The sequence below is a fragment of the Apteryx mantelli genome, chromosome 2, assembly GCF_036417845.1.
Source record: "Apteryx mantelli isolate bAptMan1 chromosome 2, bAptMan1.hap1, whole genome shotgun sequence".
Taxonomy (NCBI): Eukaryota; Metazoa; Chordata; class Aves; order Apterygiformes; family Apterygidae; genus Apteryx; species Apteryx mantelli.
In genome coordinates this window covers 61,969,128-62,113,306 of record NC_089979.1, presented here as the reverse complement: position 1 = coordinate 62,113,306, position 144,179 = coordinate 61,969,128, and the positions used below count along the sequence as shown (strand labels likewise).

At 37.6% G+C, this 144,179-nt stretch overlaps 1 long non-coding RNA gene across 2 annotated transcripts; it reads right to left on the bottom strand.

Annotated features, from left to right (window-relative positions):
- Nucleotides 1-29,947: 29,947 nt before the first annotated feature.
- LOC106482791 (uncharacterized) lies at nt 29,948-92,785 on the bottom strand. Of its 2 annotated transcripts, none has more exons than XR_010883580.1 (3): nt 92,624-92,785; nt 30,650-30,757; nt 29,948-30,079 (listed from the first exon to the last, which is right to left on the bottom strand). It is a non-coding gene; the product is annotated as an uncharacterized lncRNA (long non-coding RNA). The 2 variants fall into 2 exon arrangements; XR_001292233.1 differs by lacking the exon at nt 92,624-92,785 and adding an exon at nt 55,635-55,710.
- Between the last annotated feature and the right edge of the window lie 51,394 nt (nt 92,786-144,179).

Sequence of the window (144,179 nt, the reverse complement as noted above, 5' to 3'; positions counted from 1 at the left end):
TTAAAATTAAATAATGCAGGGAATACTCTACCAACCATATCAGTCAGCATTACAATTAAAGCCTTTCACTTGCATTTTGTATAAATCAAATATGTTCATCTAATGTCTAGTATTAAAGCAGACACAATGAAGGATTAATGCAAGGACTGAAATCTATACTTAGGTTAACTGATATTGATTTGTAACTAATGCCACATCCAACAACTGTGATATTACAATGGGTGATAACGTAAACTAGAGAAATTATTCTGTCAGATGCTAATGGCAACATGAAATATAGCATTCAATCTGCTTACAAAACTTTTTCTAAAATCTATAAAATGATGGCTACAGCCATTTTACAGTTCAGTCCTTTAGTAATCGCATGATTTTAGAAATGAAGAAGATACCTCAGAGTGAGTTACTAGAGGAGTTTTCAATCTGTCCAGTGGATTAAAAATAAGAATGGAGACATGACTTGATTAGAGTGTACAAAAACTTCCAAAGGGATAAACTGGTGGGTCCTAACAGCAGATTTAGTGGAGTGGCTTGATGAAGAAACTAGAACATTTGAACTAGAAGATGCTAATTTTGAACAGTGAATGAGATAACCAGCAGTATGAAGGATGTGTGCAATTCCACCAAGGGCTTCAAACCATGGCTACATAACTTTTTGGAAAGCAGGCTTTAGCTAAACACGGGTATTGATCCCAGAAGTCTCTGACACATATGCTGCCTCCACTTCAAGGGTCTGTGCCCATTACTTGTTCTGCTGCAGTGTATTTATACTTGAAACATGAGAACAAAAACAGCTATTTTGAAAACACTTCCTAGGCAAACAGAAGCTGAACTTTAAGCCAAATGCTATTCAAAAAACAGTCCATGAATACATAAAGATCTTGAGTCTGAATTTACCATCACAGACTGTTAGTGACATCAGAAGTTTTAATAAAAGAAATATTAACTTTGACTCTAAAACATTATATTTTTATACTGCTTGGGCTAATATTCTAACAAATTGGTGCTTAAAATAATGATCCTTAATGCACGTTTAGGTGCCCACAGTAATAGCCTCATTTTCAACTTGCCAAAGTCAAGAATGTCTGGTAGGTACTTATTTGAAAACAAAGGCACGTTTTTCCATAAATGTTTTTCTTAGAAGTTTTGTTGCATTAAAAAAAAAAATCAAAACAAAACCTAAAGAAGAGATTTTCCAAAAGGGAAAAGAGAAAGGACAGTTATTTTATGATAAATTGAAATATTTAAATTGCACCCTGCAGTACCATTCATCTTGTAGTAAATATGCATTCAGCTGCCATCTAGTAAACTGAATAGTTTACCATTATTGGGATTGTCTAATTTATCAGTATTTGGATTTTTACCCCAAATATTTGTTTCATGGTCATCTTTAAATAGTCCAAGTATTCTTTCTTCTTACAAAGGAATATAAGGCAAAATTTACAGCTCTTTTTTAGTATTGTCCAAATTAAACATATTTTAGAAAAAGTACTATTAGATGCTACAGTTAAAGTATTTGATCGCTGCCCCACCCCCCGCCCAAGGCATACTCACCGCCTTTCTTAAACTCAAAACACGAAGCTCACGATAAATATTGAAAACATTGAAGCTCACGACAAACTGAAGGAAGTTAAGCTCAAAAAGAAACATAGGTTTCTCTCCAAATCAAATCCAAAGATTTCCCCCCACCTCCCAGTACACAACAATCAAAACAAGTAATTTCTCTAAGTCATGATGAAAGAAGAAATGAGAGGCATACAGGAAGACAGACACAATGATCATAATACTTAAAATATCAACTGGATCACACCTAAGAGAAAAGTGTCTGACATAGATTATCTATTTACAATATATACAATATATAAAGCTATTTATATTAAATAATGTGCACTAGCTTACAATAGGAATAAGCCTGATTAAAGAATGTAAGAATTTCTACTCTTTCCTACAATTCTCAAAGGGAACAATCTGTTCCAAGTTTCTTCTACATCAGTGTATTTCAGATCTATTTTAGCGTTAGGTAATAAAAAGTGTCTATTAATGAATTCTCCTCTTTATTAAAAATGAGGAAAGATGGATTTCTTGCACACTTGAGTGTCTCCAAAATTATATTGTTTCCATATAAAGTATATTCCTTTTCTGCAGGAATGTAGGAAGTTTAAAGCTCCAGATCTGTGCATACACTATTGAGAGTCACCAGTACAATCCACATTCTTGAGATGCCTGTGAGACTGACATACAAATTTAGAATCTTTTAGCCAGAATAAATTTGATAATATTGGACCTTATATCCAGGCTACTTCCAGTGTACAGTTAGTTTATCTTGGCTTCCAGACAGATTGACTAATTAGCAGATGTTCAAGTAATAAAATATTCACACTTTCTAAGCCTTAAATAAATTGCCTAGAAGTATACAATTAAACATTCAGAAAGGGGATGAGAAGGCATGGGGAAGGAGGGAGAACCTAAGGCTGTCAGCAGCAACTCAAAAGATTAGACAGCTCCAGTAACAAAATGATCATTTGAAATTATCAGTTTATGTTTAAAGTACAATATATACAATGACTTCAGGGTTAAGATGAAGAAATAGGAGGAATTATGTGTTTAGTTCTTCTCCCCTTGTAAAACATATTAGTGTGACTCCAAAGAAACTGTTTTGTTAAGGGTACAACACGTTGTTTTGGCAGCACAAAACCAAAAAATTGACTATTAGAAATATCATTTTTAAATGGATCTCATTTTGCTGGAATGGCTTTAGGTCAGAACCCTTGTTGGTCCTGGCAAAAGAAGAAAACATGGTAGCAGGAAGAGCTAGTACCGTGGCACTCACCACTCCTTCCTTTCCATATGAAACAGAGATAACAGGCTGCAAAATTATGCCCAAGCGTTTCCTGTTGACAATATGGGCCGTGCAGGACTGAAAAGGAAAAAAAAAATTCTTTCAGAAGCTTTTTAAAGTCCCCTACTCCATTTGTATTGCTTACCACAAGAGCTGAGCAGCACAAAACTGGACCCCATGTCTTCTTCTACCACAATGAAAGCCAACCTATTTTTTATCTTGTCAACATTTCTGACACAGGAGCAACAATCTGCTTTTGAAGCATGGGTATGTCCCAGTCCACAAAATGGGAAGTGTGGGAAGCAGACTGGCATAGAATACAGAAAAGGAAAGAGGAATCGTGTTTTGGAAAGTCATTTTACTGGTGCAGAGGAAGGCTCAAGCAGATAGGGCAGATGTGACTGAAAATGACAGTGAAGGCATCTAGAACAGAAATAGCTTGGTGTTGTTGATAACAGGAGGCATTGGTTTACAAAGACTTTGCAGGCCCAGGATATTGACTAGAGTTTTGATAATAAAGTAAATGAAATATTACAAAGAAGGCAAAGATAGCAGCCAAACTGCTATACAAATAGCAGCAGAATTTCCACAGGCCCCTGTAAATTTCAAATAAGTGAACTCTCTAAGCTTCAAGAAAGCTGAAGGAGAACTTATACTGTATACGAAAGACAGCCTGAAGAGTCATATAAGGATTTTAAAGGATTGATAAGTGTTTTTAAAGGATTGATTGCAGTTTAAAATTAGCTCCAGTGTTGAAAAATTCTGTAAAACTAACCATTCTCCCTGGACAACAGAAGGACATCATGATGACAAAGCATACAAAACCAAAGAACTGTGTTCTCCCATGCGCTGAGGTGAGAAAGTCACGGAGAATCCCAGAGACATTAGCCAGCGTACCATGGACTGGCATGATAAACCAGGGCAAATAAGGACAACTGACCAGAGGACCAGAGCATCTGAAACAAACACAAGAGTATGTAAGACTTTCTGAATATGTTTCTCTCTCTCTTTTTTTTTTTTTTAATGAAGACTTACATAGGAAAAGGTTTTCTAGAAGTCTTATGTGTTAGTTTATACAGTGTAGTACAAAACTTCCTAAAGCATCTTGAACTAACCCGCTAATCCCGAACTGTCCTACTGCACAGTAGAAATTCATGTGCCGATATATTTACGTATCCAAACCTTAGGTGATAATGCAGAAAATTCCTGTCTAGATCCTAAGAGCTAAGCTACATTCACTGCAAATACAAATTGGCAGTGAAATCTTTCTCCTACTCATTGCTTGGAGTAGGAATGAAGGAAAAGAAAAAGTGGACTGTTGTGGTCAAAATTACAATTTACATATGCCATAAGAAACCATAGTAAAACCAGAATGCACTATTGATAATTATCTGACTAATGTTAAGATATAAGGCTGCATCACAGTTCTTAGAAAAGGATGACATATATGTGCAATGTTAGTTTTGAGAAGCGATGCAGCTTAAACTTTCATTAATGCACAGTTGGTGTTCAAAAATAAATACTTCTATATACTGCATTTTCTTTTCTTTTTGATTCTTCCCCTAAAGTCACCCGACAAATGAAAATAACCAAATATAAAAATTGTTCAAATTGTTGTTGACAAATAATGATCATCTGAGGAAAAAAATTCTTATCATACTAGAAATTTAAGTTTTGATTACAAAAATGGTTCTGATTATTTGACAACTGCAAATACTGTGACAACAGAAAATTCCACTAAAAAGCAATTTTTAAACCAACATGAAACAACTCTTCTGAGGGTTTATATTTTCTACCTTTATCCAAGTATGTTCCATTGTTTTAACAATGACAAATTTACTTCTCCCTGTAAAGAAAAAAAATGGCACCAATAATAATTGCATTCTTTGACTGTAAAGGTTGTAATAATTCTATGCACAAATGCAAACCCCTCTGCACTCAAATAAGATAAACTATGCCATACATTAACGGGACTTGTTTTGTGCTCTTGCCTGCCAAACACCTGCTGGCTGAGCAAGAGTGCTGACTGATTAAATTGATTAAACATCCATGTGGGGATATTGTGTTGGTTTTTTAACTCCAGAAATGTAGCAACTCACTAGGTGAATGACAAATTGTTGTTGAAAAAGATCATGTTTTTAAGATGCTGTAATGCAGAACGCTAGAAAAAATGACACTGAGAAAAATTTCACATTTAAATGTCACTTTCTTTTCACCTTTTACTCTCTCTACTGAAGTTAGAGAAACTGTGAACCGTTGTATGCTTTCCTATACCAACTGTAGTGTGAAAAAGTTATCAACATTTTGTGCTGCAACATACAATAATGTTTCATGGTTTTGTCATTTTGTTTTCTGTGCAATTATACATGCCATCAGGGTAACGAAATTCATGTGACAGAGAACAGACTTTTTACAGTTATACTGTCTCCCTAATCCATCAGTGATACATAGAAGAAGGCTAATACTGCTGCAAAACTATCAGCAGCCATGAGAGAAGTAACACTATTTCACAGAAGCCATCATCTAGATTGCAAGTTTAGAAAAAATGGCTGATGTGCAACACATTATGCAAGAGAACAGTCATAGATCCATGTGGAAAAATATAGAAAAACTAGTAGAAGAAGTTTTATTGATCTGAATTACTACTGAAAAATGGATGCCCATTCTCCATTACCCTATGTCATTTATTTACCTAAAATATGTATTTTAAGTCCATGTTTTTTTACTGTGCTGGCCCAAGGCATGTGTTTAGTATTGGTATTACATACTTACTTATTAATGGTAGATCTGTTGAAATTTAAAAGCAGGATTTGCAAAGGGTGGATACACCTGCTATATGGAAGTGGACAGGCAAGTGTTAACCACTACCCAGACTTCAGTCCTGGTTTCCCCGTTATCCTGATTGAGAACCTGACCTTGCACGCTTTTTTCCCTTCCTGACCTTGCAACTATGTTTCCTTTCTGTTGAAACCCAAACAGGTACAGCTCCTTTCTACTGAAAGAAGTACAGAGCTGGGCAGAGGAATGGTTCACTTTAAGTGAACCAGTTTCATTTTAACAGGAAGCTAAAGAATGCCCAAGGTTGAAAAGTGTTCACAAATGCCACAGAGACAAACACTGAGTTTTCAAATGTCTCAGAGAAGCAGTATTTTTGCACATTTGACATATTTAAATGAAATTATTAGTCTTTCTATAGGAAACTTCTAAAATATCTTTATAAAAATTGAAAAACTACTTTATTTTTGTACTGATCTAGATTATATCTTAGCTAATAGTATGAACAGAGAAAATATACTCCCTCTGATTGCAATCTACTACATGGGCTCTTACCACTTGTTCTTGGACACCTTATTTCTTCCATAATTTCAATTTTTATGGTAGTTGAGACAATGAAAGCCTTCAAGGAAAGGAGTGTTCCTTGGTGAAATTTCTCCTCTTCTCTATGTGTATTCTTAGATAGACCTTGAAATCGACTATCCAAAAAAAAAAAAAAAAAAAAAAACTCTAAATGTTATACTTTTTGAAAGTCATCTCTGCCTTTCACATCAGTATTTTAAATCAAGGTAACTGTTCTTTAGCACTTTTCAATTTTTGGTGTAGTTAAACATTTCAGGAAGTACTTTACTATTATGAGTACTTAAGAAACATAAAAGTCTCTGTGGTTTGAGGAGACCTGATATTAAGTAGACAAAAAGGATCAGTATGCTATCAGAGCTCTTCTGAAGAGCTCTTTGGCAGAATTTGTTTGTTGGGCTGGCATTTATCTTATGAAAAATTCAATGGATTCTCAAATTAAGAAGCTGAAAATACAACATATTTGTTACTTTGTTAAGTTGTGGGGGTTTATGTACGCCCTTGGATACCTGGTTCAATCAAAGTTGATGTCCTATAGTTCTATAGCACCGTTCTCTGGTCTAAGTACTGTGGCCACTTCTGACTATGTACTGCAGAATTCATTCCCATGCAGTTAAAACAGTTCTTGATTTTTCCTATCTAAAGCCACACTTTGTGTCATGAAATCATTGACTGGCCTGCACTTGAGCGAACATTATACATACCTCTCAAAAAGCTTTTACAAGATTCTATGGAAGGCTTACTTGACAAATCACTATTTGACAAAAGGTCATTGGCAGCCAAGTGCAGACTGATAGATATTTAGATATAGCAAGGCATTGAAATATTAAAGGAATGTGTGTGACCCATGATGTGGAGGCTGGCATTTAAAAATACAGTTCACTAATGCCTTTTTCTTTCCATGTGCGATTTCAACCTGTGACAGAGATCAGTGTTTATTAAAGCTTTCACTCAGTTGAATGTGAGGTAACAGAGAGAGCAAAAAGAAACAAGGAGAAAAGGCAGAGCTGGAGGATCTCTAAGAACTTAAAGCAATTTAGTAAAACTGCTGATTTGGAAATTCTTAAAAGTTAAAGCTACCTTTTTGATAAAATTATTAAAAACTCTTGAGGAAAAAATATCTTCTCTGCATAAGACACTGTGACACCAAAGAGAGTTAGACCAAAACAAGTGTTAGAAATTTAAAGGTGCAGAACAATTTGTCTGCTTTCAAAATGAAAAGTAAATATTTGAAATTTCTCATTGTGTTCAGTGTTCACTGTGAACCAGAAAATTTACCGCTGTGAAGTACATATAGATGCATATATATACACATAGGAACATACTGCACTTTCATATATACACACACACACATTTTCTACTTCGTAACTGGAACTGGGCCAGATAACAGTGGCAGTATCAAGCTATGTATTCAGAAGATGACAAGGAGGTGGTCAGATTTTAACAAAAAATAGGTGTAAAAACCAACATTACCAACAAAGGTATATAAGTGGAACAAAAATGTTCAGAAGGTAAAAAATGGTGGAAAAGGAAAAGAAGAAAACTGAGATGAGCACTAATATGAGACTGTAGAGAAGAGGCAGAGTAATGAAGGTTTACATTGTAGCCTGAGCTAAATGCCATGCAGCAAATGTTGAAACCTTTTTCAGTCATCATCTGGGAAAGGCAGCAGACTGTAACTTGGAAAAGCCTCACAGCATGGCAGATGAGTACAAACCACTTCCTACAGCTCCCCACAGCACAACACTTGCAGAAGATCCATGCAGGACAGGGTTGCTGAATAAAGAATTTATCTAATATAAAATATAGAAATGACATGGTTCATATTATCTTTTGTGCATCTTCTTTTACTTTTCTTAAACAGAAGGGTAAAATCCAATCTTTCTTTTGCATTAGGGATTATTCAAGGAGTGAGGCTGGGCCATTTGTGATTAACAACACAATTAGTCTTAGAATAAGTTGTAGAGATGTGCTGCACTTGGCACAGTTAGACTAAACTAGCAGCTAGCTTACCTCCCCCCTTCCATCCCATCCCATCTCCAATTAAGGTTAGGCATAATTTCACAGTTAGAAAAGCTTTCTTTCTTCCTGAATATAAACTTAAAATACACAGTGTTACCTTTTAATTGAAGGCATTTAGGGAAGGAGAAAAAAACTCTACCGTGAAATACAACACACATGCAGTAATGCACATAACACATTATGTAGTAGAAAGAAGAAAAGGATTAGTGGGAAATTCTGACTGGAGAACTTGCTTTGGCTGGGCTCTGAGATGCCCGACCACATCACCCAGCTAGAATTCTGTATTATGGGACTTCTGTGCAATTTGCTCACACATGAAAATGATCTTCTCTTTTTAAGAACCCAAAATTTCCAGAGAATGGATGTGAGTTTTATTGAACCCTCACACTTTTCTCTTTTTTAGTGTGGCATGTATTATATTTTGTGATAATTGTAAAAGGTTTCTTCATAGATCCATTATTCTACCTTCTGTTTACAAGATGGAATTATATACATCCAGCATCAGGTATGAACCTATGCAGGGAACTAAGATGGTTTAAAACTAGCTAGTATGCCATGTACTGCCATGTTGCATCACACAGTCACAGATGTATGCTTTCACATCCACTTTCATTCATATACAGACCTTAAAAACAGAAAGTGAGAAGAGGGGCAGCACAGGAAGAATGAATACAGACATTAAGAAAGCAATGCAGAATGTCTCAATGTAAATATTAAATGTTGTTATTGCTCTTCTACTACTGAAACTGTTATATTCCCCCAACAATGTGTCAACACTTGCAGATTTGACAGCACTAATTTACAAGCTATGTCACGTCTGGAAACCACACAAGTTAGCTAAGTATTCTGGTGAATAAACAAGATCGCACAGTCATATAACAAGATCCTTGGTATTACTACAGTATTGTTTTTTTATCATAAAACCCATATTTCATGCATTTGTGGCACTGCAGTAATTAAGATTTACTACCTAGACATCCATATCAAGCATATTTAATGTGACAAGATCAATCTAGAAGGTAGATGACTTTCAAGAGGTAAAAGATAAATGCTACATAGAAGTTACCAACTCAAAGTATATCAATGCCAGAATACAAAACTAGAAAATGAATGAAGGATCACTATGAGTCAAAACTGGGACTAGGGATGAGGGGTAGTATATGTTTATATTAATATATACATATATAATATATGCATATACAAAACAAGCCAGGTATAAAAATGAAAGTCTGGAAAAGACAAATAAATACAAATGGAAGACTTATGTAATCATCTCCACAGTTATGGGAACCCATTTTCTCATCATACATGAAATATGCAGTTACGGAACCTCATCTGTAGCCAATCTGAAGAGGACATGGTGCATGTACAAACTTAGCATATACGATATACCACGCATGGCGTACAAATAGTGCCATGATATTGGGACAGGGCAGCTCTACTACTCCTTGTTCTAACAATTCTCTGAGGAGCTAAGGAACCTCTTCAATGAAATAAGCATTATCTGCCTATTAAGCGCCTATTAAGTAACTGATAAGTTAACCTGCTGAACTATTTGATAATTATAAAAATGTAAGTTATCTTGACGAAGTCAAGTATGTTCACATAGACATTCTAGTCATACATTTCTTCATACATTTCTGAGATTCATAAAGATTCATAAGTCTAGCTTTTTAACATTTTGTAATTCAAAACAGTAGACAAAAAAGATTTTGCAACCAGAAAATTTTAAAATGTCTGAAATGCACAAAGCTTGTCTTCACCTCTTCAGTTACAAAGCCTTACACATTAGGATATTACCTGGTGATTAATATGGATTTTATTATTGGAAATATGAAAATATTAGAACAAACAACTTCATTATGGCAATTCCAGTGACTGTAGGATACTATTTTGACCCTGTAATAATTAAGTTTGTATAAATATAGGGTTTTTGTCTAGCCTTGAACAGCAGCTTCTCAAAATCTAGGAGTCCCATAGCAGTATTTTGCATGTGCCATGTTGTGTGACCTCTTCTCTCCATTTTCAGAGAAATCATACAACTGGGCAGTGTTAAATAACTGAGAAAAAAACTTATTACCATATCAAAACTCTTGCTGTTCAGCTTCTTTAATCACTTGGCAAGTTACTGGCATGTTCCAAGATGCTTATTACATATGTAAGATACACTTATCTCCTCTTTGCAATATTGCAAAAGGAAACATGCAGAAAGTGGGATTTCTCAGCTTCTGCTGAGGCAAGTTATTCTGAAACTCCCCAAGAATCATGGATTGTAACTGTTCTACCCTCAGAGCTTCTTCTATTTCAGAAAAGGTGAAATAAGGATGCTGTTATCATTCTTGTTTACTGAAACTAATTTGCTGTAATCAAGATCAATTTCCAGCCTCTGTCAGTCAGATCTAATAGTAATGTAATATAATTACCTAAGCAATAACCAACATTGCAGCCAACTTCTGTATCTCTTTCTGCTTTATACACTTTTTTTGTCACACGGAGTCTGTAAAAGAAACAGCATTCTTCCCTGCAAGTCTCATTCTCCTTTTGATGTAGCTGTAATCAGTGTGCCACATCAGATCATTGGAGTCACTTGAATCCATTGCAACTACAAATCTAGGGAAATCTGGGAATTTCATTTCCCTTCCTGGCTGTTATTGCAACATATAAAGCAGGATTTAAAAAATAAATTTAAAAAAAAGCGCAAAATGTTGATGTGAAGACAAGTGGCCATACTCTTTTGTAACTTCTTTTACAGGGCCCACTTTGCCATTCCTAAAATGATATGTAAATTAGCAGCATCAACTGACATCTGTAACTGACCTTGTTAACAGTGTGGGTTTTTTTCCTGTTTCTTAGCTTATCTTTAAAAGATACTAAAAACCTGGAAGTCCTTTGAGAATTGCAGGGATCCCAGATTTGCAGAACTTCACAGGTCTTTTGTTTAAAACATAAGATTCAGTCTCTGGAAATGCCACACAACCTCATTCCTGACAATGAACAAGTCATTTCATTTATGCAAGTAGATACTTCAACTCCCTATAAATAAAATGAGAATAATTCCTAACCCTAACCCTAACCCTTTACTCTTTCTTATTTATAGACTTTGTTATTGTCCCTCAGCTGGGAACTCTTATGTTCATCTGATAAACCATCTAAGCAGCGTAAATTTTTCCCCAAATATGTCACTTTTTCAAACTGACCTCCACCCAACTGACTGCTATGACTAAGATACACAGCCAACTGGACTGGGAACTTTGACCTCCTGTGTTCTAACACTCACTGTGCTGCTCTTGCACTAGCAAGATATGTAATACTTCTCTTGGGGAAACACACTTATTTTTGTTTGACGGTGAATATTTTATAGTAGGTTCTTTGTTGAACAGAGATTTATGATGACATCTCTGTAGTCAATTTTCTTCTAAAGCTAGATGACAGTAACACTCATGAAGAAGAAATTAAGTCTCTTTTTATGTTTTTCTTGTCATTCATCAGCATGTTCATTTGAGCTGTACATGCCTCATATCTGCCATCCATTGTGTAATAGGAATTCACAATGTTTCCTTACAGTTTATTAATGAGCCCAAATTCCTTTCTTGTATTCAGGCCTGCCAATTTTATCTCTCTCCTAGACCTCAGTTGGTAAGTTGTTTCTGTTGCAAAGAAGGGAGGTATAACCAAAATGTTTTAAGTTTTCCAAGTACTCATTGAAGTTTTGCCAGATCTTTGTCATTTCCCAAGGTATTGAATTCAACATACTAATTACTTCTCACATCAGAACTCCAATCCCCAATAGGAACGAGAAATACTAGAGGGTTTTTTTTACCTCCTCTCGGGGGTAGCAATTAATTCTCCTCTCTCAAGAGGAAAGAACCTTGACTGTGACCCTCCAAATTGTGTTCTGACCTTCAGAAATAAGTCCAAAGCACAGTAAGTTGAGACGGCATGTTTCTCTTGAGCAACAGCAGCAGCTGTGGGAGCTCTGACAGTTCTGAAGAACTAGTTCATTCCTAGGTTGCCATGGTGAGATTTCTCATTTATAAGCCATTAATGAGCGCAGCTAACAGAGGCAGCGAACAGACGCAGCAGTTTGCGCAGCAGTGGTTGGGCTCTGACTAGAACTTGAGGATCTTGTGGAAGTTGTGGGCTTTCTGAGGACCCCCGAGGACCTAGAAGGTGATCGCTGTGAACAGGAAAGGGGAAGCTAGGCAAGGACAACTGCAGGAGGCCTTGACTTCTCCTGGGAAAAGCTCGTGGGAAAAGCTCCAGCTAGGAGTGGCTGCTGCTAACGAGCTCTCTGGGTTGCCCCTGACCAGAGGGGGTTGGGGCCTTTGATCCCAGTGGCCCTTGATTGGGCGGTCAAGCACCCTGTGAGTCAGTGCTAGGGAGAGGCCTATATAAGAGCCAGGCCTAGAGTGCAGCGAACAGACGCAGCAGTTTGCGTGAAGGGACCTTTGTTTCTGTTCCCTGTGGTGTACACTTCCTCAAGTATGGTCGTGACACGCCGCACAGCGCGTTCCCCAGTGACTGTTGGAGTTGCTGCGTCAGAGGCTTGGACCCAGACTGGCCCTCTGACAGTAGATGCAGCTCTACAGGTCTCAGGCTGCAGGGAGTGCTTGGGGCCTCTCCGGGAGGCCTGGGCTGGCAGTCAGCTCTCCTGCAGGAGGTGTGCTGCTGTTGACGAGTTGTGTCATCAGGTAAGGGAGTTACAGGAGGAGGTCAGTAGGCTGCGCAGCATCCGGGAAGCAGAGCAGGAGATAGACAGGGTATTCTCGGAGACCGTACAGCTCCAGGAGTCCCAACCCCCTGCAGCAGTGGAGTTGCCAGAGGGCTCTGTGCCGTGTGAAACGGTACATCATAACACCGTAGAAGAAGGCTGGAAACTGGTCACTGCTCGTGGGAGGAGAAAGGTTCCTACTCCTCCTGAAGACCTGAAGCTGAAGAACAGGTTCAGTACCCTCCAGGATGAGGAGGAGATGGGCATGGCTGCCAGGGAAGTACCTGGGACAACAGACCCTGTGCCCTGCCGGAACACCCGGAAAAAGCGGCGGGTGATTGTTGTGGGGGACTCCCTGCTGCAGGGGACGGAGGCATCTATCTGCCGACCAGACCTCATGTCTAGAGAGGTTTGTGGCCTGCCGGGGGCTCGTGTGAGAGATGTCATGCAAAGACTGCCAAAGCTCGTCCACGCTTCGGACTATTACCCACTGCTGCTCTTTCATGTGGGCGCCAATGACACCAAGGGCAAACTGGAGACCATCAAGCAGGATTTCAGAGCTCTGGGGATGGTGGTCAAGGGTCTGGGAGCCCAGGTCATCTTCTCCTCAATCCTGCCAGTGAGGGGGATGGATGAGAGGAGGAAGAGACGGACTTTCCAGGTTAACGACTGGCTGCGCCGCTGGTGTTGGCAACAGGGTTTTGGTTTCTACGACCATGGGACCCTGTTTGAAGATCGACAACTGATGGGGAGAGATGGGATCCACCTCACGAGGTGGGGCACGCGGGTCTTTGCCAACAGGTTGGCCAACCTGGTAAGGAGGGCTTTAAACTAGGAAAGATGGGGGAAGGGGAGAGTTATAGTGCCAGGGTAGCTGGCAAAAGACTGCTCAAGTCAGGATGCCTCCAACAGGTGAATGCAGCCAGGGAAGTGCGCATGGGATGTGGCTATGGAGGACCCTCTTTTACCCCTCCTGGGAAACCTGCATGCTCTATCACCTCCCTGAAATGCCTGTACACCAATGCATGCAGCTTGGGGAACAAACAGGAAGAACTAGAGATATGTGTGCGGTCGCAGGGCCATGATCTCATTGCCATTACAGAGACATGGTGGGATAGCTCGCATGACTGGAGTGCCGTCATGGATGGCTATGTGCTTTTTAGGAAAGACAGGCCAGGAAAGCGAGGTGGTGGAGTTGCTCTTTATGTGAGAGAGCAACTGGAATGTATTGAGCTGTGCCTAGGGGTGGATGAAGAGCGAGTTGAGAGCTTATGGGTAAGGATCAAAGGGCAGGCTAACAGAGGTGACACTGTTGTGGGTGTTTACTACAGGCCACCTGATCAGGATGAGGAAGTCGATGAGGCCTTCTACAGACAGCTGGAAGTAGCCTCACGATCCCAGGCCCTGGTTCTCATGGGGGACTTCAACCACCCCGATATCTGCTGGAAAGACAACACAGCTAGGCACAAACAGTCCTGGAGGTTCCTGCAGAGCATTGGTGACAACTTCTTGACACAGGTGGTGGAGGAGCCAACAAGGAGAGGTGTGCTGCTGGACCTCGTACTAACAAACAAAGAAGGACTGGTGGAAGATGTGAAGGTTGGGGGCTGCCTTGGCTGCAGTGACCATGAGATGGTGGAGTTCAGGATCCTGCGAGGAGGCAGCAGGGCACCAAGTAGGATCGCAGCCCTGGACTTCAGGAGAGCAAACTTTGGCCTCTTCAGGGACCTACTTGGAGGAATCCCATGGGTTAGGGCCCTAGAAGGAAGGGGTGTTCAAGAGAGCTGGTTAATATTCAAACATCACTTCCTCCAGGCTCAAGAGCGGTGCATCCCTATGAGTAGGAAGTCAAGCAAAGGAGGCAGGAGACCTGCATGGATGAGCAAGGAGCTCCTGGCAAAACTCAACCAGAAGAAGGAAGTATACAGAAAGTGGAAAGGGGGACAGGCCACTCAGGAGGAATATAGGAATGTTGTCAGAGTATGCAGGGATGCAACGAGGAAGGCTAAGGCCCGTTTGGAATTAAATCTGGCTAGAGATGTCAAGGACAGCAAGAAGGGCTTCTTCAAATACATCAGCAGTAAGAGGAAGACTAGGGAAAATGTGGGGCCTTTGCTGAATGGGGTGGGTGCCCTGGTGACGAAGGATGCAGAGAAGGCAGAGTTACTGAATGCCTTCTTTGCTTCAGTCTTTACTGGTCAGGCCAGCCCTCAGGAACCCCAGACCCTGGAGGCAAGAGAGAAAGTCTGGAGAGAGGAAGACTTTCCCTTGGTGGAGGAGGAGTGGGTTAGAGATCATTTAAGCAAACTTGACACCCACAAATCCATGGGCCCTGATGGGATGCACCCACGAGTGCTGAGGGAGCTGGCGGACATTATTGCTAAGCCACTCTCCATCATCTTTGAAAGGTCATGGAGAACAGGAGAGGTGCCCGAGGACTGGAAGAAAGCCAATGTCACCCCAGTCTTCAAAAAGGGCAAGAAGGAGGACCCAGAGAACTACAGGCCAGTCAGCCTCATCTCCATCCCTGGAAAGGTGATGGAACAGCTCATCCTGGAAGCCATCTCCACGCATGTGGAGGAAAAGAAGGTGATCAGGAGTAGTCAGCATGGCTTCACCAAGGGGAAATCATGCCTAACCAATCTGATAGCCTTCTATGATGGAATGACTGGCTGGGTAGATGAGGGGAGAGCAGTGGATGTTGTCTACCTTGACTTCAGCAAGGCTTTTGACACTGTCTCCCATAGCATCCTCATAGACAAGCTCAGGAAGTGTGGGCTGGACGAGTGGACAGTGAGGTGGATTGAGAACTGGCTGAATGGCAGAGCTCAGAGAGTTGTGATCAGTGGCACAGAGTCTAGTTGGAGGCCTGTAGCTAGCGGTGTCCCCCAGGGGTCAGTCCTGGGTCCAGTCTTGTTCAACTTCTTCATCAATGACCTGGATGAAGGCACAGAGTGCACCCTCAGCAAGTTTGCTGATGATACAAAACTGGGAGGAGTGGCTGATACACCAGAGGGCTGTGCTGCCATTCAGAGAGACCTGGACAGGCTGGAGAGGTGGGCAGAGAGGAACCTCATGAAATTCAACAAAGGGAAGTGCAGGGTCCTGCACCTGGGGAGGAATAACCCCATGCAGCAGTACAGGTTGGGGGTTGACCTGCTGGAAAGCAGCTCTGTGGAGAAGGACCTGGGAGTGCTGGTGGACACCAAGTTAAGCATGAGGCAGCAATGTGCCCTTGTGGCCAAGAAGGCCAATGGTATCCTGGGGTGCATCAGGAAGAGTGTTGCCAGCAGGTCGAGGGAGGTGATCCTCCCCCTCTACTCAGCGCTGGTGAGGCCACATCTGGAGTACTGCGTCCAGTTCTGGGCTCCCCAGTACAAGAGGGATGTGGCACTACTGGAGCAAGTCCAGCGAAGGGCCACAAAGATGATTAGGGGACTGGAGCATCTCTCTTATGAGGAAAGGCTGAGAGAGCTGGGCCTGTTTAGCCTGGAGAAGAGAAGGCTGAGAGGAGATCTTATCAACGTGTACAAGTATCTGAAGGGAGGGTGTCGAGAGGATGGGACCAGACTCTTTTCAGTGGTGCCCAGTGACAGGACGCGAGGCAATGGGCACAAACTGAAACACAGACACTTCCATCTGAACATGAGGAAAAACTTTTTCACTGTGAGGGTGACAGAGCACTGGAACAGGTTGCCCAGAGAGGTTGTGGAGTCTCCTTCTCTGGAGATATTGAAAACGCACCTGGATGCAATCCTGTGCAATGTGCTCTAGGTGACCCTGCTTGAGCAGGGGAGTTGGACTAGATGATCTCCAGAGGTCCCTTCCAACCTCAGTGATTCTGTGATTCTGTGAATGTTATGCTTTTGTTCTAAAGTCTAAATTAATTGTTTAGTGAATGCCTTCCACATGAGATGTATTAATGAAATAAATCAGTTTACAAATCCTGCAAAAGAAATTGAGAAACCACCCTTACAGAATCCCTTTGTCCTCACTAAAATTCTGCCCAAGTGGTTTTGCTGTATGTATGTTGCTGTTTCAGCTGAAATTCTTTTATTTAAGCCCTCTCAATGCCATCTGATTTCTCATTGTAAAAGTATGTATCCTGCAGCCTGACTTGCAACAGCCATATAATTAACACATGTTGACCAGGAAACCCTTTTTGTGATGAATAGATCATTTAGTGAAGTAACACCTTCTACTTTAATTTCAGAGCAATACCTTTGCATCATAAAACATATTTGCTATGCAAAACTAGTTTTTACATCCTACTTTTCTCAGTTCTATTCTTCATACGTCCTTTCTGCTTCTCTTCACTTTCTGCCTGTAGTAATTACTTCACTACCATTCCCTAAAGTCTCCTCTACTGTCTTCAATACACTGACTGCCACTCTAATACACTTCAAATATACACCACCTTTGTTTCAAAAAAAACGAAAATAAACCCTCCTTTTTATTCCCATTTCCCCTTGTTGCATTAAAAGAAAATGAGGGTTGGGTTTTTTTGTTAGTAAACATCACAAAAGTAAACCTCTATTATTAAAATATGCCAAAAGGCCTGCCATAGGAATAGTTGCCCTAATTAGTACCATTAACATAGGAATATGCTCTTGCATATTTTTGGACTACTAAGAGTTATGAATTACTCTAGGAGTAAAATTCAATGCAGGTCCTAAAGCCAAAGTGTCTTGACACTTTGATTTATATCTCATTGCCAAATCAGGCATGCACCACTACAAGCTGATTTCAAATGATGCAGAAAGGATTGCTCCCCAGGTATTAATACTTCAGAAACTGAACATTTAGTTTTTCAGGAGCTTTGTTGTTAAAAACACTAGCATGACATAGGATGAAGCAATTGATGACTTATGGTTCTGAAGGCTAATCAGTGAAATCTGTAATATGAGACAGTATTAAATCGGAATGTTTTTCTTGATCACATCATCTGAAGGGTTCATTTGGAATAATACAGCTGAAGAAAGAGTAAAAGCAATGGAACAAAATGTGTCACATGGGCAAGAGATGATCACCCCCAAACAAAAGGAAGTTTACAAAAAGGCAGAAGGAAAGAAGCAAGAATATAATCAGAAAATTGGCCTGACATGAAAGACCAGTACATTAAAGTGATAGTCAGGGAATAGTCAAACAGCCATCTGAGGAATCAGATGGGACACAGCTGCTGCAAATGGGCAAGGCCTTCAGAAAAATATTCTGAATGTGGAGTGGGCAACGTCTTTGCAAAATGAAGAAACATACGGAACTTACCAAGACTGCTGCTACTGGGAAACAGGAAGGCAGTTGGCTGAAAGACACACTTGTTTTTTCATTATTTCATTTAAAGTATTTAAAGCATAAGTCTCCAAAGAAAAGTAATTCACATAATAAAAATATGCAAGGAAAAATAGACTAGACAAGCTTCACAGAAAGAAAAGTATGATACAAGTCCAATTTTTTATCTCATAAAGAGGAAAACCTGTTCTAAGAATTTTACCTTGGCAGAATTCACAGATTAATTTTATAATGGCCATAAGCATTCCATAACAAACCCTCAAGTTTACTTCAGACCTAGCCTTTGTTTTTCCTGACCTTTCTGGCTATGACACTGTTCCAGGCAAAACAGTCTATTCAGGGACATACCTGTGCTAGCATGGCTTATCCAAAGGCCGCAGCCCACTCCCCTGGCATGGACCACCTCCTTCCAAGAGTGCATCTCCAGCCACGTCCCCAACAACGTCCCCTTCTATCTGCCTCCTCCATTTCATTTCTCCATATGTGTCTCTTCACATTTCTCCTCACATGTCCCCTTTTGTGTCCTCTCTTGTGGCTCCTGCCACCCCTAGCAGCAATAGCAGCTTTCTTAAATATATTTAAGCAGAGGCACCATGTGTTCCTCTGACTGGTTAAGGTTCTGGCAGGTGGTGGCTTGTTTTCTTCCATTTCAAAGCCAGCTGGAGCTGGCTGTGACCAGCACAGGGCAGCTGATAGCCTCCTTCCACATATGGCATGCCTGCAACCAAAACTCTGCCATATACCCAATACATTTCAATCCTCACTTCTGCAAAACATGTATTTAAGAACTGCTTGCTATATATCCATTATAAACTCCACTTTTAACATTACAACCTTAATATACATGCATTATAAACCGTACCATTCCTCCCAAATAGGTGACATTGTGAACACTGTTACAATGTTTACATCCACTCAGTAAATCTCCACTCCTCATCCTGAACCACATTATCAGGGTTAACGTGGTAACAAACCGAACATGTGTCTATTACAAACTTCACTCCTTAGCCCTGCAAAATCCCAGACCAAGAAGTACTCAGAAATAAGGCAAAACTAGTCTATTTATCATATATAACAGCAAACATTTTATTGTCCCATTTTCAAAGGCCACCGAGTAAGTAGATTCTAGTCCTTGAGCAATGGGGATCCCTTCTTTATGGATTTCAGCTGCTGCAGGACAAGAGACAGGAACCTGCTTCCCAATCCAAGCATCCTTAGGGCTGACATTTTATCACCCAACTGAGTTTAGGGTATATAGCTTTCCGCAGGGCGACTGTTACAGCTTCCTGGTTTTGTGTTAAGTAGCCACACAGCTTTCTGAGGACGAGATTCTCACCCCACGAGATTCTTTCCCTAGGGCTTTTAGCAACATCTTAAGTAAGCCATTGTACTGTTCTACCTTTCCAGCTGTCTGGGGATGATAGAGAATATGATATGGACTCTAGTCCATGATCTGCAACCCATTCTTGGATAGTTGGGTATTTTAAAAGACTTCAGTTACCAGATTCCAGCCTAAGAATCCCATGATGCCAAAAGATATGTTTATTCCTTCTAGAGTGCTACTTTCTTTTGCTTTCCAACTAGAGAAAGCTTCTATACACCCTTGTGAGAGCTCTACCACTGTGAGAACATAGCAGCCAACAGTGTTGCTGGAGGGAAGGGGACCTATATAATCCACTTGTCAGGCTTCTCCAAACATCCACTGCTTCCATCGTGCATGCTGTTTCACCATTTGTGCTTTCCAAGTGTGTCATATTATTCCACAGATCTCACACTACCTAATCGCTTGCATTATGACCTTCCAAGAGAATTTTAAGCCACATTCTCTGTGCCATTAGACTGATTAAGCCTGATCTTCCTTGGCCTGCCCAGCAGTTTTGTGCACCCACCTGGCTAAAAACAGTTCTTCATTATGCTCCCATCCCAATGTATGCTGGCGAGTTAGGCATATTAGAACATGTCATATTAGAGTAAGTCTCTCTTCAAGTAATTCTTTTTCTACTTTCAACTACTCTGCTGCCTAAATTGGTCTTCCTTGCCACTGCCAGTTACCATGAGTTCATTCTTTAAGTGATTTCCATACTGCACTGGCCACATCCAGGAGTCTGTATATACACATAATCAGGGCCGCTGATGCTCCTGAGCATGTTCCAAGGCTATTTTCACAGCCAATACTTCTGCAAACCAACTGGGCCCTCTAGTCCATTCTCAGGTCACAGCTTCTGCTGTCCACTGACTAATAAACTCAGCTAAGCCTGGTCTGGAGTTTGGTCCCATACATCCTCATGGAGTATGGTCCAGGAGCCATTTTTGCCACATAGCCATGGTTGCTCTTCCCCCAGTGGGTTCTGAATCCCTGAACACAAAATTCAAAACCCTGGGGCATAAGCACAGTAGCTGCTATGCCTAACACTTCAGTAGCACTTGGAAAACCCTCCTATGCATCCAGGACCTCCTGCTACCCACCAGGGCTCATTCCCAGCTCAGCTGAGCAGCAGTGAGCTGCTCCCTCAGCAGCTGCAATGTGGCCACTTCAGCACTACCAGCTGCTAACCTCTGACTAGGGGCCTCCCTTTCCAGCTGAGCACTGAATGTCTCTGTTAGCAACCCATTACTCTGACAAAACCATCAGCTCCTCTTCTCAGCTCAGCTACGTGGTCCAGTCTCTCTGGTGCTGCATTGGAAGCACACGGTAAGCCCCAGTGCACCCCCACAGTACACACTTCTCCAGGGGTTTCACAGCCCTCAGCTGGTGCTCTTGGATCCAGGCTCCAGACCACTGGGGCTTGGGCTTGAAGCAGGAGCTATCCCAGTTCTTCCCAAACACCTTCCCACCTGGCAAGAGCTCTCTCAGGTCCTCTCAGACTCTCCAGGTCTCCCAAATTCACATGCAGTTCACACCTACACCCCTCCCCACCATACATAACGGGGGCACCCCTTACACCACAGCACAACCCCACAAACTCCCAATATCTGATTAAGGCTTCTTCCAGAGTCTCCAGGTCACTGCCATTACTCCAACCCCAGGCCTCGCCGGCTCTGGGTGCTGCTCTCTTGCTCCACCAATTACTGCCACTGGCAAAACAGCCTCCTGGAGCGGTGGGGGGGGGGGGAGGTGGTCTTTGTCATGTCTTTCTCATGCTTGATTCTATAAATTATAAGGACATATGCAAAGTAATTCAAGAAATTCCCTTTTCTGAAGAAAAATGCAGAGCAATGGGCAGCACCAGGCAGATTCCATGAAGATGATGGACAGGGTTTTTGGTTTGGGGGGTTTTTTTGAGCTGATAGATTCATGAACCAGGACCTGCCGGGGCTGTCCATGCCATGCAATAGAAAGTAATGGTGGAACAGGAAGGATCTCAGAGTTGTCAAATTCTTTTTGTAGACGTGATGGCAGAAGAGCATTTTAATGACACATTTTGAAGAGGCTGAAGTAGTAGTTTTGTGGACATATATTTGGACCTCTGCCAAGGTATGAGAGAGAAACACATCCAAGTATTTGTTTGAAAATCTAGTAAGCGGACAATACAGACTTGTTTCTGCCTGTGTCCATTTCTCTGAGTGGGCCTAGAGAAGGTGAAATAAGTGTTTCCTGCAGCAAAATTTTCTGCAGTCTTTGAAATACTCAGAAACACCAAATTCCCTGATGATACAATCATCATCTATGAATGAGATAGTCTGAGGCAGTTTATGTTTCACAGGCTCTTTGCATACGCTGCTGATCTTCTAACATTTTTATCTAATCTTTGTATTAATTATATATATAGCTATTATAATAACTAGAAACATTTTATTTCTCCGATGAGAGCTCTGATTCTAAAGCATAATGGGGCAACAAGAATGTAATTTGTAAACAAATCTGATAATTGCAAAATGCATATTACCCTGCAATTATATTATTAAAAAAGCATCAATGCTTTTAAACAAAAGCTACTAGCATTTATGGATTCATTAAACATTCACATTACTCATATAGAGTCTTTATACTTTCTGTATTAAAGCCTAATGTCAAGTCATCAGAGTGCTAACTAAATGAAGTTTACTCTTTGACAATAATCCTGAGCACATAGTGCTAGACTTAGTCATATTTCATTCATGTTTCATATACTCTATATATCTTAATCTTATGCATTACTCTTTACTGTGCCCTTTCTAAAACAAAACATAGAAGCAGAAGTGAATGAATATTAAAAAATACTACTGTCTTTTTAAGTACATAAAATGCTACAATGAGAAAACCTCATGGAAGCAAGCTGTAATTATCTGCTTCCACACATCTTTTGAAAAATGAAATTACTGTTTTCATTATGACATGGATTTGGGTCCTGAAACAATCAATGCCGTTATTTAACTAGAAGTACTTGCAGTATTTCAGGGCTTGGGCCATCCAAGTGGAACAGTTTGCCATGTGCATTCTGCCTCTCTGCAAAAAGGAAGGATGCATACATACAAGTTCATACAAGCACATTCACATGTACACATTAATCCTTCAAAATTAAAGTAACTGTGGTTGTTTTATTATTAATAGTACTGGTTTTCAGAAGTCCAGGGAGTCAGTTTTATGCTGTAAATCCAATAAAGTTAAGGCTTTTTAAAAATAACATTATTTTACATAAAGCTTTCATGATGCACAACCATAGCTCATATTTTGTTTTGCATCAACACAAAAAGAATACATAAACACTTCCTAAAGCACAGAAGTGATTATTAAAATGAAATTTGTCCATTTTTTTTTTCTTGCCTTAAAACCTGTGTTTTTTTAATTAAAACCAGAATTTAAAAGTGCTCTCCAAGAATGAATTTTCCCCCTCAGGTATCCTGATAAGCAAGGTTCCTACTCTTGTTGCACGGTTACAACATGAATAAAGACTATGCTGTTGGGAATAGGTAGCAGCTGTCATTCTGATACATTAGTCTGTAAGAGCATTGCAAGGCCATGACTGCAATTCTCTCTGAATGTCTGGCTAAGCACTCGCCTTCAGGTATTATTAATGTTCATGGGAAGTTAAGGTCCATGCTTAGCATTCATTGTGCCTTTCTTTCCTGCAGCATGTGACACACAGCATAGTGTATTCATACAAACACCAAGCAAGGTATTCAGGTTCTTCTAATTTTTATTTCTTATTTTTGCAATACAAGGATTTTTATTAAAGAATAGTATTTTTATTGAATGAGTTAAAAATCAGGGACTGGAGACCTTTTTACAAAAGTTTTGTCTAAAAATATTTGCTCAGATTGAAGTGTAGTTTATATATTGAATATATTTAATATCAGTCTTGTTACTTTCTCTTTTTTTTTTTCAAGCCTTCTGGTCTTGAATTTTAGATAATCTTGGAATTATATCTTAATCTTGGAATTAATCGAGAAGTATAAGAATTTTCAAAAATTAATGCGATTCTATCTATGTTAGTATCCACCTCACTCAAATTCTGTCCCTCTGAAAGTTATGCATCTTTTATGTCTTTCAAAATCCACAAGAAAAGTGATAATACAATCACACAAACTGAATTGAGAAATATTGTTTTACTAAGATTTTGTGCTGTGGTTACTCTTCATATATTTTGATATGTCAAGATATTGTAATACTGAGAGAGATTAAAGTGGAGCTAGAATACACCCTTTTAAAACAGTAAACACATTCAAAGTACATCCAATATTCCTTAACTATTTTTAATATGTTAAAAGTAAAAAAGAGAATAAAAAAGTTATGAGGAATTTTGCATATTGTGCTATGTATTCACATTTTTAAAAGTCAGAGGTATTTTATGAAATAATTAAGGCACAAAAACAAAAATAATAAAATTAGAAAAAAATCAACATTTCCTTGAAATATTTGTATTCACTTCCATTTCATGCGAGAACTAGCTTCCGAAGTGATTGGCTTTGTCTGTCTGATATATGGACGGTATATAAAAATTATACTATGTCCATCAAAAATTTTTTTTTCAAGTTCAGAACCATTTTAATCATAAAAAGGTTCCCAGCAGTTTTCATCAATCAACTTTGTACCCAAAATGTTAGGCAAAGAAGAGTCATGATTTGTCCGTACTGTTTTCACTTTACATTAGCTTGGTCTTATAAACCTCTTCAAAGTAAATATGCTAGAGTGGAGCATGAGGAAAGTTTTGTTTGGATGACTGAGTGGACGACAATTGTAACAACAACATGTCATGTTGTTATAGTCTGACTTTAGCCAGAATGCCTCCTCCTGTGCTTAACTGGGACCTCTTTGGACCCTCTGGATTCTATTTGTCTTCTTACCAGAAAATGAGTGTAAAAAAAATTGCATACAGAAAGCAATGAGGCATATTGCTTGGGCAAAGATGTTTTCCATATGTCAGCATAGAAATATGCATATAAAATACTAAATATTTTGCAAAGCAAGATCCATGTCTTTTCAGAAGTAACAGATTTTGCCAAACTTGCCCTTCTAGCTGTGTCCATTTCTTTTAAAGTAAAACAGGGATATTATTTTATACATTTATTTTGTGATATCAGTGTTTAAAGCTAACAAAAATAGTGGCAAATACCATAAAAAGGGGTGGAAAATATTAATAGATTTACAATTCTCTGCACAGTTAGACTGCATTGTGGTAAAAGGACTTGGACTATACATTTCATTTGCTGAGCCATATTCCCTCCTAGCTCTGAATACAGCAGAAGTAGTATTAAACCTATAAAATATTACAATAAAGTGTGCAATGGGATAGATGTCAGAATTAAAGCTGTATGGACTACCTTAATTCTAGCATTTGATTATTTGATTTATGACAACTATTTTTTCTGTATATGTTCAATATATTCAGTGGAAAATACCTTATGTTTAAATACTTAATTTGAATGCATATGTTTATACAGCTGGCAACAAAAGGTGTAATAATGATCATAGTGAAAAGGAAGGAGTTTAATTACAAACTGTCTGGCTACATAGAAAAATTAAACCATGTCCAAGTATCTTTCTTGACTCATGAAAATTTCACATGCAGTAAGCCATTTATCAGTAATACACAGCTTACTGAATGGGAGTAAATAATACATAAAACCAAAAGGTATGCTAGAAAATAATGGTCCCAAAAGGCCTTCTTAAAATGGTCATGTTATATGTATTGTCTTCTGAACAAAAGTGCTGAATTTCCAATAATAGTCTTAGTATTAAGAATGTAATAATTCCTATTCAAATTCCGCTGACATCAGTGGAAGCATTTATTGGATAATGTGTACTGACAGTCTTTGGTGCATAGACAGGAAACTGTAACTCCGTCTCCTACTTGAATAGCGTGTTTACTGTGACAAAAAGTCATGATTTAGTTTGATCTTATCTAACCTTCACTATTAAAGTTTGAAATGTTCTTCCAGGAAGAAATGTAATACATAGAAAAAGAATTAGATTATTTGCTGGAGAATTTAATTGGGAAAATTTTCTTATTTAATTTTGCTCACTAATAAATCTTTAGGCATGGATCAAACAAAGTTTTGACATAAGACTCTATGTGAACTTTCAGTCTTTTCAGGAAAATTGCTAAAATTCAGTGTTCAGTGTAAGGAAGTTTGTATTCAGTTGTGATTATTATGTTTCACTGATCAGGCTTGTTTTGGTAAGGATAAATGCACTGATATATGAAGAGATCTTGAAAAACATCTACCCAAAGATATCCCGTATGTAATAAAAATTTAAATCAGGATTTCATGTCTTTGTAAAACCATATTCCAGTTCAACTCTGAATAACTGTATTTGAAATACATGCTGTGGTCTGTGTCCCATAAAAAGCTAGTCTATATGATCATAAAAGTTCTTTTGGCCTTTAAACACTGTGAATCAATAAAACTTTGTAGGAAATTTCTGACATCTCTCAAACAAAAAAGTTCAAATAACCTGTTTGATCGACTTACTGAAATTTCAGATTACTGAATGTAACCAAATTGAATCTTAAAGTCCCAAAGTTGAACTTCTAAGAGCACCCATCCATCTTTTGGAATAATTTTAATATTATTTGCTGATGTTTCTACTCAGCAGTGCTTGAACTTCTTGATGCTATGAATTTTGAGTTTCAAGTGGTATATTTTCAGAAGAACACCTTTTATCATCTTTGCAAAATCTACCCCAACTGCTCCTGAAGATGGGTGTTGCAATGCTGTCAAACCCCTTTGATACAGATGTGGATTGTTTGGACTGCCAATGGCTCTGGGAGTTAAATCTGTTTTGCAGGAGCTGCTTTTTCTTTTGATTTATGATTTTTGGGTTTTATCACAGCTGTAAGAGACGTTTTAAAAATAGAACCAGTGATGGACTAGGAAAACCTATTGCAAATTAGTATTCTCCAGTTGTTGTTGTTGTTTTTTTTAAGTGGGGCATATCACCAGATCACTTGAATTTATACAGAAAAAGAATAACATAAAGGATTCTTTACCCTTAATATTGTGAAGAATAACATTAAAGTACTTTGCATTTAACTGTAACTCTGCATGAAGTAAAATGTTCAAATTATTTCCTCTGGCAATAATGAATAATTTTTTGATTTTTTTTTAATTCTAAAAAGATACGACCGTTGGATAATTTTTCTATAATCCTCAGCTTGTAATATAGACAGAACAGTGATGTTCCTATGTCCTTATATATAATGTAAGTGATTTAAAATCACTTTTGAAAGATGACAGCATTATCTCTGGTTTATCTTTTGAAAAGCGTCAAGATTCTCATTTATGCTGAAGTCTCATTATACCATTCAAAAAGTTTAAAAACCCCTTGATATGAGACCCTCAAAACTAATATTTGACCACTCAAGCCTCACACATTTGCCAAGCTTTTATTCTTTTTCCTAAGAATGTGCTACTTTCCTCAGTCTTGGTATGAATTGCTAAGGTCTGGAAGGAGAAAAATAGGATTCAGACATTGGTGACTCTGTAATAATTTTAATAGTCCAGCATGGCACTGTGCTGATGAGTTTTATTTTAATTATCAGAAATACATTTAGTTGAACATCTCTAAAGCTCATGCAGATATAACCCACATGAGACTGTGCCACCTAATCTTACTGGAAATGATTTAGAGTGAAACCAAGGGCAGAAAACTGGTTTCAACAGGAACAGTAGTCAGAAATTCAGCTCTTTGCTTCTTAATCCAGTGAATACCATTCAAACACATTCACTGGGAGACAGTATTAAATTATCTACTGTATGATAAAACAGATAAAAACTGGACTTAATCTTTTTAAAATAAGAAGGTGGATTGTATTTAAATTAATGGGAGTAGAGCTGCCTCTCTCCATGAGGTAATAAATTATTTTGTGAAAGTGCCATGCACTGATTTGCACTGAGCAAGGCACACTGGCCAAATTAACAAAGCTACTGAACCAGGGCCTTTCTACTTCAAATGTCCACTGCAGCAGAAAGTTGAGGGAGAGGAGGAGAAGAGTAGAAAAGAATGCAGCAATTAGCTGTCAGATATATTAAAACAGTTATTTACTGAAACAAATCGGGACTTCTGTTTCCATGGTCATTAAATGTTAGTTTAATGTGGAAATATCCCTGCAGATAGTGTGTGAGTTGTAAAAAGAGATAAAATATATTGAATGCACCATTTTTCTAAAGCTTTTCAGCCCAAATTTTATGATTCATCGAACACTGGTCTCAACATATCACCCAAAGTCTTCCCAATATAATATACCCAAGAGCAGCACAATAAAAAAGAAGTATTTTCCTGCTACATGCACTAAGATTCAGACACATCTTTTCAAACAGGTTCTTAACTAGATTAACTAGATTAGTCAGCCTAAGGGCACACCGAACATTCATCCTGGCTGCAGATGTACAACCTGCTCTACAGCACGTACTAAACATGAGAAATTATACAGTGGGAATGTTTAAGGATCTTGCTTTAGTTTTCAAAAGCTGAAAATGAGTGAAGCCATTATTGCATTAACTCCGGAAGTGCTGATCTCTAGCATGAGAATCAGGTCTGTAAAAGTAAACTCCTGAGCAGCCCAAATGTAAACGCATTCTCATTGTGACAGTAAATTGATGAGTTTGTGACTCCACAACAAAGAAAAAGCCTCTGTAGGAGAGGCATAGCTTAATATTATCTTTCTCTGTAAGAGCATAAACTTTATAAATTGTGTTTGCAATAGTCTGCTTTTTTAAAGACAAGGAGATTAAGCTGGTAATAAGGTTCAACATTCAGACCAATAATTGGGAAATTCTTAGTGGTATATTGAATTAAGCATTTCCTTTTAGGCTTAGGTGCAGATGAGATTTTATGTTTATTCAATGGTTGTTTTATATTTAAAAATGTCATTTGCAGTGAGACAATTTTAACATTCAGGGCCAAATTCTATTCTTGGTTTCATATTGAATGAATGAATTTATAGTACATTTGTGTATATCTATAGTAAATTAAACAATAATTCAGCTTTGTAATTAATGTTCTCTAAAACTGTATTTGGATGTCTCTGAAATCTTTTTGCTTGAGGTTTATATCACCTTTTCTTAAAGCCAGCTGGTTCAAATTCTGCCATGAGCTTGATTTACAGCTATCCCTTTATGCCAGGATAACCGAGAAAAACTGGACTGTCACTTTAAAATGATACTGGATCATTTTAAATGAACTGACATAGTTGGAAACTGGATTTTAAGAATCCTTCCTTTCCTGTGAAATATTGACTTTTTTTAAAAAGAATTGATCAACATTGATGCCTTCCTAATATGGAATAAAAGAACAAAATGCAACAGAAAATAATATTTAGAGTGGGTAACTGGCATCTTACATACTTAGGAAAGTGCTTCTCTCCTCGTGATGAGCAAAGTCATCCTAGAAAAGTGGAAAGACTGGATTAAATGAAAGCGATGTCTCATATGAGACACAAAGGCTCCCTAATACCTAATGGACCAAAGAGCACTTATAGGTCAAGGCATACATCCTGGCAGAGCCCTAAACCTGTGACAGGCATATATACCATAATCAATGTATACATTGTACCTAACTCCCTCCAGTTTCCAAATGAAGGAAATGCAGGCTCGCAGGTCAAAACAGACCTGTGGCATATTTTGCAAAGTGTTCTGATCTGGAGGATTGAGACCGGGTCTGGGGATTGTGCTTAGGTACACATCTTCCCCACATCTTATACCCAGTCTGGATTGCTTTTCTAAAACTTAGAGGCAATTATAATCATTTATAGACTGAATATACATTTTCTTCACCATTAAGGAATAAGGGTCAATAAAATTTGAAGAAGTGTGGCTGCTGGGGCCAAACCAATAAATACATCAAAATTCCTTTATAAAGGTAATGCACTACTCATGACATATAAAACGTAGCTAGGGTTTTTGGAAAATGCACTAGATCAGCCTAGCACAGGTGATCCAACATGGATGTCACCAACAATGTCATTGCAAAACTAATGTATGCTTTTCACAAACTGGTTTGCGTGGCTAACAGAAGTATATTTCCGTTAAAGCTTTTCATCTACTAATGATATCTGCAATTAAATTGATAAAGCTTTCAGTTATAATTTTGAAGATGAAATTTATAAAACTATTTCTTCAGTTTCTTGAATGTTTTGGAACTGTACTTAAAGATTGTTTCTTGATGAAAATGTGTGTTTATGAATGAATGTGTGATATGTATGTTTATAGATGTGTGCTGACAAGCATTCGTGCAAGTACCCACCCATTGGAAAACAGATGTTGTTGTTACTATTTTTATTATGTATACACTTCATGTCCTGATTCTTGATTATTCAGCATTTTTAATGGACTGAGTCATACATAGTATGATTATCTTCACGAGGACAATTTAATCCAAATTTGACATCTTCAGGTCCTGCCGTTCCTGCCTCATATGCTGGATATTTCTGTGGGAAATTCCCGTTCTGGAAAAAGAATGGTAAAAAGATATAATCTCAAATTATAGAAGAAATACATTCAGTAGTATCCTCCAAAATTTCTGTAGTAAATGTAAGTGTGAGTAGATGCTGGATGCTGAAGTAACTCAATAATGTCAATGGATATATCTAGATGACAATTTTAGAAGCCATAATTTATATTTGAAAACTTTTCTCAATAAAGATTATATAATAAGTCAAGGGAGAAAGGTATGGAGGACTTGTCCCATCTTATCCTGTTTTGTCTTTCTTACATGTTTTTACAGGTACTTGCTTTTGATTGCTGTTAGGTGTGCTTTGCTGCTGGTTCTCCATTATTTACTTTTGATTGTATCATCAGTATCACATATGTCTCTTATTTTACTTTGATTTTCTCTGTTTTGCAGGTAATTCAGCTTTATGGGTTCTGTTCTGTTTTACTATCATTGTTTCTTTCAGCTGTCCTTCATTTTATGATTACTTTGTTTTGTTGCAACTCTGCCATATTTTGATTTTGTTTTTCTTAGTTCTGGTCACTAAACCGCATTTTATCTCTTTAAATTTTTATCACTGTCTCACCTGCTATTTTCCAGGGATCACTGTGCAGTCTTTGCACAGTCTGTCTTTTCTGCAGTCTGCCTAGTGCTCTACTGTGCTGCATCTCACAACCTGTTGGCTCACACTGCTCTGCAAAAGAAGTGAAAATATGCTTAATCAAGTGATCCTCCAGGATTGCTGAAGGACAGTAGACCTTCTTCAGCTGAAAGGAAGGAGTTAAGCATCACATAACGCCATTGCACCAAGATACACAGGATCTTGTGGGCCCAGAACAACCTGGGGAAGCAATCCTTTACATTGATATAGTCAGTCTGAGGAATTCCAAAACCATTAGTTCATTAATCCTGTCCAACTTTTACCTAAAGACATGGGCTGAGAGCTATGAGATATTAAAATAGTGGTTCATTTTTATGTTTGAGCCTTTAGGGCTTACTTTTTTCCCCATGAACATCCCATAAATCATTCATAATCACTTTTAAGAAATGTTAAAATCAAAACAGTTGATAGCTCTCCCTTCTTCTACCTATTCCTTCATTATCAAGTCATTTGTCTCCCCCTCTGAATCATCAGAAACTTGATTTTCTCACTACACTTCATAGTCCTTACTGTTTTCTTCTGTCTCACCTTCCTAATCAACTTTCATTTTTATTGGATTCTTTCTTTCACCTATGGCCAGGATGGGCACCCAAAGGGCTCCTTGTCCTCTGCAGAACTCCAGGGAATAAAAAGAACTTTGGGGGGATTCATCTATTTGCCTTATTTCCAACCTGGTAGTTCTGTGTTCCACAAAGTTCTGGGAGCCTTTTCAGTGGACTCTTCTAAATATTTCTGAGGAATCTAAAAAAAACCAAGCCTGTTATTGAATGCTTTAAATTCAGTAAATTGATATCATACACTCCACTGTCAAATGTAGCAGGACCCGTTAACATTTCCCACATATACACAGCATTAGAGTAGTGCCTGAAAGAAAATAATTCTCTTTCTTAGAAACAGAAGACACAATCCTGAATCAGACAAAATAAGGAAACTAAGGTTTCATGACAAAAACAGATGAGAAAATATACAGATTTATGTTATTCAGACATTGTTGACACACTAGGTATGAGGTGGATGCACAAGCTGTGATATGCCCCCTCGTGGAAAGAGAGGTAAATTAATCAGCCAGTGATCTCAGGCCAAGTGATAAAAAAACATGATCAGAAACATGTAAACAATTTACTAAGCGGCGAACTATTGACGGTCCTTATAGGTGGTGAAACTTAACAATTAATTCTGACAGGGATACGGGAACCTGTGGAATCACTGTGTTTTTTCTTACCCTTCCCCAAAAAGTCTTGTTGCTTATAATTTTAGTTTTCATTATGTAATATAGAAGAGAGGGAGAAAAATGACTGTCAGGACTTGCAATCTTAGGTGATTACGTTTTCAAGAAAAAAAAACATTCAGGAAAATAATAGACAAGTGGGAAGAAGTAGAGGGATATCAGTCACCTGGATTAAAATAAAACCAGGAAAAAATGGCTTTGAAAAGTCTATTATTTTGTTTCCAGTCCCTAATAAAACATACTAGCAGGTTGCAACCTGATTTACTTTGTCAGTCTCTGCAAAAAATGTTTTCTCTAAAACATTAACTAGACTAAGTGCATTAACAATGCTGAAGGTAAAGTTTGTTGGGAACTTCTGAACAAAACAGGTTTCCACCAGCAAATGCTGATTCCCCAGAATTTGATTGTGCCATCATTGCCATCTCTCCTGATAAAAAGGAAAAGCTCTGATAGGCTCATGCCAGTTTTCTCTCAAGCTTACACAGTACCCCAGGCTTCTAAGGTCTGCCAGTCTGAACTCGGCCGTGCACGTATGCTGCCTTGGAGACAGGAACCTGGTGCTTTCAGCAACGGCAGCTCTGGAGGGAACTGCCAATTGGACAGCTCGGGGTCATGGACATGAAGATTTCCAGATTTCTGGAACAGCTGGTTCCCTGCACTAGCTGACATCCACGGTTATAGAAATATATCTGAGTAGACACAGGAAAACACAATTAATCACATAGCATCTTTGTTGTAGTGTGCCTTTTCTGTAGAATTCGCTTTAAAAAGTTACGATTTGAGGCAGATGGGAAGAATTTTTGACACTTTGAAAATGTGGAATGCGTAAGTGCCAATAAGAGCCTGGGAAACTGCTTTTCTCGTTCTACACCATGGGCAATAGCCAAGCTCAGTTGTCCCTGAAGTACCTCTCTCCTACCTACCTAAGGTAGTGCTGCATTCTTTTACCAGATGGGCTTTGGACATCTATAATACACAGAGCTGTTTTCTTAAATTTCATGCAGATTATATAAATGTGGAAAGAAATGCCAGTGCAGATTCAGCTGAATAGAATTACCCCAAAGAAATGCTTCTCAAGTTATTGGTGCTTTCTTCCGTACGAATTCATGAAGTCTTTTAAATTTTCTTATAGGTAAAAGGTTAAAGCATTAAATCTGAATTTCTTCCAACCATTAAGCAATTGTGCATGTATTAGCTATTTGGGAAGACCATACATATACCAGGCTATAATTATACATTACAGCTCTCAAGAAACCTTGATAAACCTCAAGAAACTCTGACATTGATTTATATCCCTTTCACCTGCAAAGGGTTAAAAATCAAAAACCAAAAAACCTCTCCAACCTCTTCAATTTCTACTATATTCCCAAACCAATAAAACCAATTAGAACCTCTTGGGTAACCAGAATCTGCTTGGCCATAACATGGTCCTTAGTCTCAAAAGTGAAATACAATTGTAAAAAATGCCTGTATTATAATTTTCAGTGGTGCCAGGTAGTGAGCGTTTGGTGATAGGGGAAAGATACAAATACATACCAAGAGAATAAAAAAATGTAGGGGCAACTTTTGTAAAAATAACCATTTAATTAAATAAATGGGAGATTTTAAGTGTTTAAGGGCCTTGGGAACATGTATCCTGTTCATGATATCTGAAGTCATACCAAGTGAACCTGCTTTATGTGTGTAGAGTAGTGTGTCAAAACATCTGAATGTAAGGTCTATAATGGAATTCTTCCCACATTCTGGGGAATTTCTTGGAAACTCCTAGATTCCCACAATTTTTGATAATTTAGAATTCGCAGATAAACTGCTGATAGTGTTTAAATTTTCAGTTGAAGCTGGTTTTGTTTGTACATTATAGCATCAAAAAATTGGAAATTCTATTTGATGCTAAACAAACACAACTTTCTGAGAAAAATACTACTTCAGTTGGACAATAGGAAATGTAGTTTGTCAACAAATGAAAGGAAAAAGATCTTCGAAGAGGTTAGAACAATTCATAGTGCATACCTTTGTTTTAAATCAATACATAATTCTATAGGTATTTTAACAACAGGAAGTACTTTTTACTTTTTCAAAATATCAAAATATCATAGATGTTAAGATCGCATGCATGGCAAAATAGATCTTTTTTCCACATACATATTGTCTTGGGAAGAATTTGAGTTCTTTTCCTCCTGTCCAAAGTATAATACCTGTATTTGTTGATTTCAAAAATCTATAACTCTGAAAAAATCTATAAATAAAACACAAGGATGTGAGTCCCTTTTCTAGTCAAGTCCAGCTATTTTTGGTAGGTGCTGTTAAATGCATCTGAACTTGGTTCATTATATTTTCAACAGCTGGTCTTCTAAGAAGTTCTGAAAAGATTAATTGTAAAAAACAGTCTCTAAAAATTAAAATTTAGATTTTGCTGCATTGTCTCCTGTCTTCTGTAATTTTCCACCAGGGTAAAGACTTTTGATACAATCTCCTTTTTTGTTTGGAAATGTTAGTTTGTTAAAACTAAGCTTTTTCAGAGAATTCCGTAATACCTTTAAAAAAGAAGTAGTCTGGGAAATTTCTGAGCAGAAGGAAACAACATCCCAAAGAACCCATCTCTCTGATTGTGAGAGCAGTTATTCGGAATATGAAAAACCAACTTCATATTATTATTTTTTTCTGGTTACTATGAGGGACTTGAAGTACTCACAAGGTTCATGCTCATGCAACTGCTCAGACCATTATGCTTTCTGTCTCTGTTCCCTGTCAAAGTGCCTTCTATCAACCTCCAATTCCACTATCTATATTTTAGTCAGTATATTTCTATCTTTTCAGCTCAGTCTTTCACCTTCGAATAGGTAATAAGTGTATTTGATACGTGATACAGAAAGATTCCTCTGTTTCAACAAATTGTTGATCCTTTTTTTGTTTGTATGCAGTTCTAGGTCCTAGTTATTCATTAGATCATGCTATATTTCCCCATAAGATTTTGACACTGAGGTCATCAATATTTATTCTTTCAAATCCTTCCTGACAAGAAGTATGTTCCCCTGGGTTAATGTAGCTTAAAACGTCCATGACAGAGCATCTGCGTGAGACTGAGAGATAAACTGTTCTTGCTCAGTAAATAACCCTTGGGACTGTATTTTGTAATGATGTGAACAATTAGCTAATTGCATGAAGAGCTTTTATTCTCCTGTTGAAGAGAAATGAGCAGAAATGACTAGCTCTATGAAAGGAGTCCAATTCTTCTTTGTAAAATCGCAAGATGCAAAGCCACCCAAAGCCAATCTTTGGCTATAAAAGATCACATTTCAAATACAGCACAGTGAATCTGACACATAAAAGTGATGCATACATAATCATTAAACTAACTAACAGTCTGAACCAGATTCTAAACATGCTAAATGTTAATTACAAGATAGGAATTGAAGGGAAACTAAAAATGGTGGAAGATCAGACATCAATAACTGGAGTTCCCTCAACCCATATCCCTTTTCTTTTCCTTTTCCTGTTATGTTTTTTCTGGCATCAGATCTAACTAAATCGATTCTGTGTACTTCCCAGTATTACAGAAAATCATTCTCCTTGTAACATCCTTTTTGGGCACTATAAAAATTTAAGGAGCGTAATCTTTCAAAAATAAGTTGGAGCTTGAAATAGATACGGAAACAAGAGCTTAATTTGGTTCAATAAAACTCAGCTTAATTCCTTGAAAAAAGAAATAAGAAAAAGAAAAGAATACATATGTATACAGGCAGTAACCAAAAGCAAGCAACAAATGGCAGTGAGGTACATGAATGTATTGTGACCTATGACGGCCATAAAATTAGTCTAGACAGTGGGCAATAAACCACCAGATATTTTATTCTATAGAATCTAATAAGAGCAGGCCTTAAAATCTCCAAAGAAATGAAATTTCAGTAAGAAAGGGAAAATATTTCTTCCTTTTTTTTTTTTTTCATTTTCTTGGGTGGCTTTAAATATAATTCACACAGGAAGTCTTTCCTGGAAAATATCCAGCTTCCACAAGCCTGGTGAGAAATATTATGTTCTTAGTGTCAATCTTATGACATCTTTCCCTGAGAAATCTAGTCCCTGAGAGCACTATGTGGCTTATGAGGGTATCAGGAAGTAAATGTAAAGATATTATAAAGCATTACCAACTGTAAAGAGTGCTATAAAGGTGATTACTTTGAAGATCAGGACAAGTTAAATTTCTAGCTATCTTTCTTACTTTCCTAGCCCTTTAATTTGAAAGATATGTTTCAGTCACTCTTTGCAAAAGCAAATTTTGCAGCAGCCGCAGGAGAAAGAAAAGTGCTAGAGCATTTATTACAGTCTGCCCAAGAAATAACAGGGTTAATAATGTTTGATAAGCCTATGCAACGTAAAGAGTGAAAAGAACTGATGCATTTTTAAAGGGATTGTCAGTCCCATTTGAGTCAGGCACAATAGGCACCCAGAGAACTCTGTCAGTAAGCAATGTCATTAATAATGATTCATGGATATGGATATTCACAACAGCTGTGTCCTCACCTTTTAAGTACCTCATACAATATTTAGAAAGTAGTGGGAGATATTGCAGCAGGGAAGCAACTAAATTGCTAGAAGGCAGTGCTGGTTTAAATTGTTTAATGTGCCTCCTCAAAACTAGTGTACTGATTTTTCAGAGTGAATCTCTCTTCCTCTGTCTCTCTCCAATAAACCTGCTGCAAGCAAAATAAGCAGCATGCTAGTCATCTAGTCAGTGAGATCTTGTGATGCTGTGAGGTGTTGGCATCAACACTAAGCTATATCATCAGTTTATATATAAGCTGGCTGCTAACAATCATCCTTGATCCATTAGCTTAGGAAAGGAAACATATGAAGCAGTTTCACAAGAACATCTTGAAATTTAAATTTCAGAAGTACCATTCTTGACAGTCCTTTCTTAATCTGAGCTGCTGTAGTTCAAAAACATGAATTCATTGTTTTAATACAGTAAGGGATATTTTATTATCAGACTCCAAAAAATACCTAACCACAATATAATTCCACTTGAAAATAGGGGGACAAATGATTAGTAATACATTCCTCTTGTATAGCTCTTTTCATCTTCAAAGAATATAAAAAATTAGCTTTGAAAGCACCTGTTAAAACTGTTTAAATGCTATTAACATTGCCTAGATTGCAATGTTCAAAAGAACACAGATTTTCATAGGAGGGAGTCAATATCAAAGCGGCCCCACACACAGTTAAGCCAGTTATAGAACCCTTCACAGCCTAATTTCCAGTATGACTGCACTTTGTTCCCAAAGCTGACTCACGGATGACCTGTGAGCAACAGCAAAGGGGAAAAATTGTGAGTCCCTAATTTTTGCAGCAGTCCAGGACTGCCTCCAAGCCAAGAGCCGATTCCAGACACTGAGCCAGTACGTACCTCACAAGGCATCCTGGCACACTGAAACTGCTTCAGGTCTTAGCCTCTACACCTTCACAAATTGGGTGTTTCTTCATCTATTCCTCAAAGTAGTAAAGCTGTCTAATTTTTGTATGGTTGGGCTTACATTAATTGTATGCAGCATTACGTTAATGGTGTGTAGCAGCAACAGGGTGCCTGGTAGGAAGATAGATTCTTGCTCCTTAGTGTAGGCATAATTCACAAAGCCAAAACAGAGCCAACAGCTGTGTCACTCTTTCAGTGAAGATTGGGGGGTCTTGTGTATGGATCAGGATAATTAAAGAGGTAACCCTACTCACCATCCTACCTCTAACCCTGGCTTCATTCCTTTAAGAAATAGCCTGCACCAGTAGCTGGAGCACTTGTTCTCTCACTGCTGGCTAACACCAAGGATAGGATTGCCAAATAATTCCACTCTTCCTAGCATCTGTTTACATAAGAACTAGGGATGACAGCACCTAATCACAGCATGCTGTTTAACAGTTGGTGCCTCATACACGCACATATCTGATGATGCCACTTAGTAGCTCAATAACTATTATTTATGCCTACTTGAACACTCATTGCCTTCTCACCTCATTCTTATCATTTGCCGTTTCTGAACAGGCATGAATTCATGCTGGCTGAAAGAAAACTTTGATACAGAGAAAAAACAATTAGGAGTGACTTTTATTAGGATACAAAACAATCCCAAGGTGAATTCCATTAGCCTCTCTCTCACAGGCCAGTCTTTCCGCATCACACTTTGTATATTGGATTCACAAAAAGCTATAAACAATGTGGTATAAAGAATACTCTTTTCTAAGGCATCTATGTAATTTTGGCCAATAAAATATTAAGAAACTCATTGCAACTTGTATTTGAATTTCATAGTTAATTTAGTTCTTTACAGAACATCCATTGAGGATCTAAAATGTAGCTCCTGAATACTTGTAGAAATACTGAATTATATTTCTTTTTCATTAAAATTCTCCAGAATCCATTGGCAAACCTTGGTATACAGCAAGTACGCCCTGAAGATGGTGCATAGGAAATCAGATAAAATCTACCTGAAAATGAGACACTATAGTCTCCTGTATTGCAGACACAAACCTTGCCCTACGCAGCTCAGGTCTCAGCTACTAGCATTCTCTGAGACAGAAAAAAAAAAGTAACAAAAAGAAAATTCTAATTAAAATTGATAACTTCCCCTTCCTCCCTACCAAAAACTTGTACAATATCACAGAATCATGGAATCAAAGAATGGTTGCGGTTGGAAGTGAGCTCTGGAGATCGTCTGGTTCAACCCCCTGCTCAAGCAGGGTCAGTCAGAACAGGTTGCTCAGGGTCATGTCCAGTTGGGTTTTGAATACCTCCAAGGATGGAGACTCCACAAGCTCTTTGGGCAACCTATTCCAGTGTTCAACCATCCTCACAGAAAAAAAGTTTTTTCTTATGTTCAAGTTGAATTTCCCATATTTCAGTTTGTGTCCATTGCCTCTCATCCTGTCACTGGGCACCGCTGAGAAGAGTCTGGCTCTATTTTTGCACCCTCCCATGAGGTATTTATACACATTGATAAGATTCCTCCTTGAGCCTTCGCTTCTCCAGGCTGAACAGTTCGACCTCTCTCAGTCTCCCCTCACCCTTAAGAGATGCTTAAATCCCTTAATCATCCTTGGCCCTTCGCTGGATGCATTCCAGTAGGTCCATATCTCTCTTGTACTGGGGAGCCCAGCACTGGACACAGCACTCCAGATGTGGGCTCACTGGGGATGAAGAGGGGGGATCACCTTCCTCAGCCTGCTGGCAATGCTCTTGCTAATGCAGCCCAGGAGGCTGTTAGCCTTCTTTGCCACAAGGACAAAGACTCATGATTCTTAAAACGACAAAGTAGTTTCTAAAACATTGTCTTATCTCAAACACAAACTGTCTTGGCTGTACAGAAATGACCTCACCACACATCTCCCTTTTCAAAGGGAGAAAGCTGATCCAGGGGTAGAACTCACAGCAAACCCACTATCCAACATCATTTTTGTAAGCTTCCGATTTTTCTTTTCTTACCAGAGTTAAGTTGGTGTCCAGGAAAGGCTAGGAATTAAAAAACCTCTGATTTATTCCTGGAGCCATATAAGTTTCTATATATAATTCTGTTGATGCAGCCACATCTGATCTGGCTTATTGATTTCAGAACAGAGCCACGAGCTATATTTTTAGGCAATGGTATATTAGGTGAATAGTTGAGGATTCAGATTATGGGACTCATTTTCATTCATGACATATGTTGAGATTCAAATTCTCACTTGCAGAAATAAAAGACAAATGCATTGGGTCCCCTAAACTTTGGATATTGCTTCAGAATTCAAATTTTAATTGGAATGATAGCTGATAGGGTAACCAAGTGCAGAAATTTGCCTTTGGCATGAGATTTCTGCTTGCTTTTGAGGAGATCAGTTCCTTTAATCACACTTCTTATTAGTTTTGCCTCAAAAGGGGACAACAGACAGTTGGCTAATTCAATGCCATGAGACAAAGAGTGAACACATGCCCTATGTTGAAGATCAGCCAGCTGGCACAATCAACTACACCAGGCATGTTTCCAATTTATAAAGTGGAACATTTAAAGTATTGGTTCAAAACACTTACCCTCTTGCCAACCATGTGAAAACGAAATTAGTTATGGTCAATTTAGTTATGTACAGAACATAGAAGGATAATCAGCCATCTTATTTAGAATTATTTTTTTGTCCCCAAGAGTATACACATCCCATTCCGATTGAATTATAAAGGAGAAAACACATCTCATGAATAATTAGTTAGAAGGTGGAAAGAGAATGTACATACCTCAGTAATTGGACCATCTTAAAGTCAGATTAGGAAAAGTTTAAGAGAGTATTGCCTGTGACCCTAGTGATGAAATTTGAGAAAGAAATGTTAATGCTTATTGCCAGCAAGTTTTAAATTTCCTTTGCTGTTTTGCTTTGGATATTTTGCCTCTTGAAGATATCTTGCTTAATGGCGCAGAAACTAGTTTTGTAGAGGTAAATGGTGAAAAGCATAAACAGTAGTTAGTCCTCTAAGTCCTATTGAAGTTCCCACTTCAGTTTTCAGACAATGCTTCACTAAACATTGGAATAAAATGATTCCCAGAGAATTATTTCTTTTGTTCACTTGTGGATGATCTGCCTTTATGGTTCTTTTATCAGCATAAGGTGACATGATATGTCTATTTCTTATTAATTGTAATTCAGGTGACCATTTGAATTTACATAATTTTACAAAATAATACAACTTTTATAATTAAAGCAAGAACTAGAACTCTAAAGTGCTAGGCAAAAAGACAGTCCTAGCTCTATTGAGCTAAGTATCAGATGAGAGATAACAAACAATTACACCAAAAAGGCAAGCATAGTAACAGTAAGGTCATTAGTATTAGGGTAACGATTCGAGGTCACAACCTACTCTGTCAAGTGCTCCATTAACGCAGAATTGAAGGTAAGGAGAAATTTGTAGGAGGATGTTTTTCAAGTTTAGATGAATTCTCTTCCGTTCATCTTATGATTCACATTTACTGGTATTTTGGGTGACCAAGTTGTGGATTTAATTTCAAACAAGAACTCTGAAATACACGAGTTTTGTGTGACTGAAATAGATACAATTAAGTACATTTTAATTAAACTTTTGCTTATGTATTATGAGTAATAGGGAAAAACAATTTTAACTGAGCAAAACAGTACTTTACAAAGGCATTCTTGTGCGTGTACCTTTATCATCACAAAAAATAAACCACTCTTACCAATGTTACTGTGAAAAAATAAACCTGAAGTACTGTATTTAAATCAAACAGTGCTAATTATCCTTGAAATGAATTGCAAAATATGGGGAAACAGTCTAACATGCATCTTCGCACTGTATATTTTCTACATATGCACATGGAAAACTTCTCAGGTCATCCATGAACAAGTACAGTGCAAACTACTCTCATTCAAAAAGAACGTATTGTTCTTCATCAAAGTTTCCGTTTCCTCATTAGCTGAGACAGAGTGAACATGATGAATAGAGATTTCATTATTTATTTATTTATTATTTCTGGATAAAAACAAGAACAAAGTTCTTCCTTCAAGCCTGTATAACTTCATTGATGTTAAAGGGGTTACATGAGTTAAGCAGAAGAAAATATGGTTCTTGCTTTTAAATGCTCAGGTAATGGAGCCAAATCTCCTTTCTGAAGCGATAAAGAAATGTGTTTCTAAGACCTGGTCATTTAAATCTATTGTATGATCTGTGTTTATCTATTTCAATAGCCCGATCCATTAGCGTTTCTGGATTGCTCCAGGATTTCTCTTCCTAGCTGAAAGAAGACATAGGTAAAATTTGACCTGACATAAGCTTATTAAGCTGTTTAGACAAAACCAGTCACTATTATTCTTTTTTCTCAGCTATGACCTCTGAGATGTTCCAGTTTTGGATTTTGGGGGGGGGGGGAGGGATGCTTTTGTTGCTACATCAAAGCTTTATATATTGAAAATAAGTCTTATAAGCCTTAGAAATCATAACTTTTCTAGACACGCAATTCAATAAAAAAAGTTAACACATTTAATTTTAAGCATAAAGCATAAAATCCTATTAAAATAATGCAATATGTGATTTAAGTAAAATGTGCATGTACCTGTGCGTACAGTTGGTTTACTGAAAAGGGATTTGTGTTCCTGATCTTACTCTGAAGTAGGTGCGTAGATGTCTTTCAGCTGGCTTGAAAAGCCCAGAATCACACCCAGCTCCCAGTACTGTTTGCAGGACAGAGTATTAAATCTTCAGCAGTAGTGCTTGCCACCATGGGCATCTGACAGAAGGAGTTTAAATAGGGAAAAGAAAGTGTGGGGAACACCGGCCACCTTTGGTTCAAGCAGATGGCTTGTCAGAGGTAGGAGTAAGGGAAGAGGGATACTGAGTGAGTCACCAGAGTTTCTCTCATTGTTAGAGCTGAGATCAGATGTGATGTCTGTTTTGCTCATTGGTGCAGCCCAGTGGCTACCATGTTTGAAGTGAAATGGGATGTGGTCATTTTTGTTCGGTGGTGGACTGGATAAAGCAAAGATCATGCGTGCCTGCAGAACAGAGCTAGACAACCCTGATATACAAAGAGGGCTGAGGAAGAATTCTTGCTGTGACTACTCAGCTGATGAGGAGGTGAAGGAGCAAGGGGGAAGGAAGCACAACTTTTCGTCAGAGTTTATTTCTTGAAGAAATAGGGCTGAGACTGTGGCTGAGACAGGGTACTGACAGCAAGGAAGCTTTCAACTCGGGATGGGCTCTTGTAGACAAATGCATCAGCCTGCCCATGGCTGGACTCACCTGGCTGCTGTGCGGTGTGAGCGTTCTGCATCAGGGAAGAAAGACATGAGGGAAAGGGCTAAGCCTGAAGCACACAAACAAGGCAGACCTCAAGCAGCCTGCCAAGCTGCAGTGGGCCCTGCTGCTTGATGGGCTATTAACATGTTTACCAGGTCTTAGAAGTTTCAGAATTCCAGTACAAGCTGTTACGAGTCACAGTGCAATCAAAGAGTTTGAAATTATAACCTTTTTAGGATTTAAGGATGAAGTGTCTCCTGGTGGAGTGGTCAGCCACTGAGTGGTCAAAGTGTGATTAATCCACAATTTGCAAATATTCCCATAATTTTGATGCTAAAAAAGACTGAGTCTATTTTTATGGTGTTTTGATAAATGATAATATTAAGCCATCGTTTGTCTCTCTGTGGCAACTATTCATAGTCATGGATCTAGGACTTGGTTCAAAAATTGCATTATTAAGCTTGCCTTTTTTGTTTGCATGTTTGCTTTTGCTGCATATACATACTGTTGATTTTAACCTGCTAGATTTCAAGCTAAACATCAGCTTGGAAACCTAGAAGGATGAGTTCCATCTTTCATAAAAAAAGAAGGAAGGTATTAAAATCCTGATATTGGAACCAAAAGTAACATCAAAAAAAAGTATTGCTGACATAATTCCATCATTTAGGCATTTGAATGTATGTAAAGATGGATAACATTGGATAGAGTCGTTATTTAGTACATGAATGGCAGCTACCATCAAAAAATGACATTATCACAATAAAAGATAAGATGGTTGTCTTGAACATAAAATATACTTTTGTGAGGCATTAAAATGGGATTTGCTATTCTGGCATTTATGTGCAACAAGAATTATGAATGCAGTTATATGTGTCAATACAATAAAGATTTTTTTCAACCCAGGACACATCCAGAATTAAATAATATGAAATAACTACAAGATTAGTAGCATTTATTATTCAGCAAGGTTTAAACAAAAAAGAAGTAATTATCTGAGGGAGAGTGAAGGGAAGGCTGGGGAAATGAGAAAAGAACATCAGTTCTTATGTATGTTGTACAGATGGTCAGAAAATAGCAATCTCAGGATATCTTCAGGAAAGAAAAAGTCACAAATTGTACTGAAAAATAAATAGTATGCCCAGCTTTTAAAGGGGCTTGTTTCCAGCTGAAATCTAGAAAAGAAAAATATTTATGTTAAAAAATATTAAAGAGTCAATAAAATAATCTTCAAGCAGTGGAAGTCCTATTATTTGGAGAGCTTTTGAAGGGAAGTGCATATTAATCACAAGAATTACTATTTACTAATTGCTAATTACAATTTTAAAGATCTATATTTTAAAGGCTGAAGAATATAAGTAACTATAATTGCAACAGTAATTTCCTTCACTTAGACACATTAATCAAAACAGTTTCTTCCTATAACATATACTAGAGATCAAACATAAGATATAATCTTGACTAAAGTACGTCCTATGACCCATGTTATATAAAGATGAGATAGGATATGATAATGGCCTAACAGAATTAATATTTATGTGAAAAATAGTTGGAAAAAATTTTTTTTGCTCAAATGAAATGTATCTTTCTGGCATTATAAGTCTTTCCTGGAAAAAATTCTCTTTGAAGTCTCATTTAATATTACTCCCACTTCTTAGGAGAGATGAAAAGACATGATGAAGAAAACAAATGATAATTTTGATGTTAACGCTTCTGCATTAGTTCTGTAATTGGCCTTTCTTGAATGAGTCAAACTCACCTCATATTCCATTTTGACAAAAAAACTACCCTTCATAGACTACACCTCACTTTTTTTATATCCAGTCGCCATGGGAAAAGATCCCTGGATGCAAGGTCAACTGGTGGAGTTTAGACTGCTTACAGCAAGTCTCATCTATTGCAGAAGTCATTTCCACAATGTGTAGCATTTGGTACAATCTTTACGTCATCATATATCTTACAGGCCTTTGCATATGCCAGCCACAGACTTCTAGTATGCAAGATGCAAAACTTACCAGCCCTTTGCAAGAATTATGACCATGTTACGTTACCAGCTTACATTACTAGTCACTTTTGTTTAACACTTTTTGCCAGAACATGCTCTCACCACAGCTCTGTTGTGCCTAACTTCTTTTGCTCCAGAGGCTTTTGCTGGGTTTGAATTTATTGCTTATGTTCATACTAGACAGCCTCTGATGCACTATCTACCCCTTCTGCTGGTCTATCTCTTTCTTCAGTCATAACAGACTATCAAGGAAGATATTGAATGCTACACCAGCTGCATGTATAGATTCAGGTTTCACACAGGGCCTGGCCAGCATCCTCTTCCCGGACACAGAGCCAGCCTGAAAGGAGTCTGAGCACTGCCCTAGCTCACAGCAAATGAGAATTACCTGCTCTGAATGCAGCAGCCATTGTGAGTCAACCTTAGGCCAGCAGGATGCCTCAACTGAGCTCTTAACACCTGCAAGGACTTCCTGGAGTGTGCATTTGGCTGCCAGTGGGATATCAAAGACCAAAATGAGCTGACTGTGGAGAAAGAACAACGTGGAAGCACTACTATAGGGCATGGGACAATCTCATGTCTGTGACTTTTATAAAAGAAAGCGGAATCTGCTGCATTGGGGATACCAGATGATTGGGGCTGAGATGACGGTCTGGAATAAACAAAAGATGAGATAGGTTGAGGATTGCTACTTGTGATTGCTACTTCATCTGAGCAAGGCCATTTAAGGCCAATAAACTCTATTTTTGCCAGCTCTGTGTGTGAATGCTGAGAAGATGCGAAAGGAAAAAGGGTTGTCTGGATGGGGTGTGAGACATCCTTTCTGGAAGTGGCGGAACTTCCGTTGCCTTGTACTAGAAGGTTGGAAGGACCTTAAGAATGTGTGAAACCCCACAGGGACAGCTGGCAGAGCCACTCCTCATCAGAAGTCTCACTTTCTGGAGTGTGTTTGCCACGGCCACATGTTGCACCCTTGTCAGGCATGGCTTACAGGATTCTGCGTGGCGTGGCGAGGAGCCTGTGTGGGAGTACACACTGGCCACAGCTGACTCATCTGCTGCAGCTGCCACTGGATGCAGATGCTGTCTCCACGGTACATGTTTCCTGTTTAATACTACCCACTATCACACAGTATTTGTCCCCTTCCTCTCTCTACCAGGATAAGGATTTTTGACATTTCCAAGAGCTAGCTTCTGAATTCAGCCGGAGTATTTTATGATATGATATTTATCAGATATTGGAAACTATTAATAATTTTTAGATGAAAGATCTCACAATGAAGTTTGTTCCAGTAGCCATAGAATTTCAATTTTCTCTTACAAAAGTATCTAGTTTTAAAAAATACAACTAGCAGAAGAAAAATGTTTTCCAATATAAATTATAAGCACATTGGAAAAGAGCTTCCAGGGACTTCTGCTTTGTAAAGAGCTTATATCCTTGGCTAAATTTTAACCAGACACCTAAGTTTAAAGCTTATAGCTGCAGAGCTATAAGCAATCTAGACATCTTTTAATTGTACTTTTTTTACATCCCATAACTTGTTATTTCACTATCAGTTACATAACATGACATGTCAATATAAGCAAGATTTGTCAACCAGGAAGAAACTTAGAATTACCCATTTTAATGAAAGGCGGAAACACTCACATTTTTTTCCTAGAAAAGTTAATTTTATCCAAAATGTATTTCTGAAAGTTGACCTTGAATTAAGTGGACACAAAATCAGTCTGAATGAAAAAGTAATTATTACACTGTGTTACTCGCTTAATCAGCCTATCACTATTTTTCTTTTTTCCTTATGAGGCGCTCTTTTTTTTTTTCTCCTCCCTCTGTGAAGAGGGAGGAAGTGACAATTATTTTTTGAATTGCTGAGAGCTATTTTCATGTTTCCTGAAAATTTCAGCAGTGGTGTCTACTTGTAAAGAGAAGCACTCATCATCTATTGGCAGACAATGTCAGCCAAGAAGCTGCTCATCATTACACAAGGTATTCAGCCTCTTTAAGGTAAATCCCTTTTTGGCTGTTTTCCTGGAATAGGGAGTGCTAAGCAGAGGAGAATAGAAGAAAAAGTGAATATCAGCTTCACGGCCGTGAGGATAGTTCCTAGAATTAGCCGTCCTGAATTTTACCAGCCCTGGGAGAACAGACTGATATGTCATTCCTCTTTCTTAAAAGGTAATACCAATGGTATTAAGGAACAACAGAAAATCTAAAGGACCCTACCAAATTAAAAAAAAAAAAAAACTAACAAAACAAAACCAGGTTTCTTTCATGCTTATTGATTTCCTCTATTAAATCAAAATCGGGCTTCACATCTAGCGCTTTAAATATTTCTGTGACATTTTTGATGGCAAAAGCAGACTGGCTCTAGGATGTTGCTTATAATCAATTAAATTTCTGTTTCTAATATGTTGGAAAAATGCCATCGAGCTCAGTAGCAAACTAGCTAATATTTCAAATGTGCCTAAAATGTAGATATTTGAAGACAGATTTCTATTTAGATTGCTTTTTAGAGCTTTGTGAAAACAAAAAATGAATATTCCCCATAACAAATCATTTAATATTTCAAATAAATAGTAAAATTTATTAAACGAGTAATCATTTTTATCAGTTCTTTTTGTAGCATAATGCAAAGACCATAGAAATCTGAGGAATGTTTTTTGCACTGACTTTAAATGATTTTGAAACAGATTTAGTAAAGCTATGTGGAAAAAAATCTAGATATCAATCTTCTTTGTTTGATTTTTCATTTTTTATCTTTTTCAAATTATAAGCTTATCATGAAAGTTCAATTGTTTTCTACCTATGTACTGCTCTTCCTTTAAGCAAAAGGGTTTTTTTATGTTACTCTAGGAAAAGAACAGGCTAGTGAGTATGAAGATAACTAAATATTTTCAAATAAGTTGTGTCTTAAAGGTTTTAAAACTTCAAAACATGCTATCCAAAGAAATGACACTTTGTCTAAATCTGCTACTGCTGAATTTTTCTTGCCAAATTTTCATATATGACCATAAAAACTTGAAGAGAACTCTGTGGTACAATCAGGATTATGAGGGGCCTGAAAGTAATGAAAATATTTTGATAGTTCAATACCTAATTTAAGCAATACACTTATGGTCTTGATCCAAAATCTCTTGCAATAGGAATTTTTCTGTTGACTTAAATGAAAACTGTATGAAGTGTGTGATAAACTTATGATTAGCTATTGAAAAAGTCAAAATTATTGGACAAAACAAAATGCCAAATTCAGCAAATTCCATATACATAGAAATAACTTTTAACACCTGTGTGGTCCCACTGATTTCAGAAGAGTTAATCCTTTTACAATTAGTCTCCATTCATGAACCTCTCTGAAAGCTAGGCCAACATTTACCTTGAAGGGTTGAAGGGTAGATGTGATATTGCTGTATAGTCTACTACTTAAGTTCATAGTATTTAGTCCAGAGATAACTGGATGGCTAAGACAATGTGGGAACTTTGTGATGCATTTATTGCTATACATCTGTGCATAGCTATGTGCTATGACTGCACATTCAAAATAAAGTCCCATCTTTACTGACCCACTAAAGCTGAAGGGGTTAATCTCTATTTTGTGAGGAAATAAAACATGGGTTTGTGCAAAACAAGTTATCCAGAATTGGACTAGCCAAAAATCTGGGATAATTTGCCTTTTAAAGACCTTGGAAACAAATGGGCCACTGAGATTGCAAGCATTTTTAAAAAGGTTTTACTTTTAGATAGGTTTTACTGCAGCTGAACATAAGATGCAGAGACAAGATGTATTCCAGAAGTACTTGTCATGCTGGGTCTACAGTTTTAGTGAAGTGCCCTCCATTTTAAGCTTAACTTGATCAGGGATTTTACAAGCTGCATTTCAGCTAACCAGCAGATGATTGCTTTCATAGAAAAGATTATCAACATTGCTGTGATTTCTTAGGATATGACATTTCCCTTCCAGAAATTCCCTACAGGAGTTAAGCTAAATTTGAAGAAGCTATGCAGACAAGGAGGGGTACTCCTTGTCCAAAGGTTCAAACCTTCAGCAGAAGTATCTCCACCATAAAAGGCCACTAAGAAATATAATACTGAAATGTATTATTAAAATAATGAAACAACTGTTTTAGATTTCTCAGGAATAGTATTCTGTCAGAATTGAAGTTTCCAGGCACACAGACTTTCTTGCCTCAGTTCTTTCCTCAGCTGAGCTATCCTTAAGCCATCTATTTTTGACTAAAGCCATAATAATCAAACTTTCATGGAACAAAACCTTCCAAAAAACATTCACTGTATGGTGATATTTCTGTATAATGCAGTAGTCTAAGAGTCAACTTTTTAGGTCAATGTAAAATTCTGTTGCAATCCAAAGCAAAGAAATGGCACGATGCTCCTGCATTCCCAGCTATACTCACATTCAAAACTATCAATAATCAAATTAATTTTTTTTTTTTGGTGCATGACATTTTGTTCCTAGTTTCAGCATTTTAAGTCATTGTTTCAAATTGTTTTATGCAAACTTTAAAGTATTGTTCTGCAATTTTTCCTTTTAGGAATTTTTGTTTCAAGCCATATATTTAAGTGGAAAACATACTGTGGCAAAAGCTCTGGAATTTAAGTTATAAGGGACATATGAGGTTGAAATTCAAATCTATTCTATAGTAATAATTGTGGTGTAGCTGGGCATCAGGATTGGGCCTCTGTAAACACCCAGTGCACTTAAGTCATTAATTCCCTGAGTGATGCAGGAGCTCCCCAGGTGGTGTTTGCATAGGTGAGACAGTGGGCTCACTTGAGACAATGGACCCACTTGAGACAAGGTGATTGACTGAACTCCCAGCCACCTTCACAACAAAATATTTGACTAATTGCTGCATGAGCTCTCCAGGTAAGAATTCTGGAAGGGTCTAAAGATTGCCCCAGGCAGCTCCTGCTGCGCATAGACCAATTTGTACGTTTGAATGTGGCAATAAACATCCTGGGTGGGGAATCTGGCTGTCCTAGAGCACTTCAGGTGGTTCCTGCTGCAGAGTTGACCAACCTATACATAATTGTGAATAGTAGAAACTGTTACTGTAGATGCAGAAATCATCATGTAAGACAGTCAGGAGATGTTTTGTATGTAGATTAAGACAATCAATACTGGTGAATTATGCATGTTGCTGGAGTGGTCATATAGGACCATGGCCAGCTGGAATATATATGAACTGAGCAGAAGAGGAGATAGGGGAGTTTCTTCTGATCCAGCTGAAAATGCTGCTACAAGGACCCTTGCAGTGAAGACTTCCATTACCATCCAGACAAAAAACAACTGTCCTGTTTGAGAGATTTAATGTCCTGTGTAACATTATCCTATGCAACTATTCCAGTCAGCTAGAGGGTTTTTTAAAACTGCGTGAGTGTCTATGCAACAGTATGGAGTTTTAATTAGGAAGAGCTGAAGTTAAATTTTACTTCTGTTTCTTTGAAAAAAAGTGATTGGAAAAAAATTTGGATAAAATTGTAACTGAAAAACAAACAACTCAGCCCTAAATGTACTGTCTGGTGTTGGTTCTTCTTCTGTCTAGAAAACAATCTTTCTTTATGTTTAAATGCATTTTCTGATCATAAGAAGCCTTCACAATTTGCTATCTTGATTTTATTTTGAAAAATCCTTAACAATACACATATAATTAAATTAATCCCTTTAGCTTATATTATGATATATTTATGTTGTAGGAAATGTTGCAGCAACTCACTTCATATTCCCTAATTAACACACAAGTGACTTCAGTTAAACATCAGTCAAAGCATTGCTACATGCGGTATTCTAGATGTAGGGCAAGTGAAGAGAGAGCAGGGTCTCTCATTTCAATGACCTTCTCAGCAGCTGGATAAGCTTTCATCAACGTGCTCATTAGTAACATCTGACTGATTGACTAGGTTACCCCAAATAGAGGAGCAAAAGCCAAACATCATTTGCATATTATATTAATGATATTCATAAACCACCATTTGGTGTTCCTATGGGAAGTATCAGAACAGAATTTGGTTGCTTTTGTATTCGCAAGTTGTTGCAAAGAAAACAGCAATGATTAGCTCTAATATTTTAGGGCTACAATTTATTTATATTTTGCCATGAATGAAAGCCATAACCATATAAGAAAAAAATCAGCCTCTGGACACTGTGTGTAGGAAAATAAATTAGCCGATGAATAAAGCAAACCCAAACAATATTCTACTTCATCTAAAAGTTTAGGTTAAGATATCTGTATTGCATAAGCCTGCGGAGATCAAATGACTTTTCTAGCTGGCTCAAAAGCAATAAAAATACGTAATTTGCTTTAAAATCACAAACTCATAAAATCACAAGCCCAGAGGGAGCTCAGGAAGTTATGTACGATCATTGTATAATCAAATTCTAAAACACAGATTATAAATTTATTTTCTCAGATTACAACATTGAGCATAAATTCACAGTCCTGGGAGGAGAAGGCCGAGAGAGTCTTGATTCGTTCCTTATTTCCTTTTGCTCTGTAAGGGAACAAGCTGTAACCTGAGCACCTTGTTACCGCTCACTTACCAGCTCATCGGTGCTACCAGTGTATGGCATGAGGAAAAGAGAAGGAAACCAAGATTCTTCTTCCTTCCTTATTTCTTTCTTTCTCAAAAGTATAAATGGACCAAAAGCATTTCATCCCCTTACATATCCTCCTTTAACTGTTAGCAGTGCTGTTATTGGGAAACCAAAGAGAATATACGTGTTTTCACTCTGTGCAACGGTAAATTCAGACCTGGGCGAAAGTCGGGAAGCTTCCCAGTGCAAATTAAACAGCATTGACCTTCTGTACACTCTGCTACCAGTTCAAGCCCTTCTGGTGACCACTTTAGGAGAGGGAAGGAAAGTAAATAATTTAAATAATATATTACCCTGAAAGAAAAATTCAGCGCTACTTATGGTCACAAAAGTAATGCTTTTTGGTATACTTAAAAACAAGCAGGAAGAACTAGAACAGAAACAAAATTTCAGATGTGTTTAATCTAAAATCAATCCTTTATTTACAGCTTTTAAAGCTATTCAGACAGACATGTTCTGAGACCCCCCCCCGGGCTCCCCCCGCCCAGCCCCGCCGTGACCCGGCCCCTGCTCGGCCCCGCGGCGGTGCCCGACGCCCCCCGGGGCTGCTGCTGCCCCGGCTCCCACGGGGCCCTGCGCCCTCGGGGCGGGGGGACGGGCCCGGCGGCCGGGCAAAGGAGGAGCAAATCTCTGTATGTTCCCTGTCTATAACACTACCTCGTTATTATGCTACCTTTTTTTTTTTTTTTTTTTTTTGATGAAGCTTGGAGTTTTGCTGCAATTTTTCGCTGTGGGCGTATGAAAGAACAAGGTATTTACATGAAGAGAAAGTAAATAAAGATGGATCTTAACTAGGCAAAAAGAGAAGATCTAAACTAATGATCCCAAAGTAAGGAATAGACTAAGGCGTTGAGTGAGACATTGAGCTACTAATGAGCATTTACTGTACATTCAGTAGTTGTCATATATTGCACTTCCTTTTTCAGCGTATTGATAGGCTTAATGAAGAAAAGGCAAAGCCCTGCTTTCTGGGTCTTTTTGGTGTTTAATTCAGGGCCCTTGAGCTTTGCAGTTGTCGTGGAAAACTCAAGTACATAAAACCAAAGAAACTTGATTAAATCCCTGAGGACCTGATCTCTTACATTTACTGCTTATGTAACTTTGCACTAATTACATGACAGTTGAGCTTGTCATTTGTAAGTGCTATATTAATGTTCGATACCTACACTTTTAACAATCTATTGGTATCTAATTAGCAGAGAACCTGTCTTCCTAAATCTGAATTAGATGCTTATTGGTGACATCTACTCTAAAGTTGTTTCAAATCTAAGAGCTCATACTTAGTGTTAAATATGTGTATTGATATTTTACTGATTATAGCTGTATTTTTATACATCAATTAAGGACCTAAACTCAAGATGGTAAATTAGCAGAGTACATCAGTAAAAAGGGATTAATATATTTCACTATCTGTTTAGTCCTACTTCTTTTCCAGTAAAGTTTTATCTTTATTTCCTGTATGTCCTTAAGCCTTAAAAGGAATTTTTGATAGTGTTGTCTGAACCTTGTACAATATCTTATATAAATGCAATTGTCTTTGAAACCACCATCCCAATCTTAATGGATATTAAGATTTTTATAGTTTAGCCTATGTTCCCCAACAGGTGTACACAGCAAAGCAAAGCCTAAAATATGTGTACTACTATGCTTCTAATGTGTAATTAGTAAATGTGGTATAAAATTTAGCATTTCCTAACATATTGCTGTCAAAAGAAGATTAGGAAAACACTGAAAACTACTAAGGATTTCATTATGGTTTCAAAATTGAGGGGCTACACTGTATTCATAAAACACATCTACTTAGATAATTACTATTTTTCAGTTTTTATATCACTGTGAGACACAGGGGACATCTGCAGTACATAATAGTATATTTATGCATTTCTGGACGCTACATCAACTCAAGTTTTGAAAACATGGTCACATAAATTATCACACTTAAGGATGAATTAGTATAATTTATATCAGCATGTGCTGAACTCCGTCTTCCTTTTTCCTATGTAAGTAGAGCAGTTGAATGGTTTTCCTATATGTGTCATGACAATGTTCTATTCTACAGAAGTAAACCACATCCCAGCCAAAACTGAACAAAAAAAGGTGTGTTTCAGTTTCAATATAAATAAGATCTGTTTTTACTAATCCTTAGCAAAGTTTTTATTTGGTGCCTTCACTTGTCAAGATAGGAGGAAAAAAATGGAATATATGACTTCCTTGGAAGAGCAAAAAATAAACTGTGAGAAACAAAAGATACAAAAAAGTTATCTTCCAGGTTTCTTACAGTCCAAATGGCAAGTTTTTATTGCAAGTCAAGTTTGAGGATGGGAGGGGGGGCGATTGCCCTATACCTAACTTGTCAAATTTTTGTAGACCATGCAACAAGTAGTCTTCTCAATAGACTGACTTAATGATAACTTCTGGTTACCCAAGCTGAGCGCCATTTGGTATTTCGAAGGAGCTGAGGAAGTTTATTTCAACTGACAAGGCAGTTCTTGTGAATTCTGCATATATGATCTGGAGCCTTGCTGCTGTAAGCTGCTCCACAGCTGCTCCTTGTGCATTACCTCTCCCAGCAGAGCTGAGATGGTCAGAAACCCTATGTGGAAGGAGAATGCTGTCAAACTTCCTTGAGTGCAGGGAGAGTGGATGTACCAAATCAAAGCATGGATTTGTATGTACAAGATGTGGGGGCTACTTTTGCACAAGAAAAGTCTCCTTTGTTTTTAGGAAGCAGTTTCACATATGAACACTAAACTATGCCAGTATGAAGGCAGTGTTGGGTCACCCTAATGTAATGCTGCTGCATAGGGTCACCAGATGTGACGTCCCTTTGTCATCAGAGTTTGTTACGTTTTGTATTGTCGAAGAACAGTAAAAGTTCATGTTGAGGAAGTCTCTCCTTTGCAAGAAAGATTGTCCTCTTTCAAGAAAAGCTAACATACTGAGAGACAGATGTACAATAAGGTTTATCACAGCAGCAGCATCCTACCGTGTGGCTGGCAGAGCAGCAAAACAGCTACGGGTAGTAGGATTCATTAATGGTTTAAAACTCATCAGAATTGCACAACAGTCAACTCTCCATTGACTGCTACTCTCCCAGCTAGGGTAAAAGGGGATTAGGATGATGAAAGCACCTGGAAATCCAAGTACTGTGATGTGCAATACACAGAAAACAACATGATTTTCAGCCAGTGTCTTTCAAATAGCCTGGCACTAAGCTGATTACCAGTAAGTCCTACTTATTGAGACTGACTCCGTGCCATCCCTCTTTGCAACTCTTTCCCCATGCTCTCCAGGGTTCACAGTGACGTGAAGACCTATGGCCTGTGCTGTCTCTCTACTTCCACAAGGCTCTGTACCAAAATAGCCCTTGTGAATCCACAGCACTGGGAAGAGTGGTACAGTGACCAAGCAGCTCAGGGCTAAAGCTGAATAAAAACAAATATGCTCTGAAAAACATGACTTAACTCACTGATGTCCTTGAATTATTTTTCTTGGTGTTCCACGGTTAAAGCATTGAACTAGCTCAAGTCTACAAGCGATTTGTAAGCTTGCACACAACAGCAAAAGGATACAACTTGGAGAAGTGTGTAGAATATTTCAAGTACAAAGGAAGGTTCATGCTTTCTGAATGTTCATATAATTTTCATATTACACAGGTATATGGTAGCATTTTTTTGTGAGATAAAGGAAAAGAAAAGACTGAAAATTTCATAAATGTCAGAATTAGGTAGAACCTCTCTGTTCTGCCTGTGTAAAACTGTTAACAACGAAAAGAACAAACTAATTTTAAAGTCAGAGAGTCATACATCCTTGCTACGTAGTCCACAGTTAGTGCTGAGTAAAGAACAGTTTATTTGACTTAAAAATACACCAACAGACAAAAAATGGCTGCTGCTTTGGTCAAAGCATTATATCACCAAATCTGTTATGACCAGATTATGTTAATTTTGTAATTTAAGCAATGAGAACTCCAGATTTAGATTTTACAGTTCAAGCTGTAAAATCGGGCTGCTTTTGTTTGCATGCTTAACTGATTGATTTTCTTTTTTAAAAGGAGATAATTGATTTAAAATGGTTCATCTAATGACTTTTTTTTTTCCTATGTGGTGAGATTGTCACACTATAAACAGCTGATCTTAGTGTGCTTGACCCTACTCCCACTTCATAGTACTTTAGGGCCAAATCCTGTGATCCATAATTACAATGAAAATTACAATGAATCAAATGGATATGCCAAAGAAGGACCATAATTTAAAAAAAAGGAAAAAATATTCAACTTAAAATTATGTTCTTAAACTCATTCATTTCACTTACAGAAAGAAGCCATATTGTCACAAGTGTAAAAGCCCTTTGATTCTCCTTCTCTTGGATGGAGTTTGATAGGAGTCAGTATTCCTGAAAAATCCATCTATATTTAGGAACAGAGGAGAGATCCAGTTCTGAAACTTTATTTAAACTGACATTAAAAATCTGCATCAGGCATAAGGTAATTATTTCAAGTACCAAGGTGATAGTTTACCAAGGTGATAGCATTAACTATTACATTCCATTGCTGATGTCCCAATTTCTATATTTATGAGAAAAGAGATGCCAAGGTTTTCTTTGGAATATTGTAATATTTTTGTGCATATAAATAAATGTGAAGAGAAATCAAACAAGAAACAGTTAAGCGCTTGAACCCAACAGTCTCTTAGAATACCATACGATTTCCATCTCTGTTGGAGACACAGCAGTCTTCCTATTCTGTTTCTGTTTATATGCATAACTGAAAGGAATCATGCTAATGATAATTATATTCCAAATTATGCAATAATAACATTCTGCCAAACAAATTACGTACCATAGTCTGCCAATCAAGTATAATTCACATGAAATCAGGAAAAACTTCATAATTTTTTGTTAAGCTCATAATTTTTTGATTTGAAAGCATTATTAAAGCTCTCCTGTCAAAGGTCACATAACACAATGGAGACCAGTTTCTGGTTCACAGAGTGTACTGTCATTGACATACTACCTGCCTTTACCCAGTAAGCTGATTTCAGTCATAAAGTAGGTGGTATTTTGTGGCGGATGAATGGCACGGACTCAGGGAGGGGTTGCGTCCTGAGACCTTTATTGTTTATTTCTGAGCATATTTAAAAAGTTAGCTGCTTCAGTGGTTTCACAGACACACTTTGCTAGGCCAATCATCGTGCAGATTATGTCACAGGGAGCCAATCATTGCACCGATCACGCACGCAGCGGTCGCGCCTTGTACCTTGCTGCTTGTTTGGAAAGGCTGTCTTGCCCTTAACCTTGGTTCCCACTGGCTTCTGCTGGTTTATCTGTACTTTCTCGGGATGTATCATTCCCAGCTGCACCGGTGTCCTTGGGTACGTTTGTCTGAGGCTCCTGTTGCTTGCTGCTTGCAACTTTCCACCAGTTTAACCCTGTCATGACCCTCCACAGTATTTTTTTAAATACCTATTGAAGTTTGTCTTATAGACGTACTCTCATAAAACAGACAGAATTTGTAGAACAATTTCATCTTCCTCTTTTTCACACAAAAACAGAACCCTTGAATTGTCTGAAGTTAACCTGTTTTGTTTTAATCAGTGATAGTAGTATCTCTTACTGTGATATTAATTAATATTTCTTATGAGACCTGGTTCCATATGCTCCATGACTTTGCCATAAAATTTAACCAGCCAAGCTCAGACTGACATTGGTCAGATGAACAGATGTTTCTGAATAGCAAGTGGAATTTGGTGGAAAGTGAGGCAGGAGAAGGACAAGCTGATAGAGCAATGCATCCAGGGGCTGGGGGCAGCAGGGAGGATAGAAGTTCCATTAATGCAGCTTCTGGTGTTTAATAATGAAAAAGCCTGTGTCTGCTGAAACAAACTTGACCTTCATAACTCCTTATCATGGCATAGAAGTGAAAAACATTTTCAGATGTTCCTAGCATGTTTCAACAGGTTTTACTGAAACTCTGTAACTTTTTTCCTCTGGGTATACAGTTAAATCTTTGGTTAATAACTTTATATGTGTATGTGAAACTTTTTTTTTTTTTCAAATAAAAATGATACAGAAAGCATTGTTCCAGTATGGCATAGAAGAGAAGGCTTTAACTAGCAGGACATAGGCACAAACATTTCATTACAGGATTTCCCTCCTTAACACAGCTGAAAAAGCGGTCTAGATCAAATGAATGCATCTCACAAGATAAATTCTCTGTGATGGTAAGAAGTGCCAATATTTGTTCACATAGTCTACTTCTGTCTTAAGTAGAAGGCAGCCCATCAGTATCTATGGGCTTTTGTAATTCCACTACGTCTAAAATAAGGCTGTGCCTTCCATATTTACTAATTGCATTGAAAAATCCTTTTCCCCTCCCCCCCAAAATTGCTCATGAAATTTAGATACTGAAATAGGCATTTGCTTATACACCAGAGGATAGAACCAAAACAGCATAACCATTACCTGTTTATTCATAAAGATTGGTTCAGGTCATAAGTTAAAAAAAAAAAAGTAGTTGAAAAAATGTTACTGTTAGTCTTTGTACTGAAAAATCAATACATTTTCAGCTTCCAGAAATGTAATGTTTGTCCTGTGGGTAATTTTTTAAAGAAAGGATGGTATTTTGAGTCAATATGCATGATATATATATATATATAATTACTGTACATTTTCAGTTTTGCAGAGCACACTTAGGATACTTCCGATGTTGATTTCTAAATATGTGTGCAGATCCCAGCAGAGTAATTCAGAGCCCTGAATGAGCAGATGGAACAGAGAAGATACCTCTATGTCTCTCTAGCTTCTCAAGAGCATGAAGAGTAGACTTAAATAGTGAGCAGAAGTACACTTTATCATCTACTGTTTCATTTTACTAGTTGCTTTCTGAAATAATCTTCTGTATTACAACTGGTTTATATAGTACTCTAACACTAAGAAAATCTCTTCTTACCAGTGTCCCCCAAAATCTGGCCATTATGACTTAGCTAAAAAGTGCTCACAGTCTGCCATGTTTCACTTTAAGCTATCAGTCTTCTTTAATAAAACTTCCTTTCCACTTCTCACCTTAGCTCTCATAGACAGCCCATTGGAGAACAGTTCCTCTTGCTTAACAAGTTGATTAATGAAACAAGTTTTATTTTTTTCTCCTCTCATTATTTTTTCCCTTACCTCTCTCATGTCAGACACTGAACTGAATACTGTCATTTCCATCAGGAACCCACTGCACAGATATTATTCAGAGATGTCTTTGGAAGTCCACCTACACAATCACTTTCTTACCAGAACACTGCTGAACCTCACATATTCTCTCTTTCTGTCTGTCTTCACACATTCACCTTAATACTGACTGTCTCATTTCCAGTGCATAGCCAAAATATTTTAAACAACTCTAATCTTTATTAGTGGCTTCAGCTTACAACTCTATTATATTTGGATTTGTTTGCAGTCAGGAAATTAGAGAACAAGGATCTCTGAATAAATAAAATATAATGGTCTCAACTTTCAATGAGTTGATGTTAAGAAGTATTTTTTTTCAAAGGGAATGATTACATTCACAGAAATGTGCACACAGGACAAAATCTTTGGGCTTACTGGCAAGCTACTGTACAGATATCTATGTCTTACATCTATTAGGACTTGTCAGAAGACAGAAGAAGATAAGTAATTTACTTAGGCCAAAAGTTGAATAATAATGCTGGATTTCAGGAGACCCTACTTTCAGGAGGCTGTATTCATGTCTTCCTTCTTTCTCCAAGCTAAACAATCCCAATTCATTTGATCTCTCTTCGTGCATCACATTTCTTAGACCTCTGATCATTCTCACTGACCAACTAGGACAAAGTCTTCCAGCTCAGACATTGGCAGTGTTAAGCAGAGCCGAGGACCACGTGTTCCAGTGTTTTCACTTTTCTGCAACAGCATGGTATTGACTCAGGTCCAAGTCTGCAATCCATTATCATCCCCCTACCCTTTCCTGGAGAACAGCTGCCTAATCTGCTGTTGCCTTTCCTTGCATCATTCTGTAATGTTTATGATTAGCATAGCATACCTCTTCGATCACTGCCTAGGGAACCTGGGACAGGAGATGCTTATGCTAACACGGTACCCTGCCTTTTCCATGTAAAAATTTGAGATATTAATCTTGCATGGTAGGAAAATCCATGTTAGGAAAATTCTTCATTTTCCACTAACAGAGCATGATAACAATCAATTACAGTTGAAGTACAGAGACAGTATTCATGGGGTTTTTTTCTTCTTTTTTTTTAATGAACATATCAAGCTATCTTACTCAAAGCAAATGTCAATGACAAAAGAATAAAATTCCCAAGTCTTGCCTAGGTCATCAGTAGTACCAGTAATAACTATGAATTTTGGCTTTTCAAGACCATTGTCACTGCAATAATATCCCAAGATAATGTTCCTTGGTCTCTTGCAGAAAGAAATACAACTAAAATAAGAAATATGTGAAAATATTAAAAGGGATTTTGGAGAATCACAAGAAATAATGAAAACTGAATAGCTTTTGTCATTAGCAACTGGCTTGTAAAATTAGGGAAAGAAGTTCTCCACATACTTTTGATTTTAAATACTGACTGTCATTAATCAAAACACATTGTACTCCGTCACCCCTGTGTGGATTCCAGTAGGATATGATACAGCTTATACTAATTGCATGCACAACAACACAGCTTCGGTGAATTGCCACATTCCTGTGAGACCAGAATCATTTTACAATATACAGAATGACACTGCAAACAACAACACTTCAGTAAATTTTTAAGTAGAGCCAAAAATAATTTTGGAAGTAAAGATACAAAACAGAAGATCTCTGGAATTTGAGAAGAATATTTCTTGACAACTTGGTGTAACCACATCACTCATCATTAGAAAGCTATCAATTGCAGGTCTTTCGATTTCAAAAGTAATTTTTCACCAGTTACCAGAAGCGAATGTGAAGTGAATGTGTCTGACCGTATGTTGCAGGTTCATGATCACACTACCGGCTAAAGCAAGTATCTGTCGAGCTCCATTACAGGAAACCCTGCCCTTTCACTGAGCAAGTAATAGGCTGCAAACTTTTTATTTTAATTGCTCCAAGGCAAATTTCTCAGGAATTCCTTCACTTAGCCTCATGAGGAGATCCTTGTGACAGCTCAGATGTTTGATTGTCGCAATCTGTAACTGGCCCTCTGTCATGGCCATTTCTCCCAATTAGCCCTGCAAATGAAAAACCTTGATGCTGGAGGTCACTGCAGTCGTGCACCTGGGCACTAATCAGTCTGACCCCATGGACTCTGAATATGGCTATGACACACTACAAAAATAAATGTTTATGATAACTTACCAGGAAAAAAAAATATTTAGGACAGGTTTATTGCAGAAAAAGAAAAAAAAATGCCATAAGAGTATTGGAAATCCAGAATCACAGTGTATACCTAGCTATTGCAGGCAGAAAGTTACGTTTATTTCAGCACCATGAAAGTCCTTTAAATTGCTAGTGGGAAGATGCCCTGGTAAGTGAGGTTTAAAAGCAACACTAACCATATTATTCAAAAGTAACAAACCACAGTCCAAATCACTGTTCACTCACTTCCCACAAAAGTATGCAGAAAATAGTAAGTGTTCACTTGTTCAACCAGTATATACTCTGGTAATTTTTTTTAAAGACTTAAAAAGCATTGGTTTAGCTTCAAATAGTGACATCTTGTAGAAATGCACACAATGGATTATCTAATGAATAAACCAGCACTAAGGTAAAATGCATAAAATGACAGATAAACTAGCATTTCCCACTCCATGCTGTACCCAGGAGATACCAATTACTATAAATTTTTAAAGTGCAGACTTGTCAAGATGAAAACAAAAAACATAAAATGGGGCAGAGTAACATCCTGAAGAAAATCTGATCAATGTGAAAATATGTTTAATTATAGTTTCTCCATATTATTCAGATTAAGAAATCTCTGAAATTTGAATGACAATTTTTGAGGCTTATATATGAAAATGTGATCATTTGAAAAAAATATATGATTATGAGAAAGAAACAGAAAGACTGGACACCATCAGCAAAATCCACAGCTGTCCAGACACAAAAGGAACAGCATGTTCCTTTTGTAGCAGTGCCAGGTAGCTGGAACAGCCCTGGACTAGATGATTTCAGCTGAGGAATTAGAACTGCTCTGTGTGAACCTACTGTTTGTCATTTAGACATGTCAAAATGATCTTTTCACGTATAAACATCAGAGCAAAAGAATGCCTTATTTCCATGTGAGAAACAAAGATGACATAAATCTATTTTCATGAGAAAAATAGAACAATTACATAAATGTGAACTAGAATTAAACTGACTGGATTATAACTATCTAAATATAAAAATGTGATAGTACAAACAGTCAATTGCTATTTCATTTTGAGGTTGTAATGTGACTGTGACTTCTTAATTGTCTTTTTCCCTTATAATATGTTAAAATTTATTTTAAAACATGAGTATTATCTGACATTTTTTAATCTAATCTCACTTTAACCTTTCTGTCCTTGAATTGTAGATGTTGAAAAAACTTTTCCTAACAACCTCAGCTTGTACTTTAGCTTCACATCAGCATGTTTTAGGTTGTTAGATACTTCTGGTATAGCTATTATATTTGAAACTTAAAGTTATTTGACATTATTTATTCTTCCTTATAGACAAGTACAGCAACCAGAATGCCTTGCTGAATCTTGAAAACCTATTTTGCTTTTATTGAAATGCTAGGAACCAATTCTGTCTTTAGATTTGCTTTTCACATCACTGGAAAGCATATATTCATACACAAGGCAGAATTTTCCTGTATTTTTACAATAATATCCCCAGTTTTTCCCCAAGCCTTTCAAAAAACATTTTACGTAAAGACAGTCACCCTTTAAAAACTAAACTAAATTAAAGTTCATATAAAGACTTTTCAATACGTAAGAATGAAAAGGCAAAATGTCTCTCACGTGTGGAACTTTAAACAGCAGATCACTGAAAATCACATAAATTCCAGAATAAAGCTCAGGTATTTGTCTGATATTCTTTAAAAACCCAGAAACTAGATGCATTAGGCTTGAACAGAATGGATGAAAAATTTTAGATAAAATTAGAAAAAAAAAAGAAAGGTTAAAATTACATATTTTTAATTTTTTTCTTCTTTTTTATAATATTAATATCAAAGCTGAAGCCCTTTAATCTCTGTAAGGATACACTGTCTAAAAGGTTTATAGCTTAATTTTTCTTTACAGGAGAGATTCAGTTTGTATTTTCAGAAACCTCTACTGTTTGACTCTATCCTTTCTAAACGATAAATGGATGGTATCACTTACACCAGTGAAAATTTGATAGAATATTCTTTAAATTGACTTTGCTTCCTCCATCTCCTTTTAAAATCTCTGTTAGAGGTATTTGGCTTAATATTATTTAACTCTTTTCTACTTGTTTTTACTTCAAAAATATCAGGAATGTCATGTTAGTTTTTAGCTAGCTAAGGGAAAGGACTTCATCTAAGACCTCGCAAAATGAAGGATATACTCTCATACTTTCCCTGAAAGAGAAACAAATTAGAGCTTCAAATCAAAACCTTTCTCTAAGTGCTATCAGAAAATAAGTAACACTTTTCCCAGAAATTTAAATTTCAGATGTCCTTTTCTAAAGGCTGAGTTAGGAGAAGGAAATATCTCATTTCACAATTGATTGCAATAGTACATGTGTGACTTTCTAGCACAAGAACAGTCATCCTGGATTAGACTGGCAGTTCATTTCAGTATCCCATCTCCACAACAACATACAGCAGAGGAAGAAGACAGACTATCGGAAGGGAGTGAGTGTATACCTTCCCTGATAAACCCTCCCCAAATTTAATGGTTTTCAGCTCTGGGACTTCCTGAACCAAAGGTGGTATCTTTATGTTAAGGCGCCTTTTAGTTTAATATGATGTTCCTGGTAGTTCTTCTGTAAGATGACACAGTAGACAAGCATTTTCTATTCACTCTTTCCATGATGTTTGCATCATTCCCTTCCACTGTTATCCTCAGCCTTTCTTTTCCAAGCTGAAGTGTCCTAATTCCTCCATATCACTGGTCTGCCTTGGTGCCCTTCTATAAGCCTTTCTGAGATCTACTGTATGCCTTTAAAGGAAAGGGAAACCAAATGGCACCCAGTATTCAAGATGCAGCTTTCCGGAGTATTTATACAGAGAGGCTTGCTGTTTTGCTCCCTGTTGCTTTCTTAATCATCTAACTTCTTTTTCTTTTTTTGAACGTTTTTGATCACTGAGCCAGTGTTTACATCAGACTGTATGTAATAACACCTAGATCTTTTTCTGGAGGAATAATAGAAAGATCGCCATTGCATGTGTAAAGCTGAAATTGTTTTTCCCCCCAACCTGTATTATTTTACTTTTTCATAGGTAATATGTTGACTTGTATAGGTATATGTTGATTTTTATCTTCCATACTATCACCCAGTGCAGAACTCTTCTGTAATTCTTCATAGCCTCCATTCTTACTACCCTGAATAGCTTACTACCACTAACAAACTTAGTCACATCATTGTTTGCTTCCTTTTTCCATATCATTTATGATTATGCACACATTCCCATGTAAATATAGGTCACCTAATAGCTGGATGGTGTGTAGCTCAGGAAATGCCTGAACTGTATCATATGGAGCCAGAAAAATTGTTTTTTGATCCATTTTATTTGCCAAACGTGAGGTGACTCTTAACTTTTATTTTCCTGTATTTTATTTTTTATGGCAGGTGTGATCATAAACATTTTTGAAAAATTCTGAGTCCATGAAGAAATAATATATATCATTTGAATTACTTAAAATATTTTGACCTAATAGTGTCTGATATTCAGCAGACTATAAAAGAAATATACTGAGTTATAAAGGAATAATAAAACATGTTTTATGTTTTAAGCAATGCTCTAACACATAACAGAAAACTGCAGAAGATGAATGATAAAAAAGTCTAGACTCATTAGATATCTAGGTGACACTTAATATGAAATGAGACAGACAGAAATTTCCCTTTTTCTACCTTTCCCTACCTTATGTTTGTCTTCAGAAACCTGATTAACACCTATGATTTCTGACTCCTGGATTTTTTTTGTCTCATCTTTAATCTCATTTAATCTCTCAATCTCATGTTTTTCTTTCTTTTTGCAATAATGAGTGAGCATCAGAGATGAGCTGAACATGAGAACTGAATAAAATACCCAAGTCTTGTCTTTTTGCAGGGTGTATATCTGAGAGTAAAGAAAGCACCAATAATTCAAGTCTACAACAGCCAACATGAGCTAGTTACTGTTTGTTTCTCCCATTTTCCTGCTGGTAAAGAAAAGTAAATTGTAGTCTGTGGAATAAAGGAATGATCAATGAACAAGACATGTTACTGGTTGCCTGGAGGAATTTCCAAAATCTCAGCTTCAAAATGAGTGACAGTAATAGTGGGTATTTAGATCTTTGGATGGGATAAGCAGTGGGCCATTTCAGTGGAGGTGTGACTGATGGAGTCAGTAAGAAAGTCCTGTAACTTCATACCTCTTTATTGTTTTACTGAGAACTACATTCAGCTCCTGGCATAAATGAATGCATCTCCCTGGGAATGCAATTGAAGCTATTTTTGCTGACTGCAGTATTCAATTTGGTTTTGCAAGTCTGAAAGCTCAGCTGTTTACTTAATAACTCATTAGCCTTTTAGTCAAAATAAGCCAGTTTGACAAAGATGTACTATTTAAACTGTTCAGCCAGCTCATTGTGGCTGAAATGGGAACAACTCAGCTGATAACCTAGACTGGACGGAAATCTCCAGTGGGAAAAGCATGATGAAAAGTGTGTTGTAACTTCTTCAGCTTGCCAAGTGGCATCCAGAAGAGGGCTTGCGTGCACCCTTACAGGCAGCAGAGTGTGATAGGTTAGCATATAGGAATATTCCATTGCAATGGCTACATGCACATCTTTTTCTTGTTAAGTTTGTAAGGTACTTTTTGGTGTTTCTTCACTATTTTTTGACTATTCCTCACTGGACTCTCTGTTGAACTCGATTAAGACTTCTACAGAAAAATCATCTGGACTCATGGGAATTATAGCATTCTGGTCTAATTTTGGTCAAAGAGAATAAACAGCTGGACAACTTCAGCATGAATTAATGATGACTAAAAAAATTAATTATTTAATATATTTTTTTCACCAGAAAAAAAAATAGGTTCATTTCATTTTGAAAACAAGTTTTCAGTAACAGCATGATTTTTCAAAATGATGTTTCGAAACAGCTGTGTAACTGAAGGGATCACTTTCCTATCTCCCAAAACATTGTTCAAGCCAGCACAGGAAGGACTGTTTATACTTACAAGCATGCTATTGTATACCAATAACTACATGTTATTATTGACACATGCTAAAATTTGGAAGAATTTTTAATTTTGGAATTTAAATATTTTGGAAGAAGATAAAAAGTTTTCTGATTTTGCTAATAAAAGAAACAGACAGTGGAGATTCAGTTAACCTGCTTATAATCTGTGTAAACTCTCGAATGTGCAAATCTACTTTAGTGAGGTAGCAAAGGATAGTTTCTAAGTCTCATTTTTGTTCATAGGATCACTTCCTTCAGCTGTATAAGAGACTAAGGTTTGGTGTCTTTTAACCCAACCTGTGCAGAAGTATGTAGCACCACTGTCCTGAAGTCTCTGTCCTACAGAAGTTTCTCCACTCAGGGCGTAACTGGGATGGGGAACAAGGGAGCTCCAGCACCTACCTCACAGTGACTACCTGCCTTATTTCTTAGCTGTGACAGTACTACTACATGATGCCTATCAAACCATAAGACCCTACTTTGCAGAATGCCCACAATTTGTGGAAGATTAGACAAGACTCAGTGTGTGGAAAGCATTGGCTTCAAACATACACACAGGCCAAATTCAACTTACAGCTTTTGAGAGCAACAGGTTTCTGGAAAAGGTTCTTCTCCAATACATTGATCAGTTACAAATATTTCTTAAAACTGAAGAGACTGGCCATCTTCCCTCACCTCGTTTCTATTTTTAACTTTGAGAAAATGTCACAATTGTGGACCTTGGGAGGTTTTTGTGTTTGAAAGCTACATGTAGGCAGGGGAATTATGCTGGTAAAACTCTGAGAAGGTACAGAGAACCACAGAATAGTTGGGGTTGGAAGGGACCTCTGGAGACTATCTGGTCCAGCCCCCTGCTCAAGCAGAGCAGGTTGCTGAAGGCCATTTCCAGTCAGGGTTTGAATATCTCCAAGAATGGAGACTCCACAACCTTTCTGGGTAACCTGTTTCAGTGTTTGACCACTCTCATAGTGAAGAAGTGGTTTTTTTTGTGTTCAAGTGGAATTTCCTGTGTTTCAGTTTGTGCTCATTGCCTCTCATCCTGTCACTGGGCACCACTGAGAAGAGTCTGGCTCCATCTTCTTTGCACCCTCCCATGAGGGTGCATAAGATCCCCCCCACCTGAGCCTTCCTCTCTCCAGGCTGAACAGTCCCAGCTCCCTCAGCCATATGAGACATGTTGCAGTACCAGGAATATCTATCTGAAAAGGTGATCCATGCTTTTCTTATGTTCCCATACTTCTATGGGCCATGCCAGAGATTAATTGTATTGAACTGTATATTCTCACTGATCCAGAATATTTGTTTCACAAGTGCTGAAAGATGGCTTAAAATAAAAGCAAAGTACTCATCTTAAAAGTCATCCTTAGATTCCAATATTTTTTTGGAAGCCCCATCCTAAAAGTAACCATGAGTGGAGTATTCAAGTATCCTGGCTTCTTAACCCTCATGAGTAAATCAGTTCAGAAAGTCTGAAAGGCTTTTAGAGATTACTAGTGACATGCATAAACTGAAGAGAAGGTTCTCCTTTCAGCAAAGCCATTAACACCCTATTTTGTGTACATGAATCTTCTGTAGTGTTTTTGGTTCTCCCTGCTCTTGTGAGCAACTGCAGGAAACAACTGCTGGGATTCATCATACAGTCAATATTCAGTACATTAAAACCTCAGCATATCTCAATGTAGATGCTGAACATTTAATCACTGTCACTAGCCCAGTGTGCTTCCTGAGTACACAGAAGAGATTTCAATAAATATTTTATGGATCTCTTCCGAAGCTTATCTCTTTCACCTCTACCAGCTACTATTTTATGATCCTCCCCCAATCTATTATCAAAGGGTACAACAATCATATGGGCAATGACTAGCAAATTTTTGAGAATTTGGGGGGGGGGGGATTTTTTGTTTGACACAAACCCCTGAACAAGACTTCTTTTATTTCGGTTCCTCCCCACCCCCCCCAAAGTGTTCTGACATTGTCAGCAGAAGGCTCTGTTTTTAGGGTTTATTTTTGCTAGAACTTAATTGTTTGAATAGCATTTAATCATTAACACCTCTCTGAACTATCCCTCTAATAGCTTTATTATTCAAGATTCTTTTTTTAAAGATGCAGCAGTGATTGTGGTGGGAATTAATATACTCCTTTAAGAATGATTTTGTTCAATTCTTCATTAAATTCTTGTCTTACTTGAACAACTGGAGGAGACACTCGATAAACTGAATTTGTCTGGAGGTTCTTTAAGGGTTTGCCCTTTACGTTTTCACAGCAGTTACCTTCCCACACTCTGCTCTGAGCCAGATGAAACAAATGAAGAAAAGGCTTGTCTGTTCCCCCTTCATGAACTTAGAAATCATTTGCCTCATAAAAAAATGAACTTCCCTGCGTACAAGTTAGCATATGAAAGAGTTTATTGGTGCGTTGCACAAATTTTGCCTGTTTATTTCAAACAATTTAGAGAACAGTTAGTTCTCTAGAAGAAAACATGGACAAACCTAGTGATGTGGATTTAGTGTTGTTCCCAAAATTTATCATTCGTTATTGTTCCTAACAATTATTTTTTTCTTGTTTGTCAATAAAAAGTGCCTGTTTCAGTATTTTGCAAGTGTTATATTCTGGAAGGCAGACAAGGCAAAAGAAAAGCATGCAAACACTCAAGCACAGAAACATCCAATTACAGAGCTGAAGAGTATATTATTGCAATAAGATTAGGACAAATATTTGCAGTAATTTTTCTTGCTCCTACTTAATTTCTCCTCAGCTTTATTTGCAGATTTCTCACAAACTTTGTCTTGTCCTAAGCCCTCCTTCAGTCAAGCTCTCCTGATTCAATAGTTTATGTAATAAGGCTCTGAATTCTAATAAAGAACCTAAGTTTCTGTATATTTCCTCTATCATTTGTACCTCATTCTCTTTCTTTTCAAGGTTAGCTTGTTTATACCTACAAGTCTCTAATATCCCAGAGTGAGTCTATAAAATAAAAGTCATAACAAACAGCTCCATCCAGTGGTTCTCTTTGTGACTGTATTTCACATTTTAATATTCACTTTAAGCAAATAATTTAGTTGAATGCTTTTGAAAATGTGCCTGAAGAATATGAGCATCAATATAAAATAAACAAACATCCCCCCAAAGTTTCATTTTTTCTCAGATCTGCATTATTATTTTTTTCTGAAATATCAGTTTTCCTTCCATAAGTAGAAGCAACTGCAAACTACTTGATGCGCTAAGATAGGAGGGTATTTTATTTTAACGTGTATGGTATGGCAAATATTGTACACAACTGTGGAAGAGGCACTTCACAATACATATTTTCTGCTTTTAACTTAGAAAGTTAGCAGGAAAGGTACTTCGGCTTTACTTTGTTTCTTTTCAAATCTAAAGGAAAGCAATATCTACTTTGTTAGAGAACAGAGTAGACAATGTTTTATATTGGCGCTGTCAATTATGTGTGTAACCTTTTTCAGCTATTATATTCTTCAAATCTTTCTGCACTTATGTTACCAACACAATTTAGAAAATGCTTCAAAGTATCTTAGAAGTGTTAGAAAGGGAGACAGCCTGCATTGCTTAGAGACTTATCTGAAATGACCAGATTTCTAATTTATAAAACTGGGACAGCGCATGTCAGGAAAACATCATCAGAGGCTTTTGGAAGATAGACCTCTAGCCACTTCCTTTTGCCATGTGCATCGTCATTTCCTGAAAAATTCAAAGGACTATGTTTGAAGAAAGGAGCTGTAGAACAATTAATTTAAAAAAGATTTTTTGAAAACTTTTGCGTACTAACCTATTCAAAAGCTTTACATACCAAATCCATCATTCTACATTTTTTCTTTTGTGAATGCTATGTAACTGCAAGAAATTAAGGGTATGCAAACAGACATGCATGTTGTTCTGAGCCTGAGGCTGCTTTCTTATTGCTAGGCCATTATTTCTTTTCAGACTAAATATGTTTTTAAATTATTGTCTGTAAGCCTGACAACTGAAAATACAATCAAAATTTCTGGAATTAAATTTTGCAACAATTAATTTGTGAAATTATTTGCCAGGTAATTGTTCTAATTGTTGAAGAATTGGATTTTGACTGCTAAACACTGCTCGAGGTTCAGAAGTTGTGCATCTTTACAAACTATTAACTTATTTTTAAGTCACTGTTTATACTATTCTTCTCGGGCCTCAAGTTTTATGCCTGCTGCCACAGGCTCATATACATGTATTTCTTCTCTTTAAAAAAACACAGAATAATACACTGTTCTGATCATAACTCCTGGGTTACTCCAGGTAATGGAGTATTTGCCATTGGAAATTGCCATGGAATTTATTCCATTGCCATGGAATAAATGGCATTTCTTTAATGGCAAAACAGGCATATCTATTCATTATGCTTAGAGTTAAATATGATCATAATAAAAATAAATTTGATGACTCTAAACTATTTTTAAATAAATTTGTCTCTGCATGACTGCAAGTAAAATTAGAGAAGCAAGTACAGAACTGTTTCTTTACAAACACTGTCCTCTGACTAATCAGAGAATTTCCTTATTCTAGAAAAATACAATATGTTGCATTTTAGCTATTCTGGAAAAATACAATATATTGTATTGTAGCTATGCTCTTGTTTTAGTATATCTCCATATTTTTAAATGTTCTGTTAATATTTAAAATGATATTGATTCATTCAGTAGATTATATCAAAGTCAGTTGCATAGTAATAGAATTTAGTGCATTGGAGTACTTTATTATTAAACTGATAATGACACAATCAGTTGTTATTCCAAGAAAAAGTTTGGGCTAAAATATAACCAAAATGGAAAGACCTGTAGGTTGTCCAGCTACGGATGATAAATTCTCCAAAGGAGAGTGCACCAAACCATTGAAGATGGATGAGATGGGTTGTGATCTGATATATGCTGCTTTTTTTTTATTTTTGTTGCAAACATTTGCCAGTTTAAGAAGCTCCCTTGCTACAATTTATTTCCATTTCTGCTGGTGCAGTGCCATTCTAAGCAGTGCCAAACAACCGTTGTGCAACCAGTCATGAACTGAGCGAGGTAAAATATAACCCAACTTAAAATGAGAAGGCTGTTGCACTTTCCAACACAAAGGCAATACAAATCCATGACAAAATAATAAAGCTAAAGACAGTAGCTGGTAGATCTAATTGTGTTTTATACAAGTAAGGGAGCTTCCCTCTAGGCAATATGAGAGACTGGTGTTGGCGTTCATTGTGTTCTAGACCAGAATTTTCATAAATTCAGAGTAGCAACGTGTGGTAAAGCCATGTACCTCTAGTTCGTAAACAAACTCTGCTAGGTTTTTTGTTGTAAAAAGAGCAAAAGCTTCAAACTATTCATAACAAAGAGAATCAAACAAATGTAAATACACTTAACCATCTTTCTTGGCTTTATCTAAAATGAAAACAAAAGCCCAAAGACTTCTGATTTTGCGGTTATATACACAAAATCTAAGAAATTATTTTATCTGTATCTTCTCACATCTAAAAGGAATGAAGTAGAAAGCAGAAAATATTTCATATTGCTGCAGTCAGTTATGTGAGCCTATGTAATTTTTTCACCTTGATGGGCTAGAAGCAGTAGGTTAAATACTGATTCTGAGTTTTACATGAACATATCCCACACAAAACACGCTGTGTAGAGACAGTGCTGGGGAGAGATGTGCTGGAAGTGTCACAGTTTTCGGCGCCACAATCCTATCCAACACAGCAACCAGGTCAATGTGCCCCTTAGGATGATTTAGGAAACCTGACTTTCACTAGAGTGTTATTTAGAAAATAAACAGTGGGATTGTTCTCATAGCATACTGTAAAGAAATAACATTTCTGGCCAGAGAGTGGTTTTGATCAGGGATCTGACTCTCCCTTCAGAACGTATGTATCACCTGAAGTACTTCTGCAGTTTACAGCCATTTAAAATCACAGTCCCTATTGAATTATGTATCGATGTGTTACATAATTTGTTCAAATTTTATTTTTGTGACGTGCCTCTTCAAAAAACATAACTGATTTTAAGAATATTTTTAGCTTTCAGACTTCAAACCATGAAAAGAAACTGAAAATAGGGGATCGCATTGCCTGCTCATGTACTCGTAGGAAGAAAAGTTACATAAGCTGACCAACAAACAGACAAACTATCATTATAATGAGTTTTCATTATTTTCTATGCTGTCTGCCAACTCTGGAACTATCGCCTAAATCATAATTTATAATTTCTCAGAGCTGGCACTTCAGGGGAAAAAAAACACGTTTCAGTATAGTTAGTTACAAAATAGAAAAAATACTGACAACAAAGGGCAGGAGATGAATATATTAGATATGCAATTATCAGTTGCAGATCTGGGAAAGATGTAGGGAACACAGGAAAGATATGAAGGAGCTCCCCTAGGTTTTGTTGAATGGTTAAAGTAAATTGAAATAGGAGGAAATGGTTTTTACTATACTGTCAAGTGAAAGGAAAGCCATACCTGCTAAAACAAATTTTAAAGAGTGGAGAAGCACTCCTTTTGACTCCCTCAGCTCCTCCTCCTTTCAGCCGCTGACTCTGTCAGAGATGTGATTAAGATGCCTATGCCCAAACCAAAACATCCCTTTCTCTGCCAACTGTGATCTGATGTACTACGGATAATAATCTTTTTGATCCACTGGCCAGGGAGCATTATGTCAACTGACCACATTATAAGCATGTTACCTAGACTGGCTAATGAATTAACAGAGCTTCTCTTTAGCTTTCACAGCCATGGACTATTGATTTCTTCAGCAGTGAAATACACGAAGAAGTTAGTCTGTGTTAAAAACGTATTTAGCTTGCTGGATTAAATTCTGTTCAATTGGTGTCAGTTTTATAAATGGAGAGTGTGGGTTCTCTATGAAACCTCTAGTCCTATACTTTCTTCGCTTTATAGCTTGTTTCAATAAGTCAGAGATGGAAAGATTCAGAGCATTTTTCATACATTTTAAAAATTAACAGATGGATCTCTTCATGGAATTCTTTAAGCCTAACTTTAAAAGTCTAGTTTTGTGTATCTCAGAGCATGAGTCAAAGTAAAGGGTTGCTTTACTCAGAGTGTTGGTAAGAAGTTTTGTTACTTAAAGAAACTGGCTACAGTTTTGGTAATGGTTGTGTGAAAAATATTTTATAGTGCTACTGGTTATCCTGAAAAAACAGACAACTTTCCTTAGAAGTCTACCATTTTCACAGTTTTGAAGTTGTCTCTTTAGACTCTTTGCCATGCTGCTGGCTGACCAACTAACGCTGTCTGGGAACTGATCCCAAAGGCTGCAAATACAACACTACATAAATAAACTGATCAGTATTTCATGATGTTTCGGAGAAGTGAAGGGAATGGAGTTCAGTTTATGATACACAACGTAACTTCACATACTTGTATTCCCAAATCAATATTAGAAAAACATTGTGTTTCAGCTTCAAATGGCAATGCCTTCCTTGCAATTGGTAAGCAGTTTGCTTAGCACTCACAGCAGAACTAAAGAGTTTGCATCATGGGTCATTTTGGGCATTTTTGCAATAGGTCAGCAATGGCCCAAGTAGAAATATTAAATTTATGGAGAAAACTGTTCAATGTTGCAAATGGACAGGGAGAAACTTTCCTCTCCATTACAGCTGTGAGGTAGATCATGACTTCTACATAGTGCCTCTTCAATGCTTTTAGTAAAACGAGTCACTGCTCCATTTCCTGGATAAAAGACATCATCAGCATTGTTAATGTCATTGATAGAGCTGAACAAATAATATAAAAAAATGGCATACAGAAGCACTTTGATAAGGCATGAACTCAGTTCACTGGGATTCATTGTTGTTGTTGTTGTTGTTGTTTTTTAAACTAAGATAGCCATTCTGTCCATCTAAAATATTCTAAGACCTCTAAAAATCTGCATAGCTGACAACTTTTAGTCCTAAAAACTCTGTTCAAAAATAATTACATTAAATGCTGCTAGTTCTCTTGATTATGTATGAATCCCTGTACTTCTGACTTCTCTTGTTTAAATGTTTTAGTCATTCACTTCAGGGAGCAAAACCATTTTCATATGCCTTTGGACACCAACTGTACAATAAAAGGCCTGTTTGGTAAATTATTTTTTTCAGATGTTTTGGCGAATGCATACCAGTAGGGCATAGTATTTCCCTGTGGAAAAGTTCTGTTTAATGAAAGTGATGAGCAAATATGGTGGTGAAGAGGTAAAACAGATTTTGTAGCATGTAAAAGAAAATAACAATCTTTTGCATGGTTTATATATAAAGCCTATATGCATTATATATAACAGAAACAGAAGAGAAATAAGGTGATTCAAACGCACATTATGTTACCATTTAAACACCTCTTCCATAAAGGAAAACAGGACTGATTCACAAAGTAGAGAAAATTCATATTCAGTATTACTCACTGGAAATAATCGGACCAGTTCTGTCTCATGGCTGCCTCAGGTACTCTATGAGCTGAATAGGTGTCAAAATGAATAACCTATTCAAAACTAAAGCTTCACAGCCCGAGGTGACATAAACACAGTTGTGAGAAAGCCGCAGAGACTTGCACAGCCATTACCCAGGTAGTTCTGGCCTCCATTCACCTGCATTATCAATACAGTATCTCTCCTTAGCACTGCATTCAAAAAGAAGAAATGCCTTTTTTCCTCCAGTCCGTGAGTTGGAATAATAATAATGTTTTGACATAGAAATATCTTTTTTCTCTTACTCTTCTAATTCAGTGTTGCATGGTGTTCTATAACAAGGAGGTTTGTTAAAAGAGCAGCTCATTTTGGAAAAATAAAGGCGACATGCACTTTTTGATAATTTCACAGAAAAACCCTATCAAAAACTGAACCTGCAATTTTATGCATAAATTAAAGAAACTGATCAAACACATGGCCACTGGCTTCACAAACAGCACTTCCTCTTTGAAATTCTAATCATAAATGGAATAAACTGATAAATGACTAAAATAATCCTTTCAAAAAGAACAGAAACAAAAATGCCTCAGATACATAATGTCTAAGAAATACTAATAATCAAGCAAAGTACATATCAAGTGAAATATTACACATTTTAGAATGAGGTACTACATTAATATTGTTCCTCATATACAATTTGTAAAGTTATACCACTGCACTTTAGGCAAAAGAGGCAGTAATCAGGAAAGATAAATCTGAAGCAAGCAATTAACACATTAACATATGAAATAGTAATGTTAATATTTAAAAAGAAGGGGAGAGAAATAACACAATCTCTCAGAAAATTATGTGATGTCCTAGCATCAAATCGTAACCAATTTGGGTCAGATAAATAGAAAAAGAAAGGAAAGAAGAGGTTAATCCATCTCAAGAGGAAACAAGTTCTTCTAGGCATCTACACTGTGGGACTCTGGTAGCCACCTGCTACAGCTGAAGTGGAAAAGGTGCCAAGGTGCCCTCTGTTAGGTTTCCTATTAATGGGGTAAGCCAGAGAGGCTAGTTACCCTACCTTATAAGCAAGCTAAGAGTAGGTAAAGAAAATCTTCATTCCTGAGTATTACTGTAATATCATATCCTGTTTTTTTCAATTTGTTTTTGTAACTCTGCTCCACTATTGGAGCAAAATGTCTGCTTTTGCATAAACTTATTTTTTAGCATTAAATTGCATCCATTGGTAAAGCTAACTCTTTGTAAGCAGAAACAAAAGCATTCTCAATGTACAACAAGTCTTAAAAACAGGGCATTGATAAGCAGCACCTGGCACCCTATTTACTGACCCATAGCAGAGGGTTCCTCTAAGACCTGCCACATGAATTGATTTAGCAATGGGTAATGCAGGAGTCTGTGCAGAACAGGTGAGTTCTAGTGACCAGGGTTTACAAAGAAAACTTCTCAACAGTCAGCCAATGGTGGGATAATCATTCAACTTTCCTTTTACTAGAAATTAGTAGATACTACTAATTAACCATTAGCAATAATTAATATTAACTTGTTAAAATTAATAGAACAATTTAATTTTGAAAAACAATTTCCCATTGCATCACGGTGTTTTACAAGAATCTATCAGCATTACAACTTTGCCTGCAAGTGATTTGTAATGTCTTAACTGAAACCAAGCATTGTCTCAACTCTTGCGTTACACTGTTCCAGAGAAGGTCCAGTGTTCCTAAATGCAGCTCCGGGAAGCAATTTTGTTCCACAAAACAATTTTTTGATAATGTTTTGACCTCATTCAAAATAAAATTGAATTCAAAAAATCCTTAATTTCTGTACTGTAGGAAATTATTATCTAGTGTCTATTCAACATATCAGTCATGCCATAATATTTCTCTCTTGATAAAAAGCCTTTGCAACTTCGCAATAGAAATATTCATCATCTCTGTTTCTTTAAAATTAGGAATCTCAGCTGGCTGCTACAAAAAACACTCTAATGAACTTTGGACAAGAAGAATTCATTTAAAGAAGAGGAATATTTAAAATTAATTTCTTAGATTTATAAATAAAAACATAAAGGTCTTTAAACTGAGGTAGTCAAGGAGGAGATAAAACCATTCCATGGTAAGATGATTTCTGAAACTGCAGCCCATGCTTAACTTAGATCTTAACTATCAAACCCCATTTCATTCTACTTATACTCCTTTTGAAAGTTTTTCTGACATCTCTTTCAGTCACCAGCTGAGTAAGAAAAGTATTTCTGCATTCATGTCACTGTGGCAATGAGCTCCATGCAATCTTTCTGTTTCAAGTATTAAACATTTTAAACAGTCTCTAAGCAAGCAAGGAGGCATATTGTGCTGCTCGTTTTATTACCAAAAAAAAAAAAAAATTATTCAATTGTGGAGTTAAAAAAGGCCACAGCCTCCAGATGCTGAAATCGCACTTCATTCTTCACATGCGAAAACTGTTTCTCTCTGAAGAGTCTTTTGTGATATGAACGCCCAGAAAGCCTCCTGGCTGTTTTATTATCTCATATCATGCTTTTGGAGAGCCCCTGCGCCTGCTGCAGCAGCAGCGCCATAAATAAGAAACACAGAGCCGCACTGAAAAAGACGAGGCCTTTCGCCAGCCCTCCTCAGAGAAGTGCCTCGCCATGTTGCCCGCTGCTCGCGAACACAGGTGAGGATAAATAGCGGCAGCTGGGCGGGCATGGACAGCCCCTCGGCTGAATTCAGCCTCAGAGACAGTTTTAATTTATCCACCCCCTTTAGCGATCACCCTGCAGATGGATATGAGCCTTATGGGGGTGGGCAGCCTTTGCTCGGGCTCTTCCGCTCCCCGTCTGCCCTCTCCCCTCAGACGCACACGTCCACCACCAACAGCAAGCACACCCGACAGCGGGCGTGAAAGGGAACGAGTGAGCAGGCTTCGCACTCGCTGGAGCTGCCCCTGGCGCAAGCCTGCCCTGGCGCTGAGCCCGTGCTCTGAAATTCACGGCATCGGAGTCCTCTGCTGACAGGCAATCCTGGGGTTACGTAGTACAGCGTAAATTCTGGTAATCTTCAACAGGCAGGCAGACTGCAAAAGGGTTTTCACTAGCTCCACAAGCGCAGCCACATGTGAGCATGTTACAGTGCCCTGGAGTAGTTGCTGCTGTCTATGCAGGGGCACAGTTGGTGGCCCTGAAGTTATTAGTAACTGTTCCTGCCGCATCTGTCTTTGCGCAAAAGTGTGGTGAATCCCAGAATCACGTCAGATTTTTTTTTACAAATTCTTTTTCGTCATTTTCTGTACACAGACAAAAGATTTGCTTGATATTCCGTATAAATGTCCATGAATGTAGGTACCTTCCCTTGCTAGATAGTTGATATTCTTTGTAGACCTCAGGGATACAAGAAACTATGACTTTGGTATAATCTTTCTGGGTGGGCTGCCTTATCTCCAGGGTTCCAGTCCTACTTTTAACCCCATTTCTCTGAAACAAAGAGTATGGTTGCAGAGCTCCTGTGTATGTTGAGAGCTCTATGAGACAGTCATTACAAAGTGGAAATAGATTCATCCCAACAAGTAAACTATCACCAACCAGTACTTAAAAAGAGATATGCCTCCCAGAAAACTAATCAATGAATGACTGTTTGCAACAGAACTGGACATCTTTTCAGAATTTACCAGCAATTGCTATTCAGCTAGAAACCAGTCTTTTAAGAGCTATAATTTACCATAGAAAAACAAACCTTGTATGTTAGCAGTATTATTTGTTTCTCTATATTCTAGATTGTTCATCTCCACTCAATAGCCAATTTTCAAAATCTTGTCTTGCACATCAGACCTTTATTTCAAGTTAGCTATACATGTCTTTCAACATGTTAGTTCTTCCTTCAGCTGCCAGCTGTTAAAAGTTAACATCTAGTCATTGATGGTCAACTACCTCTGATAGTACTGTTCTGGCAACACCATTCAGGTCTCACCATGCCTAATAATAATTACATAGGAATTCATTCAAACCAGTCTGCCCATATAACCAGTGAGAACTGCTATTTTCCAAAAGATAAATTTAATTCATTAAACCCTACTGGTAACAATAGAAGTTTTAAGGAAAAAAGGAGCCACCCGTTTTCCTTCAAAGCACTAAAAACATTCCCACATTCAAAACACAGTAGACCTCCTGATTTTCTTGAAACTAATTCATATTCAGATATCCTACCAAAAATGAAAGTCATCCTAGTGGAGACAGTAGAAAAACATAAAAATTATACTGTATGATAGGTAATAGAGCAATTATAAAGCTGAGAAGAAATTTGAAGAGCAAATAGCCAAAACACCATTTTGTTGAGCAATTGAAGATTGGAAGAGAAATAAAGGAAACATTAAGAAGGAGCATGATTTACATGTAAACTAAATAGTATCTTGCCAACTATTTCAGTTTAGTCAGCTAAGATAATAGTTCAGTAAATAAGGCAAAAGTATATGTCAAAAGGCGGTGCTGAAAAGAAAGCTAAAAGGTAACAAGGGGCGCTGTTCGACAATTTTTGAATACATTTATGTTTGTTAGACCAACTCGTGCACATTTTATCTTGTCACTAATCAGAACAAGGTAATCTGAGGTAACTGAAAAAAGATAACCAAACCCAAAATTCAATATAATAAAGGATGAAAAGATAATAAAAAGCTTGCTTTTTTTGAGCTATTTGATCAAATTCTAGGACCCACAGATCTGTAAAAAGAGGCATAGATGTAGTTTGATGGACCCTCTGACAGAATTGAGGCTAAAATACCTGGGTCACTTTGAAAATCTTTGATTTACACTGCGTTCAAAATTGGTCTTCTGTCAGCGACCATCCCCTCAGAGGTGCAAAAAATGAGAAGTTCTTGTTAAAATGTTATTCCTTTTATTATATTTAAGATAAGTGCAATGTTTTGATAAATTTTCTTGCCTGTTAAACATCTTTCTGTTACACTGCATCTTGTTCTTTAACTTAAAGATCTCACTAAAGAAAAGTGTTGCTTTGACCTGGCCCAGGTTTTGCTGAGAACAAAATTGAGCTGGGTTTCTAAGGTCCTCTTTCAACTTGATTTCACTGCTGAAGAAAGACTACAGTTAAATTAGGAACTTCAACAAGTTTCACAAGCTTATATAAATCCCTGCCTTATGAACTTCTGTCTTTGTGAAGTTTTAGTTTTCAAATGACACAGTATGTGCTATTTAAAGTTATTCTTCCATTCCCTGGCAAAGTGTGTTATGGAACTGTGTAGCAATGGTAGCAAATTTGTCAATTTTCCATGCCTATTGCTCCAGAAAAATCTTTTGATACTAGGGTGCTTTGGTGTTTGTGACAATGAATTAATTATGTATAGTGTATGGTCCATTTTTTGTTCCAGAGAAAATGGCTATTGTTTAGTTAAAAATAGTACAAAAGATATTTTGGTCATTTGGAATCAGAATTTGTGTAATATCTAACTTCTCCAATGAAGAATTCTTCCCCTTCCCCTGCTTCCCAGAGTAATTGCTAAGTGATGATGTCTACCCAATTAATGAATGCATAACATCACAAACTCTGTTTTTAGATGTAGATGACCTTTGTGGAATGGTAACAAGTGGAAAGAATTCAAGTGAAGGGGAGAAGGTGCATTTTAGAAATAGGTGGGATCTATTTGGTACTCTGGAAATGTGACTGTTGTCTATTTATCTGAGCTGCAGTTGATCCTCTGACCTTCTGTGTGGCAGACATCATTTTGATTTATTATCTGTTAAATTTCACTAGCTCTCAAATTGTTGCCTGAAATCAAGGGAAGCCTTTCTGAAACACATTTGATCAGTGGTTCATATGTAAATACTTACTATTCATCAGGAAGCTTTCTATCACTGTAAGTAAAAACCTAGCATCTTTGTTGGTAGTATCCACTGAGAGGATCCAAAATATTTGAATATTGAACACTTTCTACACTTTGAAAAGTTAATTCCTGGAGATGAAACCTGTGCTATATAAGACATATGATAGAAGATTTGATCCTAAATTTCTAATAACTCCACTAGCTTCTGCTGTTTCCACCTGGGTATCTTCCAGAAATAATTTAAATTATGAGATTTTCTTTTTTAATTTTCAGAAGCATATCTTCTAAAACCTTGTCCCAACTATTACTCATTTTCAATTCTGGATGAAGCAGTGATAAATAAAAGTCCTAGAGCTGTTTATCATTATTTTGTTGGGCTACCAATTTAAATCTGTCACAAATATTGTCCTGTTGAATAAGGCCTCTGGTCCACATCACTACATTGGTTGGTAAGGGGCACTCTCAAGTAGCATGATGGTGAAGCAGGATGCAGAGCAGTGCCTACAATAAATAACTTGTGAGTTTTATTTAACTTCTCTGTGCTTTCACTTCTGGTGGAAGCAAGAATGAAACAGCCAAACTCCAGAGGCAGGTGGTGGGGGCTCAGAGCTGAGAAGAGGTCAGGGAGCAGCCTCCAACAGGAGGAGGAGGGAAGAGGATAGGGCAGAATCAAGATTAATTCCTGAAGGGTTAGGAAACCTTTTATCTCTGGCTCAGAGATATATCCCAAATCCTGAAATAATAAGGTCTTTGGACAAAGACCTCGCATGTTTGTTCAGCAGTTTGTGCATGGGTCTACTACAACATAAATATTGTTAAAATATTTTACAGTTTGCAGGAAAAGTTAGATTTAGAGATTGGTTTATAGCCAGGAGCATCAGTCTGTGTGACTTCTACACACATTTTTCTATTATTGCTCTTCTGTGACTATAATTGCCTATGGTAAAGTCAAATCCCAATGTAAGAGGGATTTTTTTTTTTTTTTTATTTTTTGCTATAGCATCTGTTCCACACTCCACTGGGAACCTTGAAGTGAAAAATTAATTAATATTTTTTCCTTTTTTATTGGTTCTGTCCTGTGTGAATAAATAACACTGGCCATCTATTAAATATTTGTTGTCTCCTTCACGGCTTCCTTTACCTCACATAATTGAAAAACATCTTACTGTTTTACTAATCTCATGTGAACTCTTAGCCTCAGTATTCACCTTTGCTTCTCTGTTCCATTGCCTAATCTCAACAGTCCTCTTCTCACCTGATGTTCAAAACTTTTCCAAGCTTCATTCTGACCACTGATTATTCCTGTTTTTCCCATGATGCATGTAAGGGTCCGGCGGGGGCGACGCCTGGACTCCCGGCAGGAACAGATACACAAACACAAGGCACACTAAGGTCAATGCTGAGCGTTTATTACCTCTGTGTCTGAGCGGGGGCTCCCCAGCGATTTCCCGATCGAGGCAATAAAGGAGCGGGAGAGTCCCTGGCACCGCTGAGCGTCGGTCCATGGTGAGGAATGCCGGGGGGACACTGTACGTGGTTTTTGTGTACTACACACATGCGCAGTGGGCACATTGAGCTCATCGCTAATCTCGAGTCAAAGCCCAGGTGCACACCACACTGGCATAGGCCCAGCTATATGGCTATGGGTCAACATGTCCTGTTGATGCTCCTTTTCCCACGGAACGGTCTGGCTAGCTTCCATCGCCTATCTCCTCGACATTCTTCCGCACTTTCCCATACACTGCATTAATATTGGTCTTTTTAATTCCTGTCTCTTTATTGCTGAGTACCATGTTCAATCTCTCAAGCACATACTTATTTAGCATTGAGGTCAAATGCTCTCTCTGTGTTGTTTTTCCTCTATCACTGCCTCTGACTTCTTATATCTTGACAAATAGTTCTTCTTTTGAGTTTTACTATTTCTGTTTTCCTTTCTATTTGACTATCATGTTAATGTCATATTTAACTAGATTAGAGTCTCTCACACTTACATCTCATGATTATTTATTTTTCCAGTATTACCAAAGATGACTTTTATGCTTATTAATATTAAATTAAGAACTACTCATTTCTTAAGTTTGCAATATTTCTGGTGAAATATGTCTGTACTTTATTATATTTATTACATTCATGGGAATATTTTGACCTAACCTTTATGCTTCAGAGATCATGGTTTATCCCTAATGGCTTTATTTCATTACTAGAATCTCACTGCTACAATAGAAAGCTATAGCTTAGTAGGTAATTTTATGAAAGTACCATCTAAAGTTAACTTCTCTGTGTGTGCTGTGAACTTATTCTTCCTTAAACCCAAGCTATAAACTAATAAGACAGCATTGAGAGAAGCGACGATGGTCTTTCCCGCAGCAGCCTGAAGACTCGGATAGCGTCAAGCCTGCTTTATTCAACTGCACAACGTCACACACCTATGCTAAAGTAGCTGCCACAGCGGGAGGGTGCCTGCCTGAAAGACCCTTCTCCTGTCACTGAAGGACGGCTCTCACAGTACGCCACAGCACTGCTCCATAAAAATTCCATTAACTGGTCCTAAGAGAGCTTAGGAGAGCACTGGCATACAAAGTACAGTCTGATTATTCTTAAAGTATCTCGTACATAACGGCTACTTGCAACACGCAAAAGTAGCTCTGTAATTTTGAACAAACCAAATTGGCACCATCCCTCATGAATAAACATTTAGGCATCTCTTCTCGCTCTAGATGTGCTGGAATTCCAGGTTAGATTATAACAACATTTTTACAAGATGTCCTCTGTGTAATCTTTTTGATTGTGAAGCCATTGCAGTGACAAGAAATTTAATAGACCATCAGCAAATCTGCATGTACTAATTGAGCTGAAATCAGTGGAAGTCATAACTATCTGACCCCTTTGCAAAGCCAAGGCACATACAAGGCTTATGAGGGCTTTGCAGGACTTATCAAAAGGTTTTGCTATATTTATTCTCTGAGGTGGGTTTGGGGGAGCCAGAAAAATTTTATTGACTGAATCTTTTTCTCACTAAAAGGGAGAATGAGAGATTCAGGGAATAAAGAGCTTCCAAACATTTTTAAATGAACATTACTGTGTGGCTTTCATATATAATGATTTAATGATATTGCTAAGGGGCAACAAATTGTCCCATGGCTTCTATTCTCCAACACATTTTTCTGTTCCAGAGGCTCCCTGTGTTCATATTTACAGTTTTCACTTTAGAACTATAATGTTTCTTTCACATTTCCATTAGTTCTTCCAAGTTTTCATGCCAATATTTACAATTTCTTATTTAACATTGTGGATGTTTAAGCCATAGCAGTCTCCAGGCAAGGGCAGTGCTGAGCAGGCAGCATAACAATGAGATTTAACTGCTCTTGAATAAAAATAACTCATCACAATTAGGGGGAAGATCTATGTGGCAGAGTATCATGTAGTTCAGTAACAGGGGTCTGAGAGGTACAGTAGCTCTTATGCTGCAAAATTCCCAATTAGCTTGTTTTCTCCGCTAGAATATTTGTTTGGGTTATATCCACCCTGATCAGGAGACAAAATGTTTCCTTTCCACACGTTTCTCAAGAGAATTGTTAGGGCATCTCACCATGTATCTTCCAAGTTATTGGCGGGGGGTGAGGGGAAGTAGGCTTTTTGTATTTTTTAGAAATATTTCGGTGGGATGCTGCTTGCTGAAATGATAATTGTAAATCTCTGTTACAAGCCCAGCTGGCGCATTCAAGGTTATGCTAATTCCAGCCCATGGCTCTGCTGGTGTCACAAACAAGGCCATAAAATTCAAGTATTGGCTGAGGTCTAAAATGCAAATATTTGTGTCAGGTTTTTCAATTAGCGAGCAGTAAGTACTGTACATTTGCACGTCTTCTAAAAGTGGTTATATGATTGAGCAAATAACTTTCTAGAAGTATCATCTCTACATATATATTCTTTATGTTTGGTCTCATTATTAACCCTTATGAGAATGGAGTGGTCAAAGCAACCCCTTTATGATTAATCAAGTATGTATTTACATAAACCCAATGAGGCACAAATCCTCAACACTATGATGCTGAATCATTCCAATAAAATCTAGAATGTATTTGGTTTTAGTGTGTTAATACCTGCTGCTGTTATGATTGGTGAAAATCGTATACCCCAGAAAACTGTAGAAGGGCAAGAAAGAATAATATATAATATTCTTTAGGGTATCAGGTCACTGATTTCATACATGCAATAAAGGACTTTTTTTTTTCTTATTTTTTTGTACACACACACGTATGTAAGCAACAAAGACATCTGAGCTATGATCTTACTATTTCTCCCCATTTGGCTCTTTTTCCTGTCTCTCTTAGGAGCCTATTCTAAATGCCACTGACGTTGACAGAAAGGCTCCTGCTGTCTTCGGCGAACACTGAATCAAGCCCAGAATTATCTGCACAAACATCATTAGTTTAAAGAGCTCACAGAACACTAGCACTGAAATCCCAGGCCCCAGGCTGGTCTAGCTCATTGGCTCAATCAGTATCTGTTCTTCCTTGACTTTATCAGGTGAGCATTTAACAGATAATTCTTTGGGAACTGTGTGCCCAGGGTGAAACATTGATATACGCAGAGGATCATGAAAAACTCAGCCTAACAACCTGAGATTTTTATTATTTCACTTCTGGGTTTTGGTTTTTTTTTTTTTAATTTCAAGGCAGAAAAGTGCAAATCATTGGGCATTCTGCCTTTATAGAAGAGTGACTCATCACTTAAAAAAAATCTGACAGTTTCATTGCATTTTTTCTACTGGTACATAAACATCATTAAATGAGGAGACCAAACAAAAGAAAAGTGACAAAATCTGAGTACCAGTTCAGACTCTAGTGCAATTGTAAATGATGGTTATGTGCAATGCAGAAGTACATAGTCTCTGACCTCTGCTCTTAGGCCCATAAACCTTTTCTAGTTATAATGACAAATGCCTCAGGGGCTGTTCTATTTGGGACAAACACTAGCTACAAGATGATTTGAGCCATCTCTTATTTATGCCTTTTATAGATTTTCTACAGATGGGAATTGCATGTTTATAAAGCTCTCCTACCAGCAATAGGCAAGCAATCAAACAGGCTGACAAAAATTAAAGTGACTTAAAATTAGTCACTTAACTTGAAATTATAAGTTGACCAAGTACTGCAAAGACCAGTGTCATTTAAACATTTGCAGAGGTAGAAAGAGAGAAAGAGAAAAGAGAGAAATAAAGAGAGAAAGTAAGAATGAATGAAAGAGAATTTCAACTCATCCTATCTTTTGAAACAACAGTATAACCTCAGTTTTGCAGAAAGCTGTTTTTTTTTTCTCTTTTATTACATAGTCTGCATTAAAATCTATGCTTCGGTAAAGCATGTATCAGCTAAAGTCAATGGACTGCCGCCTTGCAGAAGGTGTGGATCTAGACCCATATTTCGAGGCTTGTTATGTGATTTTTGCAGCAACAAAATCGCTTTCCCTCTGAAACTCACCCACTCTCTTTTTAAGCACAAAGGCAGGCTTGCCAGGTGTCCCTCTGGAACAGAAGATCACATGAGCCCAGAGATAATTCACCCAGCTCTAAATCTGCATGGGTTTTTGCTCACAATATCCCATGTTTTTCACTGATCCTAAAAAAAAATTGACCTGACTGCACTAGTCATGCTTTCTATAATAATATCTATTACACCAATGGTGCAAATAAAAACCATGTGTTGGGGGGGGGGGAGGGGAAACATTTACTCCTATTTATTACTATTATTACCTCACTGTTATAGCTGAAGTTCTGTTAGTTTTAGTTATCAAAAAGACATGTACTGTCTTCCTAACAGTGTTAACAAATCTTGACTTATTTTATACTTTATAATGATTCACTGTATTCTAACTATATAGTCCACTATGTTTCATCAGCAGATGGAAGTAGATTTAGAATCTCTTTTTGTCTTTTATTTCTTTTAAGTGCTTAAGCTTTGAAGATGAATAAATCACAAAAAAGTCCAAAATTAAACTTTTTAGGTAAACAATATGTGAGTTTCCATATTATATCTGTAGGACCTACAATATATGATAACCAATAAACTACAGACAGCACAGGAAACGCTTATACTTGTAAAGCTCTTCTGAAATCAGCTGAGGCCTGCTTAAAATCATGGTTACTTAAATAGCCATCAATTTCAAGCTGACACTTTCTATTCCCAAAACGGTGGCTCTCTTTCTGACTGAAAGCGTGAACTCCTCATTTGCTATTAGTCAATCCCGGGTTGGTCTCACTGTAATGACCCCCCAGAGAGGTCTGAACCCTTGGCAACAAATTACAGATAGCTACCCCCAGAGCTAAATGAGTAACTTTGTTAGATGTAGAAGCTGAAGTCTATTATCCCCTCTGGAACCGTGGTCTCCTCTGTGGCTTCTAGAGAGGGATGTGACAGCTGCGAGTTATATTACTTTAATGACTTTTGACTCGCGTCTTGATTACTCAGAACGATTCCTCCTCTTAATCACTCAGGCCGTTACAGTTTTTTCGTTTTCTTCTCCTGCTGCATACGTCTTATTAGGGCTGTTTTCCCCACAAAAAGATATGAGGAAGGGAATTCCTGCACCAGTCTTTTTTAAGGTGACCTCGCGCTCCAGCTCCTTCACAAAATGTAACATTAGCAAATTAAGCCAGGCTGGGACTTAGCAGAATTCAGAGATAATTCAGGCAGTGAAATCAGAGTGATAGTGTGGAATGTTTTCTTCTGCACTATAAAGGAAAACAGTGTCTTTGAACTCAGCAAGGACTTTGTAGGACAGGAGGATTATTTGAACCAGTTTTCAACATACTCTCTGCAAACTGTTCTGCATGTTGGAAGAACACTGCAGATCCCTTGGATGTAAATTGCAAATTGTTTTCCCCAGTCAGCTAAAGGACACACACAAGGTTCTCACTGTATTTATGTGTCTAGTGGTACTTGAGTCTGTGGCAAACACTTAGTCAATAAGAGCAAACATCAATAGCAATAAAAAAGGCTTGTCTTTCCTTTTCCTGCAAAGTCAATGGAATCTGTCTCATGTGATTTACTCGCCCACTTCTGCAGGTGAAATGGTCCCAGGGCTGGAACAATTCTGTTTGATAGGCACATTTTACAACTATTTAAATGGTTGCCAATATCATCATCCATCTTCTGTCATCAAAAGTGTTCTCTCACTGTTTTCTAATTTATCACATCTGAATTATCTGTATATAATGCAGATAGGGGCTTTGTTGTTACCACCTTAATTTCTGTATTTTGGAGGTTGCATGGCAAATTTAGATGCCATTAAAACCAGTCTAGCATTGCTACATATTTCTAAGATCATCTAGTAAGGATGAACAATCTTGAAGATCCACATTATCTGCAATGCCATTTTATGTTTGCAATATATTCATTATAGAGCGGGTTTCTATAACTTAGCCTTAAAAACTTTATAAAAGAATGACTGACTGTCTGACTCCCACCATAAGATTAATCAAATATCAGGTGCCATTTCCCAGCTTCAAATTTTGGTTTGATTCTTGAAGGAGAGGAACCAAAGAGCATGAAAGAAAACTAGATCTATTCAATTCTGTTTGATTTGCCAGAAAAGATGAAGGGTGTTATTTTGGGTTACCTTAGCCTGGCCATTGTCCCAAATAACCACTATAACTTCACACATTTAAGTGTCTCAAAAAGAATTCACAAAAGGGAATTTGTTGAGTACAGTCTTGCAGAACTAAATGGACTTTGGAAGTATTTGTGTTCCATATCCTAAGCATTAGCAAACATTTCATCAGAGTTTTGAGTAGTTCTCTGTGTTAAATTAAAAGCTGTGAGTGATATATTTTGGAAAGAAAAGCATTAGAAGGATCCAAAACAATACACTAGAGATAGAGATGAAGGACAACAAAGCCAGTGAAAACAATAAAGCATTAAAAGAGATGGTGTTAAAGGAAGGATGGAAGGGCAGAAAAAGAGTCTGAAGAAGAATTCAAGAATAACTGTGTATCAGAAAAGACTGAATACAATTTTGAGTGCAATGACTCACAAACTAAAAATGTGGTTTATATATGTCTATTATAGCAATTGCATGGAATGTTGGATGCATGTGAAAACACACACACACGCTCACGAATTGTGGCGGTGCACATAGCAATAAAACTGAAGCAAAATTTTGTTCCAAAAGACTTTTTAGAAATCTGTTGCATTACATTAAATGTTAGGCCTTTTAAAGCAAGAAGCTGAAGGTAAAGCTCTCAATGTCTATGTTAATCTACCTTTCCTCGTCTAATAATCATATTTCCAATAAATCACATTTGTGACATGCAGTCTGACTCAGAAGAACCTCCGTGAAGGTTTTTCACTCCCACCGTCTTTGCTAATACAACTGATCACAGCTGTTCAGATGGCTGCCTTCATATTCTGGAATGCAGTACGGTTTTTTTAAGATACCCCCAAGTCTTTGATTCTATACAGCAAGCTGATCAAGTCAGATATTTGCTCCCATCTGTACATCTATACTATACAATATAAGTATTGCTTAATTTCCTGCAGTGGATCTCAAATAGTTATATTGGTTTTGTCTACGAAATTGAAAATAAATTTTGCTGTATCATAAAGAACATGAGATCAAAACCTCAAATGGCTCATGTTTTCTTAGTCTGTCCCAGTTACAAGGTAAAATTACTTCACTTAAGCTACCATGAAAGTGATCGTTCAGTATCCTTTCTCAGACATGCCTTTTATGTTCACTTTACCATGGGAGAAATAAAGACAGTAAAATTATTGATGTAACACACAGAGATATTACGGAGTCATGAATAGTTTGCAGTACAGATTAAAATCAGTCCAGAAATTAGTCTGCTAGCAAACAAAAGGACTTTTGTGAGCTTATTGCCAGAAATTGTAAACTCCCTGTAACTGTGAAGTTAACCGATGCTGCCTTTGAACGTCAAGAGACCTGCAGATGCTGTGAAAGTTTGACAGCATCACAAAAAACCTCTGAACAGTCTTAGAGACCACGACTAGCCCCTGAACTTTAGAGCAAGACACATTATAGCAAGTTCAACCCCAGCAACTGGTTTTACAACATTTTACCTGTTAAAGGTTATTTTTCACAAAGAAAAGGAATAGAGCTTCTTGTTTCAAACAAAAGCTACGTTGTCCTTTATAGGCATATCTCCCCAAGGAGAAGGGAACAACTATCCCAGCTAACTTCACTGCCAAATAAACTGAGCATGCTGATGCGGACAGCACCTGCATTCATGTTATGAAAAAATAGGATTTGAGTCCCAGCTTTCCGAGGAGAAAGGGTAAGGTCCTAGCTCATTAATGTGTTTAGTTAAGTTTATGCCTATTCACTTAGAGCTGTGTAAGTGCACTGAAATCTGTAGCAGTATTGTACCCACACTTCAATACCCTGCTGGATCTGGTCTTATGCATCATCTAACCAGTCAGTTTGTACAGGTTTGAATTATTAAATAATTTCATTCTTCTAATTATTAGTAGTGTTTGTTAGCCTCATACTTGATATAATTACATATATCAGAATAATGGGTAACGATAATAACGTGCTTCTTAGAAATAGAATGCAGATTGTATACGTACATACATAAATATAAATATACATATGTATATACATATATACATATATACATATATACACATATACACATATACACATATACACATATATATACATACATACATATATATATATATATATATATATATAAACATTTTCCAGGAAAAAAAGAATTATTAGCAGCAATAGGATATTTAGTATCAATTATAATCCTAAAAAGCAATTCAGTTTTGGAAAGCTGTATATTTTTGTACAGTCCTCCTACTCTCCATTTTATGTGCTACAGATATGTCTGTCCAGATAACGCAATATCTGCAAGATAGCAATGAGCACAGAGCAATGGTGCATAAAAGCATACCTGGATACACAGTAGGTATCCAAAACATACGGTGTGCTTTCACCCTTCTATGCAGAATTATTGACAGTAAGCTGCAACCTGTAATTGTCATGTCATAATATTTGCAGATTTATTTGTGACAGATTTAATGTGTTAGCAGAAACAACTTTCATCACGTAAAACCTGGAAAGTATTATAGTCAGTTACAATTCTTAGTTTATAGCTGCACATGAGCTGTTCTTTAGAATTTACTTACTGTATACTAAAAAGTCCTGGTATAACAGACATTTCAAAATATAGATACAAAGGATTCCACTGGAGACTGCCTTCTGTCACAGTTCAATGTGCTTTCTTTTACTTTTTGCTCTGAACTAGCTCCTAGTCTAATATAAATTGAAATGTCAATACCTTGTATGACATTTACCTTGTTCTAGTTGGCGATTGAGAATAAAATAATAAATGGATATTCTTCCAGTTCAGCCAGACTCCAGCTTAGCTGAGCTTTTTCTTGTGTCAAGAGATAAAGTAAAATAAAAATCAGTTTCAGATTTTATTTACTGTTTCCAAGAGTTCTTTTGTACTTAATGCCCCCAGCCTCTGGATCTAGAAGCAGTAGCTGCAGAGACATTGGTGCTGCAGCAACTGTTTCAAATCTCTCAGGACATGCTGCTCTTCATGGGACTTCCAATTCAATACAGCAAACCTGAGGGGTGTTACAGAACCTTCAGACCTAAACACACTTGCTTGTGTGTGTGTGTAAGATAAAGAAGAGGAAAAAAATGTTTGGTTAGGTCACAGTGGGCAAAAGCCGTAAGACAATCAGCAGTTCCAGTAACTAGAATAATGCAATATTTTTACAAATATTGTAAAAATATTTTTCAGCATTCAGAATCCATTTTCTCAGGATATTCTTAATAAACAGACACCAGCCATCACTGGGAATTAAATTTTATGAATTTCAAAGACAAAATAAAGTTGCAATTTTAGGAGAATGAATAGCAATTGGAAGAAAATAAAAGCACTAAGATGGCCTACTGTGGAGTGATTCAGGCTCTAAAAATGTTCTAGACTTTCTAATTGAAACTGCATTTAAAATTTCATACATTTCTGAAGGCTTTTTTTTTTTTTAATTTAGCAGGTGCTAATTCATTATTATAGCATCCTACTAATATGGAAGATACATCCTCCATTTTTCAGTACCTCTTCGTTAATAATTCCTATAAAGTGCTACATATCAAGAAATGTAATGAATGATGAGATAAAGTATTTATTTAAAATTATATAATTTATGTATTTATATTGAAGAAACTCAGTAAGGCACTAGAAAGACAACACTCTAGCTGAAATCCTCTACCTGCAAGACTGCACTAGGCACATGATGCCATTATATTGAACGGCCTCTCTTCCTCCTTGGCACACACTTGGAGAACTTATTCTACAAGTTAGGGCAAACTGAGCATATAAGGATAGTTTCAGAGGGTGTCGCACAGGCAAAAGTTGACAAATACTGAATTACTGTACCCAGTAATATTTCATTCCTGCTCTGTACTAGCTGTAATCCTCTCCTGGTAAATGTGGAGCTTTTACACTCCCTGGGTAATTGGTCTGCTGCTAAGCCCTCTGAACTCTGATTTCTCTTTGCAAAAGACAAGCAAATCTTTGTGAGCAAAAACACTTATTCCACCTTTGTCAGGGAAGGCTGCAAAACACTTTAGAAGATATACAGAAATTTTTAAGAGATTTCATTTTGAAACCAATTAGGAGGTTTCGTGGGGCAGGCATGGGACCAAGCAAGTAGCAAAGCATAAGCTTTTAAATGTATATAAGCATTACAGAAGCATACAGTTGCAAGGTTGTGGTGCATATGGTATGAATAGCTGAAGGCTATGGTATGAATAACAGTGATATATCTCAAAGATATATTTGCAATAGAGCATTCTATTAAATAATTTTTAATTTTGCTAATACTTGCAAAAATGTATATTTCTTATTACTTTTCTTTGTTTTTTTTAACTTTTTCTTCTATTCTAATCCAATATATCTTGCTATAGATTGGGTAAATAGAGTTAATAGTTTCTAGTTCTAAATCAGAACAGATTTTCAAATGAGCTGTATGCTCACATAGCTTTGAAAATTTACAAGTGAGGAGTTAGTATGCAGTGCCCTCTACTGATCGGCTCAATGAAATCATAAAAATAGTACACAACTTTTTCATACCCACATTTCTTGATATTTTATCAAAGAAAAAAAAGATAATGGTGGCAATGGTGATTTACAGGATTTGGCAGTTCCTTTTTTAGCCACCACATCCTTCTACACAGAGCTTCTGAAACTTTCCCAATGCATTTGCAAAATAAATTAGACAAAACAAAGACATTTGGGAGCCTAGCTTGTGTACCAGAAAATGATATTGGCAAAACAACTCTGGTAACAATAGCCACTAACCTATAATGTCAAACTTCCCTTTTTAGCATCTTTAAAGAAGCATTAATACAACAAGAAAGTACTGAAAACATAAAACCTTATGCTTATTAGTACCACAGCTTTGTATGTTATCTAACTACAGGCTAGTGCAAAACACAAACTGTCTACAGTTATCCAAACCCTGCCAAAATGTTGCTGTATTATTTCCTAATAATCATTCCTCTTGCTAAATCTTATTAGCAGCAACAATAGATAACAGAAACATCTTGAATTATCGTGTTTACTACAACAAGAAAAGGATTTTTACTAAGAAATAATACATGGGTAAATTAGTAGGAAAATCCTCATGCACTGACCTGGCTCAGCAGGACAAGGGTGCTTTTAGGGAAGCGTAAAAGAAGCAAGAGCCAAGTTCCTGGTCACGGCAACCAGGCAGCCGCCTGGGGCATTAGTTGGATTTTGTGGTTCTTCATGAGTTCTTCTTTGGTCTTACTATGTTGTGCAGTATAGAAAACAGATTCAGTTGCACCTGTGGATCAATACTGGATTGGTGAGATAGCCCCACAGCTTAAAAATGAATAAATACACAAAAGGGCTCTTTATTTCAAACTAATATATTCATTTAAATCAAATCCTGGTAACACTCTACTTACAGGGCGGCTGCAGACTCCCTGAGTGGGAAGGAGAGGGTGTATTCAAAACACATCACATCCTCAGCTGTGGAAGGGCATCTTGAAGTCTGTTGCAGTTAGGGACTTCTCTAAGCAAGATCAAGCCAAAAAATTGAGACCACTCCAGTTTCAAGTCTCAGACTACCTGTGCTCTTTTGCTCTACTGAGATGAGCTTAGATCTGGTCCAGCTGTATTTAGATCTATTTTGTTTGGTGACATCAGTGTTGAACTCTGAAGGGATTCACCTCCAACAACCACCTCCTGCCTTGATGTCAACATGAGCAAAATAGCAAACAAATGGAAAATATACTTAGGTTTTCAAAGGGAGTCAGATTTCTCCGTCACAGGAAAAGGAAAAATTCAGTTCAGCCTCTGCTGGGTGCTACTGTGCTCAGAATTAAAAACTGAAACGCTTGCCTGGAAAGCACCACTGAATTCCTTTTTCTACATGTTTCTCTGGTCCACGCTACCTATTTACACCGCTACCGCTGCTTTTATCGCACACTCTTTGCCCTTATTTACTAGTGCAAATCAGTAAAAAAAAATTTTAAAAGAAGGCACTCATTTTAGGAGAGAAAAAGGAAGCAGAGCTGAATGGGACATTCCAGAGCTATTGTAGCTTCTCTTTCGAAAAGCCCTTCTGTCAGTTATTGCAGATAATATTAGTCACTCCAGGGTAATGGTGAGATCAAGCAGTGCTAGCAGATTTCAGGGACCTGCTTGTCTCCATCAAGGCAATCAGTTTTGATACATAAGTGATGCAAAACTTTTCTGAGCTCTGCCCATTGCTACACCCAGACAGGTCAGCAGTACCTCTCATTTGAAAATGGATTTGAGGACTGCTGCTTCACACAAAATATAAGGTAGGCTAGCCATAATCTTCCTGGAGGCTGTGTGGAGTGAAACACCAGTAGTACCAAAATCAGACAGAATTCACATATCTGCAGTAGTAAAGTTTTATAGAACAGGATAAAATACCTGTTTGAAAATGTAAATTTCTCCATCATTCCTCATTTTATTGTCACATTTATTAGGCATGTAAACCAATGTTGTATCCTCAAAATATACAAAGCATACACAGTGCCATGTTGCATTCAGCACTGCATAATTTAGAGTAAGATTAAATATGAAGGATTGTAATCAGGACAATTTTATGAAGCTTGATATTTCAACTATTTTTATGGGACGAGGAGGAAATGTCACAGTTATGATTGCTTCACTGTATTAGAAAATGCACCCAAGCAATCAGTTTGGATAATATGTTTATACTTTTACAAAATAAACACTAGATGCTACCAATAATTTACAAACATCTTCTCCATTAGTAGGACATATATTTAAGAAAATAAAATTAATACATTATATGAATTAACAAACCTGTGAAGAAGTCCAGCATATCATAAATCCCAAAACTGAAGAAGCATTCTGAAATCACTTTGTACGTTTTGCTTTCCAGATCATATTTTCAGGTTTAAATTTAAAGATGAGAAAACTAGCTCTTTAAATATGACTCATATTTTTGGTACACATTGCACCATTCTTCCTCATTCGTATACTTTTTACAGTCAGCTTAAAAGTTTTCATATGTAAGCTCAGTGTAAACGCAAATCCAGTCCCATTACATTTATTATGAGTATCTAATATCTAATGCTGTGTGATTATCCCTTATATTACTTTTTGCTCTAGGAAGATGCTTAAAGAGGAGGTTCCTCTGAAGATTTCTACAGCTGGGTGTGGTGATTTTATTCATCAGAGTGACCAAAAAGTCATATATTGCACAGCATGACAAAGATACTAAACTGTTTAAGGACTACTCAGCTTCTAATAGTAGTCCTAAATGTACACTTTTAGTGTTTAAGTGTTAGTGGAAACTGCCAAAATTTTTCATGAGCTGTGGATGCCCACTTTGCTTATATAGCACTGAAGATTTCAATGCTAATATTTTCTTCTGAGATGGATTTCATCAGCTACATAGACTTCCTAACTATGTGCTTAACCAGCTGCTTAACAACTGGACATTCTCAGAAAGGGACTGACGGTGACCCAGGAAGTCATCAAGAGGTTAGGTACAAACCCCATAAGTTACAGGAAACTAGTGGAAAGCAGGAGAAACTTTCATCAGAGGCAACTCCATATTTCTCTAACACCTAAAAATGTTGTCTGTGCTATCTGTATTATATAAATGTTCCCAATGACTGTAAAGAAACACATTAGTGTTTACCGACTTCTCCAGAACTAGTATTCCCTTAGTGATACATGCTCTATCATAGAAAAGAGGACACTGTAAAAGGGCATTTCTTCATACCCAGCAGGTCCTGCTGAGGACATGCCCCAGCATGGGCCTCACAGATTAATTCTGTTTGAAGAAGATAAGGTACCTGCCTGCATCTCCTGACAAGAATGGCCTGCTTCCCTCTGTTAGTCAAAAGGCTGCCAGGAAACAAGATGCTTCCATTAATCGCAACTTCTAATCTGCATCCAAACCGTGCAGGAGTTACTGAATTCTGGGACTGCATGGAAGGGCTCTAATGATTCTTGGTGAGATGATTTATGGAGTTACGATCCCTGCTTCTTGCCACTCCTCCCCTGCCACAACTCCCAACTTTGCTGCAGAATCGGCTGAAGCAAATGAGTTCTTGCATGCTAATTACTCTGGCACACAGCCTATTTCCACCTAATTTTCTTACTGTGATAAGACAGGGAAATTTGGTTTTGTCTGCCTTTTGTCATGGCAAAACAGAGCAGAAGAACACATTCAAGCTTTTTCAGTCTGATGTCAAACAAGTTCAAGACTTCTTAAGAAAAAAAATTGGGGGGAAATGAAGCAAACAAAGAAACAATAATATGACATAATCAGCTGCACATCAGTAAGGACATTAATTTGCAATATAATGTGTGATTCAAAGTCTTGCTCATACTAACTCATTAGTCATTCCCACTACTGGCTTAACTCTGGCATAACTGGCTAATTTGCACTAGGTATCGCTCATGTCTGACCAAAAATTCAATCTCAGATCTTAAAAATCTCAACAGAATACTTAATAAGCCAGAAATACTTCAAGGAAAATTTTGATTCCAAAAATCAGCATATTTGAAGAGAAAAGATAGTCAAAAATTCCAAACTACATCTAATTATTTTCTGTATCAGAATTGCACAGACAAACAATGGATTCTAAACGTAAAGATATAGTACATGAATTAAAATCATGACATTGCTTTAACTGCAGTCCCTTCCAAAGGTAGGGGGGAAAGGGACAGAGGATGCTTATGCTTTCATGCTCAGGAAGCTTCCTATCAATAAGCCAAAACTGTTGTCACTTCGCCATGGATATGTCAGGAATTTAGCATTTTCAGACATCTTTAGACTATGTAAGCAGAAGAGAGTGTGTAAAATAAACTTAACAGATATGCCTTGTAACTATACCTGAATCCCAGTGATGATCCCAGCAGACTTGAATTCCAGCATCCAGTTTGGTGAAGCAGTTTACCATATTGCAAGGGCTCGAGTGCTTTCTCCTCCATCTCTTTGTACTTGGAATGCTTCTTTAGAAAGCTTTGTTCAGAGGGATTTTTTTTTCTGCTAGAAAAAGAAAGTGACAGATAAAAGAGAATTATGGTCTGAGGGAAAAGAAAAGAATTATGGTCAGTTCAAAACCACTCATCTTAAGGCAGCCACTTATTTTCTTTACAATTTCTCTTTGAAAAAAGAGAACCATAAAAAGTTTCTGACCAAGCTAATTCCATAAAAGAGTTACCTTTCTCATCTCTTGTGATTAGTACTTGGTGTCAGTATAGATGTACTGGATAAATTCCCAGAGATCTGTGACTTTCCAAACAGAAATATCGCAAATAATACCATTTGCTTTCTGCTTCCTTTTCCCTCAACTGTGAAAATTACATTTTCTCTAGGACATTATTGGTCAAATTCTGAAGTCAACATGATTGCTAAAGTACCAATAAGTATAGTTCAGTCCCCTGGGATTCCAAAAAGGAGTCAGGTTGGAGCTGTACTATATTTTTTAAAATTGCTAAAAATGTGTGGGAGAGAAGATAAAATTAAATAGACCAGATCATTTGATGCAAAATTAGTTCTGCACAGCAAAGATTTATGAGTCTACCTGCTGTTATGTCTCAAAGTTATGCCAGTCAGAAGCTCCAGAAACCATATTACTGATACAGAATAACTTGAAACTCTGGCACATCACAGCATACTTCTCTGTGAACTAGATCACAGCACACATATGTGTTCAAACCAAGAAAGACCTCTGAGTTCTGACAGTTATTTTGATATGCCTTTTCCCATAATAATGAAAGAAAATGTTCCATCATTCCAGGTAAGGGAAGTACCCTGGGTTAGACTTTGGATCAGGTAATAGTTTGAGTCATTCAAATGTTATTTTTATCTCCAAACCAATTTCAAGTGAATGCAGTGGTTAAATGCCTTCACTACATACTTCTTTTTTTTTTTTCTCTCTCTCTCCAGGAAATAAGTGTTATTCCTTCCTGTTACGAAAGTGGCTCCTTTCAGCATCATCAGAAGCAAGCTGGGGAGAAAATAATGCAACACACCTTTCACTTCACAGCTTGCTTAGGTATTGTAGATGTGATGTTCAAGTGTTGCTTGTGACTGTGACTCCTTTCAGTGCATAGTGTTCCATACCTCCATTACTATTTAAATTATATCTCATGTGCTGATGACTCAGATATTCATGCTGATGATTCAGACATTCATCTGAACATTCTCAGTAGGTAGCAAATCACAAGTGAACACAGTCATAAGAACAGGATTACAAATACATCAATCAGGGAAGAATGTAAAGGTGGGTCACTGCCTGTCACACTAGTAGCAGCACATAACAGCACAGAAATAATGTTTTTTTAAGTCATATTAAGTGCTGGAGCTAGTGGGATTTGTCATAACATATTTTAGCACAGATTTCAGAACATGACACTGTTGTGTTGACTGCATTTTAACCACAAAAGCCAAGTGTCAGCCCTGCATCCGCAACTAAAGCAATCACTAGATCTCCACTGGTGAGCCAGTTTGAACCAGCTGATCATATGGAGTGAATTTTAGCACTGTTTAGCTGTTCATTGAATATAATACCAGTAGTTATTTTAAATCATTTGTTCAGCACTCACTATATTACTAATTCTAAGGGGTTTGTTTGTTATTTTCAACAGACTGATGATGCAAGTCAAATACTCATTGAGGTACTTGGTGCTTATTTGGCTTCGATATTTGAAACAGTGTTAGTGTTAATGATCTCAGTCTTCCAAATGCTAATTCATTATGTGTTGGAGTCATAAGTGTTTTTCATGACTCCCACATGTTATTTCCTGCTATTTTCGAGTACTCATTTTACATTACGTTATTTTTACTTCACTAAAAGAATACCAAAGACCTTTTACAGATTTCTTATCTTCTCGGGCATTGTAGCACCTACCTCTGTGAGGAAACATTGTGAGGAGGCAAATAAATATATTCACATTTAGCACTGAGTTTGAAAATTTAAATCTCTCACAAAAGATTTAAATCATCTGTGCAGTTAGAAACATTTACAACTGAAATGAGGCAAGAAGAAAATGCAGTCTTATAGAATTAGGTGACCTAAAGGACCTACAGTGGAAAATAATTTTCTGAGATCTCAGATGTATATGTCATGCAAAAGATATGACACCATGAAGAAAGATAAAAAACATTTGAAACACATATCAATATACAGCCTGTCTTGAAAAACGGGGAAGAGACACTGATTTTCTCTTCCATGTAGTCCATCTGGACTGTAGTCCAACTGAGACCACATCCATGTGGTCTGAGGTTGGCATCATTACTTAAGCACTACCATAACATACTAAGTCCAAACTGCAAAGTAGTTCTGTTCCAAAATAATAACTTTCTGCCTGTATTATTAAAGGGAATATGAAAATCCATATCATTTTTAGGAGGGGAAAAACTAGATGCTTTCAATCTTATATTCATTTGGTCCTTCTTAAACACAGTAATTCTTTTTCAAATAATTTGGAAAAATTTCTGCTTCATTTTAGATTGCAGAGAGAGAGTCTTTTCCTTTGTTTTATCCTCAAAACATTGAAGGCCAAATGCCAGTCTCCAAGAAAATACAAAAGTTTTTTACTTACAGATGAAAATATGCTTCTCAATCTGAGAAGAAAATCACTTAGTGTTTTTCTGAACATTTTTACCCAGTTCTTTGTTCTGAGTTTGTTTTTTCCTCCCCTTCCTTCACATCCATTAGTACAGACAAAACCACATCAAGCTCCGTAATGCACCAAGGAAAGTGTAGCATGTGATGAAACCAACACCTTCCTTATTGTCTGGTGGAAGAGCTTGCCACTTCTGTGATGCTTCCCGCTCCAAGCAGCTTTCAGAACAGTAGAAATTATATTTTATATGCAGTAGCATCAACATGACCAATGAAGCCAATCACAAACAAGGTTGTAAAGTGTTTGTAAAAATGAGTGGTTAAGTAATAGAAAAAAAGATCTTGTGAGCTTTTAAATTCTCCTGGGAAAAATAGATATGGAGATGGTGTGCAAAGTTCAGAAGGGTTGGATTTTTTTTTCCAAAAACATCCTTTATTTTGTTCCACATAGAAATTCAAGTCCTTTCCAGAACAGAATATTTAGATCACTGAAGAATATGTGAAATAGTGGTATCACCAAGTCTCTATTTGAAATTTAATGATCCAATGAGCAAGGGATTTTCCACTAACTTTTACCTGTAATAATTGATTAATATTTTGGAGAAATACATGTAAAAAAGTTAGCAATCCCTATTCTAAACAACTAAAACTGTATGTGTCTCATGTCTGAGACTTATCTAATATTTTTTACTACACATTGCATGGTCGCCTCTATTTTATTCAGCTACAGTGTTTACTTTAATCTACTTACTCTGGCATAAAGATACACCAGTTAAGTGCCATTTCTTTAATTGCTTTGCTATAAATAATTCAATTAATTTAATTAATTTGTTTATGACTTTCATGTGACTATTTAAAATTATTATAGGAGATATTGTATGCTGGCACCATAAAAAGTTTACATTCCTAACAATAAGCGAGTTACATGATAGCTGAAGTGCAACTGTGGCTGTAATGCTTACCACCCCCATCTGAGCAGAAGCAAGAGAAATGTCATATCAGAGTTTCCTTCTTATCTATGCAGATTCTCCTTTAAGAAGACCTTTTTGTTTTATCCCAAGTTTAAAAATATGTTCATTGGTTAGATACTTACCATATCCTACTGCTGTTTCATTATAGTAGTCAGGATTATACTTCCCTCATTCATATTACAATATCAGAGGTGCTGTTGTGCTGTCAGATACTAACTTTGTAGGTATCTTAAAAATAGAGTCTGAAATGTCTTATAAGAATACTTGCTGCCTACTTTGTAAGAACATAACCTTAGTATATCAATATATTACAATTCTGATTGCTTTTATTAATTCATATAAATGTTTTCACTCATATTGATGCTAAAGATAAATCATATACTTTTGTCCAAAGTCCTATCCTTTAATTTTGATGTTTAAATTACTCATGCATATGCTCTAGAAATTACCAGAGTTTTATCTAAATCTTTAAAAAATAAATTTCATTTGTGTGCCTTCAGAACAATCATTGCCATAGAACAAAATATAAATCATAAACGACTTTAAACAGCAAATATAACATTGGATCATAGCCAGTCTTTAGAACTATATTGTAAACTGATGTATATTGTGCAAAGTTCTGCTTATATCCTCCTACCAATAAATAAGTTTTCAATTTTCTAATAGTAATTAATTTTAAACCTCTACTAACTTATTTTGCCTACTACAGACAAGACTGCTGAAGTCCGGAACCTCCTTGGGTTCAGAGGAGTGGCTCCCATGCTGGCTGGGGGAACATTGGAGGGAATATAAGGTCCCATTTCAGCACCCAAAGTTCAGCTATTCCAGCACTATATCTGTGCAAATTTTCCATGCTGTTACCAACAGAACCGCAAGCATTTTGCAATGATGATTGCACAACAAAGTTTGACTAAGGAGGAGAAAAAAAATTGATAGATATCTTTCCACTCAGAGTCTCAAATAGTATCATCTGTTTCATCATTTCTTATTCAAGGGAGAAACATCTATGGATGTCTTTTTTCCTCCACAACTTAAGTATATGCTACTTGAACCTTGTATCTTCTCTTTCCTAAGCCACAAAAGCAGCAGTGTTACTGAAAGGAAGGCTGTAGCTAGAAATGTCCATAAAGCTCTTGAGGATTTTAAAAATTCATTCATATGTGTTCTGCATACCACAAAGGGCTCCTTCTCTCACAGAAAGGGTGGGTCTCTCATTCAGGCAGCTTTCCCAGCTAATATGTCTAATCTTTTTACATAGGTTATATCGCCCAAAGAAAATGATCTGAAGATCTGCTATCACATATTTTATTTCCCACTTTTCAAGTCAGATGCAAGTCCTCTTTGTGCTTATAATGCAGGCCTGTACAATATTACACTTTCTTAGCTAAAAAACCAAAGTATTTTCTTTAAATATTTTCTCACTGAGATTTTATGCCATTTTGAAGTCATACTGATCCTGAAGAAGGTTTATTATTTCAGAAAATGCTTTGGATCCCATCTACTGACTATCAAGTACAAAGCTACTTATATATACTTTATCATTTAGTTAGCAAAGATTTTTACTTTATCTCTACAAACACAAAAAAAGATTTCTCATCCTGTTTTTTAGCTAAAGGGCAGATGTATACACTGGCATCTTAAAAACGTGGATCAGATTTGTTGTTTTCTGCAACCTTGAATCTTTTGTACTCTGGATTCAATATATATTCCCATGAGCTTCGTTTCACATGTATCACCAGTCAAATCATTACTGAAGTTCTTGACAGTTTTCAATCTGCATTTAATAAGGAAATCAGACTTTATGAAATGTTTAACATTGTATGAAATCTTTTTATCAGGATCCTTTCACTGAACTGATTTTAAGCATTATCCACCTGGGGTAAGTTCTGTAAGAAAGAACTGCTTATTGAAATGGATATTGCATAATTAAAAAAAAAGGTGAAGAAAGGAGCCAACAAAAATAATATTTTGGATATCATTATCCATAGTTAACACTTACAAATTCCTACAGTGGTTATGATGCACAGACAAACGTAATTGTGTGAACTCAGGAAGGAGCAAAAATAAGGATAGGAAGAGATAAACTGGTACGGTAGAAAAGAACAAAATTAGCTGAAGGAATACAGGATAGATCTTGAACAGAATCCTAGGTTTTTAACTATGCAATGAAATAAGTGAGGGTATATAAAGTTGTGTGATGCACAATGAGATCAGGCCAATCCCATTATAAATTTGATAAAGAAGGAGGGCATTATCTTACCCAGATATGAAAGCAAGGTCAATATTTTCTCTTCCTTGGTGCTTTCCAGTATTCTGCATTTGTGTTTTTTTTCTTTTTTTCTTTTTTATTTTTTGTAATTGATGATTTTAACAGATCAGAGATTAGTCAGTTAAAATGGGTCTTGTGAGTCAGATTCCCCATAAATATTTAACTATTCCCATACCTCTTTTTCCTGTACTGCTGTTGGTCATTCCCAAGCCCATCATTAGTGTCCTTCCTGAGCAGCTTTCATTAAGTATTCTTTTCAATTTTGAGAGCTTATTGATATTTTGAAATAAGAACGATGGGGGGGGGGTGTACAAATTAGTTATCAGATTGTGCATTGGTTTGGGGAAGTTTTTTTGGATGAAAAATTGCTGACATCCATTGGAAGCTTTTTGCAGAAACTCAACAACAGCAGAAGTGTTTGGGGGAGTTCCCGTGTATCACTGAGACATAACATGTTTACACTACATGTATATATGAGACTTCAGGCCTGATGGGTCTCTCAGCTTGCCCCTGCTGTGTTCAAATGAGGACACAAATGAAACTCCCAGCTGAGATATGTGACTGAACTGTACCAACTCTCAATTATTAAATCTTCCAGAATAAAACTAGCGTTATTTCACTGCTACTTACCACCAGCCTTTTCCAGCATTAAGGCAAACAGATTTATAGGTGACACAGCCATCCTGGGAAGGTAGTTGACTGGTGCAGATAATTTATAACATTGCTCAAGCCCACAGCATCCCAAACTTAAGGCAACAGAGAGATACTCGCCCCTTCCCTTCTCTTTGGCTGCACCAACAGGAAAATTTCAGTACTACTGAGAAACTCATCCTATATTTCAGATAAAGAAAAGCTGATAATAGTAGAAGCATCCACCGAAGCATTTATACTGCTGTTGCAGTATGTGGAAATGAAAGATTTGCTGGAGGGGAGCAAGTTTGCTTTAAAAATGCACCATGCTGATTTAACAATTCAGGAGACTGAAGTTCCCATTTTTGTTGCTTGCAAAACTACAGCAAAACTTGAGTAGTAAGAGTTCAGATTCCTCCAAAACACCCTACAAACCAGAAGAAGACACCTCCTGGTAGTGTTAAGTCATTCCTCTTCCCAAAAGAAAATGTCTATGTGGCATGATAAACAACGATGCAGAGACACTGAACTGTGTGAGAAACAGGATATATTAGCATTATCCATGTGGAGCTACTTGAAAACCTATCTGTGTTTTTCCTTGTACCTAAAATAGTTCTGCGTAAGTTACTGAAGTTAAATCTGTACAGCATTAGATGTCTGTTAACCCTCATTGCAACTGCTGGCATTATTAATGCCATAACTCCATTTATGAATGGTACATTTCCTTGCATGAGCTTATATACACAATTAAACTGGAAACATCTATTCATTTCTCACAGGGCACTAAAAAGTATAATTGGGTTTTATTAAAATAAAGCACTTACAGTTTTTAATGCAAATGCATGGGTAACATCAAAGACACTGAAGAGCTGCTGAAAGAAATAATAATAAAACAGGGGATCAGTCTCACAAGTTCTAACCGGCAAATTTTCCCCAGCCAGAGGGCCTGTTATATAGAAACATGGCAAGTACTTAGCAGCAGAAAAAAAATAAAGAGAATTTTCAAGAGGTGATTGCCAGATCAACACCACAAGAAGTTATTGAATTTGATAAAGAAATGAGACATGAAGGGTGGAGGGATTACAGCTCCCTGTCCCCCATAATTATCAGAGAGGACAAGATGTGCTACAGGAGGATATTAAACAGGGTAGCTTGCAGGCAAAGGAGTTCTGTGGTTGCAGTTTAAAGCTTGGATCCTCACACTACACCAGAGTACAATATAATATTCCACATGGCAAACAAAAAGTCTGCAAAAAATGATAGGAAGGATAAAGGAGGTAAAACATCAGAAAGCTGCAGGTGAAGACTAAGCCACCAGAGAGATGTTAAAGCTTTGTGGTGATGGGATCATCATACAAGATTCACAAATGTAAGTCAATGCCAACTGACATTTACTGGTATTTACATGCTTTACTGCACTTTCTGATCTCAAACTCCAAAATCTGACCCTTTCACACACATTCTTGTCTTTCATCTTTTCTTATTTTTTTCTCCCTTCATTTCTCCTCTTTAATCATTCCCATTCTAGCCAGTAACCAATCCTTCTCACAAAACTGCACATAAAAACTATGTAAATAGGTAATTACTTACAAAAAGAAAAATTGACATGCACAGGGAAGCCATTAACAATCAGAAGAAATTTACAAAAAAAGTTAATTAGAAATAGGACAACATTAACTAAAATTACTAGGAAAGTTTTTAAATATTGGAAATACCTGCTCCGTTAAATGAACATTTATAGCTACTTTATATAGTTCTCACATGAAAAAAAAAAGAAGCACTAAACTTTGTGTTAGAACTAGAAAGCCTTACTGAAAGTATAGACTAGATAAATGGATGGTGAGGTGGATTGAAAACTGGATAAATTTCCAGGCTCAGAGGTTTGTGATGAGTGGCACAAAGTCCAGATGGAGACCAGTCACTAGTGGCACTTCCCAGGGTTCAGTACTGGGTCCATCTCCTAGGGGTCAGTACTGTGTAACATCTTCATTAATGTCCTGGATGCTGTGACAGAGTGCACCTGCAGCAAGTTTGCAGATTATACAAAACTGGGAGGAGTGGCTGATACATCAGATCGTTGCGCTGCCATTCAGAGGGACCTGAACAGGCTGAAGAAATGGGCAGGCAGGAACATCATAAAAAGTTCAACAAAGGGAAGTGCAGAGTCCTGCATCTGGGGAGAAATAACCCCATACACCAGGACAGGCAGGGGGCCGACTGGCTGGAAAGCAGCTCTGCAGAGAAGGAGCTGGGGGTCCTGGTGGACAACAATTTGACCATGAGCCAGCAATGCACCCTTCAGCAGTGAAGACCAATGGTATCCTGGCCTGCACCAGAGAGAGAGGTGCCAGCAGGTCGAAGGAAGCGATCTTTCCCCTCTGCTCAGCACTGGTGAGGCCATGTCTGGAGTGCTGGGTCCAGACCTGGACAAGAGAGACGTGGACATATTGGAGTGAGTCCAGCGAAGGGCCACAAAGATAACTGAGGGACTGGAGCATCTCTCATATGAGGAGAGACTGAGAGAGCTGGGGCTGTTCAGCCTTGAGCAGAGAAGGCTCAGGGGGATCTAATCAGTGTTTATGAACACCTGATGGGAGAGTGTAAAGAAGATGGGGCCAGACTCTTCTCAATGGCATCCAGTGACAGGATGAGAGGCAATGGACACAAATTGAAATACAGGAAATTCCGCTTAAGTGCAAGAAACACTCTATTACTCTGACGGTCATCAGCCTCTGAAACAGGTTTCCCAGAGAGGTTGTGGAGTCTCCGTACTTGGAAATATTCAAAACCCAACTGGACACGGCCCTGAGCAACCTGCTGTAGCCGGCCCTGCTTTGGGCAGGGGCGGGTTAGACTAGACAATCTCCAGAGATCCTTTCTAACCTCAACTATTCTGTGATTTTAAGTATAAATAGCATACATTCATTTTCTGCACTAGAAATTTTTGTGTGATTTAAAAATAAGTACCAGAAGATGTGATTCACTTCTACATTTTTGTTACTTATGTAATAGTCATATAGTATCTGCTATGATATAATTTAAATCTTAGAATTAACTATTCATATTAGCCCACCAATACTGATTTTCAATTTTCAGTTCATTCAGAAGCAGAGAACTTTCTGCTCATTTCAAACCCGCTCAGGTCTGCTGTATATACCAATATTAACAGGGAACTTGATAAAAATAAAGAAATTGTCCTGTGGCTAGAAAAAGATTGTGTGTTTTTCCAATGACATCCCTTATAAGCTTGCCCTGCAGTTAAAAGTCCATTCACATCTATTATAAAAGGAGTATCACCTGCAGTTTTATTGACTGTCAGAAAACAGGTCCCATTTTGTGAAACAATAAAAATCAAATTTCGTATAAACTCTCCCAAGGTTGTAGCCTTTAACCTTATAACATCAGAAATGAGAGCAGTAAACCCTTTTTTTGCACTTCAGGATCCAAAAGAAATGAGAGATTATATTCCAGAGCAGGGAGTGCTGGAACCCATTGACATATTACCATCAGTAACACAATAAGATATTAGAAAATACCTTCAATTTGTTTTTTTCTGAGTGCTGCACATCTCTATCCATCAAAGGCATAACCTGTTATTCTCATTCTCAGAGGTTAATTCTAAAGGCTAAATGAAATGTTAAGCATTAACAGTGCAAAATAATTTTGTCACGTAATCGTGTTTTTCTTAGTCTTTAATGTTTGAGTACTCATGTTCAGTCGCAAAATTATGCAAACAGGGCAAAAGAACATATGGAAAATGTAACTGAATCTTTCAAATACAATTTCATACAAGACTGTACATGATGTTCAGGTATGGAAAGTGACTGGGCCCTGGGAAAGAGTGGAGGTAATATGTCCTCACCTCTCTGACTTCCTTCAGCATTACAGGTGAGGTTCAGATTGGGCAATGGGAGGCAGCTCCAGTACCAGGGGGGTCTTGACCTTTCTCATCTGGATAAGAAGCCACAAGCCAGTCCTCAGAGGTAAAAGATTTGATAGGAAGTCGCTACTCTGAGCTCAGCCTCAAAGCATGTTCATTGCAGGAACTACAAGAATAAAAGCTAGGATCTTATAGCTCAGAAAAGAGGCAGATGCTTCCAGACCCATGTGGTCTGGGTCCTTTCCCTCAGCACTTGAAAAAAGGGTTGTTGTGCTACCCCTTGGTCATGAGTTGTGTGGGGTACTCTGTACACTAGGTACACTAGACCAGCTTCAGTGACTGCACCACTGTCTACTTGCTTGTCTGTTGCCAAACCCTAGCACTTGAATTGCTACCATGCTCCCAGCCCCAGGAGCGTTTACCTGCTGTGTCTTCATTTAGACAACTTTAAAAATGCCCCATCCAACTTTGCCTTCAATCTCTAGTTTCCCCTGAAAGGAAATCCATGTGGATAGGCTGGATGGAGCCAGGCACTACTGTCAGTCTATCCTGACTCAGTTACTTGATGTGAGCATTTGAAAGTACATTTCAATGTTTAAAGACAGGAAATTACAGAATATATCTTAGGCTGTATTGATACACAAACATATGAAGGAAAATACGCTTAATGACATTTTCCATTGAAGACATTTTCATCTGAGAAACAAAGGGCTTTCAAAGATTTTCAAAAATAGCCTATAAAATTCATACTCAGAAATCTAAGTGGCCTATTTTTCTCCCAAAGCGTTCACTAGCTCCATTCATTTCATCTCTCACATTCATGTGCATGTTGATCTCATATACAAGTTTTCTAAAATCTGAAAGAGTTAAAACAATCAATAATGCACATTATTAGATTATTTTTCCTGATATCATACATAGCCGCTTTCAAGGAAGTTTACAAAATAGGATATTGCATGCATCATGTAAGAAGGAAGGTTGTATTTAAAAACAGTGGATAATATTTGAATCGGTCATCTATTGCTTTGTGTTTTAAAATAGACTGAAAGCCTTATCTGTAAAGGAAGGATTATATAAAAGAGTAATTCCAACTCAGAATCAAACATTTAATGATTAGTGGAATGACAAAGACAGTCTACCTTTAGGTGCACATTACATTTGGATTAGGCTTCACTGACTCCATACTTCTGGTTACAAGACTGGAATTTGCACCTGAAAACAGAAGAAAATAAAAGTTTCCTAACCTTTTATAAATAAGCTTTCAGCTTCCACCAACCCTGGCTCAAACCTAGGAGAAGAACGCTGGGGGAAAGATAGTTCAGGCTTCCCAACTACTTCAACACCTGTGCTGGAACAAAAATAGGCCTATTTTTCCTCTCACTTAAGGTCATTACAGCATTGGTTTTTGAATCAGGAAGCATTAAGATGTAGCAAGATTTGAGATATGAATTAATGGTTTAAATATAGATCAACTGTTTAAACATGTCATTAGGATCACATGCAAGAGACAAATCACTTATATATTCCAAAGATGCCCATCAGGAACATTTTCTTGCACTCTGCTGAGCAGGAATGTTCCACCTCAGGTCTGTTGTTAAGCCTCAGTAAGAGCTGCAAGGCTTCCAGTGCCTGGAGAAAGGGACCTCAACCAAGCAACTGAATAACAGTAATTTGACATTGAAGACATACTCATTTGACTCAAGCTGTGGGTAATGCAGACTATCCAATTTCAGGTCTGTCCAATTATCAGTTTGGGTTTTCTTTTTTAGCCCAGTGTGAGTTCAGATTTGAGTCTTAGTCAAGTAAATAGCTACCTCAAACAGCAGCTGAACAAGGTATCATCATTAAAACTTAGCTACAGCAAGTTTACTTGGGCAAGAAAAAAAAAAGAAGGGAAAGAAAAAAAGGAGCTCAGACTTAGAGCTCCCTTTCATCTAGGAGATGTAATGCAAATCTTTTCTATCATGCATTTTAAGATGTAAATTGGATTCAAGTTGATGCCCACCTGTCTTGCACCAGCAGGGATCTCTTTCCTCCTTTATCAAAGCATCTCTCTGCCAATTACTGGCTGCTGTGACAGTTGGAGGGGTTTCTTTGGTACAGACTTTTATAAATACAAACTCATTAAAATTAGCTCTTTCACCTGTGGCAAGAAAAACTGCCACAGTGAAAAGCATCAGGGATCAAGTGATCTGTAAAGTTTAGTTGCATCTTAAGAGATCTAGCAGTTTATGTTTATGAGAAAGAAATCTTAATTTCTTAGTATTTTCCATTTTTAAAAATTAAATATTTTAAAGATGATAAACCATTATGCTAATACAGAAAGATATTTATTTATTGTTTACTCACTGCAGATAGACACCTTTCTATTCATTAAAGGAAATTTTATTTAATGACAGCAAGCTGAGATTTTCTGATTCATTAAAATGTGTTCTCTGTGCCACTCCATAGAAATATCCACATTCATTAGGATGAATTTCTGTGCCCATACACTGGAATTCACTGAATCATTAAAAACACACAAGTTCAGATCAAGCTGCTACAATCTCCTGTTTGTTTAAAAAACACTCACTTCAACAATCACAAAACAGATATGATTATAATTTGTTTAGCAACGAGAAGGAATAAAGGAACCAGAGAAAATGTTTTTGTAAGTCAAAGAATTTTGCCTCAGTTTGGTTTAAAAAGTTGTACTTTATTTTTCATTTTTTCTCTAGCTAAATTATTCTATTACAAAATGTTGGTATGTAAGTCATTTGTCATCAATTATTTGCTAATATTCTGCATTTGAAATGAATGCTATAGATATGTTCCATTTTTAGGGATGGGCAAGTATGTCAAATCTTTGGCTGGTCTTCTCTAGGTGGATATAAAGGTTTTAGAACAAGGTGTGTTTCCAACATGTTTAGACAGATGCATTTTGGGGGGCAGGCAGGGAATGAATGACGTATGTATTCACATCATAGCTACGTTTATGATAAACTCATAACTTTAGGTTTTTCCTCACTAGTGATGAATGCATTGCCTGATATGTCGATTTGCTGTAGATTATGTGTGCGGTTTGGAAGCATTCAAAACCACCTCAAGGTCACAGCAAAAATTTCAAGGGACACAACAAAAATCTCCTGAGAAATTATTGGTCTTCCCTTACATTTCATCTGGCCTTGTGATTCAAAGTACAATTGGCTACTTTGTACAATTGTACAAAAGTACAATTTGGGTACTGTACACAGTACAATTTGATCCTATCAAAATGTTTGAAAACAGGATACAACACACAAGAGACGTATAGTTGTCAGAAAAGTATGCCACAGAATGCTGAGCTGTCTTTTGTCCCTTTCGGGACATGGGTTGTCACGTGTGTGGACTTCTGGGGAGGAGGTTGGGATTTTGCTTTTGGCATGGGCCACTTCTGGTTTTCATTTTCTATTTTGGGGGGTTTTTTGAATCATAGTTTTCTCTCTCAGTCATACAAAATGGCTCATAAGAATGGCTCATTAGAAACTTACCATTTGCATAGATAAGTTTTGCTAAAATAAAGAGAAAAATCTCTCAAGATGATACTGCCAAGCCTGTCTGGCATGTTTCAGGTCCCAGTCATGGCTTGTCCCCCACTGCAGGCTCCCTTTTCATGGCATATGTATCTCGAGAGCCAAGAACCACCACTTGTCCCTCTATGGGAATCCTCATGGCAAGAGCCAAACAGGCTGGTTTCTTGGACTGTAAACCAGCAACTACAGCACCAACTGCAGCATACTGGCAAATCTGCATTAGACCTTTCTGAATACATACATGATAGTATTTTTAAAGTTATATAAACTTTAGTAGTTATGTTTTCTTTCACTCTCTCAAAAGAAAAACAGAAAAGTAAACACTAATTCTCTGCAAAAGGGAGATCAAATTAAAAGGATTAATTCAAAGACAGGAGAGAGAGAGATTCAAAACAAAAGAATAATCACATAACATATTCAGCTTCACTATAAGGAAGTTATTTGAAACCAGCTTCCAGAAAGGCTGAGTAGGAAGCTCTAGGGCAGAAGACTGAAGATCAAAGAAGGTTCTCTTGAGTACCACCGCACAGTTCTCCTGACCCCACAAAGGACTGAGGTATATATTATATACTGTAAAAGAACTGTAAATTTTAACCAAGAACCAAGCTTATATAAAGCAGAGAGGCATCATTAAAAAAACTCTGTTTCAAAGGAAGGCATCAGTACAGGAAAACAAAATTATTTTTCTCATCTAAAACATACTTATGTTCTCACAGAGCAGATTAAAATTCTATCTGTCTCTCCAGACTTTGTATCTCAGAGTCTATTTCCTCTAAGTTTTGCAATGTGGTAACATATTGTTATTTTCAAAGCACAGCAATATTATGGAAGAATTTTCCAAAGCAGGATAGTTCTCTACCACAGAATCAAAAAACAAACAATCAAACAATACATTAACCTGTATAGCCATTAAATATATATCTATATATGCATATGTCTGTAAGTATATTTATGCATATATATGTATATACAGATATATGTGGGTATAGTTACATAGATATATAGATATACATATGGACATAAATATAGACATGTGCATGTGTATATGTATCTGAAACAAAGAGAAGAATTAAATCTGTCTCACCAGTATGTGCCTTGCAGAAAATGAAACTGCAAGATGTCTTCGTGTAGGAACATCACAGATTGAAAAGTCACTGCTGAGAAAGGGGGTTCAACTATGAGAAGAGTCCAATACACATAAGTGCTCCTCATAGGAACTGCTTGCATTCATGCTGCTGCTATCAGAGCAAACAGATGAGGTGCATGAAACAGGCACTAGGAAGATTTCTTAACACAAAATTGTAAGAATGAAAAACGGAGCTGCAAAATCTTTTATAGTGGCTCAGCTGAGACATTCTTCCTCTTCATGTGTCTTTTCTGCTAGATTGCAGGAAATAAGGGTAAAATTTTCTTATTTTGATGAGGTCTCTTTCCCATTTTGATACTTAGGAATTTCCAGTTTAAAACAATGGTACATTTATTTTCATTTCTTTTATTTTTTCATTTGTTCTTCTTTCACAGTGACCAGTCCCGAGGGATGCAGAGAAGGATGCACATCCTTCTGAAAGATGATTATACTGCCATAAAATGATTATGTGACTGGTTTATATCAGGCAGTATAGAGAGTCTTATTCTTTGTACATTTTTACATTAGTTTTCACAATGAAGATGTGAGATTTGCTATTTACCGATTTCTCAAAACTGTTAAGAATTTTGACCCAGTGGCAGTTTGGAGCACTTGAAATGCTTGCTGAGAACAAAGACAGGATCACACAGGGAGCAAGAATTATAGTTCATAAGTGCTATGAATGTTCTGAATGAAGTTTACTAACTCTTAGACAGGATTGCCCTCTTATAAGCAGTACTACGATTACTGGACAATCTAATTGTCACTAGGAACAAGTAACACTCCTCACCATTACCCATCACTTTAGCCAGCAGAAAGTAAATTTGAAATGAAGGTCAAATCATTAACAGTCCTGCCAAGTCACATTTGTGCAAAACCAGCAGAGCAGCTTGAGCCAAAGCATTTTAAGAATGTCTGAAGATCACTGCTAGATGTGGAATATTCATTTTATGTTCATCTTTTATAATCCTGAGGATCACAGCAAAAGTCTTCAGAAAGACTTTTATTAGTTGTACTCCTGACAAGCTAAATAAGCTAAGGCTTTAAGAGCCTAAAAAATCCTGCACAGAAGAATCACAGTTTTTTATTTTAATCTTTTCTGACATTTTGCCTGATAAATAGTTATTAAAGAATCTGATTTTTTTTTAGGTCAGTCACTGTTGTTTCTTATCTTTCTTCTAAAGCTTTCAATAAAATATTAACTTTTTTTTATTTATCCTGTTTGCTCAAGCATGCTATCTGATTTATCCATTCAGGAGTTTATTCCTTCTGTATTTTTTGAGAAGCAGACATTGCTGGACAAGCACTGCCAGTTAATTGGAAAACTTGTGTACAGAAAGCCACACAGTAGTAGGATAGAGGGAAAGAGGGACATAATCGCCAAATGGTTAAGATATTGGGTTTTAAAGGTGACAGCTGAAAAAAACATATGGAAAGCTACAGCTTACTTTCCTCTGAAGAGTAAAGGGCTGAGTCAGCCTTGAAAGAATTTGAGGATCTGGCACCAGGGAGCCTAGTGCCTTTGAAACCACAAGATTAAGACCACTGTGCCATTCCTTTGAGCAGAAAAGACACCAAATAGTGAAGCAACCATTCTCACCACCAGCACATCTTTGCCTAGAAAAGAAAAACATATCAATTCATTGAGTAAAGTTTCTCTGAACAAAACTGAAAAAAATAATTGTAGAATCTTAGACTAATTTAGAATGGAAAGGTCCTCTTATGGTTTTCTGGTCCAACTCAGCTCAAACCAGGGCCAAACTCATAGTTACATTGAAATGCTCAGGGTCTTGATAGTAAACTGCTTAACTCAATTGCAACAAAGTAAGAGGAGGTGCAAACAACATTATTATGAAATATCATATCGATCATATGCTAGTATACAATGTAATTGAATTAAACCCTTGTGTTGAAAGTACTTTTGTTTGAGATCAATTTGGCAATACATTCATTCACTACATAGCAAAACTGCAGACAATAGGCAACAGGATTTTTATTATAATGTGTATTGCTGTAGCACCTATAGATTTCTTCCATGGAAACAGGGCTTCCTTATCCCAAGCATGGACACAGTACCAAAGCTTAATTCCTGCCCCATAGAGTCTAGCACCTAAATATAAGACGAGATACAGCGGATGGCTACAGATAGATGGGAAAAAAACAATGAGACAATATTGCTCAGCATGACAGGCAAGAGTCACAGCACCCTGGGAGTCTGATCTGTTTTCAGATTTTTTGTAGACATCAGTACAACTTAAACTTGTTGCAAGAAGTTTGAAGGAGGACAGTGCTTTGCACAGGTTTACAAAGTGTTCCTCTCACAGGCATCTTGGCAAGATTTTTCTTTCAAAGTCTCCAGAAATCTTTAGAGAATATTACTTGTTTCTCTCTTAACATAATTTCCAATATTAAAGAAAAAACATCAGTAGCAGTAGTGATCTAGTCTTACTCTAGAATCTGAGTTCTTTACCTTTCTAAGATTATACTCAGAGCCTCTCACATTTTCTATAATGTCCAAAACAACTTCTGAAAATTACCTCCTGAATATATCTCTTCTATTTCCTAATGCATATTTGTCCAAACTGTCATAAAAAGGGCCTCCATCAGTTGGTCTCTAGTCAGGACCAGTTCAGGATTGGGCTAGGTAAGTGATAGTTGGGGTGGTCACAAACACAAAAGTTCTGGGACAGCTTGTCCTTTTATAATTCACTGAAGACACCTGAGAGTCCCTCGATTTCAAAAGAATCAAATTGGCACTAAATGGAAAGGAAAAAAAAATGGGAACAAGTCTTAGTTTTGCTCTAGCAGGGACTGCTAATCACTGAATAACAGAATACTTGAAGTTGGCTGGGACCTCTGGGGATCATCTGGTCCAAACCCCCTCCGTTCCCCCCAAAGCAGGGTGAAGTATAGCAGGTTGCCCAAGATTATGTCCAGTCAGGGTTTGAATATTTCCAAGTACAGAGACTCCACAATCTCTCTGGGTAGCCTGTTCCAAAGTTCAAAAAAAGTTTCTTCTTATGTTTAAGCAGAATTTCCTTTGTTTTAATCTGGGCCCATTGCCTCTCATCCTGTCACGGGGCACCACTGAGAAGACTCTGGATACATCTTCTTTGTTTCCTCCCATCAGGTATTTACACACATTGGTAAGATCTCCCCTGAAACTTCTCTGCTCAAGGCTGAACAGCCCCAGCTCTCTCAGTCTCTCCTCATATGAGAGATGCTCCAGTCCCTCAGTTATCTTTGTGGCCCTTCGCTGGACTCACTCCAATATGTCCACGTCTCTCTTGTCCAGGTCTGGACCCAGCACTCCAGACATGGCCTCACCAGTGCTGAGCAGAGGGGAAAGATCGCTTCCTTCGACCTGCTGGCACCTCTCTCTCTGGTGCAGGCCAGGATACCATTGGTCTTCACTGCTGAAGGGTGCATTGCTGGCTCATGGTCAAATTGTTGTCCACCAGGACCCCCAGCTCCTTCTCTGCAGAGCTGCTTTCCAGCCAGTCGGCCCCCTGCCTGTCCTGGTGTATGGGGTTATTTCTCCCCAGATGCAGGACTCTGCACTTCCCTTTGTTGAACTTTTTATGATGTTCCTGCCTGCCCATTTCTTCAGCCTGTTCAGGTCCCTCTGAATGGCAGTGCAATGATCTGGTGTATCAGCTACTCTTCTGAGTTTTGTTTCATAGCTTTGAAATTTTTAGGGGACTTTTAATAGGAGTTATACTCAATGACTTTGCAGATCCTGAAAAGATCAGTCTAGAGGCCTATGGCTAATGATCCACATTTGACTCATCTCATGGACTGATTTTTAGAGTGCTGAGACAATGAAATTAGAAGAAGATGTGGGCACTGAGGGCACTGAAAATAAAACTACCTGTGTTACTGCAGCTGAGAGACCCTCTCAGCATTCCCACTTGCTCTATGTTGCCTGATTCAAATATAGAGCAACAGCTATATGTACAAACCACGTGAGAGTTGTAACAAGTTACAGCAGAGGCCCTATCTGGAAAAAATGAGGGGCTAACACCCCAGAGTAATAAGTGATATTCCCAAGTAGTAAGCCCAAATATGACCAATACTGTGATCTTAGAAAAACAGACAAACCTCTACAAGACACATGAAGTAATCCTTTGGTCTATTCAGAAGCAACAAAACCTCTCTTGAGGAACTATGTTCAGTTTAAGTGCAACACTACAAGAAAAATATAAACTAATTGAAAGCAGTCTAATGACAATGTCTAGAAAGCATTTCTTAAAAGGAAAAAAAAAGGAATAAACTGACACTGTTTAAGTTCGAAGAGGGAAAAAAAGAACATTTATGACAACAGTCTAATTCTGAATGAAGTTGCTGCAAAAGAAAGTGGATGAACTACTCTCTCCGTCTGGGAAGGACAGAACAAAAATGAACTCATTTAAATCGCAAGTATAGAAAGCAAAGAATCTTTTTTTTATTTTTAGTTAAGAATAATAATATTTGGAACTTTTCCATGGTAAACTGGGTTTTCTGTCACTGAAGTTTTGAAAATAGTTTAGACATATCAGAAATGACTTAGCTACAGTTGTTCCTTCCTAAAACTAGTTAGAGGGATTAAAGGACCTTTCAAGGTCACCTCCAGCCATAGAATCCTGTGATTTTGATCTTTATTTTGAGCTTCAGACATAAATTTTTGGTTTCCAAAAGTTACTTTCCTACATCTGACCTAACTTCCAATTAAAAATGATCTTAAAGTATTCCAAAGTTATTTTCCGCTGTCAGTCATACATCTCAGCATGACCACAATTTTACCTTTAAGGAACATCACTTCATGCTGAATTCTACATTTAGTTCTTGTCCTACTTTCAAAGTTGGTACAATTCTTGTTCTTTACAGTTTTCTGTTTCTGCAGGTTAAGGTTACATTGATTTAAATTCAAAATTTGAGGATTGGGCTCTTTCGTGACAGAATTAAGGCCCTGTGTTTCACCAGCTTTATTTCCTGTGTTTCCGGGTAAAGAGTTCTTGATTTGTATTTTCCTGCGGTAAGAGCATTATTTTAAAATATTCCACAAAGACGTTAACAAACTGCAATCATTACTGGGTAAAAAGCATTTTGTACTTGACTCTGTACATCACAATATAGAGGAGCTCCTCTGTTGAAAGAAATATTACTGATGCAAACTCATTCTTCTAGATCTTTTTTAATGCTAAAAAGGGTTTTAGAAAATTTTGTGTAGTGAGAACTTGGGCTCAAAGATACTGAGAGTTTGCTGAGGGAAGACTCAAAGCAACTCTTTAGTTCCCATGCCATGTCAGGGAATCATGTGGCTGCTTGACAACCACATGCTACAATGTCCCTGATACTTTCTCACAGACTGCGGACCTCTAGTATTAAAGGCCCAAAGCTCTGAAACCACACCACATCACAGGAAAAGAGCAGAAGAGAGTTATAACATCGATAAAGTTCTTTGTATATATTGCAAGTCCTACTTGTTGTATTTTTTTGCTAAGGACATCTAAAGTGACATTGCCTGAACAAACTGATCAGTTCTTGGCGCACAGACCCAGTTGTTTATGCAGCAGGTTTGTGCTGGTGTCATCGAGAGGACAATTGTTCTCATGTTCTTGATGACCAAAGCCGTGAGCAGCACGACTTCGACTTGTGTTTTGCTTGGGGTTGGGGGGAAGAAGTAAACTTGTTAAAAAACTAAGTTTGGTTATCTCAAAGTTGTTTGGGCAATTCATCAAATTGTTTCAGTGGAATACATTTTTTAGGGTTGAATTTAAGGTCAGTGAAACTTTTCCTTTAACTGGTGGCTGAAAGACAGAGCCTATAAATCATTCCTAGAACAGAAGAATCCCAGCTGAAGTCTCATCTCTGGTAGAGGAGTTAAACTATATTAGAGGAAATGCAGACTTCCATGTTATGAAGAACTCTGAAATAAAATGTTCTCAGTGCCTGCTTTTGACCTTGTTTCACTGTGTTCACACTGTTGGGATTTTTAGCTTTGCATGAAATCAGACCCATGAGAGGCCCACTTAATTAGAAGGCATATAAGTGACTGAATTATGGGTATCATTTCTTACTAGGAGGAAGCTTTAGTTAATTGAGAAATGGGGCAAGAAATGTGAGAACTTATGTGAAGCCAATGTATAGCCTGAGCATCAGAAATGGTTTGAAATCAGACATTTTTATAAGTCACCTGGTTCAGCTGTAATGATAGGGTAACCACAGTAAACAACCAACGTAGAACTGACATAATTATAGGTAATTTGCAAAGCAAATGATTAGACATGCCAATGTATTAATAATTTTAGAATTAATTTGAGAAATACAGGGAATGCAAAAATGTAAAAATAAGAGATGAAGTTATGTATGGATGTTTCTTTGCAACCTTTTCATATGTTTAAATTTTTTTGTTTTTATTTTTAATTTTAATTTTTAATTTTAATTAAAAACTTTAAAATTTTATCTTCCATTTGGCAGCCATGCAAGCAAGGCCTTTAATACAGAAACAAAAGAACAAGCTATCCTACAGCTCTGTATTCGTATTTTGTATCTGAGATTATGCTGAAGTAAACCTATAACTAGGAGATGAAGGTAGCAAAATGAAATACTTGGCTTTGTGTGGAACATTCTGAATGAAATAAAATTAAATGTTAGGAAGGGTTGTTTCAGCAAGATAAAGAAATTGTAAAATCAGTCCAAAGCAATCCAAACTAAATGTTGAGGTTTGCCTTGTTTCCTGTTTAGCAACCAGACGGAGAAATGTGTTATTTGCACAGGCCAATCTGATGGCAGTAACTCTCTGCAGTCACATCAAAACAAAACCAAATTAAAATCCCAATTTTGTTCCAGCATATGTATCTACATTTCTTCTTTGCAATACAATACTTGAACTAGTCCAGCTAAGCAGTACAGCACTGGAAAATAAAGGTATTCATGACAGCAAGTAATGCAGACTTTTTTTTTTTTTTCCCTACACATCTGCTTGTGAATGATGATCTACAAAATATAGCTGCCACTTGGCTATGGCAAAGACTGTAACACCAGGTAATGAATAGAAATGAGATGTAGTCCTTCACCATACCCCTTGCCTAATTTCTCAACACTTCCATTTTCCTAAATTAGCTGTTTGGGGGGGAAAAAAATCCAGAAACAATATTTTTTACACTTTACACTTGCTTTTTATCTCTTCTGCTCTACCTTTGATAGCTTTTTTATTCTTCTTCAGTCTGAATATCTGGTGTTTAATCCTGATAAAAACATCATTCAGTCAGAAACAGCTATTTTCAAAAGTTTTTACTTAATTTTAATCTATACTGCTAGCCAAAATCAAAAGTCTTGTAGGTAATTTCAGTATGAAAGAGAAATTGGTGTTAGATATTGAATGCAACAGCATTTGGTTTTTTTTATTCTGCTCAGAAAATTACAGTAGCCTGCTTTCTTAAACACAGCAGACACCACCCTGCACAGAGATTGTGTTCTTGCTTGCAGCTACAAGCATCTTTTAGCAAGCATCAATCAGAAGTCATCAGGAATGATGACTAACCATATGGAGACTTCCTCCTCCCTCTGTTTTAGTGGGCTGCTTTTCCCATTACAGTTCCCTCTTTCCTAGCAACACCTGTCAAAGCCAGATTGTCAAGAATTCTCAATTCCTGAGAAAATGGAAGCAAAACAAGTAAAATGGTACACCACCACTGATATAGCACCTTACCACCTTTTTTCTATTCCCATAGTGGAAGGACCGCAATTTTCTTTCATCTCAGAAGGAATCCAGCACACCTGGAACTGATAACCCCAGAGGTGGAAACATAGTCCCTCCATTTGCCATGGACTGATTCAAGAGACCTTAGAGAAGGACAATGTCCCAGGACACCTGCAGTACATAGACAACATCATTCACTGGGGACAAACCAAGAAAGAAGTGTTTGAAAAAGGTTAAGCTGTCATTGAAATCCTGCTGGAGGCAGTGTGTGCCATCAAGAAGCCTAAAGTCAGAGGATCCTCCTAGAGAGAGACAATTCCTAGGCATAAAGCAAATGAATGGAAGACAACATACGCCTAACAAAGTAGTAGAAAAGAGCACTGCTTTTGCTGAAACCACCAACAAAAAGGAAGCTCAGGTCTTCCTTGGAAAGGTTGGATTCTGGTCAATACACATTCCTGGATATAGTCAGCTTGTGAAACCACTGTGTGCTGTGATCCCTAAGTAAAATCAGTTTGAGTGGGGACCCAAGAAACAGCAACAGGCCTTCAAACAAGTAAAACAAGAAGCACCATGAGCAGTAGCCTTGGGCCCTATCTGAACTGGTGATGGAGTACAAAATATAACCTTTGGGAGATGTTGGCACCTCCTGGAGCGTGTGGCAAAACAGCGCTGATGAAATCCAAGGCCAGCCACTGGGATTTTGGAGCCTCAGCTACAGGGGGTCAGAAGATGTCCCCAAGAGAAAGAGATCCTTGCTGCACAACGCTGTGTGGGGACAGATAAAACGATGGGGAAGAACAAAGGTGGGAACATCAGCATGGAAACCCATCTGGGCTGCTGAAGTATGGCAACAGGCAGCTTATCAGACGCACCTCGAAGCTGCTGGAAAATAACTGTGGGGGGGATGTGCAGTATGATGGAAGTACAATGACAGGTGTTCAACGATCTACTGGCAAGGCACTAAATGGCTGGCAGAGTCTCCCGCTGCAGCCCAGCTCCTGGCCCCAGTACGCAGCAGTACTGACAGTGATATGGGTGTTACAGGCAACCGGCAATGCAAGGGACTGAGCTCAGTAATGGGTCCAGGATCGTGTATACCCATGTAACGGGTGGGTTGCATGGCACGCGGCCCGGGCTGGGCCCGGCTGACAGCAGTGCCGGCGCACAGGCTGCGTTAGCCCGACAAGACGGGGAGCAGCCTGGGGACAAGCCCAGAGCGACACCTCCAGTGCAAACAGCCCCGTGGGGGCTACGGGAGCTGCGGACGGGAGAAACTTCCCGAAGGGCCCAGGGTAGGCGAGGGCGCCAGCGGCAGCTGGGAGCGGACGCTAAGGGATTTCGACCAGGCAAGTCCTGGGGGGTGTCCCCGGCCCTGGCCTGGAGCTGAGGGGTCTGGGAATGCTGGGGAGAGGCGCTGAGGGGTACGGGGGGAGAGGGACTGCAGGGGTGTTTGAAGGGGAGAATGCAGGGGTATTTGCAGGGGACTGCAAGGGTATGTGGGGAGAGGGACTGCAGGAGTTTGTGGGGGGGACTGTAGGGATATGTTGGCAGGGCACTGCAGGGGTATGTGGGGGGAGATTGCAGGGGTACATGGGGGGAAGAACTGCAGGAGTATGTGGGGGGAGACTGCAGGGGTATGTGAGGGGAGGCTGCAGGGGTGTGTGAGGGGGACTGTAGGGTACGTGGTGCGAGACTGCAAGGGTATGTGGGGAGAGGGACTGCAGGAGTATGTGGGGGGAGACTGCAGGGGTATTTGGGAGAGGACTGCAGGGGTATGTGGGGAGAGGGACTGCAGGGGTATGTGGGAGGGAACTGCAGGGGTATGTGGGAGGGAACTGCAGGGGTATGTGGGAGAGGACTGCAGGAGTATGTGGGGGGAGACTGCAGGGGTACGTGAGGGGAGGCTGCAGGGGTGTGTGAGGGGGACTGTAGGGTACGTGGTGCGAGACTGCAAGGGTATGTGGGGAGAGGGACTGCAGGAGTATGTGGGGGGGACTGTAGGGATATGTTGGCAGGGCACTGCAGGGGTATGTGGGGGGAGATTGCAGGGGTATGTGGAGAGGGGTGCTGCAGGTACCCCAGCATGTGGGTTTGTGGGGAGGAGGCTGAAGGGGTATGGGGAGGGAGATGACAGGGGTATGTGGGGAGGGAGGCTGCAAGGGAATGTTGAGGGGGACTCTAGGGGTTCATGGGGGGGGGTGGACTGCAGGGGTATGTGGGGGGGGGGGACACTGAGAGGGATCCAGAGAAACCCCCAGGGCCCCACAGCCCCATGCCTAGTCTGCACACCATAAGGCTGGGACCACTGCCCTGACCTGCCCAACTTTCCTCTTAGATTGCGCCATCTCTACCAAAAAACAGGGGAGTGTTTAACTCATAAAATTGAATTTATCTGTGATTAAAGTGTTTTGGTATCCAAATCTATTTAGCCTTGGCACTGTCATTTGGTCTTAAACTGCGACAAGCATATAAATAAACAGTCTCTCAGGAAGCCAGCATGGCTTTTGTGCAGGGAAATCCTGACTCATTAGCCTTCTGGAGCTGAGTGTATCAATAGGCATGTGGATAAAAGAGATACAGCAGACATACTTTATAGGGAATTTCAAAAAGCGTTTTAAACATTATTAAAGAAAACAGTTGCCGCAGGACTGGAGAAAAGATCCTTTTATGAAAAGAAAAGTTCTTTCATGGATTAAACAGTATGAACCAGGCTTAATGATCTTTTTTCAGGATCAAAAAGAGTCAGCAGTGATTGGTGCTGGGATTGATGCTGGTACCAGCTTTGTTCAACTTCTTCATCAATGTTCTGAAGAAGCCACTGTGTTGTGAAATCTGCAAACCTGCAGCCAATTCTAAGCTCTCCCAGGTGTCAAATGCCAAGTCCGTGGCCAGGACCACTGGAAGGATTTCACAAAGTAAGTAAGTGGGCAAAAATGTAGCAGATGGCTTTCAGCATAGATAAGGGTAAGGTAAAGTAACCTAAAACTTGCCTACACAGTGCTGAACTCAAAAAATGCAGTTACAATTCAGGAGAAAGTTTTTGGCCTTATCATTGGCAGTTCTTTGAGATCATTGGCCTGATGTGCAGCAGCAGCAGCCAGAAAAAGCAAGCAAAATGTTGGGCATCACTAGGAAGAGTGTTCAGAACAAGACAAAATCTGTCATTTTGCCATTTTAAGAAAGAGATAATCTACTTCCTTACATGGTGGGTATTAAACTTATGGAAGACAGGAAGACAGGAATAGTGGAAGTAGGTAGTACCACCACACACAAAAATAGATAGACAAATTAATGGACAACAAGTCCATAAATGGATACTAAAAAGAAAGGGTAAGGATGTGTCTTTTCATATTCTTTATACAGTAATTGTGGATGCTGGGACAGTAAAGGGGGAGTGTGAGTCTCCCTTGTGCTGTGCACAGTGAAAGAATGTCATCAAATATAGCCAGTATAACGTCTTTGCTTTAGGATCTTAAAGTACAGAAAGTTAGATCCCACAAGATTAATCAGCCAACAAATAAAATCTTTGTCAAAAGTTGCAATACAAATTCCTCCTTCCCATCCTTTTCCTTTTAATCACCAACTCTCCAGTGGCATGTCTCCATTTTAACATGGCTGATAAGTACCTTGAAATGCCTTCTGGACTACTTTAAGGTTAGTAGTTTTTGACCTACTACTAATTAAAACGGAAACAAAGGATGCTTTAAAAGATATTTGAATAAATGACAACAACACACAATAAGGTTGTTGATCTGTCCTAACTCAGAAAAGAAAAATAGATGCCAGTAGAATGGGTTATCATTTGTTCAACTCCAAACCGTCAGGGAATGCTTAAGTGTGCCACCCCATACTGAATATGACAAACTCTGAAGATTTCATTTCCGGAGGAGACGTCAGCAAAGTGGAAAGAAACAGGAGCTATACAGAGCCCCAAACAGAGAATAAGAATAGCATCCATAGCAACTTCTGTCTCTTCCATACTAGTCTATAAACTGTTATGTACATCAGCTCCATCTCACCTCTGCCCACCACCTTAGTAATGTTTAAAAGAGTTTGCACATAGCAGCGGGGAAAGCATATGGAATGAGGTAAGATATACAGACCTTTGAGAATATAGGGAGACACCAGGGTCAATCCGACCTGACTTTGGACTGCTGTTTCAAGTTTTACCATATGCAAGACAAATGTAGACACACAGCCAGAGATTATGCCCAGAACACAGAGACTTCACAGGACACACAAATAGTTGGTCTACCACAAGATGTTCTTGCACAGGCCTCAAATTCTCTGTATGCAGTCCACTAAACAGTCACATACATGAAAATCAGCTGCATCAGAGAGCACACAATGCCCACTGCTACTCTTATACCCACCAAAGCTAGCTCACATAGCCACATAGAGGAGAAAGAGATACGGTTTATTGCATAGATCCTGCCAAGTTGTAACACGCTGCATATAGTAGCAATAAAGATAACCAAGTACTGTAATTTTATTTTCAATTCTCCCGATTAATAGTCTCATTTTCTTTTTTGACATCTTCTCTTGGTCATGTGAAAGAAATAGAGATTCATTTAAAATGTATTTGATTTCGAACTGTCTTGTATTATATTGTAGGTTTTTTTACCTTTTTTTCAGACAAAAATAGGAAAGTGCCCTTTTCAAGAGTACCAAATGGTCAGATATTCAGTGTTCAAGTATGTAGTGTCTGTTTTCAACACACTAATTCATTTTGATTAAAAATGAACTAGCTACTGCAGAGGAGCCTGAAGATCAGTAAAAAACAGTGGAATTCAGGCTCTTGAGTCACTCAGAAGTTTTTTTAAGTGCTTTTATGCTTAGTATAACAATTATTTAGACATCACTGTCTAAACTGTGTTTAAATTATGCATAAATTTCAATAAACTAAAAGGCAAATGGATGACAGCACAATCTCAATATACCTGGGAAAAAGTTCATGTTTGATACAGATACACAGTTTAATTCATTTTTGTATTTAACTTTCTCCTGCAATATTATGAAGACAAAAAATAAAAGCATGAGACTCATGTCTGAGAACCAAAATGGATGCTGGTTTAAAATGCACATATTTATATTTTAATTTCCATACTGATATTGACTAAGTAAACCAGATACATGATACAAGAAATAGGGATTGATTTCTTTCTTTAATTTTTACACCTCTAAAATAATTTTAAATATTTAACAAGCAAGACCTGTACAAATGAAGACCAAAAATGATCTTTTTCCACAAGCTATATCTTTTTAAAGTTTCACCACTTTCTTAATCTTCTAATCCGCATAGACAAATCTGAAAAATTAATTCCTCTGGTTGTATGACTCTGATCAGAAAATAATAAATATCACCACTAGGGGATGCTGATAGTAAACCAACAGAACTTTTTTATCTGATTTTACTGGTATCTTCATCCTACTATTTGCTGTGTTAAATCTTCAGTTTCAGATTAGAATTTCATCTCAACAGTCAACAAGCCAGGTGTATTTTCACAATGTATAGTGAAGTCCAAAAGTACAACTATTAAAATATTCTATACATCAACACTTAGGAGAACAAAGATGTTATGTAAATAGCAGCCTAGTAGGAGTTTCTTCAGTTCTAGTGTAATAAAATACATTTAATGCTGTTTCCCATCAACTCAGACTTATATTTACATAGTAGTTTATCTGAAATAATAAAGTTTTATTTTAGTTCTAAAATCTTGGTGATTGCTAGGTACAGAGGAGGAAGAAAACGTTTAGAATGCAGAAAAGATGTGGGGGAAAACACAAAATTGAGCTGTATTCCTCCTAATAATTTTAGAGTCAGAAGCACTCCAATACTGCAAAAAAGAAACTATCAATGTAACTGAAGGACAAGAAGTTAAGATTTTGCTTTTTTGCTTAGCATGAAAACTCACCCATGAGAACTGAAATGTAAACTGAACAATATAATAAAGCTAAAAAAAAAAGCTAAATAAGCTAAAGCTGTTTAATCACCAGTGTAGTCTTATAGTTTGTAGATTTGTGTTCAGTTCAGGAAAGGAAAAATATTTCATAAAATTCTTCCTTGGTGAATGAAAGTGTGAGAAGTTTTTCCTGTTTTTACTATTAAGATATTTTTCTTTCAGTTCAAAAAAAATCACCTATATCACATTTATCTTAGAGTATTAGAGTCATTTATCTTCCTTGCTGCAATACTGTTTGCACTTAGAGTTTATAGTCTTTGGAGCCAGATCCTGAGAGGTATTGAGTTGATACGGGAGCTGTCAAGTCTTTGTGATTTGGCCAAATTGCATGTTTTTGTGTGCTTTTAAAAAGAGGAGAGAAAATAACTTTAAACTGCTAGCTGTAAATTAATACTTTCATCTAAAAAACCTGCAAACAATGCATTGAAGTTGAACTAGCACAGTACAATTACAATTAAAGCAATCATACATGGTTATGCACAGTAAAAGCAGGGTTAATAGCTGACCTATGGATTCAGCTGTTTTGACTAGTGCTAGCATATGCAAGGAATTGATGGTGTGACGAGACTAAGCCAAAGGCAAAATTCTTAACAAGACAAGAGCTTTTACCTATTCAAATTATAGGCAAGCCCTTCCAGAGACAAATGAAGACAGTGGTTAAGTGGTTTAGGAAGCAGAGCACTACTTTATCCTGCCACACTGGGCATGTCTTCTCCCCTGTGTCACTTAGTATAACTGCCTGCTGAAATGGGAAAAAGCACCAGTAAATGGAAAGGAGGGGCTACGATTTATTAATAACTATTATTAGAGTCATATGACTACAAATGACCTGAATTATTTGGTTTAGGGAATACTGACTAGTTTAGCCAAATTGGCCATTGTTATTATGGTTTGATATCAGTGCATGGAAATCACTAAGAAGTATTTTTTAAATATTAAAGTCATTTATCTTCCCTGCTGCAATACTGCTTGGATGTGAAGTTTATAGTCTGTAGGTCAGATCCTGAGGGGTACAGTCACACACTTGCAAGCATCTCATATCTGACCAAATAATATGTTTCACTTCACTATACATAGAAACAGACCAGTTCCATAAGTTTTGTGAACTGAAAACGCCTGTTGGGAATTCACTGACAGTTTTTTAAGTATGAAAGGTATGCAATTTGGATTGTGCTAGTCATTAACTCCTGTACGTTTGTAATTTTCTGTGGAAAGAGATCTTAAGACCCCAGAGCTGTATCTAGGATATTGCATATTTCCATGGGCACCATTCCATACTGATGTTTGTGTGTCATATTCTTATATGTGTCATATGTAAGATTTGCAGTCTGATTTGCATCAGACTTGTTTTGTTGACTAAAATCATCAGCTAATAAACAGTTACTTGTCATCCACAGACTTTAGAATTAACAGCCCAGAGAGATCAGTGGTGGTTGAGAAGTTACTACCACAACTTAACCACCAGTTCAGATTGTCCATAACAAAGCTACAGAATTTTGATACCAACTAGCAGGATGGAAAATAGCAATGAGTCTGATTCTTACATGCATTAGAAGGATACAGAATATATATATGTGTTCATACTCTATTTTTGTTACGTCTGTGTTGGAACTTAAAAATGTAGCCTGTAACTAAGATGATGTAGTCATGGATAACGATGTCTGAATTTCTCATCACACCGATAACAAAACAGTGTAATGATAGATTTTGGTATCATGTTACTGTTAATCCTTTTCTTAGCTGATGTGTGCAGAAACTGAAGTCTTTCATTCCTCTCCTCTTCCAGCCTACCCTTACCAATATTACACATGCTACAAACAGTCGCCATCACCACTTTAAGTTTTGGGACACTTTCCCTAGCACAATCCCTCCATTGCCCATTCCTGCACTGGGATTTACAAGTACCCTGGGGCCACATATGCTGCAGTTCTCCTCCACCCTGCTACAAGTTTTTCTTGGGGAGGTATACAAGTGTGCTGATCAGAGAGGAGACACAGGGAAGTACAACAGCCAAAACTTTCTCCTTCACACTGCTGCTCCATCAGCTCTGGGTGGTGATGAAGAGGGAAGAAGGGGACACTGGACAGAAGCAAAAACATAGAGGGTTGTGCAATGCTATTAATATTAAAAATGCTGGTATTGCCTTAGTATAATCTTTATTAAGAACAGTGAAACTACATATTGAGCATCAACAGAGAATGATAATATGGTTTTATATATCCACCCATAAAGAAATTCAGAAGTTCAAATCACCCGTTTTTATCACTCCAACACATTTCCACGTATAAAATTTATGCTCTGTGTGCTTCTGTACCACTCTTCAAAAGGTGTAGGTGACAATGCAAAATGAAAAGAAAAAACTTACAATCCATATGCAGTAGACTTGGTCATAATCACCACTCTTTTGCTTCATCACATAAACTAATGGGATTCCAAACAGAGCCCTTTAACAAAGTTCTGTCTGTTAAATAATAAATACATAACACTGTTTAAAGGAAGGACTTATTTCACCATCTCTTCAGGTTGTTTCCCTTAGCCTACCAGTGTTCCCCACTTACTTGCCCCTCGGCTGAATCTCAGACAGGTAGATCTCATTTTACTCAAGAGTCTGCTGGTTCTTTGAAATTTTTAACTTGTAGGATGAAATAGAAGAATAAATAATATTATTTGTGTAACACAAACAAAAGCAAAATTAAATAGAACTTTTCTGTTCTATATACATAGTGATTTATTGTACCATTGTTTTAAACTAAATGGTAGGTAACCTCATTTTGTTTCCAGGATGTATATCTGGGGGAAGGTGCCTGATTTTTTCTTCCAAGCACATTGACATCAGCCTGTTGGTTAAAATCTTCCATAGTTTAATCTCCAAAGCAGGATCAGTGCAGCTTTCAGGAGAAAGATTTATTAATTTCCTCATTCATTTTAAACTAAAGGATGATCAGTAATGAGCTGCTTGATCTCCACCAATAAACTCCATCACAGCTGCAACCAGACCACTGAAAATACTTCCAAACCACAGCATCATCCTGATTAGTCCACGTGAATTATCTATAAATGCCTTAGAGGAACGTATCATAAAGAGACTGCCTTGAAAAAGGTAAGTCAGTAAACCTGACAAGTGACTGAAAAAGAAACATTTATTAAAAAGTCAGTCCAAGAAATAATCTTGACTGGGGCCTCAGTTGTGAACAATGTAATACAGGAACATCTGGCCACATTTAGGGTCATACACATAGGCCAATATGCTGGAGTTGTGGTTCTCCAGTCACGCCTGCACACCACAGCCCCTTCCACACTCTGAAATTGAATTCCTTCCCTGTGAAAACAAGAAGTTGGGAGCCTGTGTGGAGCTCCAGTCTCAGAAGCACTTTTAGATCCTTCTGATTAGGACCAGCTTTTGTTGCCTCCTTAAGAGTGGGGAGTATAAACTCTGACTGCTTGCCAGAACAAGAAAATTAGGATGTATCGTGAGAAGCTTTCACTTGCAATTATTAATGTGAGCCTAACGAAACAATTAAGGAGCACTTTAGGGATGGAGATTCAAAATGAAGGATGAAAAAGAATTAAAAATGAGAAGATCACATGTGTAAGACCTAAAGTTCCTAACAGAAATGAAGGAAAAATGAATTAGTGGGAAAATTTCTATCAGTAATAGCTGCCAGATCATATAAACACACAGAATTTCACAACTAAATCGCTATATCTTACCTACAAGGTAGTCTCTTTCACTTGAAATACTCTTCATACATGATGCTCTTGTAAGAACAGCTCTTTGATTTTTGAATCAAAGAACTCTTACCTTGATTGTCTGACAGCTTCAGGATACATCACCTAAATTACACCTATTCCAATGTAACTTTCATCCTTCTCCAAGCCTGCTAAATTTACCCCAAATTCAGGTATCTTATTAAACCATCACATCTGGAAATTTAAATGAATAAAAATCACTTGCCTTACATGAATAGTTTTATTCTCTGTGACTCTACCTTGCCAGAGGCAGCCAGACACAGTTATATAAAGAGCATTCGCAAGTGTGTAATAATGTCCTTGGCCACCAATTCAGGCTGTATCTAAGCAGCAGTCTACCAGAATTTTAGTGCCATGGCTAAACTGGTGAAAATAAACTAAAGATTCATCCACACAGAAACTTTTTGAGATTGAAAATGAAAAAAAAATACAACTAAGAATAGACAATAAAGTCATAAGTTATTTTCTGATAAAGTGCTCTTAGAGTAAATGGAATTTTTCCCAGTTCCCTGGGAAATATCATCCCAAATTTTCTTTGGTCCTTATTCTCGTTAGTCTTCTGCAGTTAGTGACAAGAAAGCATAGAAGAATTTCCAATGATGAATTTAACTTCCTTTTGTTAATACAGTTTCTGTAAGCAGTTAATATTCTTGAACGTATTCATTTAACTGTTTTTATTACTTTAATTTGCTCAACAGAAGCTGGCAAGAATTATTTAATCTCTAGACTGCACACCCACACACATTTTGCTGCAAGAATTTTAGATTTAATGTTTGAAACCCAAGATCTTTTTAATTACAGTGGGTCATGAATATTGTTTCTTCTCTTTAACTGGCTCCTGTCATCAAAGAAGTGTTGAGGGAAGCAGCTGGGACTGGGAATCTCTCAGGAAGAGACAAGCAGTACTAGGGAATTTTTAGTAAATTTACATCTCTGAGGGGGCTGGGGGTAATAAAGGCCTTCCTAGGAAGTTGAATCAACTTTATATTTGCATGCATACATAGCTGCGTCCAGAATTTGATTCCTGAAATTGATTTGTTTTCTTATCATGCTCATGAACAATTCTTATGAGCACACAACTGTAAGATTGCATAGCCTATTCGACTTCCACTATTTAGAGACTCTAGCACAGGAATTGTTTCACATTTCATGTACAGATACTGTAAAATCTGTCTTTCACTAAAGCCTGAATTTTCTTTGTGTTCCTGAATGTCATGTTTAGTTGCTCAAAAATGTGAGCCAATCAGTGCTAAACCCCTTTGAAGTTTGTGTATAAATTTTCAGATATTTTGACATTATTTCTTAGAACTTTCCACAATGTAAATAGTCATGTTGATTAATTAATTAGTTTGACTCTGTTCATACCATGATATTTTAACAGCTTGCTTTGGAAAGCTGTGATGTTGCCTTAATTGCCTGGTATTGCCAGCAGTTGTCAGAAAACTCACATGAATCCTTAAATCATTTTTAAATATACTTTCTAAAATGCTTAATTTATTTGTAATGTAGAGGACTGAATTGCAGCTGACAATAAGACAGGGCAGGTGTCAACAAATGTGTAATAAATATTGATATGATTCTCAGGGGAAGATCCTTCATCAACCAACCTTAAGAAGGAACATTCAAAGGGCACCAACAAACAGTGACCTGGGATGGTCACCTCACCAAGCTGTAGCCTGCCTTATGCATGGGGAGAGCTCCTACTGGGAGCCTGAGGAAAACTCTTCTCTTAACAGAGAAGTAAAAATACAGGTGGCAATTTTTCTTCTCCCACGGGAAGTCATGATGGCCTCTCAGACCAAAATGCCTAAACAAAGAATCCGTAGGAATGCTGTTTCTTATGCCAGGCAATGAAGGGGTTACCACGTCATATTTTTCCCAATTGCTATGAATGTGGCTGGCTAAGGATTCAGGAAATATTTGCTATAGTTCTACGCCAGCACCTGATTGTGAAAGTCTGATTAGATTGAATTACTGAATGTATTGTTTGGTTTGCATAACAGAACAAAGAAAGGGCACACCCTTCTCCTAATCCTATACATGGTTCTGGGGCAGTGCTGCATTTTTACATTCAACAAATTTTCAGTTTTTATACTTTCATTTTGACCTCTCATTGGATGCAAAAGCAGGCTGTGTTTAAAAAATGCACTACCACATTTTAAGCAGGACTTCAGTGCTGTCTTGTTCTAGCCAGTCCTAGCATTATCTACCCCCATGCTTTAAACAGATTTTATACTACATCATATTTACTAACATGTATTAACAAACATACTTTAAAACATCATTCTCCCAGCCTAGATAAGCCCACAGCAACAGTCCAACATTCAACTAAAGCTTGATCTGGGTTTATTTTACTGTGACAATGTTAAACATAGCTGAATTTTGCCAAATACGAGAAAGTCGGAAATAAAATGTGAAACATTCAAAATTCTTTACTTTTCCCTCCAAGGGTATGAGAGTCCACTGCTTGTTTTCAGTCTCTCATGCTCTCTGGCATGAGACAAGCTAGTCAGAACATTTTTTCCACAGATGGTCTTCTGTCTGGATTCAGATATCTGTGGATGTACTGCAGTAGTCATCACAGACATTTCTCTCTCTCATGCTCTGGGGAGTTGGGCTACAGATTAAAAATGATGCTTTTAAGACATAAGCCAATCAGCTATTTCATCCATATACTGAGCCTGTTAGCCCACCTTGTTTGCAGTTTCAGCTGTGAAATGCAATCCTACCTCAATGGAGCTACTACTTTTATCCCTCTTATTTGTTTAATGTTTCTTGCTTCCTGTCTTGTAAAGGCAGAGCTGTGTTTGCTGTGATAACAGAGATCAAACATTTTTGAAACAATGAAGAAACTTAAATAAATAATGATTTATTTTCCATACATGCAATTCATGATCGGAATATTAGGAAGTGACAGGTACAACTGTTCAAGTGGAAGATTTGAAGCGTCCTCTGCTTTATGTATATTGAACAAAAAAGTCAGATGAATCTGGGAACCTCCAGCATCCTGCAGTAAGTACCGCAGAGCTAGTCTTTTCGAAGACCGAGGCAAAAAGCATGAATGGGTGGAGACAGGAAGAAAATTCACTGACGTAAATGAGAGAGAAAAAAAAAAAAAACAAAAAAAGGAGCTCCTATAAGGAAGACTGATATTGTTCAAGTTACATCAGAGAGGAAGGAAAGCAAACTGGGAACTGGTGTCATCTGGAGTGACTAGAAATGTTCTACCATCAGTCAGCTTGACAACAGAATCAATAATTTGTATTTCATTATTTTTTGGTATGGGCAGTGATTTAAAACAGCCACAGAAGAAGTGAGATGCCTAGAGAGAATATAGCCATGCTCAGTAGTCACAATTCCACAGTTATCCTCATTTTTTGAAGTTCCAAACCAACAAATTCCATGATAAAGTGCTTCTAACATCCAGTTCCATTGCTTTAAAGGTACAATATTGTTCATGAGGTCAGAGTAAACAAATCAAAGAGGAATCACAGAATCATTTAGGTTGAAAGGAACTTCTGGAAACTGTCTGATTCAATCTGTGCTCAAAGCAGGTCTGGTTAAAGCAGGTTGCTCACAGCCTTGTCTAGTTGAGCTTTTAATATCTCCAAGTATGGAGGTTCCAGAGGCTCTCTGCACAACTTGTTCCAGTGTTTGACCACTCTCAAGATAAAAAAAAAAAAAAAAAAAAAAAAAAACTTTATATCTAGAAGAAATTTCTCATGTACCAACTTATGCCTCTCATCCTATCGTCATGCACCTCTGAGAAGGGTTTGGCTCTATCTTCTCTCCCATTTAGGTAGGTCTGGACAGCAATAAGATCTCCCCTCAGCATTTTCATCTCAAAGCTGAACAAACCCAGTTCTCTCAGCTTCTCCTTGTACGTCATGTACATCTGAACATCTTAGAGGGGAGCCCAAAACTGGATGCAGGACTCCAGATCTGGTCTCACAAGTGCCCAATGAACTGAAAGAATCACATCCTTTGACCTGCCGGCTACATTCATGCTAATACAGTCCAGGATGAAGTTGGCTTTCTTTGAAGCAAGGGTACGCTGCTAGCTCATGTTTAACTTCTTGTTCACTGGGACCCCAGGTCCTTTTCTAGGAAGCTGCTTTCCAGCAGATCAGCCCCTAGTCTGTACTGGTGCATGGAGTTATTCCATCCCACATGCAGGACTCGGCACTTGACTTTGTTCAGCTTCATGATGTACCTGCAAGCCCATTTCTCCAGCCTACTAAAACCCTTCTCAATAGCAGCCTTGCCCTCTTATCATCTGCTGAGTGCAGCAGAGGTCTCATTTCTGTCCCATTATCTAGGTCATTAATAATATAACACAGAATCAGCCCCAGAGTTGACCCCCAGTAGTAACCAGCCACCAGCTGGACTTTTAACTACCAATTCCTTTGAAACCAGAATAATATGTTCAAATGCAAAAGTGGACAATTATGGCTCTCAAAATGCCTGTGACATTTGAGAGTATATGATCACAGTCTTTAACATTGACAGCACCAGGCTGTCCCAGGGCAGGAGCTGCTGTGCAAGGCAAGTTCCCAGGTGTGGGAGAAAAGTGACCAGCCAAGAATGCCAAGAGGCCCACACTAGTAATTCACTTGGAACCACACCATTAATTCAATGGGATTAGCCACAGTGAAGCAGTAAAGTTTTTTGTGAGCTATTATCATCTCTTATGAGACACCCACTTCCGGGATATACTGTATAGTGCAGCCCTGGTAATAAAAAGGGTCTTTGCTTCTAGCCAAAACAATGTGCTACTATCCAGTGGGGTTTGGGGCAAGTATCAGTGAGGCAAAAATGACTGCAGAAAAAAGGATACATCAGTAACTGAGATACAAGACCATAAAACTCTTAGGAGTATAGACAGTGAAAGCAACCATATTTTATACAAAACAGTCTTGCTTACAAGACCTAGAGAGAGGTCAGCTAATGAGGACCTAGATGGCGTCTAGGTATGAGTGTTCTTCATTACTGGTAGTCTTGCACTTTACTTCAGGAAAGTAGTTGTAACACACTTGCTCTGGCTTAAAATAATGAAACACTGGATGGGCTATAGGACCAAATCATTCACTGTATGAAGGAGGGAGGATTGTTTTGTTACAGCAGACCCACAGAACAGGAAATCTGGGTTCTGTTCACAGTTTTACAGCAGACTTCCTATGTAAACTTAACCAAGTCTCTTTGAGCCATATACTCTTTTAAAATCTATGTAAAAACACTATCATGACTTTTCAGAGAATTTCAACGGGTAGATTAATAATAGAAAATAGGATTACGTCTTTTACTGCAGCTTCCACATTTATTAAATACTATTTATTCTTATTAATAACCACAAATTTAACTAACGATCTTTGCAAGGTTTTTGAGATATTCAGTGGAAAATGCAAATTTTCATTATTAGTCAACTACTGTGTCACTCCTTTCAGAGTGTGTTCAGACTCAAGCATTGACAAATCTCCAAACCAATTTCCTCCACGCCCCAGCTCTTCCCCTGACCGTGCAGGGCTTATAGCGCTCCCATCAACTAGGTGGATCCTCTCACCAATACTAAGAGCGAAGCCACCCAAAGTTTCACTTTGAAAAAGGAAACATATTTTCCTGAAAACGTGCCAGACTCTACTCCACCCTTTACTCTCTGCACTGATTAGTTACACACAGTTGAATGGCATAAAAGCTACTGGAGAATTAGTGATCCAATACTACTCACTCTATCCCTGCATTTTTAGTGACAGTGACTTACTCTATTGCACTACAGGGAAAGGTATGGCTGAGAAAGGGCACAGTAGTGAACAGTGTACATAAGTGAGCCCACGAATCCTAGATGATTCTAAAATTTTCTTCTCCACATGAAAAACATTATGCAAAATGTCAGCAAAGATGGTGTTCTTAAGGCAAAAGCTGAAAAACAGTAAAAGCCAGTTTTGCAGAGAAACTATTCCTAAGAAGATTTAGTAATGAATGCATAATTTAGGTTAAAAGAACTACGTTGGATCTGAGCTATCTATATAAATATAAAAGCCCTGGTATGGCAATATCAATCAATCAGGTGTGTTTTTGTGAAATTCCACTGAATAAGTGGTATGCATATTATGTTATTGATATAATAATAATATATATTGTACATCTCCTCATATAAGTGAAGTTTCTAAAGAACAAATGCACGGGAAAAAATAACAGTGTTAGAATGACATTTTTGGTAAGATATCCTTTAATTAAATTCACACCAAAAGGTTAAATGAATATGTATCTTGGATATAGTTTAGATCATGAAAATAAATCCCAGTTTATCCCACCAATCACTCATGATTTCAGGAGTCCTGCTATTGACTGAAAGATATTATTTCTAGGGTTTATCACGAGACGTATAAATATCTCTTATTTCAAGGCTACATGATTTTAGCTGGAACTGTTTTGTGTAACGTGATTCACAGAAATAATAAGTAAGTAATTTTGTGAATCTAGATCTAAGCTCAGTCCTGTAATCCATAACACAATAGGATCTAAAAGAAGGCACTTAAAATTATTTGCTCAGAGAGCGCAGCACCTGAATTTACCATGTTGTTCAGCATCAATTATTATTGAATAAAAACCAGGAGGTTTTGTTTTAATTTTACTGAGGATTTATTTGTTCATTCTAACATACAAAAGTTTTGCTCTTAACTTTTAGTTTCACAAACATCCTAAAACATGGAACAAGAGTTTTCAAATGATTTAACTTCTGTTAAGCCCCCAGACAAGATCCTGGTTTCAATTAGGGGGGCATAAATACAAAGAAATTTCATTGATTCTCTCTCTCATTTCAGAAGATACTAGGATACTGTGTATTTCAGTTCCCTCAGGTTCCCTCTTTTTCTATCCATAAATTTTGTTCAGATGAAATTTGAGGGCTCTGGATATTCCTCCAGGATTTTTTGGCATCCAGTAATGTTGTCATATCACATTTTTGAAAAAAAAAAAACAACAAAATTTGTCTGTTAGATCCACCCTGTAACAGTACCTGTTTATATCTTGGATGTAGGCAATTCCAGGTTACAGTTAACATAAACCAGCCTGGGACTGAAAGTAGTAAAATTCTAGGCACATGGCCATAGGCTGCATGGACTTTGCACAGACATTGTATTTTCTGAACTTCATTTACATAGGTTTGTATTATCCATTCTTTTCTCTTGGGTACCCAAATCCTCCGTTGCCTGGAAAACTGAGACTTAATAACAGTTGGTTCTCAAAGGAGATTTGCTATTCAGGCTTACAAGCATACCAGTGGTAGAGCATGGACTTTACCTCCCAGAGTGCTATAACCCTCACATCCCTGGGAATTAAATGATCCTAAGTAAGTATCAATTTACCTAAACTTTTCAGCCCAAGGTGATTCACAAATCTGGTTTCAAACATTGCAAATTCTTGCACACTTAAATCATTTCACATCTGTTATTTAAGCAAACGCACAGTTGTGGTTCCACGTGTAGCGGACAGCATGAGCAAGGAATACATGATCCCAAGATCCAGCTGCCTCAGGCACTGAGGGAACTTTGGAAGTGACTAAAAGTAATAAGATACTTTTCAGAGCACTGAATACCACAGCAGTTACTAATACTAAATCTTGCATAGTCCTATATCAGAGAAACAAAAGGACTTTACTATCATCTCCATTCCACTAGTGCCCATACTGCGCAGAACACAGTGCCAACAGAAACAAAGATAAGCACACAATAAGCAACAAATATAAACAAAGCACACGGTTTGCTGTAATTGCAGGACACAAAATATTTGCTGTTCTTCTTGTGCCATAGGAGCCATGCATGATAACACTTACCATATTGGTTGATGTGACAAGTAAACAGAGGGAAAGGGAAGAAAGAGAAGAGATGTCTCCCAAGAGCTGCAGCTATGGAAGCAATATTTGAAAGAGCCAGAACTAGAACACACTTTTCCCTCCCAGAAATGTATTATCTTCTCTTGATATAAAGTAGCAGCTAAAACATCCTAGTTTCACAACTGTCCACTTACCCTTTTGTAATCTATACAAATAAGAGCTATATAACCCCCCCCCCCCAAGAAACACAGTCTTTGATGGATGAAGTTATGAATGATAATGAATCATTATCAAGTGCTCTAGATTTGAAGGTTTTATGAACTCAATCACAGCAGAATATCAACAAAGTCATTGTTAAGATCCTATTTAATTTAATGTTTTGATTAAGGACTTAGAGGGAGAGAGCAATCCGTATACTTTTAGGGTTAGCTAAAGGCCCACTTAGAAAAATTTCTGGGACAAGTCATCCATCAGTAAAATTGACATTTCTTCCAAAGAAGTGAGAAATGATACTGCTGAGCAAGCATAATATCTACCAAAATCTTCTTTGCTCCTTTCCTAATTTTAACTTCATATCAAGCCAAACAACTGCAGTCTTACCTTTAAACCCTTCCTTAAAAGGCTTCTGTCCAAAAGACTGTCTATGCAAACCCTGCAGTTCTCAAAACAGCTGTCATTTTGTACAATGAGTAGATAACTTTCTCAGATATTTTCTTTTCTATACATGGCTCATTATGCTCCGTGGCACATATCCACCCATGGAAACATTGTCAGCGTTCACCAAATAGCAAGTATCTCAGCAAAGCTTTCGGAACATTTTGTCTGAAATGTAAATATTGACAAATTATGTTGTTTCAGCAAAACTACACTGTTAAACCCAGAGATGCCATGTTGTAAAAGGACTCTTCACCTTTTAAATATATATATTTTTATTTCAGTAAAAGTTTTAGATACAAGAGTTGCTGACTTCTATAGGGCTTAGTCATTGGACAGTGGCCTAAGACATGAGGATCCACATTCCTGAGGTTAAAAATCAAAGATGAAAAATCTTCCTACAAAATAGAGACTTTAACCTAGATTTCACGGAGATCAAATCAGTATTCTAGATGTCAGAAGAGAAAACAGACTTGCATGCAGCCTTAAAAGCATTCAGTAGATTTTACCCGCATTTGATCAACATGGGAAAGAATACTTCAGAGCCCCCAAGCTGCTACAAAACTAGATTTTCACCCTTTGGTTCTTTAACTGAGCTGTAATACCAAACTGATTATTTGTATGAAGGCATCACACAAGACACGACTGGAAAGCTAAAACTCAGGCATTCGTCTGGCTAGAATAAGGGGACGATGGCTTCTATTTGCCTACTCAGGTAAATAGGTACAATTCATCTGGATCTAACCACCCACCACCAGTAACCACTAGCTAGTAGGCATTGCAGTGTTTAATACTGCAGAACCAAGCTTTCTTTGTGGATCTAGCTCTGTCCCCTATACACTGTCTTTATATTTGTCTAAATCATAATCCACTTATTTCATTATTTTTCTCATCTTAGTGGAGTGAATCTTACTGAATTTTCTCTCTCTTTTTTTGTATACTTTACCAAACTATAATGATATTCTCTTATCACGAAGATTAGGGTCAACTTACCTTTTTTCTGTTTGTTTCTCCCAGATTTCTAGTATTTACATACAATCACATTAGGAACTCCATTTTCCCCTAAACTTTATAGGGAGAGTCTAAGAATAAAGACAAGTTTATATTGTAGTTTTGCCAAATGTTTTCCATGTGATGCAAATACATAGTCAGAATACCAGTCACATAATTTGTTCAACCAGCATCCAGAGAATGAGTAAAAGTAAGAAGGCTAAAGGAGGCAGAATTAATCATGTCTTTAGTATGAAGAAAGTTTTATTAAGATTTCTCATTGTACTTAATTTAACAAGTGAAGCAGTGTTTTTTCAGCCACTTAACACCAGGACTGCTGCTAATTACCCTTCCCAAAGCTTTAGCAGGGGTCCCCTAAGCCTTATTATTCTACTTTTGCATACAGGATATGAAGAATTTATATATTAAATTAATAATTTAAGAAATCCCTCTCAGCTGCCACCTGAACTGACTTGTGCCCTGTGATATGTGGCACACTCATCTTCATTCCATAGTCCATGCCAGGGCATTATCTCAAACTTTTTTGCAGATACATTTGTGAACTTTTGAAAGAAAAGAAAATACTCTTCTCCAGAGAGCACTGTTTGTGTTATAAGTGGGTCAGCAGATACTTGATTGCTTCCCAGTCACCAGGCAGGAGCAGTAGCCACAGGCAGAGTAGCTCCCCAGATCATCGAGCAATCAAACTAACGGTTAGGCTCCATGGTTTTAAACCGATGGTGAAGAACTGAGTCAAGATTTAAATCAGAACCAGTAATAAAAAATATGGAAGAGCAAAGGGGGACAGGAGTAGACTCACATATCTGGGAACCACTAGTTTTCATTCTAGTGTATATTGAAACATCAGGTCAGCTGATAACAAGAAAACATATTCCAATCTCATTATCTTTGCTGAATATTGGAGTGAGAATAAACTAGGTAAGTCTGTCTCAGCCTTGCCATTTTGTGTCATCTTAATATGTCAAAGACAGGAGAATTAACAGCTCATCCTTGAACAAATTACCTCATCTACACACACAGAAATGCAATATAGGTTAATGTCTCTCTCATTTTCTCTTCCAACCATCCTTCACCATAATCACAAATTTATGGCTAATTGTCGAATGGCATCCTTCATGAGTAATTAAGTTTAACTACCAGGGAAGCTTACATATCCAGAAATAAAATGTTTGATGGGGTATTTCCCTCTATAGCACATTCAAAGATCCTGTTATAAATTGATGATACTACAGTTGATTTTTCCTTCAAACGCCAAAGCCTTTCCTATGTAATAGCATGCAAATTCTAAGTAGAAAGACATTATCCTTTATGAACTGTTTCACTGCAACACCATAAATCACTCTGCTAAATGATTTCTCCACGTTATATGAGCGAAATGCTGAACCTCTCAATCCCTCTTTCTTTATGAGTCTCAGGACAGCATAAAGGCACGAAAGCTGAAGGAGTATACATTAATCCTTCTGAAAACTCAAGACTCAGCTAATGTAAAGAAGCAAGTATGCCTGACATTGCTCATTTGAAAGCTAAAGTGAATAAGTCAAATGGGGAAGGTATTGCTGTCACATTCTCACAAGGAAACATAACATATGGCAATCTACTGTGTGTATATCAGCAAAATCTGATAATATTAATAAATAAATCTCTCTTAAGATATTTAAACAGATACTCTCGCTTTATTCTCCCTGCTAACTGGTAATTGTATAATACAATCAGACTCTACAATATTTCTGAAAAAGATTATTAATTCAAGATGTTTTAAAGTGTTACAATTACAGCAGTATTACTAAAATTCCAATGATTATTCTGTAAATTCCTTACCACAGTAAAACCATGATGACACAAATATTCCTCCAGCTGACAATAACTTTTTTATAGTGACTAGCCCTAATGACTAGTTGGTTTTGGGCCAACAAATGGTTTCCAAGGTTAAAGGAGAAGATGGGTGCCACACAAAAGCACCTTTGCTTCACTGGCGACTACTTCTGTCGGAATCTCTTTTGGAGGTTTGAGTGATGTCCTTGGGATACTAGCTATACCAGAAACAAGCATAAGACGACTGGTTTCTCTTGCTTAGCTGGCAACTGTTAATGATTAACATACTTTTAAATCTGATTTTAAATGTGTGCCTACCTTCCTCCTTAGGTTGGATTTTGCTTTTAAAAGAGGTTATCTTTAATTTCCTAAGGTGTGATGTCAGTATTTGGCTAACTGCTGACCACCTTCACCAGGGAGTCCCACTGGCATGCATATCAATGCTAGACAAATATGACATTTTCAGACTTTAACTTTTTTAATACAAAGGTAACACTGAAGTGATCATTATCCTGGCACATACCTGCCTCATAAAGAAATGGAAGACAGAGCTGGCATCTAGTTTGTGACACTGTCTAGCTGACATTGTCTTTGACTAAGTTGCACAGGAAAACAAATAGCAGGTGGTTGATCAGAGGTTTCTCTTGGTACACTACAAAAGGTTAAATAGAGCAGTCCACAGCCACATAAATGACTGACATCCTTGGGAGGGCAACAGCTTTATGTGAATAGGATCAATCCTAAATTAGAAGAGTGATTCAACAAATCTACTGATCAATAATGATCTGATAATTCCTGTCCACATATGACTATCTCCTTTGTCACAGGAGCTGTCCCAGCTACTAAACTATATAATAAAAATAAATAAAATGTATTGTGGAATCTGCAAAAATACTTGGTACTATTCTAACACCTCCAAAGACAACATTCTTTTGATTTCAACGCAAACATAAATAGGACAACACCAATATGAATTCTCTCCATATTTCTTTCCAAGCACACACAAAACTTATGACATTCTTAAGCAATCAGTTCTATTACAAAACAATCTGTTTATCAGACAGTTTCTAAATCACAGTCTAATGTATGGTCTGTACTGCAACAAACTTTGAAACCCCTGGTAAGGGACAGGACTCTCTCAGACTCATTTGATTTTAGGCTACTAAATTTTTCTGTTCAACACTCACAAAAAGCTAAAAGGATGGTCATAATTTTCACATCTTATAATATACCTATGAGTGCATTGTTCATTTCACTTCTTTTCACCTCCAGATTACCACTAGAATAATCATCAAACTATTTAGGCACAGAGAAATCAGAGCTGACAGAGCCTAAGAGACAACTAAGTCTAGTAATATGAAGAAAAATGTTACTTGCTACTTGTAATTCTTAGCAAATCCTAATTCCCTAAAACAAGCCAATATCTACTAACCTAGGAATATTATAAAAACAAAAAAACAAAAAAGAACCCTCACAATACAGACACAAGAAGTTTCTTATACCTTCCCTCTCTGATAAATTAGCACTTCTGTTTGGTTGCCATAATCATTTGGCTTGTTTCAGTGGCTAGATACATTTCCATCACAGTTTTGATGTCTACTTCTGAAGAAGTTTCCTCTCTTGTTTAGAATATACAAATAAGCTACTATCAACATCTACAGAAATGAAATTGCCCCCAAAATCTTGAATAACAACAGTCTTTGAACTGTGCAGCGCCTCATCAATATTTGGCAGCTCATATTGGCTTGCTGAGGCAATGTCGTAGCTTTTTAGTGAGAACATTTGTCATGGTATGAATTGTTTCTGATTTTCTAGCCAGACAGGTCAAGTAGACCTGCTTGTCTATATTTACGGTTCAAATTAATTTCAGTATTATTTATATAATGCAAAAGAATCTAAGAGTATATTTTGGTCACAGATCATGAATTAATGAATGCAATTTTTTCTTAAAGTCAAAATGCCAAGTGTAAGCCCAGAAGATACTATTGGCCAATTTAGTTTACAAGGAAAAATTTAAAAAGTTCCACCCATTCACTGAGTTCTAGGATTCATCTCTTAAACCACGAACATTTTGCCAAAACTTTAACTCCAGTAGTAAGCCACCTGGATTCCATTTCCACATTCAACTGCCAGGAGAAGATATGTCAGACTTGTCTCTTGCGCTGAGCCAACTTGGCAGAAGAGAAATCCTTTTGAGCTTAAAACAAAAGAAAAATGGAACAAAATCCATTCATTTAATCCCAAACAACTCTTTTTTGACACACACTGTAGAAATCACTGCATGCACTCTATTTTACTGCTCCATATTGTTCTTTCAAAAACTGCATAGCTTCAGCTATTTAGTCGCACACATACATGGTTACAAAAATTTTCATGCTAAGTAAATGCTTGTATACATGTTACCATGAAGTAGAAAATATGTTTGTAACGGCGTAATAGTAATGCACAAATGATTTTAAGGCTTTAAATGATCATCTAAACTGTCTAAACATCTTCAGTGTCCTTCTTCTCCCAGTTATATGTATGTGCACATAGATACATGCACAGAAATAGACAGATGTATTGCACGTTCAGATAAATAACTCTTCGGGATTATTCCTTTGAGTCAGTTAACTATCTGAGTAGGCTAGATTATCATTTTGGAATCTGATCCAGTCTATTGTTTGCTTCCCTGCCCTGCCAAATTACTCACCTCAAAACATAAAGCTTTGCACTGAATTCATTTTGCTTTCCCATCTGCTTTATTCAGTGATCTTCTGGTTTTGTTCTGTTCCTCTGCCAAGTTTATCGAGACTCAAAGAAATTAAACAACTTGTGCAAGATCATCTAATAAGGTCACCTTTTGGCTCAGTCAAAATTAGCACCAAGAATTAAAAACAGACTATATATGCATACAAAATAGAGGGAAAAAAGAAACCTCATCATTTGGGGGCTTTTTTATGCTATAGATACATTGAGGTAGATTTTTTTCCTATCAAGAAGAGGTTCTCTCCTTTACTTCCTCCTAGCAGGTCTTTAATTGTGTCATTCAACTCTTTTCACACAGAAAAAGCAAGGTCTGTGGCAGCTTTTCTCCTCTTGCATCATCCCTGAGGAACAGAGGGAACAAGTGAGCAATGTTGCATTTGATTTTAAAAAAGTGGAAAGGCATACATGGCTGCTGGTAGCTACATTAAACCCTCTGCTAGACAAGAGGGACATTACTTGCTGTTTTCTGTCTTGGAAGCTTAGAGGAAAATAGGATGCTAGTCCTTTGAAGGAAAAAGGATTACCTCATTTTTGGTCCCAATTTTTAAACAGCCTCATATTTTCATGCCTGGAGATAACTGCATTTAAGAGAATTCAGAATGTGAAACAGAATAAAAAGGCAGAGGATCTTATGAAGTAATAAAATATTGTCCTTATTAATATTATTGTGTGCCTGAGAAAAAAGTAATAGAAACATTTGAAAAAAAAGGCAAGCAGGGTCCATGACTCAGAGAATGGAAAGGCTTGTTTGGCTCAAAAATTGTTAATGTATAGTCCCAAAATAAAGCATGCATTACTAAGGATATATATTATATGAGGATAAAATAATATACCAGCTTACTATTAAAGATATATGATATTATAATAATATATAACCTTTATATTTTATGTATTATTATATAAAAACATATGTTTTATATACAAAATATATCTTCAGTTCTTGTCATCCTTCCAGCTGCATGCCAATTGTATCGAGATTATTTAAAGCATTATCTAAAGTATGTACGTTTTTATGTCTAAGATTTGAACCTTGTAAAGAGTCTGCACTGGAGAAAAAAATCTGAGTTCATACTTTTTCCTCCTTATCTCCACCTAGACCCTCCCAAAATAATTTGTGTGTTTAAAATAAAACACTGACTATAATTTCCTATCAAAAGAATAAGCGTCTTTTTTTCCAATGGATCCCTAGGGAA